Source organism: Oryza sativa, chromosome 2, assembly GCF_034140825.1.
Source record: "Oryza sativa Japonica Group chromosome 2, ASM3414082v1".
Classification (NCBI taxonomy): Eukaryota; Viridiplantae; Streptophyta; class Magnoliopsida; order Poales; family Poaceae; genus Oryza; species Oryza sativa.
In genome coordinates this window covers 19,636,386-19,777,757 of record NC_089036.1, presented here as the reverse complement: position 1 = coordinate 19,777,757, position 141,372 = coordinate 19,636,386, and the positions used below count along the sequence as shown (strand labels likewise).

Here is a 141,372-nt window from a genome sequence, read left to right as displayed (position 1 = left end):
TAAGAGATCCAGAAATGCAGTCCACTGGCTAAAAATGATGCTCTTTGCACCAGAAGTGCGAAGAACTTCTAGCTCCTGTAGAAGGAAAGAAATCTTGGAAGACTCAACCCAGTTCTTCTCGACATCAATTTGAAAACGATTGTCAGTTGGAGCAGTAATAAGATCCTGCTTGCTCATAGACTTTCTGTAGCAGTGGAATCAAAAGATAAAGATCAGAATATACCAAGTAAACAAAATTCAGAGATAAATAAGGAACAGTGAGCATAATCTACCTACAGACAGGACAAAGGCCTGCTGATGCACTCCGCCAACTAGACAAGAGACATTCTCGGCATAAACGGTGAGCACAGGGAGTCAATACAGCATCCTCAAAGGCTTCCAGGCATATGGGACACTCCCCTTCACCTTTCTGCAGTTCCTGGACAACTTCCTCAATGTAAGCTCTGGAGGGAAGAGAAGAGTCACCATTCACAGCACCATTACCACCATGCAAGAAACGCTTTGCAAGTTTGTTTAGGTCAGCAAACTCCTGTGTATCTCCACGACTGCCAACATTGAAGCTCTCATCAGAAAATAACCAATGGCAACAAATAGATAATGTAGATAGCAACTTCTAGATGAAGTTATTGCCTGCATGTAGGATCAAATGGACCCAAAATTTTCAGAACCTATTACTCTGGAGAGCACAAATGCATTTATCTTTGTTTGGTGAAAAATCTGGTTAAACAGGCTAATTGTGACTTCTGAAAACTAACCTAAGAACAAGAAATGGGTGGTCACAACACTGCCGAAGGCGCAAAAGCAACTCCAAAATTGAAGCATAATTGTGCAAGACCCTTCCTTGTTCCACGAATTGATCAAATTTCACCTATCAAAGCAGAACAAGACTATCAATTTGTCTCTCAGAAATCCAAACGAGTAGAACTTCTTTGGTTGAAGATGCATTACCTTAGATCGTCGAAACAGAGCATCATAGAAATCCTTCTCAGTCTCTGACAAATCACAGTATTTGACTTCGATATTTGCTGGGGGTAAAATAAGGATTGGTCTGCAAAAAAACAGAAGTGTAAATTACAGAGCTAAGGAATTGAAATATTTCATAGACAAGGTCGAACATGCCTTCCTTCCTTGTCTGTGCTGTTTTTATTCCTTCTCAACATTATTGGCTTCAAAATGGACTGTACTAGCTTTAAACCTCTTTCATCGCCTTCTTCATATGGTTTTTGCACAAGTTTATGCCACCTGAATAGCATAACGATAATAAAATTCGTGTATATGGGACAATAGTAAATTTGAAATTTATTGCAAGGTACTCCCTCCGGTTCCATAATTCTTGACGTTTTGGAAAAGGTTGAGGTCAAACTTTTGTAACTTTGATGATCAATAACTTTAAAAATATTAAGTTTGAAGGAACTAGAACAACATATATAGACATGCATTTATTTATTGTATATATTATAATAGGAAAACAAAGTCAAAGACATTTTGGAGACCGTGTCATTGTCCAAAACGTCAAGAATTATGGAACCGGAGGGAGTAAGGGCTAACAGAATATACAAAAACTCTACAACATCACAAGCATACTTCGTTTGCGCAAAACAGCAGATTCAGGTCAGCAAAACAAAATGAAGTGCATAGCCAAGTTAATAAATGGAAGAAAGGAGAACAGTGGTCTTGCACCTTGGAAGTTGGAACTATCACGGCAACACTCTAGGGTAAACCCAAAAAAAGTTCTCAAACAGAAAAGGTGGAACTACTACTGTAAGAAAACAATCGACAAGACAACATAAAACATATGCACTAAAATAGAGAATCTGAACAGTAAATTACGTCAAAAGTTTCAATTTTGCATCCTACAACAGTACAATTGATTTCTATGACTACATGCATCTAAGTTTCACAAGGTCTACACAATTTTGACAAGAGAACAAAACTAGTCAATGAAGGTAAACAAATGATCCACTTACAAAGACCAGTTCCTCCACGGTTCAACCCTCAAAAACCGGAAAAGGCTGTATATATCCTCCAAGTTGTTCTGCCATCAGAGTAAAACTCGTAAAAAACATTGAATGCATAAGCACCTAAGAGGCTGATAGATGCAGGAAAACTAGGAGTGCACATTCTATTTATCTGCTGCAACATTCTTATGAAAACTAGGGTTAAATAGGATTGGTTCAATTATATGGACAGTCAAATCTACTCCTGTATTCACCTGAATAGGTGTACCAGTAAGACACCAACGCCGATCAGCCGTAAGAGCAGCAGCAGCGAGGGATATTAAACTTTTGGGAGATTTTATCATGTGTGCTTCATCCAGCACAACTCTAAACCAATGTATAGAGTACAGACCCCCACTTTCTGTTGAATTCTGCAAGAAAGCACGCAGACTTCGGTCAAGAATCAGATCGCATAATCAAACAAAGTATAAAATAGCAGTAGTGACCAAAACAGTTTTCATCATTTGCATATAAAAATCCTCATCCCTAAACCAAATTGTAAGAAAGCCAAACTTCTAAACCAACAGATTATATAGGCACAAGTGCACAACATAACCAAACAAATATTTACCCTTGGCAGAAAATGTGAATGAAGGAAGAACACAAGCAAAGTGATGATGTGCTATCTGTATTCCATTGAACTCTCTTTAGTCTTTACAAATAACCCAAGTAAATACCCCCTTGGATCATAAATATTTGATGCTTAGGGCAAGATTCGGTCAAATTTTTACAATTGCAACCATCAATATTTTCTAAAATGCTTAGTTTAAAAACAAAATAAATGACAGATTTTATAAACTTATTCTAATATAAAATTGATGGTAAGAATTTGAAAAGTTTGACCAAATTTTGTCCTAAATTATGAACAGAGGGTGTAGTAGCATATGCCAAAGCCTAACAATGGGTCAAGTGGTATACAAACAAGTCAGCCACATGTGCTGGTGCCAATGAAAAAGACTTCAGCAAATGCTTCAGCATACTAATAATATATTGAAGACAGGTGTGACTGTATTCTATAAAATCTCAGATGTTACCTCGTTTGAAAATTCCGATGACAGAACACCATATGTAGTCAGGACAATATCACTCTGACCAATAAGGTTTGCTTCTTTTGGTCTGTTTTGCCCATAATGAACATATATACTTACAGAACCTGGTGTAGCATGAGCTTCAATTTCTGCCTGTTTGGGAAAAAATAAAAATTTGAGAATTTAAGACAATAGTTCTAACAACACATTTAGGAACAAGTCCAGCTTACATTTCCAATTATTTCTACAAGTACTAAATGTGCATAAAAATAGCTCAATAGACAAAGTTGAAATGGTGACAGTGCCAGATTCATACCTTCCACTGACCAAGTAGTGTCATTGGGCAGACAATTAGATTGCCGCCTGCAATAAGCGGGGTTTTAGGTTTCCTAAGCTTACTAAAAGAGAAAGGGATAGCTAGCTTCTTCACATCATCATGAGGCTGAACTGGCAATTCACCCAGTCCACTAGCTTCTTCACATATGTGAGTAGAATGCTGAGTAGTGATGCATCCTTTGCTAGAGTCGGCAAGAAGAAGAGCTATTGTCATAATAGTCTTCCCCAGTCCCATTGCATCTGCCAGAATCTTATAATTTATTGTTCAGTTAATAAAATGGATATGCTAAAACCAGAAATTATAATTATCGAAAGAAAGGAAGGATGTATAATATTGAGAAGATCCTTACCCCTCCTCTTGCAAGTTGCAGTGTACTAGGAAATTCAGTGGTGGCATCGCCTGAAAATACATTCAAGTATAAAACAAGCTCCCTCCTGAAATGAATGCAGTATAAACGTCCTAATGTTAATTTCAAAAAATCATTGTAATAGAGAAACGGCTCAAACAATATAACCAAGCCATACTTGTCCTCGAGTTTATATGCCTCCCAACAAGGGTGCAGCGTTGTAGCTGCATCCTGAGAAGAACTGCCTTTCTCAAGCTGCATCATCCAATAAAATGCCTGCTTCTGATAAGGGCGTAAATCACACTGCAGAGCATCAGGGGGGTCCCTTTCCTACAAAATATAAATTAGCGCACTGCTGAAGTCATACAATAAGCTTGTCTCTGAAACTTTCAACAAACAGATAAGTTCAATTACCTCCAAAGCAGAACTGTCTGAGATTCCAATTATATCATCCAATTCTGAATCTGAAACAATTCTTTCAGCATGATCATCTTCGTTTCCATCAGACGATAATCTCAACTTCTCAGTAGTCAACTTTGTGGCAGGTGCACTGCTCTGCTGAGGCAGATGTGAGGCCAACCTTTATGACAGTACCTAGCATTGCTTATGAAACAGTAATAGTTTACCTTTGTTTCAAGCGGACGCTTTCTGGAATAGAGATCTTCTGGAGTAAATGCTGCCTGGTTTTGATTAGAACAAAAAAGAGAAGATCTTAACAATTAAAATATGCTGTTTTTTTTTTTTTGCAAAAGAGCAAGCAGGCTTAAAAAGAAACAACCATATGGTTTTCTACGTTACCTATTTATACATATATCAGTGCTGAGCAGAATAGTACCCTTTTTCATACTTTTCAATTTTTTTACAATGTTTATCAGTGATAATTTTATCCATTCCAAGAGTGTAATTATAGCGGTGAACTTTGTGAAGCATCAAGAAGCAACTTGGCATCAATTTGATCGAATGATAGACAGTTGACACTCAACTTCGAGCCAAAGATGACTAAAACTTACTGAGTGGGGTTCTACACCCATGCGTACCATGATCTAAAGCAGTCTCAATTCTTCTAACAAGAAACTTTGGCAGCACTTTTTTTTATATATTTTGCTAGATAACACAATGAACAAGAGACACATAAGCCAAACAACACTCACCTTCTTAAAGGGCGAAAGACCAGTTAACTTGAAAAGTGCAGGCAGCGGATGAAACGTGGAATCCTCGGTAGCAGCCCGAGCAGCCTTGGGTGTCGATTGCTTTTGGCCATGAAACATTGAGCTGTTGATGTAGACACTACAGAGCACACAGCCACAATCACAATAACATAGATGGAACAGCAGAACTGCATATGGATTATAGTAACTTTAAGATGCAATTCTTCAGATACCTTACGGACAAGAGGACAGTGTCCATGATGCTAAGTACTTCGGGAGCGGATTTGCATACGCCATCGATTTTTATCTTCCCCTCCTTGAGAAGGGGGAGCAGGCACCTCGCCCATTCATTGGGGATTCGACCGACCTAAACAACAACAAAAATCGTGAGACCACGGTGATTCGCGAAAGCGGGAGTGATGAATCGAATGTACCTCCCCATGGCGCGGGGTGGAGAAGCGCATGATCTCGGAGGAGCAGGAAACGAGGGCGGGGCGGCCGGAACGGCTCTTGCCCCCGGCGGCGGCGGCGACCGGGGAGTTGGGGAACGAGAAAGTGACGGCATCCCCGGAGGCAACGCGCCGGCCCTTGCACGTGGACAGCCCCGCCATCTCCACGCTCCCCACCAACCACCAATGTTCGCCGCCGCCGCCGCCATTGGTGGATTCGGGCGCGACACTGGGCCTAGGTTTCTCTGCCGCCGCCGCCGCCGGCTTCGAACGGGCAGGGGTTTTGGTTGGCGGGGTCGATTCGGGGTGGGGTTTGGTGGGTTTACCCGCCGGAGGCGAAGGCGACGGCGACGGTGACGGCGGCGGCGGCGGCGGCGGCCCGTGGGGAAAGTCGAGGAGGATGTTGATGGCCCTGGTGGGGTCGTCGCCGGCCATGTGGAGCGCGCGGATGATGTCCATCTCCGGCGTCCCATCGCCGAGCACCGCGCGCACCGTCGCCACCTGCTCCTCCCTTCCCCTCTCCTTCCCCATCTTCCGGCGACGCTGCTCGCCGTGAGATTTTTCTCTCCTCTTCTCTTTTTTTTTTTCCTCTCAAACCCTCCCGCTTCGGCTTCGCGCCACCGCCTATAGCTTTCGCGGGAAGCTTGCCCTTTTGGGGTCCAACGCGATGGGAGTTGCCCAGGTTTGTGCTGAGATGGATCTACTTTCTTTTTCATGAATTCAGATACGCGATTTTAAACCCAAAAAAGTTTACGGATTGTTTGCTAATTCCAATGATATTTTCCTTTTGCTCTCATTAGCCCATATTTTCAGGTGTATCTGTGATTAGTTTTGAGACAGGATTTCTGAGTTGGTTTTAACATAATCTAATAGCGGAGAATTTGGTTCAGAAAAAAATGACCCAGTCAGAGTTCAGACTTCAGACTTCAGAGTCGTTTTTAGAGGAAACATTAGCATCTTTGGTGGCACCACCTTTCTACAAGATTGCGGGCGTGAGTATGGTCCGTTCTTTTCTCCAACAAGAGTTGGATGAATATTAAGATTTTCATGTCATATTTTTCAAACTATTAAACGGTGTGTTTCGTGCAAAAAAAAACTTTATATATGAAAGTTGCTCTAAATATCATATTAATCTATTTTCAAGTTTGTAATAGTTAAAACTCAATTAATCATACTTTAATACCATCTCGTTTTACGTAAAAAATTTAATCTTAATCTTAATTTTAATCTACATCTTAAGGAGAAAATAAGCAAAAGACTGATCCAGTCAACAGCGCAGACAAACACGGTCAATAACACACAGTTAACTCACAATTTTCATGAAGTTTCGCTTAATTTACAAATTAGAACCAGTGAATTACAAGATAGGCAATTGTACTTGTACCGCACAATTTTTTGCCCAAAAATATCGCAAGAATTTTATATGGTTTAAATTAACTTCTATGGAAACTTATAGCATTTCTGTGTTCCGGATAAATAATAATCCTTAAGTAGCACAAAAGATGCTATTTTTTTTACCGTCCTGGAAAAGTGAAATGAGGTTGTTTCAAAAGCAATTTCAAATGTGAAGTGAGCGTAGCTTAACTGACTGGGGGCATGTTTAGCACAGCTCCAGCTCTAGCTCCACCCCTTTTGGAGCTGGAGCTCAGCCAAATAGTTTCAGCTCCATAAAAAATAGAAGTAGAGCTGGGTGTAGCTCTCTCATAAAAAGAACTATAGTTGTGGAGCTGGGTTTAGGCAGTTCCACAACTCCACTCCAAACCCAACTCCTAAAGCTAAATTTAGGAGTTGTAGCTATACCAAATATGGCCTAGGCTTCTTATGATTGAATCAACCCATATGAATTTAAGTCCTAAATTTGATATTGATACTCGTATTTACGGTTAATTATTTTTCAGTAATAGACAATGTACTTGTCAGCAGTAAAGCGCCCACGGTTCATGAATTTGTATGCATGTTTCTTTAAAAAACAAATCTTAGATGAATTTGTATGGGATCGTCTGGTAGGAATAAGTTCATCTAAAGTCCCTTAATCTGTCAACGAATCCGATTTTCGTCCTTCAACCGTAAAACCAGATACAACAGGTCCCTCAACTATCAAAACCGATGCAGATTAGATCCCTCGGCAGTTTTGAAGGTGGTTTTGGTCTCAATCTGACGTGGCATTGACGTGGCGCTTACGTGACAATTCGATCCAGAAAAATAATAAAGCTCGTGGGACCCACATGTCAGTTTCACATAGAAATTAATAAAAAATGGTGGGGCCCACGTGGTCCCCACATGTCATCCTCACCCCTCTTCTTCCTCCTCTCTCCCCATCTCCCCTCTCTTCATCTCTCTCTTTCCTCACTGACGGTGGAGCGGGGTGGCGGCGACTAGACCCTGCCACCCTAGTGGAGGGCGGCAAGCTGACGTGGCAGACGGCGGCTCAACGGCGCCGTGTGCATATTTTGCGCTTTGGTCCTTGCCGCCCTTACAGAGGGCTGCAAGGGGCGAAATGCAATTTGCGCAGCTAGAAAGAAGCATTTGGCTGGTTTTTTTGCATCTAGGCCCCTTGCCGCAGCCAAATGCTTCTTTCCAGCTCTATTGATAATGGCCCTTCCCGAGCTGGCTTTTTTGCATGGAGGCCCCTTGCCGCCCTCTGTAAAGGCGGCAAGGGTGTTAATGCAAAAAATTCAACTTTTTCAATCGGCCGTCACCGCCCGTCGAGCCGCCGTCTGTCACGTCAGCTTGCCGCCCTTCACTAGGGCGGCAGGGTCTATTTTTGTAAATTTTTCTAACGATAGATTATTTGTGTAAATATTTTTTTAAAAAAAATTAAAAATGAAAAAAATTCGCCGGTAGGGCACATATGCAGGCTTTGCTTCCTTGATGGGCTCCGATTAGTACGGCCGTCTCGAAGAGAAGCCGATAATCATCGGCCCGGTAGGACCCCTGTTTGGAGCAACAGGTCATGTCAGCCTCTTGGGCTTTTGGCCCCTAGAAACTGGGTCCTAACGGGCCTGATCAACTCGGCCTATAGCCTATCTGGTTAGGTGGCCTGCCTTGTCTCGCTTATTATGAGTTAGCCTGTTTCTGGAGTTCACTAGCCACGTTAGCGTCACATAATAAGCGGACTCAATACTGTCTTAAGGACTTCATTTGTACTCGGTTTTACGATTAAGGGACAAAAATTAAACTCGCCCTATAATTGATGGAGGCAAAATGATCTTTGCTGGCAGTCCGCAAAATGTACTCCAGAATGCACAACACGAAAAGTCACTAACCAAAAACACTTAAAATAACTTAAGTTTTTTCCCCTAGGATAAATACAACAATTGAGCCTGGTATAAGAATATAGGTAATACATGTCATCAAAAAAGTATTCCCTTGCAACATTTTTATAGTTAAGTGTGCACATATTTATATGAGTGTTAATTAATCCTCTAAAAAGTCAAATACCATAAAGGCTTAATCCTCTAAAATAACTTTCTATTACTCTTTTTTTTTCCTTTCTCTGGCATCATTCAGGGAAATTTTGTTTAATCTCGCGCTAAGAATCGATGTTAGCTTAACATCCATGTTTTTCTCCCCTCCACGTCAGTAGATTTGTAGTTGGCAGTTTATGGGCAGCCTATTATTTTTAAGACAACGCTAGCTATTGTATTGTATATGCCCTTTTACAATATGCAAGTTAAAATTAGGCCTATTTAAATTCCACATTAAAATTTTTTATCCTGTCACATCGAACATTTGAACATCTGCGTGAAGTATTAAACATAGGCTAAAGAATAACTAATTGCACAAATTGTGATTAATTTGCGAGACGAATCTTTTCAAACCTAATTGCTCCATGGTTTGACAATGTGGTGCTATAGTAAATATTTGCTAATGATAGATTAATTAGGCTTAATAATTTCGTCTCGCAGTTTACAAGCGGATTATGTAATTTGTTTTGTTATTAGACTACGTTTAATACTTTAAATGTGTGTCCGTATATCTGATGTAACACGCCAAAACTTTACACCCCTATATCTAAACACCCTCTTAATCGAATTTTACTATAAGACAAGGTACGGTGACAAGAGAATTGTTCCATGAAACTTCATATTACACTTTTTAGGTTTTCTTTTTGAAAAGGTAATGACTGGTGGCATGTAAGGATAATGTATCTCTAGTTTATCGTCTACTACAGTCATTTTCTTTTTCCTTTATTATTACATAGTGTATATATTCGTAATATTACAAAATTATTTGTGAAAACGTATCTATTTTTATCTCAGTTTAAAGGAAGCTTTCACCAAATCACCACAATTAGCACGTAGAAGTAGTAGTACTGCATTTCACAGCAACAACTATTTTTCATGGCCAACTATGCACGTGAACCGGCAGCATATGGTGCAGATGCAAAGAAGCTTACATAGGACGGAATAAAACCGGCGAGTTAATAATACCATTGGTGTAGCCATCGAAACAAAAAGTAGGATTAACTGAGGCGACACTGCACCTATCCGTTGTAATTAACAACACTGATTGCACATGCGGACACGGTATTATTATCAACATGTTCACCGGAACACCGAACATTGCGTGCAGCTGTGGCGGAAAACTGCAACCTATGAGAATTATACATTTGTACTCTTATTACCATGTTTCTTTTATTTATTTTTAGTTGCTAGTACTGCTAATGCTAGCTGATAGTTTAGATGTGTTCCGTGGTTCTTCTGTTGGTTCTTGATGAAATCTTGATAGTGCGTAGGTTTAATATTAACTGATTAATGTAGAGCCTAGGATGAAAAATCATTAAAGATGGCAACAAGTTACTGACAATTTTTATTCTCTTTGCTTGGTGCAATTTCCTTTAATCTAGTCTACAGTAACTTTGCGCTCAGAATTAATTAATAACTAGAAATTGTCGCGCCAGTTGGCACGACCGTTATTTCATAGCCCATCTATATGCTTGTGGTCTTCTTTTAACCCGAAGTGAAACTTTATTAATAGTTTAACCAAGTTTATTTAGCAGAAAAAATATATTCAGTGGTGGTTCATTTACTGTTGTAAATATTGCTACATTTTTCTATTAACTTGGCCAAAATCGAAATGCTTTGACTTGAAAAAAATACCTTGCACTCTAAAACAGGTGGAGTACTTAATTGGCGTCCAATTTTTATTAGCTTATAATAGGCTAATAAATAAGGTATTCAGTGGTTTTATTGGCTGGTGCTATTTTGTTTATTACAAACTGATGGATGGATGAAGATAATACCACAAGTATACAGTGGAATAGTGAAATATTTAGAAGACCGATGAATAAAATTTGGCTGAAATGCACCAGTCGGTTTCTATTTGCTGGTGGAAGAAACTGTTGCAAGCCGATTTTCCTTAAATCGCTTATCATCTCAACGTAGTAAGTTAACTGAGAAAAAGCTATGCGATCAAAGACCTTAATTTTTTCCATCTTTTATTGAACATAACACACTAAGTTAGGAGACGTACCAATTGATGTGGTAACTTTTAGCTTCCACGTACGTAATCTCTTGATTTGATTCCTTGTCAGGCTTGATTTATCATATAATTTATTTTATGCTTTTTTACACAGTAGAACAATAAAAATAATAAAACAACATGAATTTAACATGTAGCACAGTTATACGCAAACTGATTATTTGCGCAAGCTGATTACTGCTCTCTACTCCTTTTGTTCCATAAAACTTGTTTGGATTGAAGTCACGGTAGCCTAAGTCAACTATTGAAATGACATATTTTTCTAGGCTTGTCAAAATTTGGTTTGAAACAAAATAAATACTAAAAACTATTAAAATTACCAAATACCGGTAAGGTCAATTTGGGCCACAAATCAAACCAGCCTTAGAAGGCCCCCGTTTTAGTCCTTTGCTAGGATATAATCCACCTGATAGTGTGTACTATTGCAGTATATAAGGTAAAATGGATGTTTTCAGATGGTTATGATCACTAAATTTCAGAAATATCCATCCTTTGATGCTCTGAAACAGCAAGCAGAAGGACGGAAGATGCACCAGCATAAATAGTTCATCATATCCTGTGTATTTCATAAGATACTCCAGGATAGCAACAATACTTCGTGAATGGATGGTAATAAAAAACTGAAAACATAATTAAAAACTGGTTAGTGTATGCTTAAAGTAAGTTCTCAACAGGCTAATAATCAATCACCTGTGTATTGTTGCACGCAAATGAATATTAGTTGCACTTTTGCACTTCTCCTTTCTTCTTGATCAATTCGCTCGATGCAATTACATCATTAGGATGAAAAGAAGTGATACTAAAAAAAGTGTAAATAATCCTTCAAATGTTGTGAAACCAACAACTTATTATACAACATAATTCTCATTGGCAACAAACCAATGAAACTGGAAGATAGAAAAATTGGGGACCTATTTGTTCCTCGCCATTAGAGAAAAGATACGTGACAAAATCAATTGAAAAAAGAGAACGTATGAGCTAAGCATGAAAAAGGAGGGGTGACCTTCCAGAAGTCACTAGCATGTAGAGGCTAAATCGGTTCAATCACTCTGAAAAATGTTGAACCTCTCAAATAGACCGATGACTATCTGTTTAGGCAAAAGGGGAAATAAAGGTTAATCTGAACCATCCAATGAACGAAGAATGGGTAAATATAAAAAATAAAATCGCCTGCCTCAGATCAAGAGGACAACAACGTTTCTGTCCAGAGCTACCGTGGATTGACACGACCTGATGATAATGCAGCCAATGTTCTTGAACATATTCAGTAGCTACTGAGAGAGGAGGTTTTGATTTCAAACCAGGGCACCGCAGAAAGGACGACCCCAACCCAAATAGCAAAACTCTCTAACTTCAAGGCTACCACTCTGAACGGCTCCAACGTGAAAGGTTAATCTGAGCCAGATACCTATTATCAAGATAATCCTCTCCAGTGCTGATGTTGATTCATCAATCTAGCATATGTCCCGGTTGTACAATGCAACAATCCAAGATAAAGCAACTGGAGCTCTCTCTCTCTCTCTCTCTCTCACACACACACACACACACACACACACACACACACACACACACACACACATATATATATATATATATATATAGGATGACTCTTTTGTACACCCAGATGTATGTACTCCCTCTTCCTAGTGGATAATCCATTACCATCTAATTGAACCGGTTGAAAAAAAAGAAATTATTTTTTTTTCAAATTGCTGCATGTTGCTAGCATGCACACCTGATTTTGGTAAGCATTTGAACCGCGAGTGCATGCATGCAGTTAGATTCAAATTTCGTAAGTACGTACAGTACATACATATAGAGCAGATACTTTCTACTCGCAGCATATATATGTACTCTATTGAAAACCAGTACGTATATACGATAAAAGGTAGTTTATGCCTATAATAAAAAGCAGTATGTGCCCATCGATTAAAAAAAGCAGTACATATATAGGACAAGAGGCAGTATTATATACTGTTCAGGATAAGAGGTATACTGTTTTGTTATAACATGCAGTGTATATATATATATATGTCTCATTGGAGTATGTACTTGCTCATCACCGTGACTATGACTATGCGTACGTGACATCAGTGTATCATTAGCAGTATGTAGTTATGTACGTTCACTTTTTTAAAGCAGTATGTACCTCAAATTTTTAAGATTGTATAGTTCTTTTTTTACTTAGTGGTATATACTTCTTTTTTACTTAGTATACTTTAGTAGTATATATACTATTTTTAAGATAGTGGCAGTATATATATACCATTTTTTTTATAGAAAAGTAGTATGTGTTTTCTTAATAAGTAGTATATACTACTTTCTCATCAAACGAGTTTATACCACTTTTTTTTCTTCAGTACATACACTCGAAGTATATTACATCTTTTAGTAGTACTGTTTTTTTTTGTTAGTAGCAGTATGTAAGTTTTTTTTTTAATTTAGTGGTGTATATATATACCTATTTTTTTTTAGCTAAGTATATACATGTTTTAGAACATACTGTATTGGTCAGTAGCGGGAGTATGTACTTTTTTTAAGTACATACTTTTTCTATTTAGTGGTATATACACATGTTTTATTTTATTTTTTCCGCAAAGTATATACCTGTTTTAGAACATACCGTATTTAGTTAGAGGTATATACTTTTTGTTAAGTATTTTTTATTTTTTTCAGTATATATTACTCATTGAAGGAGTATATACCTTATTTTAGTTACTAGCAGTATATACCTTATTTTAGTTACTAGCAGTATATACCCTTTTTAGTACATACTGTTTTTTTAACTTAGGAGCGCGGTATATACTGATCTGTTAACTATTTTGATTTTACTCTGTAGCAGTACGTACTACTGCTGTACTGCATGCAAGTTTGATGATGCAAAAAGTATCGGTGTATATTTCCAAATATTCAGAAAAAACGGCATGTATTTCCAAAATTTTCAAAGATTCAGAAGAACACGGCACGTTCCTAAAACTGACTATGGTCGATTAACTATATATTCGTGGGGTTATTTATTCCTGGCGTACTGGCGAACCGATGGATTGTGTCGTCGACTCCGGCGTACCGAGATGGTCTGCACCGTGGACACTGATTTGATTCAATGGAGAATAACCAAAAGCACATTAACAAAAACAGCCATCGCCAGGATTTGATTGTACTTTGGAGACGAATAGCCGATCACAATGCAAGACCTGTGTGGTTGTGGCCACCAGCACCGACTAGGCCTCTCCGTCCGATCACAATGCTGATAGTCTGTCAACATTAGAATTACTTATCAGCGTTAAAAATAAACAAAAATATGATATTTCAATCTTAATTAGCACGGAAGGTTTGGGCGATAGATATCAAATGAAAAAGAACAAGAAGTATAAACTACTCATACCGTTGTTAATAGGCCACCGCAGCAGCTGCCTTGGCTTGTCGCATTGGTGTAGCCGTCGCGCCGTTGGCTAGAATACATCCATCCCTACCGGAACGCTGCCGCAAGCGGGGACGCTATGCTGATGATCACGGCGAGTGGACATGGTGCACGCCGCCAGTGGATGGAACGCGCGCTGCCTGCAGGTGGAAGAAGTACCGCGTCGGCGAATTGGACTGGCCGCCGCCGCCGCCTGGAACGAGGGTTCCTTTTTAAGATCGGAGACGAGAGATTTATGCAAGCAGTTTGTTTGATGGTTTCCTTTTTTTGGGGAGATAATCCGGGATTACGGGAATAATTTCTTTTTCATATAAACCAAAACGGGTTCGCTGTGGATGCACCCGTTAGCAGGGATGGGATAGCGGGATAGTCAATCGAGGCAAGCTGCGGATGAACGGTAGATGGAGCGGGAGTACATACTCCCAGGTGTATAGAATCATTTTCCTATATATATATATATATATATATATATATATATATATATATATATATATATATATATATATATATATATATATATATATATATATATATATATATACATATATATATATATATATATATAATTAATACATCAATCAATCGAGAAGAGGTCGGGCTATCAATCAATCGGAGCTGAATAAACACATACTTCCTCTGTACGAAAATGTAGCTATTTTTGAGGTTGGCACAGATATTAAGAAAGTAGGTGAGAATGATTGGAGGAAGTGTGTGATTGGTTGAAAGGAAAAGTAGGTGGAGAAGAATGGTTGTAATTGGTTGAGAGGATGAGGTAGGTGGAGAAATAGCTTCATTTTGAGACAAAACACTATGCTAGAAATAGCTATATTTTGGGACGGAGGAAGTATATGCGTGGACTGAAATTAATCTCTTGATGATAGCCATGAAGTCTGCTCATTAGGGCATCTACAATATTTCATTTAGCCACCTAATAATATTGTGGAACTAGTTTATAGAAAAGAAATAACATAAGTTACCCATAAACATATGGGTTGCCCATAGAGAATAAAATATGTTATTTCTCTTTACTTCCTATCTCCTCCTAATACTATTTGCTATCTATATACATTGTAAATGTCACAATAGTAAAGCTCATATATGTGGGTCCCATCTATATAGACTACTTTTGCTATATACATTGTATATGAGGTCCCATCTATATGGACTATTTTTGCTATATACATTGTTATTGCCCTTAGTGGGCCCTAGCAGTTTTCGTTTTTCGGAGGAGGTGATAAGTCTAGGCGGCAGGACTCAAGACTCGAGAGCGAGGTGACGGCGAAGGGGAAGAGGGTGGGGCTGGCGGTGCTACTCAGTTTGCGAGTAAGTGGAAGAGGTTTGCGAGTATGGACATGACTGGTTGGCTTTTCAGTTTGCAGAGAATTGGGGCTTCAGTACTCTCCAGTAAGACAGTGGGATTGCATATATCAACCCACTGAGTTTTCATCCAATGTCTATCTTAATTTGGGGTGACGTGGCCAACCTAAGAGTAATAAATTCCTATTAACTACACTAAGTGGGGATGAATTGTATAGGTTTATAGGATATAGATCATAATACCATGTCACTCTACAAATATGCAATTATAGATTTAATCTGCTCATATATAAGAAAAAACACAAATTAATTTGGTAAGATGGTATATGACTGATTCTTGATGTGTACATCAGCTTTGTAATTGAATGCTTTATTTCTTGATGTGTGAATCATCATTGTAATTCAAGTTTGGTAATATGGTAGATGCCTACTATGTCAACATTATCAAATTATTTTATAATTTTTAATAAATATTCAATTGATATTTAGGAAGTGATAAATAAAGGAGTGCGTATGAATTTACTCGGAGTTATAAAAAGTCAATTTTGCCCCTTTTTTAACTTTTAGATCACTTAATGACTTAAATATTAATACAAGTGTTGCATTTGGGAAAAAATAATAAGTTTCTCGACTCACCGTTGCCGAAGAAAGCTACGCATAGAGAGAAGAAAGCCACGCATAGAGAGATACGCATGGTGTTAGATAAATAAAGAAAATAAATAGAGATGACGGGAAAATGGGAAAAAAAATGATGAGTCGTATTACTACTCAGGAAAACTAAGGGCTATACATAGTAAAAATATATATTTATAACTAAGAATTAAAAAATAAATATGGGGGGTCAAGGCCCCCGCTTAATATGAATCGGACTCATCACTGTTGAAATATAGTGAGACAAATAGAGTTATTGCGGCATACAAATGGAGTTATTGTGATATTGTTAATTAACTAGGTCATTACTAACTAATGACAACATATGAACTCATTATGAACCACATGATCGTAATGAAAGTGACGACTTTTTCCAAGGCGATCACAAGGTACTTGACTAATACCAAACACAAGAACATGCCAGTTGCAATGAGAACAATATAATAATTAAAATTAGAATGGCGAATTACGCAGCACAAGGCAGGATGTCGATCAAGATCTCACGCCAGCACCACCGCCCGCTCGTTGCCGACAACTGATCAATCCTCTTGTTGTACCCAAGTATCCACAGAGCTAAGCTAATGACGGAGGCATGCACGGTGCAGAATACAATCTTTGTGAAGCTTAGCAAGTATAGAGCATTATAGTAGCTCAAGCATGGTATGCATGTGCTCGGCAACACAGTTATGGCTTAGAGGATGAGGCCGATCGTGCAGCCTATGATGTCGATGAAGAAGTCCGCTAGTCACAACACATGGTTGGCCAAAGAAACGAAGCTCCCTGGATTGTTTGCAAGCAACAACATTTGTACACAATTTATTGGATTTCGCACAAAATGGGTAATTTCAAAGCAGTAGCACATCATTCAATTGATTCGTTTCCTGGATTGTTTGCAAGCAACAACATTTGTACAAAATTTATTGGATTTCGCACAAAATGGGTAATTTCAAAGCAGTAGCACATCAATCAATTGAGAGTATTTGAAAGTATTTGAAGGCGTAATGCACACTAAAAAAATGATTCATAAAGAAACTAGAGGAAGCCCCTAAAAGCTTATGCCAAAGCATGCAACTTTGGCCATTTCAAATTTCAAATTTCAGCTTACTTAATAGTTAAATAGTTAGTAGCTAATACACGGGTGTTACATTGGGGATAAAATCACATGGCTCTGTTCTTACTCTAGCCTCACTTATCTTCTTCCACGACCTTGCTTGATCATCTCTTCTGCAACCATCCTGTGTTATATATCTCGAGGGCTACGTTCCTTATCATTTCACGCAGTTGCAATAGTTCATAGGTCATATTTAAGTCTCTATGAACTTACCATATTGTCCAATCAACATATGCACACTGTTTGTTAAAATATTGGGTGGCTTTGGAGAGTAACTTAGCTTGTGTTTGGTTCATGATTAAGGTTGGATAGGATATAACCATCCATATTTTTAGGGATATGGTGATCCAACTTTTTCTTTGGTTGCATGAATATGGCCATTTAGTTTTTTGGTTAGATGGATGAGGATGGATAGAATGATAGCAATAAACTATTAATTAATAATAAGATATGTTAATTATCATTAATCTGAGCATAGGCTATACTAATTAACAACAAATTAGATTAATTATATATATTAAGTAACAACCAAAAGTGTTAATTATCAATAATCAATTACTAAATATTGAGATTAGAAAATGTCGATATCATCGTTCGGCCAATTTGGTGGATGAGCTCATCCAACATCTTCATACAATATTCCGTCTCATGGCCTTGACCACTAACCAAACACACTTAAAATTTTGATTGCTATCTCCTATCGAGGGATATTGAGCTAACCAAATACACCCTTATAGTTATGGAGAGCGATTAAAAAATTACTACTAGCACGTGCGGTACATGAGCAGCTAGCATGAGTATTCTCATATCACCTAGCGGTGGAGAGAACGAATTCAATAGGAAAGATATAATACATTAATACAACTACAACCTGGGCAATGGAGACTGAATTTTTTATATTTTAGACCTTTTTGTAAACTTATTTTACAAATAAATCTATAGAAAAAACTTTTTCGTATTCCTGGAATGGAGCTTTTTTGTGGCGCCAGTGTTATAGGCACCGTGGTCGAACATGACGGTGCCAATGACATTGGCGTCGTCCCCCTACCTCCGGCAAGGGGTAAACGCCAATGACATTAGCACATAGGACCTATTTTTAATAAAAAAAAATGAACTATTTGCAAAACGATATTTACAAATGGGTACTCAACCTCTAGGAAATATTTGTAATTTTTTTTATTATAAATAGGTTTTTTGAGATTTCTTTTTTCAAATAGATACTCGGCGCTGACCAACTTCATATAACTGACAGCTTCGGAAGGGGTGACGAGAGGGAAGGCACCATGGTCATGGACGCCATAATGTTAGACTATGGCGCCAATTATGCTGGCGCTGTGAAAATAGTTCATTCCTAGAATAAGTTTTTTCAGAGGTCCTTCAAAGAGACCGCATGCTTGACTGATGTATCAATAACACAAAGATTCGTACTCTAGCATATAATTCATGGTAATTACAATCCTACATTGATTTTTCAAAGTTTCTTAGATTTCATATAAACAAGATGAAATCCAACAATACTATATACAATATGCATTACGACTAGTTTTTTTTTCTAAACTAGGGTAATCTGAATATTTATCAATGACATCTTCTATCAGGCTTCATTGTGTACGAAGGGTGAGTTCGTTTCTACCTTTTCCCAACCTCCACCCCCTCATTTTCCACGCGCGTGTGCTTCCCGAACTACTAAACGGAGCACTTTTTTTTTTGGAAAAGTTACTTGAAAATCATATTAATCTATTTTTATAATTTTTTAGCTAATAATTAGTTAGTCATGAGGTAACCCATCACTCTATTTTACGTGGGAAGGAGAACGTTCCCAGCCTATACTAGTATCAAATATAACCTATTACTCTATTTATTATTCTCTCCGTTCCACTGTAAGTGATTTTAGCAGTGAGAGGGAAAAATAAGAGAAAAAAATTACCCAAACACCCTATTGAGTGAAGGATGGTAAGGATTATGGAGTGGGTCAGTGGGATGGTAGTTGAGGGTAAGATATATAAAAAATTAAATATGATGTGATAGATGTGATAAGTGAGGTAGGATTATATTTATTTTAAAATGTAATTTAAATCTAGGATTATACTTATTATAGGATAAGGGTTTTATACACCAATACCTCTAAAAAGATGTATGAGGAAAAACCAGTGACTAGAAGTACTCCCTCCATCCCATAAAAAAAAAGAGACATTGGGACCGAGGGAGCAGTGACTTTAGGTAGTGTTTGGTTGCTGGGATGAGATGGGATGGGATGGGACGAACCCACTTTTAGGGGTGTTTGGTTGAGGGGTGGGTGGGATGGATTGGTCCCAGGAGAGGAATATTCCTCTCAGATCCGGGACCAATCGATCCGGGAAAAAGAGCCGGACGAACTCGTCCCACCTGGGACGAGCGCACGACATCAGCTCGTCCGCGACTGCCGCCGCTCGTCTACAACTGACGCCGCCTCATCCGTGCCCGCCGCCGCCTTGCCCCCGTGACCGCCGCCGCCTCCAGGACCAGCCGCCGCTTCGTCCGCGACCGCCTCTGCCTCCGCGACCGGCCGCCGCCTCGTCTGCAACCGCCTCCGCCTCCACGACCGACTGCCGCCGCTCGTCCGTGCCTCTCCTCGCCTCCGCCTCCGTGCGCGGCCGCCGCCGCCTCCGCGTCCGACGCCGCCTCGTCCACAACCGCCTCCGCCTCCGCGGCCGACTGCCGCCGCTCGTCCGCGCCTCTCCTCGCCTCCGCCTCCGTGCGCGGCCGCCGCCTTGTCCGCGACCGCCGCCACCTCCGCGTCCGGCCGCCGCCTCGTCCTCAACCGCCGCCGCCTCCGCCTCCGCGACCGACCGCCGCCGCTTGTCCGGGCCTCGCCTCGCCTCCGCGACCGCCTCCGCCTCCGTGCGCGGCCGCCGCCTCGTCCGCGACCGCCGCCGCGCGCGCCTCCGCGTCCGGCCGCCGCCTCGTCTGCAACCTCCTCCGCCTCCGTGAACGGCCGCCTCCGCTCGTCTGCGAGCTAGCCGCTGGGAGCCAGACGGCCCTAATGGTCCGTGAAAGTTCTCCATCCCATCCCACCTCAATCCCTTCTACCAAACAAAAAACTATAACCATCCCATACCACAAACCAAACAGATAACTGGAACCATCGCATCCTAGAAAATTGGGATAGGTCTAACCCATCCCACTTTGTCCCCAAACCAAACACACGCTTAGAGTCCAGATTGGATGGATGAAGTTTTGCGAGGATATGATGACCAGAGTCATATCCCTCCTTGGAAAAGGAAATGTCGCCTGAGAATGTATTCCCTCTGTATAAAAATAAGTGCTGACTGTGACAGCACTAGACAAAACACTATGAATGAATTCTATGTCATCCTCTCCTACTACTAACAAGAAAGGTAGAAGGGTTAAAAAAAAGAAGAAGAATTTTAAAAATTAATTTCAAATGAAGGGAGTCTTTTGGAATTGTGATGGGTTTAAGGACCCGAAAATACATAAGTTTATTTCTGACTTAACCAAAGAACATCAACTTGACTTTATAGCATTATCTGAGACTGTTAAGAAAGATTTAGATTTCTCTCCAGCTGCACTTAAAAATCTTTGTGGTAAAGATTTTTTGTGGCACTGTAAACCCCTAGAGTTAGGTCTGGTGGGCTTCTTTTAGGCATCAATTTACTTAATGCTGATATTGGTTTAATTGATAAGGGTGATTTTTATATTAAGTTCCATATACGTAACATAGTTGATAATTTTAAATGGGCTTTAGTTTTGGTTTATGGACCGGCCCAAAATGAGTTTAAGGATCAATTTCTTGTTGAATTAGTTAATTTGTGCAGTCATGAAACCTTATTAATTCTTATTGGTGGTGATTTTAATATATTTCGTAGCCCGGATGAAAAAAATAATGATAATTATGATGATAGATGGCCATTTCTTTTTAATGCTATTATTGATGGGCTATGTCTTAGAGAGTTGCAAATGTACAGTAGGAATTTTACTTGGGCAAATAATTTAGCAAACCCAACGTATACGTATGAGAAGCTTGATAGGATCTTAATGTCAACGGAGTGGGAACATAAATTTCCTTTATCCTTGGTGGTTGCTCTTAATCGAGATATATCGGATCATACTCCTTTACTCTTAAATACAAATTCGTCCTCGCTGAGTAATGCTCAATATAGTTTTAAGTTTGAAGGGTAATGCTCAACATAGTTTTAAGTTTGAATTTGGTTGGCTGTTACGGGAGGGTTTTGTTGATATGGTGAAGGAGATTTGGTCTAGTGTTGATGAAGGTAATTCCTCTATGGAGCGCTGGCAGGCAAAATTTCGTCGTTTAAGACAACACCTAAGGGGATGGGCTAAACATACTAGTGGTGTCTACAAAAAAGAGAAAAAGGAGATTTTGGATAAGTTGGATTTGCTTGATAAAAAAGCAGAAACTATCCTTTTGTCTCAGGAAGAAATTGATATTAGATGGTATTGTAGGAATAGATTGTCCTGCTTCTAAGAGAAGAGGAAATTAAGTGGTATCAAAGGGCTAAAACTAAAGATATTCTTGAGGGCGACTCTAATACAAAGTTTTTTCATTTGGTTGCAAATGGTAAACATAGGAAAACCAAAATTTTTCAATTACATGATGGTGAACAATTAATAAATGGTGATGTGAATTTAAAATCGCATGTTACCACTTATTATAAAGGATTATTTGGCCCGCCTGATGATTATGATCTCCAGTTTGATGAGAATAAATTTGTAGATATTCCTCAAGTATCTCAATTGGAGAATGAAGCTTTAACACAGGAATTCACTGAAAAAGAGATCAAGGAGGCCATTTTCCAAATGGAACATAACAAAGCCCCGGGTCCTAATGGATTTCCGGCTGAGTTTTATCAAGTCTTTTGGAATGTTATCAAAGATGACTTATTAAATCTTTTTAGTGATTTCCATAATGGTACTTTGCCTTTATTTTCTCTTAACTTTGGTACTATTATTCTTTTGCCTAAGTGCGTTGAGGCCATGAAAATTCAACAATATAGGCCTATATTCTTACTTAATGTTAGTTTTAAAATATTTACTAAGGTTGCTACAAATAGAATAATGGGTGTTGCTCAGAAGATGATTAGTCCTACTCAAACTGTTCTTTTACCCGGTAGAAACATTATGGAAGGGGTTGTTATTCTACATGAAACTATGTATGAATTGCATCATAAAAACAAAAGTGCTGTAATTTTTAAGATTGATTTTGAAAAAGCTTATGATAACGTTAAATGGTCTTTTGTACAACAGACATTAAGGATGAAGGGCTTCTCTCCTAAATGGTGTGAGTGGATAGTTTCTTTCATTCAAGGGGGTCATGTTGGTGTTAAAGTAAATGACCAAATTGGTAATAATTTTCAAACTTATAAAGGTCTTAGGCAAGGTGATCATTTATCTCCAATCCTCTTTAATATAGTAGCGGATATGCTTGCTTTATTAATCAAGAGGGCTAAAGAAGCTGGGACTCTTGAGGGGGTAATCCCTCACTTGGTGGATGATGGTTTGTCTATTTTGTAGTATGCAGATGATACTATCATTTTTTTTGGAGCATGACTTACAACAAGCAAAGAATTTGAAATTGATTTTATCTGTGTTTGAAAAGTTATCTGGCCTGAATTTTTTTTTTCACAAAAGTGAATTATTTTGTTTTGGTCAAGCTAGCGAGTTCTATGATCAGTATTCAAATATCTTTGGTTATAAATTAGGTTCCTTTCCTGTCAAATACCTTGGTATTCCAATGCATTTTAGAAAATTGAGTAATAAAGATTGGAAAGTCATTGAGCAAAGAATTGAGAAAAACTAAGTAGTTGGAAAGGTAAGCATATGTCTGTTGGGGGTAGAGTGGTTTTGATTAACTCTGTACTTTCAAGCTTAACTATGTTTATGTTATCATTTTTTGAGATTCCGAAAGGTGTTCTTCAAAAGATTGATTATTATAGATCACATTTCTTTTGGCAAGGGGATGATCATAAAAAGAAGAACAGACTTACTAGATGGGATATCGTTTGTCAGCCCAAAGATCAGGGTGATCTGGGGATTCATAATTTGGAAATACAAAATAAGTGTCTTTTGAGTAAGTGGTTGTTTAAGTTGATAAATGAGGAAGGTGTATGGCAAACTTTATTGAAGAGAAAGTATCTCTATAATCAGTCTATAACATAAGTTGATAGAAAACATGGTGATTCCCATTTTTAGTCAGGCCTCTTGAAAGTTAAAAGCACTTTTTTAAATATGGGTTCTTGGATTGTAAATAACATGGAACAAATAAGGTTTTGGGAAGATAAATGGCTAGGAAATGTAGCTCTAAAAGAAAAATATCCATCTTTATTTTCTATAGTTCGAAGGAAAAGTTCTTCAATTGCTAATGTCATGAGATCTGTTTCGCTTAATGTTTCTTTTAGAAGAGCTTTATTTGGTCAGAATCTTGTTTATTGGCATGAGTTGTGCATTTTTATTGTACATATTCAGTTGAATCAAGCTCCTGGCATTTTTAGATGGAATTATCATCAAAATGGTTTGTTTTCAGTAAGGTCGATGTATCTAGCCTTAATTAATTATGGTTATAATGATAGAAATAAGTTTATTTGGAAACTTAAGATGCCGCTTAAAATTAAGATCTTTATGTGGTACTTGTTTAAAGGGGTTGTGTTAACCAAAGACAATTTAGCAAAACGAAATTGGAATGGCAGTTTAAGATGTTGTTTCTGCATGAAAAATGAGACTATTCAACATCTTTTTATGGATTGTCATTTTGCAAAATTTGTTTGGAGAGCGGTACAATTTTCTTTTAGTTTATACCTCCTTTCTTCCATATCTCATATGTTTGATGGTTGGCTTTAGGGGGTTGACAAGAAAAAGAGAAACTAATTCTTGTAGGAGCTACTACTATATGTTGGGCTCTGTGGTTGTGTAGGAAATGATATGGTTTTTGACAAATCACCATCTACTTCATATATGTAGGCAATTTTCAGGGTAACATATTGGCTCCGATTTTGGGCACAGCTGCAAAAGTGTGATGAAGATAGAGAGCTCTTGAAGGTTGCATGCCGTAAGCTTGAGACGACGGTTATGCAACTTTTTTGCCAACCATGGATAGAGGTTCATAAATAGACTTGAATAATTGTGTGTTCCTTATTTTGGTCTGGTCACTTTTATAATATTTGGATGTGTTTAATTCTATTTGAACTACATTATTTGTTCAATTATAATGTTTGGATGTGTTTAATTCTATTTGAACTACACTATTTGTTCAAGTATTAGATTGTAATAATTGGCTGTAGCTCTGTTGAGCAAAGGCTGAGATGTTATCTATTCCATTATCTAAAAAAAATAAGTGCTGTTTTGCACTGTTATATTCAACATTTGATCGTTCGCTTTATTTGTTTTTTGTGTATAATTTGTGTTTTTTGTGTATAATTAGTATTTTTTGTGTTATTAGATGATAAAACATGAATATTGCTTTATGTGTGACTATTTTTTAAAAATATTCATAAAATTTTTAAATAATATGGACGGTTAAATGTTAGACACGAATACCCATGGTTGTATTTATTTTGAGACAAAGGTAGTATATAACGAATGATAAATGTATATATCATATAATGAATAATCAAGGCGGCCAATCGGCCATCATGATCTGTGCTGTGACTAAGGCTCTGTCAAATGATGGAGTACACTGCAAGCACAATATAGGGCTTAGGCCTTGTTTAGCTTAAAATTTTTCACCCTGTCACATCGAACGTTTAACATGTATAAAGTATTAAATATAGACTAAAAAAATAATTAATTACATAGATTGCGATTAATTTGCGTGACAAATCTTTTAAACCTAATTGTTCCATGATTTGACAATGTAGTGCCACAGTAAACATTTGCTAATGACGGATTAATTAGGCTTAATAAATTCGTCTCACGGTTTACTGACGGATTCTGTAATTATTTTTTATTAGACTACGTTTAATACTTTAAATATGTGTCCGTATATCCGATATGACATGGCAAAAAAATTCTCCCCTGATCTAAACACAGCCTTAGAGAAAATAACACTGACTAGATTAAAATACCAGAAATCACTTTGTTGAACCGTTTATATTTTCTAGTTGCATTTTGATTTTTTTCCCAAATGCTAAATAAAATACGTGAATGATTTTGAGATAACTATTCTATATACTATTATAAAAATTAAAGATGTTTCTGCTGATACTTTTGTATGTCGTTCGTATTTGAGTCAGTTTTTAAGTTCGTTCACTTTTAGAAATACATAAGGAAATTGAATAAGAAATCATTTTCAAAAAAGCTCACATGTTAATTTGGGACGAAAGTTGGACTTCTAGTTGCTTTAAAATTCTTACAAGACCATAAGAAAGCAACATAGTACATGATATGACCATCATCCCAATAAAAATTTCAAATTAGATATCAATACTATAAAAAAATCCCATATATATTTTTAGATAAATCTAACAATAATATGATTAAAATTGCTTTCAGCTGTTGCAGCGCAATACTCCCTCCATCCTAAAAAAACAGACAAACCCTGGGTTTCCGAGTCCAACATTTAACCATCCATCTTATTTGAAAAAATTATGAAAAAAATTAAAAAAGACAAGTCATGTATAAAATATTAATCATGTTTTATCATCTAACAACAATGAAAATACTAATTATAAAAAAAATTATATAAGACGGATAGTCAAACGTTGTACACGAAAATCAGGGTTTGTTTGTCTTTTTTTTTCTGGAGGGAGTACGTTTTTTCTAGTCCAATAAAAAAAATAAAAAATAGACGGCGGCCCTAAGTTTGAACACAAACATACATCGAAAACCATAATGCTCATCTTATCAGTCAGTATGTTTAAAGCGTGCACTCCAGGGTGGGCTGTCATGCATGTGTTGGTGCGGTGGGATGCGCCGTGTTCATCCCCCCAATCACCGGGGAAATTTCACCTATAAATGTCATCGGTCAACCAAGACCAAGGTACAATAAAAAATCTCCATCCCAGCCACCTCACAACAAGATCCTCAACTCCTCTTGCAAAAAAAACACACACACACACGCACACAACTCACCGGGTGATCGGTCTGTCACTGCAACGTGGAGCCCATATGCCCGTGGCATACGGGTCGACTACGACTACGAGTACATGTACGCGTACATATACATAACATAATACTGTCCGGTGCCCCCGCTGCGTGAAAAGAGGTCGGCCCCCACGTGGCCTTCCTGCTCGGTCACCGCACCCCCGGGCCTCGAATTCCAGGCCACTCCCTCCCAGCCCCAGCCCATGGAAATAATCGAAAAAAAGTCGCAGAAATGGCGCTAAATTAGAGTGAGCCAGCAGCCGCAGCAGAGCAGAGCAGACACAGCCAAACACACACACTCCTCTCCTCATCTTCTCTCTCTCTCTCTCTCCGTGCAGCACTAGATTCCACTTGCTCTCCTCCTCTTCTTCCTCCAGAGATTTGCTCTGCTTGTTCGTCCGTGTCGTCGTGCGGCGGCGGAGGAGGGGGATCAAGAACAGGAGAGGTGTCCAGTGGCGGAGGCAAATCAATCACGTCGCCTTACCTAGCTAGCTACCTAGCTGGTCTACGAGCTTGAGCTAGATCCTGAGGCGGGGTAGTATTCCGGCCAAGAAGGAGAAGGATGGGGGAGAAGGTGAGTGAGGCGGCGGCGGGAGTGGAGGATCAGGACGGCGGCGTCGCGGCGGCGGGGATGGATGGCATTCAGTACTGCAGCGAGCATCCCTACCGGCCTGGGGCGGCGGCGGCGGCGGTCGCCGGTGGAGGGATATGCGCCTTCTGCCTGCAGGAGAAGCTGGGGAGGCTGGTGTCGTCGTCCAAGTCCAGCCCCTTCTTCCCCCTCGGCGGCCACCCTCCGCCGTCCGCCTCGCCGTCGTCGCCGCCGTCCTTCCGCCGCGCCGCGGCGGTGGTGGCGGAGCCCCCGCCGCCGCTCCGCTCCTCCTCGGGCGCCTCCCGCAAGCTGATCCCGTTCGGCAGGAGGAAGGCGTCGTCGTCGAGCTCCTCCTCGTCCTCCTCCGCGTCGGTGGCGCTGGCCGGCGGCGGGCTGAAGCGGAGCAAGTCGGTGGCGCCGCGGCCCGAGGAGCACTACTCGTCGTCGGCGTCGTCCGTGACGGCGGAGAGCCCGCGGAAGAAGAGCTTCTGGTCCTTCCTCTACCTCTCCTCGTCGCCTTACACGCACCAGGCCGTCACCTCCACGTCGTACGGCGCCAACGGTGGCGCCGCCGCCGCCGCGAGGAGGAAGTCGGTGTCCGTGGCGTCGGCGGCGTGGGCGTCGAGGGGTGGCTCCGCTGCCGGCGCGCATGAGCAGCAGCAGCCACGGGCGGCGGCGACCTCTTCGGTGTCGGGGCGGAGGCTGGAGGCCATCGGCGAGCCGGAGAGCCCGAGCCAGGTGTCGTCGTCGTCGTCCTTCGGGCGGAAGGTGGCGCGGTCGCGCTCCGTCGGGTGCGGCAGCCGCAGCTTCTCCGGCGACTTCCTGGAGCGCATCTCCAACGGCTTCGGCGACTGCACGCTCCGGCGCGTCGAGTCCCAGCGCGAGCCCAAGCCCAACAAGATGCGCGCGCTCGGCCACCTGGGCGGCGGCGGTGGCGGCGGCGCCGACGATGACGACGACGACGACGACGTGTACCAGCACCAGCACCGGATCAAGTGCGCGGGGTTCTTCGGCGGCATGGGCCCCACTCCCTCCTACTGGCTCTCCGCGGCAGAGGGCGCTGCCACCGCCGGCGGCGTCGGCGGCGCGAGGAAGTTGGGCGGCCGGAGCCACCGGAGCTGGGCGTGGACGGCGCTGGCCAGCCCGATGAGGGCGCTGAGGCCGACGAGCTCCACCACCACCACCACCACGAAGACCATCACGGCCGTGCATTCCAGCCACGTCGTCGCGCACAGCAACGGCAGCACGCCGGCGGCGGCATTGTCCATATCATCCCCTGTGCCAGCATCGTCGACGGCGGCGACGGATTGAAAGACGCGCGGCCGGTTAATTACCCCCCCCCCCCCTCTCTCTTCCCGCCACTTTCTTGAGCCGTTTACATTTCCCCATTTTGCCGCCTTCTTTTTTCGTCTGTAATTTCAAGATGGAACAAAACTGCTCATAAGTTGAAATGTGCTGTGGATTTCGGATTGATTTTGCTGTCAAATTTCTTCGACTCGTTCCTCGAATCACCATCCATTTCGTCGCCTTGTCTAGGCAGTCTAGCACTAATCCACCGTAAACAATCTTTCCTTTCCATCGGATTTCAGATACTCCTATGAATGTGACATTCAACTCAAAGCCATTGATGAACCCAACCATCCGTTTTAAGTTCACCATTAACTACTCCATTCTTTGGTGGGTGGTTGGGGGATGGTGGCGTGGCAGTGGAAGAAGAACCAGAAAGATGAACCCAAGCCAAGAATTGTTACTGCCAGGCTGGCAGGCCAATTTGTCAGTGACAGTGTGACCATTTTGTCAGTTCAGTAGGTGGCCAGCCTTCACAAACCCTACCTGCAAGTACAAGCACAGTTTTGACCACGCGTAGCGTACTCTACGTACGCAACGCCAAGCCGCAATTACAACACGGGCCGCCCCGCGCCGCGCTGCAAAACGCAGCCCGTGACCCTGACCCGCTGCAGCTTTCTCGCTGCGCCGCACGGACCTCAAGGCAAACGCCTCTTCACTCCGGTGGACGACGGCGACCGGTAATAACGCTGCACGATACTACTAAATGAAAAGGTGTCCGGGAAAGGTCTTCGCTAACCTCTGAATTGTAGTACTACTAGTTAATCCGTTCCAAAATACATGTACTCCGTGGCTTTGATTTTTTGTTTGTAACATTTAATCATTTGTCTTATTTAAAAAATATATAATTATTATATATTTTGTTTGTGTCTTTCTTTATTATCAAAATATAAAGTACATTATTTATGATTTATCTTTTTTATATTTACATTAATTTTCAAATATGACAAATGGTCAAACTATCATGGGGGTAATTGGGTGTGATACTGCGATGGGAAAAAAAACGACACAGCGAAGGCGATGCACGCCAACACTGTACACTAGGAGTACATGTAGACAACTGTATCTGTGTCACTGTGTGGCTGGCCATGGCAGCCAGCCACGACGACGACGAGACATGGGGCGGAGTTGCGGACGCCGCAGTGCATGGGGAGAGGAGAGAGCGACCTTTCTTCTACTCCTGCACTGGTCCGAATTCAATTCAATTGTTGGTCTCGTCGTCGTCGTAGCCCATGTCCATGCATGCATGCACGCACGTTGCGTTGCACGGGCACTATCGGCCATGAGCATGGGGTCGCAGCCCTCGTCCGGGTGCGTGCGGTATCAGTGGCTTATCATTCTGGGAAAGGGGCCCCTCCACTCTCTCCACTAATCAATACTACTACCACCAGTACACACTCTCCTTTCCCGGATCTTGTCTCGGCGAGCTAAAGCTAACCAACGTACTACGTCCTGTAATTTTTATGCCCTTGCAGCTGCTGCAATTTTTTGCAATGTAGTACTCCCTTCACAATGTAAAACTTTCTAACATTGCTCATATTCATCTAGATGTTAATAAATCTAGACATATGTGAGCAATGCTAGAAAGTTTTACATTGTAAAACGGAAGGAGTAGTACTGTAGCTCGTATCGGAGTCGAATAATTGATTCGATCACTCACAAACTCACTCTCAATCTTGTGTGATAGTACAAGTAGTATGATGAGGGATTGGAAGTTGGAAGCCGCTAGCGGCGGAGTACAAGCATGCCGGGATGGCGTCGATGGATCAACAACGGTGAGGCCGACTGGTAGTAGTGCTTGCAGTGGCAGCAGCAGGACTGTGCAGTACTAGTCCATTGGCGTGAGCTGGGGTTGGGTTGCGTTGGGCGGGCACGTGATGGCTCTGGCCGCTGCTGCCGCGAGGGGTCCCATGCATATGCCGCAGATATGCTCCCGTTTGTCTCGTTCCATGCTTCCTTTTTCTCTCCTCCTCCCGTCTCTCAGATCGTCGAGCCTCTCCTCCGGTGCAAAGCATTAAGCATATGCATCCGTTGTTGCGGCAATGGCGTAGTACAGTCGTTGTAGAGGTTAGAGTGAAACGAAAAAGATGCTTACTGTCTCCAGCCAGCCACGAGAGAAACACATGCTGAAGGCATGAGTACTGGAGATCATCATTTCGACGGAAGGAAGCTGCAGCTGAGCAGCTGTGATCAGGCTCATCGGAGAGGAGCGAAGTCATATCAGGGTCCAAGTAAGCATGATTCTGCCCCCAGGTGGAAACAACGACCGGGCCGGCTTAAACAGCCTGACACTATACCACAGAGGCACGCAGAAACCACTGACTCCAGCCCCAAAATCCTGATTACTGTTGCATTTTAGATTCTCGCGATGGTGGACATGTCGACGACAGCAGAAGGACAAGCTTGGTGTGGCTTTTGAAGCCACTGCGAAGAAGAAAGCTCCGGTCGTCTTTGCTGCCTCTCCTCCTCCATCCCATTGGGAAGTTAAAACCCTCGCTCTCACCTCATCTGCAGTGCAGTGTGCAGGACAGTACTACCTCCGTCCCAAAATAAGTGCAGCCGTGGATATCTGAGCCCAACGTTTGACCGTCCGTCTTATTTAAAAAATTTGTGAAAAATTTAAAAATAATTAGTCACACATAAAGTACTATTCATGTTTTATCATCTAATAGCAATAAAAATACTAATCATAAAAATTTTTCAAATAAAATAAACGGTCAAACGTTAAACGTAAATAATATAAAACTACACTTATTTTGAGACGGAGGGAGTATTAGCGTACAGATTCTTCCGGACTCCGAGCCCCGTTCCAACCCCAAGCTTCGAGCTGGACGGGAGCTGCTACTACTTGTCACGTAGCGGCAGCACAGAAGGCTGCGCCAGCTTTGAGGCTTTGACCGGCCAACCGCAGCACGGCACGACCCCATCATTGCTGCTACGGACTCATCACACCACTCGCGCTACACAAACACACAGCTCCAACCTTGCACTTGCGAACACGATTTGGATTGGATTATTTCCAGCTCGGCCGTCCGTCCATGCCTGCCATGACCAGTCGCACCAGGCACCACCACCCCAATTATTTCCCCGCTGCTGTTTCTCCCCGAGCGAATCCATCCATCCACGGATCCACCACCGTGTCATCGCCAATCATTTGCTGATCCCCGGCCTGCCTGTGCGCCGCACACGGCATCCCCTCCCTCCCGGTGTTGGCTTCTGGAACAGAGGAGGCCAGCTAGCGCGTGCACACTAGCACCACACCACCACGTACAGTACGTACGTACGTAGTCCCATTTTGCTCGCTGCATGCGTGTCTTGTTGGTCACTGGGACGGCAGCCGGTCGCCCGGCGATTGACACGCCACTCACCCGTGTCGACTCCAGTGTCCTCTAGCTCCTCTCCTCCTTGGCTGCAACTGCAAGGGTAGTACAGTAATAGTAGGGCCGTGTCACAACTTGCGCGCGATTGCTGGCTGGTGGTGCTCTGAGCCCCGTGGATAGTTTTTCGTCTCCAATTGGGTGGAAATGTGCAACGGAAGCTAGTACTATCTCCGTCTCAAAATAAGTACAGCCGTGGATATTCGTGCTTAACATTGACCGTTCATCTTATTTGAAAAATTTGTGAAAAATTTAAAAATATTTAGTCATACATAAAGTACTATTCATGTTTTATCATCTAATAACAATAAAAATACTAATCATAAATTTTTTTTAAATAAAACGAACGGTCAAACGTTGAACGTAAATAGTGCAAAACTACACTTATTTTGGGACGGAGGGAGTACGGAACAAAAGTAGATGGTTGTTTTTATCCTCGAGTGAATCAAAGACGGCTGCTGATAGGCTGAGCAACGGCGTAGTGTAGCACGCACCTGGCTCAGCTGAATTCGTGCCTTTGTCACAATGCAAGAATCCATCGTTGTACGTCAACACACGGCCAAGCGTATAATATATACACTCCTGTCTCGAGAGTAGAGGAAGGGAATGCCTTGCTTTGCATTGTGCAGAGAGTTGGGGGGGGGGGGGGGGTGGTGACCAGATCAAGCTAACCTGTGATTCAATAGGGAAGTTAAGATAGATCAGAGCACAGTTATTGAAGGCGTCGCTTGAGGGGAACATGCACGGTAGGAGTGCCCATCGCCCATATGGACCTTCTTTTTTATCTTCATCTTCGCCTTGCCCTGGGCTAACAATCAATAGAAAATGCTTTAGGATTCTCCGGCCAGTGAGCTCAGATGCAGTCTCACATGCAGCAACCGTATTTATTTGGGAGTGGTATTGACCAAACGAATGGTCCCCCCCGGATGAGTACTGTTCCATTACAATGTAGAGTACCGGTAACAGCAGATCAAGATGATACAGCCATATAGCTGCGGTTGTAGCCTTGCAGAATATTACAATGTGTACCTGATGCCATTGATGCGTTGCTATAGCAGCAGTACAAGCAGGATAGACCCATCACCCATGTGCTATTCTTGCCCAAAAGTGTGAACAGAAACAATCAAACAATAGTTCCAGGGTAAAAAAAAAATAAACAGAAACAACATCCTGAGGAGCAAACTTACCTCTTACTATCAGCAGACAACCCCGACAAAGAGCAACTATCTCATGTTTTTCATTAGATTAAAATTTCATGAACGACACATTTTGATGTTTAGCCCACCCTGTGAAATGCAGATAAGAAATGTCATAGAAAATGTAGTATAGTTGAAAAGGAAATTCATTTTGACAAATTGACTTGAGACGTCAGAGCTCGATGCTTGTATCCAGTGACTAAATTAGTGCCTACCATACATTGTTGGAACATAAAAATGTGACTTGCAGGAATGCTAATATAATCAGAATTAAAGTGTAAATAGTAGTACTTGATTAGCCGTATACTCTTGTTCCTGAACTTGTAAAGTTGTAGTATTCATAGGGTACACTAGGCCAAAAAAAGACTTGACTTCTCATCAAGGGATTGTTCTTGCTCTTCAAATTTCTCTCTACCTCCAAAGAAAAACTGAAGCAACAAGCAGGTTGATTTATGGGGCCTACAAGCTTAAGTATTCATTTCCTATAAGCTACCTCATCCAACTTGTTGCTATAATTTCAATAACACATTAACACAATATCTTATAATATGATACCTCAATAGGCCAAACATGCCATTTAGTCCCGTTGGATCCTTACGGTTTCTACACTATTTAGGTGTTTCTTCCCTGATTGACTAGTCAGTCGACCCCATGCTTTTGTGGTAGTATCTGTCTCCACCAACTATTTAGGTAACTGTAATGTTTCCAGGTAATTCTGATTCTACAATCTTTTGTTCATGAAGGTCATAGAACTGTTATAGACTTTAAGATCACATACGGTGCTTCTATAACATAACTGATGATGTGTAAGATATCATGCTTTTTATATGGTTCTTTCACCTCTATTTGGGGATCTGACCAACAATGCTAGTGAGGTCTCCACACTTTTGAGTTTTGTCAATAGTGCAGGCTGGATTTCGGAATGTGATCAAGACTATAAGATGCATGGGTTAGGAATTTTGTCCTGTCTGGTTGTGGAGTTGATGCTTGGCTAAAATATAGCCTCTAGGAACAGTGATATACAAAGTGAGGTAGGTTTGCAAATGTACAAGGCATGTGCAGGCTGTGTGAATGGAAGTGGGACATATCATCACTGAGATAAGTATGGCCATAGTGATTCTGGATCATTGTATCCCTGGTGTGGGGGATTTCAGATCCCTCGTATTTAAAATTTTAAATACCATGTTTTGTCCATGACCTACACACCCATATGGATCAATGTGAGGCCGGTTTTGAAAGCTCCAAATCATCTCTGGTCTTTTTCTCCGAAGTCCTAATTTTGCCTAGTTGCCAACAGATAATTTCCTACAAAGGCTTGAAACACCACAACACACTTGGTCCTATCGTCCTACATCACTCTATCACTCTCCTTCTTGCATGATCCTGTGCCCCTAATCTAGCAGGGTGCCTTCCTAGTTCCTGCATTTGGATAAGGCACAAAACACTACCTACAATCAACTTCTCCTAGTTGTGTTGGACCATTGGTGTAGTTCTGTGGCCACCTTTTGTACTTTTTGCAATAGACTCACGCATTTCATTTGAAACAATCCCGAGGTTAACTGATGTTAGACAACCACTAAATGTAGCTTCAAACATTGTTGGGTGACCACCATATCATTTGATATATGCTTGTGAAAATGACATTTTCATTGGCGCCAGGGAATGTTGTACCTTGGTTCTGTACTTTTGTAGCCTACATGATAGCATTGGTGGACCTTGCTATAGCTACACTTTAACAGCATTACAGTATGAATGCATGAAATATGCGCCCCCATCTTGTTCTATAATAGCAAGTAATCAGTAGTGCAAAGCTTATGATTGATGCAGACTAAAGTTAATACCATGCAGCTTGATTGTTGATAATTCAGCATAAGCTAAAATTTGCAGTCATACAGTGAGGGAATAATTGTGGTATCTGATGTACCTCTCAGATTGCCTGTTGGAGCCTTTGCTGCTCACATATCTTGGATCTCTGATGATCTTCTACCTTTCCACTAAAAAGATGACTTTCTATCATCCACCAAGCTGTAAAAGAGAGTATTCCTGATCAATGTAGCAAAAGAGTACTGCCTTAAAAAAATGTTAAATTGGTTCCATCTGCTCATAGGTTCTTTAGCAGGATGCCCAAAAAATTGCTAGCAGGTGAATAGAAGCGTTAGAGACTCACCAAGTATGCAAGTGTACAAATCAATACTCATCTGCGCAAGACTAGAAAAATAAGTGATATCTAGATGCAGATCTATTTGATGTGACAACATTACAACAGAAACAGGTGGGACTGAACGAAATTAAGAGGATCTGTCATTAATCTGATACAGTTTGATTTGAACATGCTGATGCTTCTTTGCTGTAGGATATTTTTATGATCTTAATATGGATCGCACTTGGTATCTGTAAAGTTACACATGATAATTTTGTGAAGTAAGATTAACAGCCATGGGTAATATTTAGATACTCAGGCCAGTTGCCCCCAATAGAAGCCTATGAAAATTTTAGTCTTCTCATGAATATATAAAAAATGTTTTACGGAGGTTCTGTAAGTTAAAAGACTCAAGAGTTCTACAGTTTCATGGAATCGCAGTACTGTAAGGAGAAAACCTTCTGATTCTAATGCTAGAGATTGTAAGTACTTTTCTTTTTGCGAAAAGAAAAAGTAAATACTAAAATGCCACAAAAAAACCTCAGCAACAAAATGACCACTTTGTTCATGTGGCTAATGACTCGCCTGAAAAAAAAATCATAGCTTGCTAGTTAATCTTCTATACATTTTATTGCTTCAAGACCGATAAGCTAGCGGAAAATTCAAAAGCTTGCTAGCTAGTATTACAAGGCTATTAGCTATTCAGGAAAAAAGAGATTCATACCCTTCACAAGTAGTTTATGAGGATGTCTAGTCATACCCATAAATGTCTGTGAATAATTAACAGGGCATCTGTGATATTAGATGCATCCGATATTAATAATATCCGCAGACAAGAGGTGCCCAGTAAACAGTACTTGTTGCTAATGGTCCTCAAGTTCTAACAAACAAGTCTACAGAGAATGGCTGTTAGCTGATTGACATCCATCATGAAGATGGGTTAAATCTACAATAATCAATTATCAGACCAATACTGCTAGTCACCAACTGGTCATTGGAAGTAATCATATGAGACGATAACCATGCAACAATTGAGAGGTAGAGAGTTCTCACTACCAGAGCCTTTTTAGTTCGAGTGTCACACATGAGCATGACCCTCGAAAACCTACTTTGTGAAGCCCTTTTGTTGGTCTGAGCCTAAATACTAGATTCAATTGAAACTGGCTCTATGCTGCCATTCTGGTTTTCACCTTTTCCACCATTGTCAGTATCCCAGAGGCTTAGGGCCCTCTGATCCTTTCCCTAGTGTTTGCTGTGACATGCATATACACATAATCCTTGTACTGCTAAACATAAGAGTATTTGCATTTAATCATACGAGACAATCATTGTGCAACTGAGAATGGAGAGTAAATCACTAACTGAAGACATTTCTAGGAAGAGCGTCACACAAAACCCTACCTACTGCAGTCTTTTATTGAATTCAGAGCCCAGAAACTAAATCCAATCATTCAATTGAGTATTTTCAGTTAAACACGACTGCTGGAATAAAATATTAAACTGAAGATCCAGATTGTCTCATGAAAAATCGAGTTCTGTTGTCTTTCCTAACTTTAAACTATTTTCTTCTTACTAGAATGAATGAATGACATTCCCAGGTGTCATGATCCTTACTCATGAATCATATCTTGGCTATATGATATATCTATGTAAACTCTATGGCTCTATGCAATCATATATTGAACCTATTGGAATGCTCATTTTTTCTATAAACTTGGTCAAACTTAAAGCAGTTTGACTTTGACCAAAGTCAAAACGTCTTATAACCAGAAACGGAGGGAGTAGTGATCAGTGATAACTCTATCACACAAAGAACCCCTGAGTTCTACATATCAAGTCATGGCTTTGGGTTTTCATTCATATGCAAATAGTCAAAGCGATCAAAGCGATCTATTCAAGAACCTTTTAAACAAACTCAATACAGTGTACTTTTTGTCGAACACATACTCAGAAAAGAGAGGATCTTTGGAATTTCAAACAAGGCACCTTTGGAGTGTCCAACTAAATACCCCTTCAATTATAATGCTGGAGAGGAGAATTTAGACGGTATGAAAAGAACAGTACAAAATGAGCTAACTAAGTAGCAGTACAATATAAATTGGATCTTGATTCATTAACCTTTTTATTTTGATTGTTTTAAGAATTGAAAGAAAGCAACAACATGATGCAGAAGAAAGTAGTAAGGCTGGTAAGGATTATATCATGGATATTACAAGAAAAGAAAATATCAGTTCAAAGTTCAAACAAAGATTGAAAACAATATGTTTTTGTAAATTACATCACATTAGCAAACATAAAGGACTGTTATAACTAGAGTCTCCTAATTGAATGAACTGTTTATGATCCTTGGAAACTGAATTATTCGATTTAGTTTTAGATTAATAAACTTATGAACTGTCATAACTTCAGAACCCCCCTGAAAGTGAGACTACTAGCTGCAAGTCATATACCGGGAAGTAGGAAGGAATATGGAGTTTGAACAATTGATTCCACACATTTTACCATCAAATTGCACACTATCTATTGGGTTACAAACTAGGTCAATAAGTTTTACGCATAATATGGATATGCAACTGTGTATGCTATCTACATAGAAACATATGAATGGACACAACAAAGCAAGACAGCTGCAATAAAAGTACAAGTTCATTACTAGATGAACATATATGCACATAGTACAGTTAACAAGAACACAAATAACCAGATAGATGCTATAGATTTTTTCATGTAACATATGATGAAATCCTGCTGGTGGTGCCACTGGAGCATTTCTGGTAGGCAATGTTGCCGCTTGGCTCAAGTCCAGCAGCACAAATGAGGTCCAATTCTCACATGGCCCAAGCAGCAAATGTGCATGCTTCAAACTTTGCAAGTTCTAATGTGCATACAGTCTGCTCGTCCCAAAGCCACTCTTCATCAAATTACTGCATGCAGGTAGCAAAAAATAACAAGTCTAAGTTACATGCTTATGATTTGGTTTGAACTCCTGTCCAGAAATTTAAACAGTGAAAGGGAAATAGTTAAATTTTCAAGCAACTTTTCTTTGAAAAGGAAAATAAAATAAGTAATCACTCTTTCAGTGCCAACATGCAAAACATAAATTAATTGAGACGTTATGCTCAGTCAAAGTATACGGTACTCAAATCTTATTTCTTGGTTCATAATTGCCAACAACATAGACCAAAAATTAAATTTGAATGACAGACTGAAGAAGCCAGAAATTCTAAACCAATGTAGAATCTTAAGGCTAAACATCTTGCAGTTTTTCTTCAAGGTTACTGTATGAAGGTGACAAGGTGTGCAACCGAACATACCTGCTGAGCCATTGACATCGTAGGGCATCCATCTGATGAGGTTCACCAAGTCCTTTTGGGCCTAACAAGTCATTGTGTGATCCAACTAAATCTTCTTCATTTTAGTGCACTCAAAATTGATTCACTGCACAGAAGCATTCATTCAGTGAGTTCAAATTCTTCTCCTCCTACACATTCCTCATCCTGCTCGCTGCACGAGTCACTTTCCCTACTCCTCCTCCTCCTTGGTGGCAATGCCGCCCTCATCACTGCCGAATACTCCTCCCTGATAGTAGCAAGTGGATGTGCATGCTTCGCGAGCAGCAGGCTTCCACCACCGTAAGCTTCCCTGAGCACAACTGTCTGCGTGCCAAGCACTCTAGAGAGGTAAAAAATGCCTGGATGGCGCTCGAACACCTTGGTGAACTTCTGCGGCATGCCGAGCAGCTTCCTCATGTTGCTCACATTGCGGCGCTCCGTCCTCTTCGCCACCGTGAGGTGCAGCAGCTCATGGAACACTCCTACATTCCTCTTCTCCGACACATCGGTGCGGCGATCGAGGCCTGAGGGATCGGCATAGGGGCTGGTGTACGGAAGCGCCTGCCATTCCTTCAGCCAGTTGATGCACTTGCTTCTGAGACCAAACCCTTTCGTGAAGCTCACCGGGAAGGGGAGGCAAGTGGTGTCACCGCCGCCGCCGCCAGCGGTGCTCTTCTCGAGCTCGGAGACGGCAAGACCGTCGTCCCACCAGAGGAGGCGGAGCCAGACGCGCTCATCGCCCTCGGGCTGGTCGAGGGCGAAATGGTCGGGGTAGCGGCGGAGGATGGAGGCGCGGTAGTCGCGGGGCAGGCCGAGGTCCCAGCGGAGGAGGTCGACGGTGTGGAGGGGGAGCGACCGCGGCAGCGTGAGCATGAGGAGGCGGCGGAGGCGGGACACGAGGTCGGGCTCGGATTCGACGAGGCAGTCCACCTCCCGCCGCCGGAGGTCGAGCGCCGCGTCCGTGAGGGACACGCCGCCGCCGCGGCGCAGCGCGAAGAGCGTGTGGTACCTGGCTAGAAACGCGTCCACCCCGTCCACGCCCCCGAACGCCCTGCGCACAGAGCTATCGGCGAGGAGCTCCGGGCGCGATACCCGGTGGCCTGGCCGGGCGGACACGACGTCGAGCAGGTGGTGGGCGGCGCGCAGGTCGCGCTCCCGCGACACCGCCCCGTCGAGCGCCCGGTCCTTCACCCACTTCAGCTTCACGTTCACCAGCGTCGCCCGCTGCTCCGCCGCGAACGCCGGCGCCTCCGACCACCCCCTCCTCCTCCTCCCCCCCATCCCCCTCGCCGCCCGCAGCCACCGCCCCGCCATGGACACCTCGCGCCGCTCCGCACAAGCGGAGGAGGTAGCACACCAATGGGCCTAGTTAACAGAACCAAATGGGCCTCGGCCTAGTTAAGCGAAGCCTTCGATGGGGGGGAGGGGGGATAAAGGCGTGTGCGTCTCCATCGGAGGAAGACGACGAGAAGCGAAGCAGCGAGAAGAGAGGTTGGTGTGGTGAGCGACGATGGCGATGGCGTCGTCGTCGTCGGCGTCTGCGGCGGCGGCGCGAGGGGGGAGCCTGGTGGAGGAGTGGAGCGGGCGCGTGAAGGCGCTGGAGGCGGGGTTCCGCAAGTGGATGGCGGAGCAGCCGACGCACATCGAGGCCGCGGTGACCACGGCCGTGGGGGCGGTGCAGGGGGCGGCGCTGGGGGGCCTCATGGGCACGCTCACCGCCGACGGGGGTTCCCCGTTCCCGACGCCGCCGCCGCCGCCGCCCAACGCGAACCCGCAAGCCATGGCGTCCTTCAAGCAGGCTCAGGTTGCCAACGCATCTTCTACCCGATTCTCCTTTTGGCGCATTTGATGAATTCTTCGTGAAGAAAACTGATGTTTACTAACGATTTACAACGTGCTGTATCAAGATTGCAATCTAAACACAACTGGAACAATCTGCTCTTGCTTTCGTAGATTCGGCTTACTAAATTGATTGATCATGATACATCTGTATGAATATCGTTAACAACGTAATGGCCATTTATAGAGTGGGCTCTCTTGCTAATGCGTGATATTGCTCCCGGATTGCAGTTTGAAGTTTTTCTATGTACAAAACTACAAATTGTTTCTAGAGCACAAAGATCGGTTAGTCTGGCATAGAATTAGATGCTGGTGAAGGGAGCCAATTCGGTACATCAATAACAAAGAATGGAGAGTGAAGTAGATTAATGGTTGTAATGTACTAGAAAATATATTCATTTGTTTGATCACTAGTTCCAAGCTTGCGTGTAGCTATAGCACAGATTTCACTTTGAGATTACAATCTAGTAATCTACAATAGATTAAAAGGCTCACCCATGAACTATGTAATCATGAACTTAATTTTAGGGTGGCATTTTTCATGTTGGCCATTTAGAGGCCACACAGATGTCTCCCAGTATTTGAATTTTTACACATCAAGGTTGGATCTATTTGTAGGCTTTAGCTGGTGGACCATTGGTGCAAGCCCGGAATTTTGCAGTTATGACTGGTGCAAATGCAGGCATATCTTGTGTAATGAGAAGGATACGTGGTGGTGAGGACATCCAGGGCAGGTGAGTCTTGGAATTTCATCTAGATTGGCACTACATTTAAAAGAACGCAACTTATATAACTAGTTTGGTGTTTGATATATGCAAATTAATCTTGTAAATGCTTGATTGCGATTTCCAGATATGAACCATTAAAGACAGGGATAAATTGTTCATATTCAGATTTCTGGATGGAACTATTAGTTCGAGTTAATAATACATACTCGTTGCTTTATTCTAGAGAAAAAAATGTCTTTTCTGTATGTGTAGCATGGCAGCTGCTTTTGGTTCTGGTGCTCTGTTCTCCATAGTTAGTGGAATGGGAACTCCCAATCCAGTTGCAAATGCAATTACAACTGGTGCTGCTTTTGCAATATTTCAAGGTGGCTTTTTCATGGTAAGAATCTAGATGTATTTGCTGGTTAATGGTTTTTGTTGTCATTTTCCTGCTCGTTCCATTTTATTACTAACCTTTGACATCTTCTGTACCCTGAAGTTGATTTGGTATGTCACTATTTGTGGAAATACAATTTTATCCTCCTTGTGGAGACCTGCTATAACTTGGCAGATATTAACGACTCCTGAAATGTTTTGCTTAATTTAGGAGTATATTTCTAACAATCTTGCTTAAGCCTAGCTATAGGAGTATATTTCTAACAATCTTGCTTAAGCGTAGCTAGAGTATGTAATTCATATGGGTACCGCATGTATACTTCATTTTATTTTGTCGGTTGAAGTCTATCATGTATGGAAATGATGAAACAGACTAAGTATTTATGACAGCAATGAGCTTTGGCAGTGTCACCATGCCACTTTTTTTCTTTCTTGTTAGTTGTTACAAACTCCATTTTGAGGTATCCATAGAGCTTGGCTAGACATGCAAACCTCCTAACCTTAGGCCTCCAGAAGTGAAGAGATTTGGTACAAAAGAAGCTACTTTGCTGTTTATGGAAGTATTTGGATAGGACCTTGACGATTTTGGATGGGATACGCGAGAGCAAATTATAGTGAGTTTAAATTTGAAACCCATATTCCGATGAAACAATTCTGTTGAAGTACAGGTTCTATAAGTATTTTTCTTTCTACCTTGATCTTTGCATGTGGAATTATCACACATAATTTTAGTAGCACATTTTGATTTTAGTAAATTTACTATTATTTGGTTATCTTGTCACTAGCCTTCAACCATTGATATGACGTTTTGATGTTTTATCCAGTATTCCTTGTAGCTTACTAGTTCTACCTGTTAATTCATTCTGTTCAGATTGGGCAGAAGTTCTCAAAGCCACAGAGCGAGGATCTGTACTACTCCCGTGCAAGGAGCATGCTGCAAAAACTAGGCCTCGAGAAATATGAGAAGAATTTTAAGAAGGGTCTACTCACTGATCAAACTTTGCCTCTCCTTACCGACAGGCAAGTCATTGTTTTTGTTTGTAATCAACACCATTTCTGAAGAAGGAAAAATTTACATGTCCACACTAATATGTTGACTGCTGCTTCAGTGCTCTGAGAGATGTGAAGATTCCCCCTGGCCCCAGACTTCTGATACTCGATCAAATTAAAAGGTTTGTGAGCGTCCCTCCCCAATCCATTCAACTTAAATGATAGTTTTATATTCAAAATTTAAGGACACGGAACTAGTTTTGGGACCCAATGCAAGGTAGGCCAAATTTCTGTCTGATGTCATTTATATATTTTTTTCCAGGGATCCTGAGTTTGGAAAAGCACGGTGAAGCCTCTCAGCCCTTGGCTCATGGCTCCTTGGATTGCGTAGGACTGTATTATCTGAAGCTATGCCATCTTTGTTTTTTTTATGATATGCTTCCTAGGCAACGTATTCATCATAAAGGTTTTTTTTTTTTGAGAGAAGGGGGGGGGGGGGGCTAGTTACTGTTGGATGGTAATTAGTTTTTATCTTCCTATTGAATTTTGTGCAACTATTAGTCACATGCTTGTGATACATTGTATACATCCTGTTCAAGAGGCAGATCATTTGCAAGGCGAATAAAATGTTTTTGTGTCTAGTAAAGGCATCGGTGATTCTGTTGTGTCAACTGACAAGGAAAAACTTGGGATGTTGTACGTGTCATTCTACGATGTTGAGAAATTAGTAAATAGGATGAGCAACATCTAGCAGATTGGGAATGTGTTGTGTGGAGACCACCAATTCTAACCATGCAAAAATTTGATCAAACTTGATTTAGTCTGCAAGGAATGAAATTCACAAACAGAGATGTTAAAACTTGATTTAGTTTGAAGGAACGAAATTCAGAAACACAGAAATGAACAGAGTGAAACGGTGAAACTTCAATATGTAGTATTTATACTATACGTTCTAATGGTCGTAGATTTCATATCTTCGAAATGAATTTGAGCTAGATAGTGAAGTTTTATATGTACGTATATTCAAGGATTTCAATAGCACCTCCGCGTATGTTCTTTTCAGTTTTCACATATAACTTAGGTTGTGGTTTGTATAATTTCACCACACGGATGGTCTCATATCTAGATTCGTTGTACTAGAATACATCACATCTAACCAAAATCTCTTATATTTAGGAACGGAGGAAGTATCCTTGTAACCTACTCCATTAAAATAAGTCTTGTTTCGTGAATACACAGAACAGAAAATTAATGACGAATCAACGATAACATTCCGCAACTATGGTTTCAAAATAATATATTTGATCAATTGAACAACAATATACAGTTGGGTACAAGTTTTAAGACATTTATATGCCCGAACGAATCCCTTAACTGTTATGTACATAATGAAATATATTCCGTGTCTACCTAAAAAAAGAATTAGTAATCTCGAAAGAATGAAAAATTAGATCTCTAATGTACTAAGCAGTATGCAGAACTTCAGAATGTCCGTGTCGGATCAGACAACTGGACAACCTTCTCATTCAGGTGGCTCATGCAAAGTTTCCCCCCGGCATCAATATCCATCAGTATCGTGTCCCCAGGCTTGTATTCGCCAAATAGAATTGCTTCGCTGATCACATCCTCAATCAGGTGGGTGACGGCTCTCCTCAGTGGCCGCGCACCGTAGCTCTTGTCATAGCCTTCTTCGCAAATCAGGTCCTTCATTGCATCGGACACCTCGAGGCCTATTCCAAGGGCTAACAGCCTACCCTTCACTTCTTGTAGGATGATATCAAGAATTGCTAGCATCTGCAATCATGTAAATGGGGCATTAGTTTCTCATCTGATCAGAAGCTGCAGAATAGGAATTAGCATTGACAATTATGTCACTTTAGTTGTGTGTCTAACTAGTTGCATAGCTAAATAAAATATTTTATCAGGTATTTATAGTAACTGACTAACGGAGTTATTATTATATAAGTTGACTAAGCATATGTAAGATTTTTTTAAGAAATTCAGGGCCAAGAGTAAGAAACTAACCTGAGTTTTCTCTAAGGGACGGAATACAACCATCTCATCGATTCTGTTGAGCAATTCTGGACGGAAAAATGCCTTCAACTCTTCCATTACTAGAGATTTCATTGCAACATATGAGCTTGATTCAGTATCTTCTGTCATGAAACCCATGCTTCGTCTTCCCTTTGAAATTGATGTAGAACCAATATTTGATGTCATGACAATCAATGTGTTCTTGAAGGACACTCTGCGGCCCTGTAGTCCACACAAAGCTCTAACGTAAATAAAACATATTCGGCATATGATTATGAACTACTTTAAATTTCATCCGAAAACAATGAGAAATATAAATGCAGAACCATTTTTTAGTTTACTTTCTAGGGATAGAACATTGCAAAAAATTGTCCATGTAACTCTACTATTTGAAACTTACTAATGGACATGTAACAAAGCAGTTGCATATCAGAATCTACTGATGTAGTACCTGTGAGTCCGACAGATGCCCATCTTCAAAAATTTGGAGAAGAATGTTGAAAATATCAGGGTGAGCTTTCTCTATCTCATCAAGTAATACTACAGTAAATGGCTTTCTCCTGACAGCTTCTGTCAGAGTACCAGTTTCACCATATCCGATGTACCCTGGAGGAGAGCCTATGAGCTTGCTCACAGTGTGCCTCTCCATATACTCGCTCATGTCTAATCTAAGCATAGCAGATTCCTGTTTACCAGAAAAAACCCTTGTCAAGCCACATTCTATGAATCATATGCAAATGTGTCAAAATAACCAGATCACAACATGGATAGAATGACTTACCGATCCAAAATAACTAGCTGCTAGAGCTTTAGTAAGCTCAGTTTTACCAACTCCTGTCGGACCACAGAAAAGTAGAGTGGCAATAGGTCTGTCAGGATCATTGAGGCCAACACGTGATCTCTTCACCGCTCTAGATATTGCCATAACAGCATCATCTTGACCAATCACACGCTTTCTGAGTTCACCATCTAGTCCTACGAGAAGCTTTCTATCATCAGCAGTTAACTGCTGGACTGGTATCCCTGACCACAATGAGGCAACTCTTGCAATTTCCTCTGTTCCAACTACAATTGGTCTGCATTATTCCAATAAAGTTCCATTGTGAGAGGACAGATAATGGAGATTATAGTGCACATGTTGTCATGAGAAAACTTACTCCTCAACTTGGAGTTCAGATGTCAACTCATTCATGTCCTCGCTTGGTGCTTTAATGGCAGCACTGCCATTCTCTTGACGAGGGGAATACTTCATCTGGTTTGATGACACCTGAGTAATTTAGGACAGAACAGGTTATATATTTAACACCTGATGATGGACCAAACAAAATCATCATATAACAAGTAGGAAATGCCCCATTACCACTTCATGCATGTTTTGAGCAGCTCTTATCTCTTGCCAGTATTCATCTGGCGACTTTAAGAGGATTGAAGACTGCCCTTCTTTCTTCCTATTAAATGATTCCATTCGAGCTCTACTGCCAGCTTCATCAATCAGATCGATGGCCTTGTCAGGGAGCTGCCTGTCAGGAATATATCTTGCTGACAGATAAACTGCTGCATTGATGGCTTCTAAGGTAAATTTGCATTTGTGATATGTTTCATATTTTTCACGAAGACCAAGTAATATCTTCACAGCATCATCCTGCAATGTGTTCTAATTGTGGTTGAGAAACAAATGTACAAGTAAAATCACCTAACTTCATTATGAAAATATCTGCAATACCTGACTAGGCTCCTCTACTAATACTGGCTGGAAGCGGCGAGCCAAAGCCTTATCCTTCTCAAAATGCATTCTGTGTTCATCTAGAGTTGTAGCTGCAATGCACTAAAAATAAAAAGAAATATTGCCTATAAGATAAGAAATATGGTTGTTAAGAAAGATGTTCTTTCTTTCCTACATAGAACAAGAGCGTGTAGTAAGAAACATGATAAATGTAATACCTGCAATTCACCTCTAGCAAGTGGGGGCTTCAGCAAGTTGCCAATGTCAAGGCCAGCACCCTTACCCTTTCCAACAGTGCCAGATCCAATAAGATTGTGAACCTCATCAATGAAAAGAATAACATCCCCTGCACCAAATTTGGAGGCAACCTTGAATGTCAAGATCAAATCCAGAAAGCCTTATGTATGATTTAACATTCAGATAGCATTACTAGCTGACCTGCTTCCCGGACTTCACGAATTAAACTAGTAACCCTGGACTCCAGTTCACCTCTTTCTTTTGCACCAGCAATAAGTAGACCAACGTCCAATGACATTATACGCTTTGCCTGTGTGGTAATTTTAAATGTGAGAACTGAGAATACTATTGTTGTAAAGCTGAATTTTACAAAACGAATTTTCTTGTATCATCCATCATTTGCAATTCAAGCTTACCACAAGGTAAATGGGGACATCTCCATTTGCAATTCGAAGAGCCAACCCTTCAGCGATTGCAGTTTTGCCAACACCTGCCTCACCCAAAAGAATAGGATTGTTCTTTGTCCGTCGGCATATTATCTGAACTACTCTTTCAATCTCCTCCTCACGGCCAATGATAGGATCAATAAACCCGCCACTAGCTTGTGTGGTCAGATCTAAACAAAATTGATCAAGCGCACCCTTTTCTGAAATGGCAAACATGACAAAGTTGCATTCAACTTCCTTAGCCAATACCATCAACAATCATGCATATGAGCTTCAATAAACAGCAGCTTCCTGACCTTTCTTTGAATTTAAAGATTTCGAGAAGGCAGATCTTCCAGCTCCAGCAGGAGATTTCTTGGGTACTTTGAAAGATGATGCTCCTGCAGGTTCTCTGCAATCTTTCGCAAGCTCCGCTTGGAGTCGGGTAAGCGCTACTGATGCTAGTTGACTCGGATCCGCTCCCAAGCTGCAACAAATAACAAGATCTATTTATGTTGGCACAGACGGTGAAAAGGACAGGGTAACAAATTATCATGGTAAAATGATTCCATCATATTGTTTCCATAAGTACAGTGAGTTACATTCATTAGATCCTCTCTGTACCAACTTAAACTTTCGGTATAGCATTAAAACACTGATTGGTGATGGATTATCCATGGACTTTTTCTAAACTAGCTAAAAGGTTATATTACTATCAGATGACAAAATGGTGTGTGTTTCTTATGAGGAACAAACAAACAATTGGAGTGATTGTCGTTGTGCTTACAAGAGACAAGTGGCATCAGAGTGGATCGGATGAGAAATTGAGGTGATAATGAACAGCAGCAATAAAAATTTCCTAACAGAATCAAAGCGGATATAATAGTAAGCTAAGCAGTTTAACAGCTACCTACCTCCTGAGGAGGCTGTTGGTGGTGGGATCGTCGAGGGTGAAGAGCGCGAGGGCGAGGTGCTCCGGGGAGATGAAGCTGCAGCCCATGTTCCGGGAGAACTCCACGGCGACCTCGAACACCCGCTTGCAGCTGCCGGAGAAGGGTATGTCCATTTCCAGCCCGGAGCCGGACGGCGACGGCGCGCCGGGGGTCAAGTCCCTGGCGCCGATGCCGCGGCACTCCTCGCGCGCGCGCTCGATGTTGATCCCCGACGAGAGGAACCCGCCCGCCGACCGGTCCTCGGCGATGAGCCCCAGCAGCAGGTGGCGCGGCGCCACGGCGCCCTCCCCGAGCCCCTTGGCCTCCCGCTGCGACAGCACCACCGCCTTCACCGCCCGCTCCGTGAACCGCTCGAACACCGCCCTGACGACCGCGCGCCGCGCCCGCCGCGCGCCCGCCTGCTGCGCGTGCGCGTGCCCGCCGCGCGGCGCCGGGCGCAGCGGGTGCGCCAGCACCACCGCCCTCCCGACCCCCACGGCGCCCCACCTCGCCGCCACCGCCGCCGCCGCCGCCCCGGCCGCCGCGAACCTCCTCCCGGGCACGGCCGATGACGTCGAGCAGCAGCACACCTCCATCGTTCGATCACCCGCCGCAACCGCACCAACCAACCACTACTACTATCTTTAGCCCCTCTCAATTAATTCAACACAATCAATCAACGAACGAACGAACTACGCACTTAACAAATGCTAATAAGCTGCGTGATCACGTTGCCCACGTATCTGTAAATACTGTAATCTAGAAATGTAGCGGTGTACGTATGTATACTCCGTATTTCTACGATCTACCCCGAGTCCCCGACTCGCTGGAGGAGTTGTGGTGGGTGAACGAACGAAATCGGTGAATTGAATAGCGCCGGGTTGGACGAGGGGGGGTATAAGAAATACCGGGCGGAAGGCGAAGGAAACACGCAAGGAAGGAAGGAGGGTGAGGAATTCACGTTGGAAATGGGGAGTTTGGGACGGTAGAAAGGGATCGGGGGTTTGGTTTTATCTGCGTGGGGGGATCGATCGATCGATCGGTTCTACCGCGCCGGCTACCGCCGTACGCCACCACCCACCCCCCCACACCGCGCGGTCAAAAGGCGTGGCGCTCCGTCCGACTGCGACGATTCCCCCCGCCACGCCGTGCGCGGTCTGCGCGATCGCGGCCGTCGGCGGGCTCTGATGATCGGCGGCCGCGGCGCGGGGGAGGTTTGGACTTTTGGCGTTGGCCGCTGTTTCGGCCGTTTCCGGGGTTGCCGTGCCGTGGCGCGCGCGGGCACGACCCACATGGCTAGCTCCTCGCACTTGTCGACTTGTCGACGTCGCGCGGGGGACTTCTCTTCTAGTATATATCGGCAACGTTTCGCGGGCGCGGGGCCCCGTGGTGGTGTCAGGTCAGCAGCTGCGCCCATTCCGTCCACGTGAGCAGCTTCCCCAGTGCGACGTACTACCCGCCGATCGATCGCTCACGTCGGCGCATGTGTCACGGCGCTTCCGCGCCGCGCGACGTGGCCGGCCGACGCATCGCGAACCGAACGGAACCCGGCCTGCCTGCTAGCCGCGCGCGTGTGTGCACAGACCGGAAGTTTCTTCACCGGCCGGCTACACCTACGCTACACGTGTCACGGGTGTGAAAACCACATACAGTTCCAGTTTTCCACCGTGTTTGTCTGGCACCGGGAGCTAGAGAAGGCGCCCAAGGTGGGTACGCACGTACGAGCTGACGAGCATATGCCGTGTTGGTACGACAATTTGGCTCTTTCCAACGAGGTTTTTGTGTGCTTTGTTAGCCATGCATGCTGCGTGCGTGGTGCTTACAGATTACAGCGTTTTGCTTGTGCTCTTTTAGGGAATCTCATCCGTAGAGGGCAGTCTAGGTAGCGTACGTATTGGATTCTCTCACTGTAGTCTCCACAGATCCGCCGCAAAGTGCCAAAGTGCCAGGAACCGACTTCTGAACTAATCCAGGTGTGCAAGCACCTAATACCTATACCAGCTGCCTAGGTAAGTAGTAGAGTATAGCAGTACTACTGGTACTAAATTGTAAACCATGCATGAAGATATCTTAAGGCCTGTTTGGTTTCTAGGGACTTATTTCAAGTCCCTGTCATATCGGATGTTTAGACACTAATTTAGAGTATTAAACATACACTAATTACAAAACCCATTCCATAACCTTGGACTAATTCGCAAGACGAATCTTTTGAGTCTAATTACGCCATGATTTTGACAATGTGATGTTACAGTAAACTTTTGATAATTATGGATTAATTAGGCTTAAAAAATTCGTCTCGCGGATTAGCTCTCATTTATAAAATTAGTTTTTTTACTAGTCTATGTTTAATACTCCAAATTAGCGTCCAAACATCCGATGTGACATGGGCTAAAAAGTTTTAGCCCCATCTAAACACCCCCTTAGCCATTTTAAACGCCACAGATATTTGTGTTTCAAATGACACGTTAATTAATTAGAATTCCTAGACAGTGTATTAAGAGAGCATTTGCGTGGCATATCTTTACTTCTCAAACAAAACTAGCTGGATGAACCATGCAATTGTGCGGCTAGCACACATATAAAGTTATTAAAGTTTTTATACATATGTTTTTTTTCAAAAATTGTTAAACAGTCATTTCGTCATCTTATAGCATATTAAAAGAAATTGAATATCGGGTTTCCAGGCTTTTAAGAGCTTGTTTGGTTGCTGCCCTGAGGGCCCTTTCCACCCGCCTGGCCTGATCCACCTCAGGCGTGTAATTAACCTCGTCCAGGCGACCAAAATAGGTGGCCTGAGCTCCAGGCGGCAGCATCGGTCGATAATCACCGCTGTAATACCTAACAAGAATACACGATGATGCAAACCACCACCGCCTCCTTGCTGGATTCCACCATCATCGTATTGTGTTTGGTCCGTGCGATGCAATCAGAAGAAACACTTTTTTTGGGAGGGTTTCCATTTAGAAGGAATGATCTATAGATTAATGTTGTCTAATGGAAGTGTTATAAACACTTTTTTACTCAAAGCACGCTATTTTGCGCCTACTAATTTTCCTCGGGCACGATTAGTTCCTAAAAAACCACACCAATCGACCTCTTATTTCTTGGTCGTCCCTTTATTTACTTATCCGGCATGTCACGGGTTCTATTCATTCTCCCTAGGACCTTTGAAAATCGTATCTTATAACTTTTAGAGTTTATTGTCTTGTTGGGTTTCTTTTTTATTGTTTTTAAAAGTCATGTCAAAACACGCTACCTTCCTCTTTATTGTTATTGCGATTGTAAAAATTGAACCTGATCGACGTTGGGTTCTTCTTTTTTTTTTCATTTTTACTTTTTACAGTCCCGACAACCTCCATGACCCTAGTGCTTCACGGCCTACCCTCCGCCTTTCCTCTTAATCATCATTAGTATTCTTAAAATCAAACCTAATCGTCATTGAGGGGGTTTTATTTATAGTTTTTAGATGTTCCATCAACCGCCACAATACTACTCTTTTACGGCTCGCTCACTACCCATTCTCTTTTTGGTGGTATCTGCGACTGATGTATTCTAGATGAGCTGCTTTCAAATATTTATTATTTTTTATTTCAACTTTTTATTATTTTTAGACTACGTTTCTACTTAAAAGCTTTTTTTTCTAGTTTCAGAATTTATTTTATTTTTTATTTAAAATTTTAATTAATCTTGTGTTATATTCTACATGGACTATTGATTTAATCGTTTATGATTTCATTATAAATTTCAGCTATTTTCAATTGTTCCTACTTGAACACTCAATTCTAATTTTCTAATTTATGGAATTATTTTATTTTTTTTATTTTAAATTTTAATTAATCTCGTGTTGTGTTATAGTATTATAGATGATCTCTCTTTTTAATATTCCTTTTTATTCCTCTAATTTTAGTTATTTCTAAATTGTATTCCTACTGAACTCTTATTTTTTACTTTTCTAACTTCTGAATCTATTGTTTATTCTAAATTTTAATTAATCTCGTGTTATGTTCTAGATGGATTATTTTTCATTATTCCTTATTTCTATTTTGAATTCCATTTAATTCTAAATTGTATTAAAAACATTTTATTTCCTTTTTTTTATAATTTCTAAATTTCATTTATTTTTTTAATTTTAGTTAATCTCGTATTGGTTTTATATGAGCTATTATTTCAATATTCCTTATTTTAAATTTCAAATTTCTATTATTTTTAAATTGTATTCTTACTTAAACTCTCATTTTCTAATTTTGGAACTTGTTTTATTTTTATTCCTAATTTTAATTAATAAAGTGCAGTGTTATAGATGGACAGTTATTTCAATATTCCTTTTTCTATTTTTAATTTTTGTTATTTCAAAATTGAACTATCTTTTTTTTATTTTTTTTTTAAAATTTTAGTTAATTTTGTATTGCGTTCTATATAGGTTCTTATTCTAATATTGCTTATCTTAATTTCGAATTGCAGTTATTTATAAATTGTATTCTTACGTTAACTCGCTTTTTTCTTTTTTAAATTCATAATTTATTTTATTTTTTATTTCGAATTTTAATTTATGTTGTATTGGGTTCTATATGGTTTCTTCTTGTAATACTGCTTATTTTTAATTCTGAATTTCAGTTATTTTCTAAATTGTAATGCTATTTAAACTCTCCTTTTATTTTTTTCCGATTAATATAGGAATTTCTAGCCTCCAACGTGGTGTCTTTTTTCAAGAGTGTTCTAATTATATGACAGATTATGTAAGATGGGGAGAATTTACTATTTGCCACTCTACCAAAATGCCAGTGCTCAAATGCCACCCAAGCATTTGGTCGGACGAAAATTTCAGTTCGTTCTTTTGATTTTACATTTAAACTAGCAAAAGTGCCCGTGTGTTGCACCGGGTGATTACGGAGTGTGTATATTGACCAAAATTGTTGTTTGGTTTAGTAAAAGTGCCCGTGCGTTGCACCGGAAAGCGCACAGATCAGAAAAAATATGCAATTAATTAAAATACAAATTCGCTGAAATATTTGGTACTTTTAAGTAGGTATGGGTATAATTAAATAAATTTACAAGTAAAGCAAGCGTGAGAAATAAAATGACATTGTTAAATTTAATTTTATTAAATACTCCATGATTAGTTACGCTCTTTGGAATTTTATTGGAATTTTCAGAGCTTAATTGCTAATTTTAATAATACAAACATCATTTAATAATTATTTAATTGGAAAAGAAAGAAAATCCTTCCTTTTAGGTTTGCTTAGAAATAAACACATTCAATAACTATAATTATAAATGCTTCTGAAAAAATGAAGCACTAAAAATGAACTTCTCTTTTTTTTTTCGGCCCGAGGGACCTAATATAGACTTATTTCCGGCCCGAGGGACCTAAAATAGACTTATTTCCGTCCCTTCCGGTCGGCCCACGGCCTAATCAAAAACCTAACCCTAACCCTCCCCACCCCTCCCCCCCCCCGCCTCCCCAAGCCGCTCGGCCGCCTCCCCCACCCCACTCCCGGCGCCGCCTCTCCCCCTCCCCCTCTCCCCACCGGCGCCACTTCCCCTCCCCTTCCTCCGACGGCGCCGCTCCCTCTCCCCATCTCCCACCTCTCCCCCTCCCCCCAACCGGCCGTCTCTCCCACCACCGGCATCGCTTCCCTTCCCTTCTCGCCGGCACGGCGCGGCGACGGCGGGCTGCGGCGGCGGCGATGGAGGGCTGCGGCGGCTTCCCCCACGCTAGCGGGCGGCGGCAGCGCCGCCCTTCCCCCACGCTAGCGGCGGCGACGCCCTTCTCCACGCTAGCGGCGGTGGCAGCGGCGGCTCTCCTTCCCGTCTCGCCGGCACGGCGCAGCGACGGCGGGGTGCGGCGGCGACGGCCGTCCCTCCCTCTCTCCCTCTCCCTCTCCCCGTCGGCGTCGGCGTCGACGGCGGCGTCGACGTCCGAGCGTGTATTCGTCGGCTGTGGCGGCCACCGCGGGCAGTTCCGGCAACGGCGCTCCCTCTGCCGCCTCTCTTCTCCTCCGGCGGCGGTGTTTTTTTTTTTGCAATTTTTTCTATCCCTATTGCTAACTGAATATGAATAGGATTGTAGGATTGTGTATGGACGAAAAACGGACGAAAATTAGATGTGACGACCAGAAAAATACGAATATTTATATTAGTTATAGAAATCGGTCACTTAAAAATGAAGACATATCTACTCGGTTTCGGTCCTTTTAGTCTAAGGCCTTATTCAGTTCCCAATCAAAAAATTTTCACCCTGTTACATCAAATGTTTGGACATATGCATAGAGTATTAAATATGAAAAAAAAAATCTAATTACATAGTTTGCGTGTAAATTGCGAGACAGATCTTTTAAGCATGATTGCGCCATGATTTGATAATGTGGTGCTACGGTAAACATTTGCTAATGACATATTAATTAGGCTTAATAAATTCGTCTCGCAGTTTTCAGACGAAATCTGTAATTTGTAATTTGTTTTGTTATTAGTCTATATTTTATACTCTAAATATGTATACGTATATTCGATGTAACACGTCAAAAAATTTTTTGGTTTGCGAACTAAACAAGACCTAATGTTTGGTCATGACTGAAATGACCAAAACGTTTTGATTAAAAAAAATAGCCGTCAATCAATTCATCATGACGATCAGCGGCCGGGCATGACTCAAATGACAGAGCGTCGATTAGGAACACGCATGAGAGACTGATTGGAGGGAGGCATTATAAACTAAGGGGACGTGTATTTCGCAAAACAAAAACTTTTCCCCAATCACATCTCGATGTTTGGACACATGCGAGTATTAAATATGAAAAAAAAATCAATTACACAGTTTGTATATAAATCATGAGATGAATCTTTTAAACCTAATTGTACTATGATTTAACAATATGATGCTACAGTAAACATTTGCTAATAATAGATTGATTAGGCTTAATAAATTCGTCTCGCAGTTTTCTAACGAAATCTGTAATTTATTTTGTTATTAGATTATGTTTAATACTTCAAATATGTGTCCGTATATTTGATGTGACACGCAAGGGCAAATTTTGCCATCTAAATAAGGCCGAAGTGTTTATTTTTGTCTTAGGCATTATAAACGTTATATCGCTATGTTTATGTTATTCGGTCAAATTGGATAATCTAAGCCAATGACCGAATTTTTCAAATTAAACTTGGTTAGTAAAAAAGTTATGAGCGAATTTATAGAACTAGAAAGGAAGCCCGCGCAGATGCGCGGGCATCTTATATATTGTTTATATAAATAATGCTAAGAGAATTAAGTCATATTTCACCATATACGTATAAAAATATTGTAGATTTTGCTTCATAGTAACAAAAATTTATGTTGTGAAATAGACAGTAGACTTTAATATAAATGATAAGAATGTCTCTTAGATTTAAAAAAAATCACTTTTGTCCAAGTAAACTCTTCTATTATCACTATTACTTATTATCATTGTTCTTAAAAGATAGATATGTTTTTAATAAATGGAACTCCATCTATACCGCCAAAATAAGTCTACATCATTAGCACATAAAACATTCATTTCAATTATGTACCTAAATATTTACGTCAACACTTATGTCTAAATCTACGAATAAGTATTCTAAAACTAACGCTTCTATTGGTATTAGGATAACACCGTTAAAAAATAGACATGAATGCCCCCTCTAATGGGTGGAACAATCGATGTTATTTATCTGTTGCCTTCAACCATGGGTCGACATAGTCGTGCCTCTCACAGTCTCATCACTTATATGCCGCCTAATTTATTTTAAAAAAAGTATTATGATATTAATTATTATATGTCAGCTCCATGTGCTGTAATGTATTTAGCACTATAATATAACTATGATAAGTTATCAAGATTTGAATACACCTAATTAAAGTTTGATTATAAAATTTAAAAATAATCTAAAAAATAGGTGTTTAAACACATTTAATTTGTTTTTAGATTGATCTAGTTTAACTTGCATATTAATTTTTGGAGTAATAAATTTTATTTTATAGTGTAGAAAATCCTATTTTGAAAACCGTCTATATTATTTCGATGGTTATACCAACTTATATTAGTAACTTTTGGGCTTTATAGCTTTATTATCGTGTGTTCATATGTTTCTTTGTATTTGTTTCAATCGAATATCCGGTAAAAGGTTTCTCTCATATACGCAGGAGATTAAAAGGAAGTGGGCTAATCTAATGATCCAAAATAATTTATTTTGGGTCCATCATTTTGAATGAAAATTGACAACGAAATTATAGAGTGCCACATGGCATTCTAAGAGTGCTTAGTCACATGGCCATATTTGCGGAGTAATAACTTTTGTTTTTATAGTATAGAAAATCCTATTCTAAAAATGACCATCTATTTTTTTTTCTACCGACGTACATACATTTTTAGGGTCATATAGCTTTTATTTTTACTCATACATCCGTACGTACTTTTTTAGGGAATAGTATCTAAAGGACTATTTTGTTTTATAGTTTTTTTTATCGTAGTATTTACTCTGATAATATATTTTTTGGGTTATATAGCTTTATTATCGTATATATCTATGTTTCTTTGTAAATTTTTTTTCAATCGAACATCCGGTAAAAAAGTTTCTTTCCTATACACGGGAAATTAAGAGGAAACGGGCTAATCTAATCTAACGATATAAAATAATGGTCCATCATTTTAAATGAAAATTGACAGCAAAATTATAGAGAGTCATGCATGTGGCAGTCTAAGAGTGCTCGTAGAAATGCCACATGACCTTATTTGTGGAGTAATAAATTTTGTTTCTTATATAGGATAGCCTGTTTTAAAAAACCGTCCATTTTCTTATACCGACGTACATCTATTTTTTAGGTCTTCTAGTTTTTATTTTTACTCGTGCATACGTAAGTAATATTTTTTCAAGTGAACATCATCTTTTCTAATAGTTATTTATCGTAGGTAAGTAATCTCTCTGTTTCAGGTTATAAAATGTAACTGTTTTAAGTTTAACGAAGTATATAAAAAATAGTAATTTTTTTGACCCAATATAAATTTATTATAAAAATATTTTTAATTATTAATTTAATAAAACTAATTTGGTAACGTAAATATTACTATATTTTAAGTTTCTAACTTAAAAAAGTTTGTCTTATACCAAAGTTAAAACATCTTATAAATTAAAATAGAGGAGTATTTTTTTTTCAAATGAACAGTATGCACGTGAGATTACACGATGCCATCGCATTTACGTACGTATGCTGAAAGGTTTCGTTTCTTTCCATAGTAATACGTACGTAAGTTTTTCTGCTGTTTCTTTCCATAGTGTACGTACGTAAGTTTTTTTTTTGTGTAAACAGTTTCACTCATATCCACAGAATATCAAGAGGAAATAATTAATAGATGTAATCTAATGGTCTAAAATAATGGGTCCACCAATTTAAATGAAAATCGATGGTGGGATTATAAACTGCCACATGACAACCTAGGAGTGTTTGTAGGAGCGCCACATGGCGGCTTAGAAGCGCTTATAGGAAGATTAATGGACTTTTAGTATATAATAGAAGATAGATAAATAGATAGATAATAGATAGATGGGGCTGTCTATATAACTTGTGACAAAAAATCATACCTTCTATCATTCGAATTTTGGATAATTGGATATGCTTCAAGATTTGTACAGGCCACTTAACCTAACTCCTCTCCTCCTTCCCCTGTTCAGATCACGCCGCCACCATCCTCCTCCTGTCCCACGCGCGATCCCCCGCCGCCACCGCCCTACCGTGTTGCCGCCCGCCTCACTGGCTGGAAGGAGAGAGTCAACGGTGCTGGCGAGGTCCCCCCGGTGAGCCCCCTCCCCCTCCCCTCTCCTCCGTCCCCCCTCTTTCTCCTCAAGGCGGTGACGGCGAGGTGCCCCTCCCCGCCGTCTTCCCCGTCTCCGGCAACTCCCCACGGCCGGATCCGCATCCACCGCCCGCCGCCTTCTAACCGTACACTTGCTTTGCCCCCACCGCCGACACCAGCCCACCGCCCTCCTCCATCCCCGCGGCTTCGACGGCGCCGCCGCCGCCTCGCCGCCCGCCGAAGCCCACCGCCCACCGCCGGTCCTTCGCTGCCCATGGCCATCCCTCTAAGCCCCAAGAAAACTCCCCTCTTCCCCTTCCCCCAACCCTCCTTCTACCCTCACCCCAACCCCAAACCCTAACCCGCATGCTCCCTATCAGAGTTGGGGGGTGTTGCCCTCTAAGCCTCAAGGAAACTCCCCTCTTCCCCTTCCCCTAACCCTCCTTCTACCCTCACCCCAACCCCAAACCCTAACCCGTATACTCCCTATCGGAGTTGGGGGGTATCGCCGGCGCTGGAGAAGAAGGGGAGCCCGCCGAAGTTGGATGAGAGAAGTAGATGCACGAATCTTGGCATGGATCTAATGGTTCAAAATCTGTAAGATTTCGTCCCCAAATTTCATTCAAAAGACATATAGCAATTCCGTTATAGAATTTATGTTTCGGTCGATTAAGGTTATGATGATTGGTTATGTTCAGAAGGCTAATATATGGCTGCGGCTGTTCAACCAAATGTTGTCTGGGTTGTTTTGGCGTTGTTGATGTTAGAGAAATATGTGGTGAAAAACACGTACGTATATAAAAACTTGGAAACTACCGTTATATAAAAAATTGACGTACGAGATTTTTACTCATGATGACGTGGATAGATGTTTATTTTATTTTATCGAAAGGTAATTTTCATGTTTGCGCTATGTATACGATTTCCACTACGTATTTTTTTCCCTTGACGTTGGCTGCCACCGAGCAGCCGTGTTTAGTTCCAAACTTTTTTTTCAAATTTTAGAATTTTTTCATCACATCAAAACTTTCTTACACACATAAACTTTTAACTTTTCAGTCACATCGTTTCAATTTTAACCAAACTTCCAATTTTAAGTTGGGGAAAAGGAAATGTTTGGATGTCACATCGGACGTTTGACCGGATGTCGGAAATGGGTTTTCGAACACAAATAAAAAAACTAATTTCAGAACTCGCCTGGAAACCGCGAGACGAATCTTTTGAGACTAATTAAGCCGTCATTAGCACATGTGGGTTACTGTAGCACTTATGGCTAATCACGGACTAATTAGGCTTAAAAGATTCGTTTCACGATTTCTCCCATAACTGTGAAATTAGTTTTTCTTTTTATCTATATTTAATGCTTCATGTATGTGTCTAAAGATTCGATGTGATGTTTTTGGGAAAAAATTTTGGGGAGCTAAACGGGCCCTTAGTATATGCGCATTGAGTGCAGAACCAATGCATATGCTTTGACTGTTTGATTAGTACTGCTAGTCATCTCTCTCAAATTAAAAAGAAAAGAAGGAAAGAAACAAAAGAGTGTAGAGAGGTACTAGTACTACTCCACTCGGTCCACTATGGCATACGGTCGAGGAGGTTAATTTCGTTGGCCAGTACTCGACCGGACCAGATCGCGATGGCAAGCACGCGCGGCGCGGTTGCACACGCAACGCAACAAAGCGACCGGAGTAAGCTAGTAGCTAGAGCTTAGCTTCACATGCAATGGCGTGCGGACGAAGTCGAAAGAGATCCAAGTGCCAGTTCTTTCCCTACACGATTTGTTGTATCTCGATATTCCGATGGCAGACGCACTGTTTTCCTTTTCTATTTGGAGGTTTCAACGCACCGTGTGCGTGCTTTGTTAGTTCACACTGAAGTTTAAAAATTTAATTGAAATTAAAACGATGTGACTGAAAAATTGTGTGTGTATAAAATATTTGATGTGATGAAAAGTTAGAAGTTTAGAAAAAAAAATTTTAGAACTAAACAGGACCCAAGAAAAAAAATGCATGGCCACTCAATCTGTCTTACTCCTAGGAGTTAGCCCAACCTTTTCCTCCCAATTTCACTCAACACATTGCTCCTCTTTCATCTAGTCTATTTTTCTCGGAGATATTTTTTTGTATCTCCAGCTAATGAAAGATCTTGAGTGGAATTATTTAAGTCTCCATAGTCTAGACACACACTTGTCACATCCCTTGTGGCCTAATCCAAATAATTGGGCTTGGCCCATATGCAGCCTACGACCACCAGGCTGGTTGCATGCATGCCTGGATTGGATCCAGGCCTACTGGCGATGGATAAGCCTAGATGGCCTCCTGCCTCGGATGGCCCCAACTCTGGCTCATCATTTTTATGGGCCGGAAAATCCTTTTCCCCGTAGATGGGCTGGTATGGAGGCCCACCGAAATAGGAACCAAAGGTTAGCGCAAAAAGTCTATGGAGATTCTCTCAAATACAGGTCCAATCAGATACGTATTCCTCAACCGCAAAACTGAATATATCGATCCCTCAACTATTAAGGCTCTATTCGATACTGGAGGTTCCCATCCGGATGCGCATGGAAAACGGAGCGATACATTAGCGTGTGATTAATTAAGTATTAGCTTTTTTTTTAAAAAAAATGGATCAATATGATTTTTTAAGCAACTTTCGTATAAAAACATTTTACAAAAAGCACACCGTTTAGCAGTTTGAGAAGCGTGCGCACGGAAAATAAGGCGGAGGGGGCTGGGAACTAGAACTAATGAACACAGCCTGAAACTGATAGAAAATGACTCCCTCGACTCCTTTGAAAATAGTTTTCACTAATGTAGCTCGTTGACTTAGTCCAACCGGTCGAGTTAGTATGTAGGACATACATGTCAGCTTCTCCTCCTTCTTTCTTTTCTCTTACTTTTCTCCTCCTTTCTTCCTCTCTTTTCCCCAAAATGAGCAGAGGGGCACATGTGACGAGCTCGAATTAGAGGACGACGGTCGATAGATTGAAGGACGGAGCTAGGAAGAATGGGCTAGGAGCAAGGCGCAGTGTGGCTAGCGACGGTGGCGGCGCCTGGATGAACTTATCGTTGGGGTCAGTCTCGGTGCGCTTGCTCTTTATTGCGGGCGCGTTTATTGGCTCCGATGTGATGAAATATAGCAACCAATGTGGTGGCTAGATCTGGGTGGAGCGGGCCTCGACTATGCCACGACCACCATTGCAACGAGTCCACAACCTCCTTCCTCTTTGCTGCTAGCTGATGAGTCCATGCTACCTTGAGTTCCCACCTCTGCTCTTTTCCATGGACGTCACTGGGCGCTGGCCCTGCTGCCCGTCTCCCGTCCTTAGGGATGTCACCTTATTGGGCGCTTTCCTCTACCTGGGTTTGGACGCCAATGCCTTCCTAGCACCGACTCCAAGTTCGATGACCTCGTGCCGCCCAACCAACTAGTGGAGGAGGAAGGAGGGAGGAAGGAAAAAGAAGGGATGGAGAGGGAGGATGACATGTGGGCTCCACCTTGTGACTGACATTGTGGTGTCCACTTATTTATTTTTTGGTGAAATTACCGATGATATTTGAGTCCCATTTAGCTTTTTTTCCCCTGATAGTGATTCACGTAAGTTCTGCGTTGATGAAAACTTGGTCAATGTGCCACGTGGACACCACATCAACGAAAACCACGCTTAAAACAACCAAGAGATTTTTTTTGCACGGTTTTAAAAGTTGGAGGAGTTGATTTACATTGTTTGGTGGTTGAAGGTATCAGCTCCGACCTGTTGACCTATATAAGAGGGAGTCACATTGGACTTTTTCCAAGATTAGCGAATTGGGCGGGAGGGAGGTTCATGGTGAGCTGAAACATAAGCAAGGAGGAGCCCATCTCCTAAGGAGTAAGGACAGTATTACCTATATTCGTCACACATTGTTAATAGTGAAATTTGGTAAGCTCAAAGTTACCATCGGTTTAGAGTCAGTATCGGCTTCAAAGTTCTAGAATCAGCCGATGGGAGTCAAGTCGCCACGTGTCGTGTTCTTGGTGGAGTCGGATCAATCAAAGGAAGTTTATCTAGAAGAGTTCGAGTTCAAGAAGGATGCGACATGACAGTTATCTATTAATTATGCATAGTTTGTTAGTTTCCTTTTATCTTTAGGAAAGTGTGTTTAGTGTCCGATAAGGACTTTATCTTTTCCTTTTTAGTTTCTTTCTTATCCGACAAGGACTAGTGTCTCCCTATGGGTATAAATATGTACACCCGGGGTCATTGTAATCAATCTCCACGATCAATACAATTCGGCGCATCGCCACCTTTTACCTTTTTTACTTTATTTTATCGTCTGGCGGAACTTGGCACCTAACGCGGGGCTGCATCGTCTTCGATCTCTGGCGAAGGGGTAAGTCCAATGTTCCGTCGGCCCAGGCAATTGTCTCATTTACATCGGCGTCGTTCAAGGCTGCATCAGTACATTCGACCTCTTGGATTGCTCTGGTTTGGATGATATATTTGCCTACCTATTTATCATGTCTCTGTTAATCTAGTCTTAGCATATCAATTTAGCTCTATCGGCTGTCTCTCGCTTTAGGGTTTCTGCCGGTATCGGCTAAATCGCGTTGCTAAATTAGATTAGCCTAGGCATCTAGCACCCTGAAAATCAGTCGAAGGTTTGATTGTCTAGGTATTATGTTTCTTTTCATACTTAGTGCTGCACTAGTTAAGTTTGATCTACTAAGTCGTGCTTAGAACCATAATCTCTAGCCTGCTTATTGATTGCCAATAAGGGTTTCATCGGGGTTTCAGCCGGTGAGTTATCTGGACGTTGCATCGGCTCATAAGGATTGCATATACATATAAGTTGGATTTAGCCGATGACAACAAAGGCTTCACTGTTTAATCTAATCTTGTGGATTTCATGACATCGGACCTCCAGCCGATGTGTGCTTTGATCTTTGGATCGATGCTTATTTATCATATCATTGCTAGCCGATTGGTTTATACTGGATTATATTGTTATTTCATTACATGGTCATCAGCCGATTGCATTTATATCATTATCTACATTGGATATATAGCCGATTGTTTAAACCCTATCGCTATCGGCTGGTATCGGCATTAGCTATTATTGGCTATCGACTGGAACTACTCCATCGGCTTGTCAGCCGATCGGCTGTTTTGATATACTATTTGTATATCTTGTCAGTTGCAGGATCAAACTGACTGGCACGCCCGTATCTCGTCAATATTTGGACCTGCACAGGAGCTAAGCAGATCTCCCAGGCCGGTGCGTTCGATTTTTTCGTCAACACACATATAATTTTTACACATTGTTTTTAATTATTATATGTGTTTTGTATTTATTACTAACATGTTTCCAAAGTTGATGTAACTACACATTGGAGTAGATAAAATTACACACACATGACTTGTGATACGAGAGAACACTCTCTGAACATCATCTCCATAAATATCTTGGTTTGTCACGCGAAAACTGTCCATGCGAGAATAATTTGGGTGCGCTATATTCCTCAGATTCCACAGGCATATTAGAGCGCAAATGATAGGGGCCAAATCACAACTTTGATACCGTGTCACCTCCATAACCACACTCTTCGCTCGTGACCAGAGGCGACGAACGTATCGAAAACTAGCGTGTCGCATACAAACCGCAATGCTCGGGGCGAAATACTGATGTCCATGCATGACAAAAGTAAGTAGTATCTTCTTCCCTTTTTAATTGGGAAATATGGTGTCACCGTGGCTAAAGCAGCATCCGATTCATGTTGACATTTTATAGAGTTTTTGACAGCTGGAGAATTTTTTTTAAGAAGCTGCAACTGTCATAAACTTCTCAAATAATCTAGATTTTCATTTACATTTTGATAAATTGTAATTGTAGAATTCAGAAAATGAACTGGAAGCTAGAATATGGGTTTCGCTTCTCTAAATTCTCACTAGCTGTTTCTCAGAATCTTAGCTCTCAAAAAAGACTTTTGTCACGTTTCTTCTCATCTTACACAGAAGGCACGGCAGAGTAGTGAGGCGGAGCAGACCCAGAGCAAGTAAAGCCAACAGTACAATTCGGAGGGCACTAATAAAAAGGGCATCACGGAAAGACAGTGGCTAATACGCAGCAAAACGGTATGATGGCGCGAGTTCGCAGCGAGCAAGCAAGCGAGCGAGCGATGCGATGGCAACACACCCCTTTTTGCTACCACAAATACTGAAACGAACAACGAGAGTGAGAAGAATTGGTTCTTTCTCTGGACACACGATTAACTACGTACGATTTATTATACATCTTAGTTTTTTATAAAAAATATATTTCTTATTTATTTTATTATGGTTTATTTTAAGTCTGATTTATATGTTTATATAACTTTTTTAACAAAACGATTGGTCAAATCTACGTAAAAAATATTACTTAACTAGGTAAGTGTGCGCGTATTATGAGCGTTGTATCTGTACCGTGTTTCTAAAAAAATATATCAATATAGGATCATAGTAGTACTATATAAGACAAATCTTATAACTACGAACTTAGACATCATAGTAGTAGAATATATCTTATCTAAGATGATCAAATGACATTCTATTCTAATATTATGAATCTGTACATCGTGATTCTATTTTGGAATCTAGACATAGTAGATGGAGGAAGTAATATTAAGAAGGGTCCCTAATAAGAACATGAGAAATTAAGAAGTGCTAAGACAAGAAGACGAATAGTATAACAGAGAGAAGAGCGGGCCAGTAGTAACCACTATATATACCACCATCAGCTCGGTCTAGCTGCGTGCAGCCGAAACCGAAAGGCGTCTACAACGGCGGCAAATCTAGACTAATCCCCCAGTTCATCCCATCTCCCAACAAGCGCACCAGATAAATTGAGAGGATAATATCACAATAGTTTTTCATCAGGAGAGTCGGTTACATTTGGGGAGCGAGCCGGCCGGATCAGAGTCCGGGAGGAAGACGACCCAGTAGCCGGATCAGGTAAAGGCAACCGATCGAAACGATCCGAGTCCGTTCGCTTCTCGGTTCTCCGCATCATCTCGGTCGATCGTAAACTGACGCGCGCGCGCGATGGATGGGAGTAATGCAGGGGCATTGCCCGGCGGCGCGTCGGCGGCGTGGTCGTGCAGGCAGAGGAGGACGGCGGCGGGCGCCATGGGCGGGTACGAGCTCGTCAGGAGCGACGACGCCGCGGCGGCCGGCCCGCCAGATCTCGAGCTCGGCGGCAGCGGCAGCTGCAACGGCGGCGGCGTCTCGGCCAAGTCCCGGCCTCCGTCATCGCCGCCGTCGCAGGGCGGCGCGCGGCAGCGGCTCGTCTCCCTCGACGTCTTCCGCGGGATCACCGTGCTGGTACGTACACCACAAACACAAATCCCCAGCCGAGAACATATTTGTTTTCCTTTCGCTGTTTGATTTGATTCGGCGCTCGATCGATCGCATTGGCGTTCGCTGCGCTTTCCCTGTCCATCTCCACGATCGATTGCGCGCGGCCAACCAAATCGATCCGTGATCCGTGAACTGTCTCGCGCGTGTGCCCCCATGATTCCTCTCTGTTGCTGCCCTCCACCTCCGGCTAATTTCGTTTTCTTCCCTCCTTCCATGATGATCTACTGATCGACACAGTGTGCATGAACTGAGCTTTTTTTTTGGTTGTTGTGTTGCCTTGTGCATGAACTTTTCTCTTTTTTTTCCTTGGTTGTTAGTTGTTGTTTCTCTTTGTTTTCCACTAGAAGTGATAATAGCTAGCTTTGCCTCCAAAAAAGAGGAGTCAAGACCAAGTCTTAGGAAGTTTGATTAAATATAGCTAGTAATAGTCATGAACTAGAGACCAGTGGCCCTGAAGAAACTAAGGTGAGGTATCCTAGTCAGGGGTCAATTTGGCCACAGAAAATAACCAGTGCTGGCTGCTTAAACTAATCCATCATCACAGCACTGATTTTCCCTCCAATATGGAAACGTGACATATATATATATATATACATGCATACTCATAGGACCATCTAGCAACACATCATTTACTAATAAATAGCACTATAGTTTCTTTTCCATCATTTAATAAGAGAAACTATTGTTTTTTACTCAACCCTTGATAAATAATTAACCTAGAACGATAATATTTGTGAGACGGACGGAGCAGCGGAAATCGGCCAAATGTCCTTAAACAGACGGGGTTTAGTGAAGAGGAACTCACGGAGATTTTCTGATTGTGTACAATTGCTTGTTACTCCCTCCGTTTCATAATATAAGACTTTATAGGATTGTTCACATTCATATAAATGTTAATGAATCTAGTCACACACATATGTCTAGATTCATTAACATATATATGAATGTGGCCAATGTTAGAAAGTCTTATATTATGAAATAGAGAAAGTACTGTAGTTTAGTGGAGCAAAGACGGCATGCATGCACGGACATTTTTCTGTACCAGCACAGCATACTCCCTCCGTCCCAAAAAAAAAGACAAACCTTGGTTTTCATGTCCAACGTTTGACCATCCGTTTTATTTGAAAAAATTATAAAAAAATTAAAAATACAAGTCACGCATAAAATATTAATCATGTTTTATCATCTAACAACAATAAAAATACGAATTATAAAAAAATTTCATAAAGACGGACAATCAAAGTTAGACACAGAAACCCAGGGTTTGTCTTTTTTTTTTGGGACGGAGGGAGTACATGCTTGCAAGATCACTATAATTAGCCATTTATATTTAGTATAGTACGTACTGCAAGACTGCAACTGCAGCGTTAACGCTCCCACGGATCGTCCTCTCTTTGTCTTTGTTTATTTAGATTTGAGGTAAGTACACAGCAGCCAATTAATCTCCCCGTGTCCAAAGGACTGTGTACCCGTGGCTAGCTGGTGCCTGCCTGCCTCTCGTTCGTAGGGCCATATGCGAGCTCGAATATATTGTCATATAGGACAAACATGTATGATCAGTGGAGGAAAGGAAGGGAATAATGTCGTATTCCTTTAATTTAGGTATGATCAGGGGAGGAAAGGAGAAGGGAATAATTTAGTATTCCTTTTAGGCTTGACTTTGTGTTTAATTATTTCTTCTCTGTTAATTTGCATCTTTACTACCTCCATCCCTAAATATATGAAAAAGAACAGAGGGAGTACAAATATCAAAAGCCGCAATCGTGCATTAATATCTCCATGGATCAATCTTCTTGAGCCAACCTGGATCAGATCGGAATACACCCCTTCTAATGAGCACGAGCTTAATTACCAGCTCATTATAGGCAGCAATCGCGCATTAACTGTAGATGAAGGCAATGCAGCTAGCCACTATGGATGTCCACTTCGGTGAGGTGACGTAAGCGTTCCGCGTGCACGTACCTTGAGTTGCAAACTTGCAAATTATAATTTGCAATTAGAGTCATTCTGCACCACGAGAACTGGTTTATGTTGCTGTGTTGGGGGGAAGGTATTAGGTCGGTTCTAGTTCACCAATCCATATGCCAACCACTGCCAATTATGCCAGAGCATGAACCTTTCAAAATCAAATTGACTGTTCTGTACAGAGGCCACTAGGCCAGCCACCTGAGAGAGTAGGAGGTACCCCTTTGTTAGGCCTTTTTTTTTTTTTTGAAATCACCTTTGTTAGGCTTTGGTTTACAACTAGATATGGCTCTCACTAACTGCGAGTTATTCGATAGTGCTGATTCATAATTCATTTCCTCCTACGAAAAGCGATATAGCTTGTTAGTGCATAACAAATTAAGTACTATAAGTTAAAAATTTTACAAGTAGATTAATTTGATTTAAAAATTACTTTTCTATAGTTTTTCAAGCAAAAATTATATCGTTTAACAATTCGAGAAGTGCGTGCATAAAAGAAAGGTAATGTCCAATGTATCCTACAGGGAGAAACCAAATAATCACGTGTGATTTGACAATTTCAACTACTGATAGATATGGGCCCTGTTTAGTTCGGAGGGATAATTATTAAAAGGCCTAACAAAGGAGTATTAAATGTATCTTGCTATTTAGAAGTATTAAATGTTTTTTAGATAATAGATTAAACTGGCCTCTACATAGGAGTATTAAATGTAGATATTGACAAAACATATTCCATAACCCTTGGGCTAATTCGCAAGATGAAACTAATGAGGTATATTAATCCATTATTAGCGGATGATTACGGTAGCAAATCATGGATTAATTAGGCTCATTAGATTCGTCTCGCAAATTAGCCCAAGGGTTGTGGAATGGGTTTTGTCAGTAATTTATACGTTTAATACTTTTAAATAGAGGGCTGCCCTCTAGATCTAAACAGAGCTATGGTAGAGGCACTACTCACAATAATCGAATTTAGGCCCACATTGGCAAATCTTCTGATTTGAATTCCTGTGGTAGCTGAACGAAATTCCAACTTATCATGCGCTCGATCGGAATTCGTGGGACAAAGGAATCGTGCAGCGAAACAAACAAGAAGGAATATCTCAGGGAGGCACATATTCTTTCTCGGCGTCGCATGGCATGCACCTGATCATCACGCGGGCTGGCCGACCGGATCGACGAGCGGCGCGCGCACCGGCCTTTCGCCGGCGGGCAGATGCAATTTCGTCGTCGCCCTTTACACGTGCGGCCGCCATGTGTGTCGCTCCGTCTCGCCGGTCGGTGCAGTCACGTAACGAATATATATAAATGTAGATAGCAACAGCTTTAGCTTTTATTACCTTCATGGCCTGTATTTGACAAATGGATTATGCGAGATATGGAATAGAAAAATAAAAATGAACGTATCGTTTAGATAAAATTAGGTGGACAAAAAAATGGATAGGTACGATTGTATATATTAGGATATATCCATTTTCAATCCCATTTGCCAAACAGCTTAAAACGTATCGAAAAAGAAAAAAAAACTGAAGATATTAGTTTACATTGCTGCGGTCGCTGAATAAAAGATCGTCCTTTAAACAGGTTCAGAGCATCATCAACAGATACCTAATATATCCCTCAATTTCAAAATTTTGTTTTTTTTTCCTTTTAGGAAATTGTCTCCAATAGTTTCCTGGTTAGATTCAAAAAAATTTGAAATCCCCTTTTCTATCCTTCTTGCTCTCCATGAGTGAAGGAGTGTTCTGGCTCCCAATAAACATGAGAGGAGGGAGAGAGAGGATGACACGTGGAGAATCCCTTCGCAAGAAAGAGGACGATCGTTCACCAGAGGTGAAAGCAATTTCTGTTTCTGTTAGTAGCTACTACCTTTTATTATTGAAGTAATTTTTTTTATATCTATTGTAGTGAGGAATCTATTCACACTTAAAAAAAATCTAATTAGCAATTTTAAAACAGAATTTTGAGGACAAATTTTTAGGCACCTGCGAGTGATTCTGTGAGTGATGCTTAGTAGCTTATGTTTGACTGGATCGAGCTCGCGCGGCGGGACCATTTGTCACGCAGCCGTCGCTGCATCAGCTTCACGATTGCTGCAGCCTGATTGCTCTATTTGGTCTTCTTTCTCTCTCTCTCTCTCTCTAACATTGCTTCGGTTTTGCTTTGCTTTTCTTGGCCGACAAGCGCGGCAAGCGGACGAGGCCTCCACACCGGCCAAAAGCTACCCCGGTTGCAGCATGTTTATGTACACGTCTTAGACAAGACATCTCCCTTACAAAATGGTTTCTTAGCCTAGAAGAGCTCCGGATCACAACCCTTTTTGCATTGCATATAGAAGACCCCTTTTTATGGTTCTTGAAAAAGTACTCTAAGTTATCTCAGTATTTTTTTATATTAAAATATTTCTGATACATCTCGTACCATTAAAAATGTGATCTCTCTCTCTCTGTCTCTCTCTCTCTAATTAAGCATCGTAAAAAGTCTTTCAATCTTGACCCGCAGCCAGATGAAAAACCGGTTATCCCTAGCGACTTTATGCAACATTGGTAACTGCATGACCATAAGATACTCAATAATTAAATAAATTAAAGGGGATGCAACGTATGGGGTTAAGAATCTTATCATCAGTAGATCTGCTTTTTCTCTGTTGCTTCCTTGGATCAAAGCTATAAGCATTGGTATTTTCTGAGGTTTGTGGCTTGGAGCCAAATGGGCATCGCACCAGCAACTTGATCCTGCTGGGGCATGACGTGCGTGATGTGGCCGGTTCATAATTAACACGGCTTTAACAGAAAGCTCTTCCCTTAATTATTTGTGAGATGACCATTGCTGTGAGGCGCATTGCGACACCTCCTCTTTTTTTGGCTTTTGCTGTACTGATTGCTTCTTTTGTTCTTGATGACTGTCGTGTCAAGCACCGAGAGATCGAATGGGTTATCTATGTCGTGTTGCCTTTGCTAAACTGTAGCTAGACACGAAACGGAAGACACCTGGTCACCAAAAGAGTATTTGATCTGCTAAGTGCAATCTGATTCCCTGAATTTCGAGTCCATGGACATTAGGTCCAGTAACCTGTCACACATGCAGTCAAGAACCACCAACTTTATTTGATCTAAAATGCATCTTATCCTGTCCATTTTGCCATTGCACTCCCGTGGCTGTGAAGATGTCAAATATATATAATGTTTTAGTAGAAGAATCAAATGCTACTAGCACTAGTGCCCAAGATGTCAAACTCAACGAATAAAAGGAAAAGAAGAAAAGACACCCAAAAATCTAGGATGTGTGCTGCATCCATGAGAACTGGTAAGCTGCTGCACGTTGCAGACATTAGCCGACTGGAAGACGTTAACACCCCAACTACGATTTCAATGCAGCCTGTCTCTTAGACCTGGTTCTACAATCAATACTCCCCAAATAAATTGCGAAATTGACAGCCAATTTAATGGCAAGCCTAGCTAAGCAATCAATTTATACATGTGTCTGGGCAGTACACTAGTACCAGTACAGTACTGTACCTCCTGTTCCAGCTTTGGGTATTTGTCAGCTGCAGTGGCCTGCGTCGACGACTCGAGGTCAAATAAACGCGCTGAATGGGCAAAGGCCTCAAGGAGAAGAAAACTTCAGAAAAAAGCGAGTGTAAAAAAGCGACACTTCCTGTGTCGTGCTTGCTGGAGCTGAGACAGGAGGAAGACCTGTAACCACACGGCTGAGTCAAGATTAGCTTGAAAATTACTGATGGATACTTGTACGGCTAGGTACATTTGCTGACCCCTGCACACGGTTTCCGTCCCGTCCCAGTCTCTGAACTTTCAGCTGCGCCTTGGCTTTCACCTTCATCGTCCTTTCAATGGCTGTGAAAAATCTTTGCTTGGTTTGGAAGAGTCAGTGACGGTTTTGGTCAGAAGGTTGGCTTCAAAGACATCATCATACATATGGTCACCGAAAAGTGACATGAAATTATCTCGCCAAACAGATGTTGAGCAAATCCTTCAGTGCTCACCTTCAAGAACCGGCTTCTCTGCCGGTTGGTGAAGCTGTTTACAGTGGCTACAAATTCATCTCTGATTTATCTGGAAAAAACCCGTTTCGAATTTCGCCTTGATTTTATCAATGGCAAGAACTGGTCGCTCTGGTGCTCATGTCATTTTCGCTCTGGTCGATGGCCAGGGCAGAGGGGCCTGAATGAACCAGGCCGGGAATCCAAGAACGTCTCTGCCGGGCAGTGCTGGTCCGTAGTCCGTCCAGTGACAAAATACTGAAAATATTCGTGTGGCTCTTCCAGGTAAAATAGCGGTGAAAACTGGGGCCTGGCCATGGAATCCGATGCCGTCCTGGACATGTCGCCATCGGCATCGCTTGATTCGCTTCGCTCCTTTGGTTTGAGATTGCGTTGGGACTTTGGGAGTTGTGTATTTTCAAAACGTTTCATTTCTGTTTATAAGGAAGATTGAATTTTAACTTGCATGTTTGTGGATTGATACATTACATATTGATCTATCTTATTCATATTTTTTTATTTTTTTTTTAAATCATTTAGATGACATGCAATAAACGGTTGGATATCCACTCGAGCTGTTAAAACAGTTTCCCGCTCTTCTAATCACACACACAACATTATCTAAAAAAATCACACACACAAAAATCACTGGACTGTAAATTGTTATCACGGAAGCATTGATAGCTAATCACTTACGATCGTGGTGTTGTACAAGGGGGAATTTTTTTAAATGAATTTAAGAAATGTGTTTTTTTCTTGTAAGGTATAACATCCCATGATTATTTTGCCTGATGCAGCTTATGATCATTGTCGATGATGCTGGAGCTTTTCTCCCAGCACTGAACCACTCTCCATGGGACGGCGTAACCATTGCAGATTTCGTCATGCCATTCTTCCTTTTCATGGTTGGGATCTCTCTAACGCTCGCGTACAAGGTATGAACCACTGACGTCAGTGACGTGGTCAATGTCGTAATGTTTTTCTTCTTCTGAGCCGAAACTAGATCGTAATTGTGCTACTTTGTGCAGAGGGTGCCGGACAAATTGGAGGCTACTAAGAAGGCTGTACTACGTGCCCTCAAGTTGTTCTGCCTTGGCCTTGTTCTCCAAGGTATTAAATGATAGTGCATTTATTTTAAATGGGAAAAAAAAGGAAAATTGGAGAAATGATCTTTGCATTGCCATGAAGAGATCAACTTTGGCTTTATATTCTTCTGGTTACAAATACTATGTTTTTCTTCTTCACAAATATTATGTTTTTCATCTTTACAGGCGGTTTTTTCCATGGTGTCCGCAGTCTCACTTTTGGTGTTGATATTACAAAAATACGGTTGATGGGTATACTTCAGGTATATCTCTCTGGACTATCCAGGATATATATTTTGTATCTAACAGTATATCTACTTCTGTTTTGTCTGACAAGTGACAAAGAAAAACCCAAGTCATTTTGGATAATTTTATGATGTTGTAGAGAATTGCTATAGCTTATCTTTTGGCTGCAATCTGTGAAATTTGGCTCAAGGGAGATGATGATGTAGATTGTGGACTCGATGTGATACGGAGATACCGTTACCAATTGTGAGTTCGAATCATCCACATTATAAGTGTTTGCCCATGACTAATACTGGTTATAACAATACATAAATCAATATTACCAGGTCATAGATCATTGACCAAGTTAGCTGTGCTCTAGTTTATTTTCTTGTGATATTGACCTGACATTCCTTTCTTCTACTCCTAAATCCTGACTAGTAGTACTTGTTGTACTTGTTCAGTTGCTCTAGTAGTAACTAAGAGAGAACAGCTTACATACAGTATATGTGGTTTTTTAGTACTAGTATTCCTAAATCCTGACATTGTTATTCATTGTTCTGCTAGGGTTGTAGCATTGCTCCTGTCAACCATGTATACTGTTATTTTAAACGGTGTCTACGTTCCAGACTGGGAATACCAGATATCAGGTCCTGGTTCCACAGAGAAATCATTCTCTGTAAGTGTTACTGCTCTTCGGTCTTCTGCTTAACATATTCAGTACACTCTGCAAAGCATAGAGCTTCATGTTTCATTGGATTTATCAGGTGAGATGTGGAGTAAGAGGAGACACTGGTCCAGCTTGCAATGCCGTTGGAATGCTTGACCGTACAATCTTGGGGATCGATCATCTCTACAGACGACCGGTTTATGCGCGTACAAAGGTACTATAGTATGATGCAAGGTCTGTCAGAGAATTGTTTCTTTCTTCCTATTTTCAATTTTTCAATCTATGTTTTGCTTTTCTTGTTGCAGCAATGTAGTATAAACTATCCGCAAAATGGGCCCCTTCCACCTGATGCTCCATCATGGTGTCAGGCTCCATTTGATCCTGAAGGCCTCCTCAGGTCAGTTCACTAACCATTCATCATCATTGCCTGAAAGCTCATCTTGGAATGCCAGCTCTTCCAAGTGCTTGTTTACTGTAAATTCTGACAAGTCTGTTTTTTGTTCGTTTATCAGCTCTGTTATGGCAATTGTCACATGCTTGATTGGGCTGCAGTTTGGACATATAATTATACATTTTGAGGTATAACACTTGTTTTGTGACTACATCTGTATATTTCTTATCATAGAGGAAATATTCTCAATTTATGTTCTTTTTTAAATTGATCTGTAGAAACACAAGGGAAGGATAATAAATTGGCTAATTCCTTCCTTCAGCATGTTAGCACTGGCCTTCTCAATGGACTTCATTGGTAAGAGCTTACTAGACAGTAACCTGCATCATGTACCTTCTTCCTAAATCCTAATAACATGAGATTGATCAGAACATTCCATGATTCTTTTTCAGGGATTCGTATGAACAAGCCGCTGTACACGATAAGTTACGCCTTGGCTACCTCTGGTGCTGCAGGGCTTCTTTTTGCTGGGATCTACACACTGGTTAGTCCTCTGAATTAGACCCAAGAAAACATATGCGAATGCCATGCAACCTGTCACTATTTCTGAACATTGGAAAAAACCCTGTGAAACCTTCAGGTGGACGTGTATGGATTCAGGAAACTTACCATCCCCATGGAGTGGATGGGTAAGCACGCGCTGATGATCTACGTGCTAGTGGCATGCAACATCCTGCCCATTTTCATCCATGGTTTCTATTGGAGGGAGCCCAAGAACAACCTTGTAAGTTGCTTATCAAACCTCGCTTAGCTGAAGATTTCAGACTTTCATCATCTCAAAAAGAAAATAATAATAATAATAATAATAGATAAATAAAATTCAGGGTTTTTTTTTGAAAGAAGAAAGATTCCATACTTTCAGATAAGTGAAAGTCATTCTTTGATGCACCTGACATTTTTTTTTCTTTGTAAACAGTTGAAGTTCATCGGAGTTGGGGCATGAAGCTTGTTCGTCTGCGCAACAGTACTTAGGCCATAGATAATTTCCTAGATAATTAGACATCCGTATATAAGATTATTTGGATGGCCAGGATATGGAGATAAAAAATGTTCAGGCCGTGTTATTTTTTCTACGTGGTTAGAGAACGGCAATGTTCAGCTTCTGACACTACTGAACAATGGTCGTTGCCACATGCCAGAGCGTATCCTCCCTGAGCTCTTCTGTATATATCAATATATGTTGAGGAGGCTCTTGTATATGATTGACGCGCTCTGTGATTCAGATGAATATATATAGTACATATTCTGACGGATACTCAAGCAACTCTACCAGCATTGCGAACAGCATAAAAAAAATCAAGCATTTACCCGTTTTTAAATACTGCCAATCTCTTAAAAAAAACATACTGCCAATTAACACTATTAATTTTCCAACTTGGACCGTTTCTCTTTTCTGCAAAAAGAAAAAAAAAAGAAAACAAAACTTGCATTCATCGTAGTCTAATCCATTAAGCGCATTCAAGCGTAATTATATGAACAAAATTGAACTGAAGTAGTCAGTGCTGTGTTATTTGAGAACACAGGAAGTAGATGTTAAAGGTTGACGAGCATGCAGTTTGAAGCAAAATAGCACAAGAGGATTCACTACCAATGAATTGTTATAAGGCCTGAAAGCAATACCTTGATTCTCAAATTAAATTGAAAAACAATAGATTGCCTATTTTGAACTAGAACGGGGAAAATCATACAAAATATTTTATTGAAATGGATTTATTGCGTCCATCAAATACATTCATGGAGCAAGTCATCTCAATGTGTAACACAAGTATACAGAAGTCCAACACCACACTCTCAGATCATTCCATATCGTGTTTCAGTTCCCTAGACCAGGAGCAACTTCCACCGAATAAACGAAAGACTATGGACACTAAAATGTAGGAAGAGAAAGTGCATCTCCATCATATAGGAAGAGAAATGGAACGCACAAGCATCAGTGGAAGTGCATCTGTCATCTAATTTTTACAATCTAGCAATCTTTGAGCGCAATCAGCTGGTCAACGACGCCAGGATCAGCAAGGGTGCTTGTGTCACCAAGTTCATCCAGCTGTTTTGAGGCAATTTTGCGCAGAATCCTGCGCATTATCTTACCGCTTCTCGTTTTAGGAAGTCCTGGTGCCCAGTGGATCTTGTCAGGAGCTGCAAATGCCCCAATCTGCCACAAGACAAGATAAAATCATGTTAAGTTGTTTTTCGTGCTTTTTGATGATGTGCGCAAAGTTAATAAAAAATAAAAAGCATTGTCACGTGTCACTATGGAGAAAGAACATCCAAAAGGACCAAGGCAGACCTGGTTGCGGACTGTCAATATGAGGCTTTTCCGTAGTTCTTCACTATAAGGAACACCATCCACCAAAGTTACAAAAGCATATATTCCTTGACCTTTCACCTGAAGCAGACAATTTATTGATTAAGCATCATATGTAGCAGGATAGCCAACACAATAGAGATTGGAGCAAGGGGGAAAAACAGTGGACAATACTTCATGCTCAACAGCAACAACAGCAGCCTCTGCACACTTTGGGTGTGAAACCAACGCAGACTCAACCTCTGCTGTACCAATCCGGTGTCCACTACAAATTAAGAAGCCAAAAAGTTTTAATTTTATAATTTCCGAACACTGAACTAAACCATAGCAAGTAACATGGACCTAACGAAGCAGCTTACCTGACATTGATGACATCATCTACTCTTCCAGTCAGCCAGTGGTAACCGTCTTTGTCCCTGATATGCAAATACTATTTAGCTAAAATTGTTTGGAAAACTGAAAAGTACAAAAGCAATTAAAAAAATACACCTGAATCCTGTATAATATTGAAGGAAAGACTTCACTACCTGCTGCAACCATCCCCAGTAAAATAGTAGCCAGCAAATGGCTTGAAGTAAGTGGTCTCATATCTATCATGATCTCCATAGAGAGTCCGGAAAGCCCCAGGCCATGATTTCTTTATGCAAAGATATCCACTGCATTCTCCTTCAATCTCCTTCCCTTTCTCATCAACAATGACAGGCTGAATACCAAACAGACACAGCAAAGTTAGTTAGAAAGAAACACAGCATGGAAAATACCCATCGCAAAGGTCTCACATAATAAAATCACATTGCAAACATGAAGAACTCAGGAAAATGCCATCACCGTAACTGTTTTAAAAATCCTTCCAATTTATTATGGTATTTTCTAAATTACAATAATTACAAGGTAGTGAGAATATATTCTATAATGGTGTCTTTACATTTAAGACATAAATTATTACCTGAACACCAAAGAAAGGAAAGGTTGCAGAACCTGGTTTTTGAGGCCAGGCGCCAGGTAAAGGAGTGATCTATACAGAAAATCAAAACATTGAAGATCATCAGAGTTACTTAATACTCTCACGAGAAAACTGGAAAGAGATGTGGAACATAAAGAGGTTTACTTACCATGAAGCCACCAGTTTCAGTCTGCCACCAGGTGTCGGAGATAGGGCATCGAGAGTCCCCGACAATATTGTAGAACCATCTGAAATGAAATCAACCATGCATGAAACTGATATCTTATAACTCTATACATATAGTACTGTGGCACTTGATAAATGCTCCACAAACCTCCATGCGCTAGGATTAATTGGCTCACCAACACTTCCCAAGACTCGAAGAGATTTTCGAGAGTGACGTGTAACATACTGCAAAGCATATAAACAAAAATCAGTGATGATTACTCACAAACAGAGATAAAATATCTCAGAATTAGCTAATTAATTCAGTCTTGTAGAAGTTTCGATTTTTCAAGTTGGCAAGTCACAAGTTTCTTAGCAAGTCAAATAATGTACCAAATAGGTAGTGCTGATGCCTGCATGAAATATCTGTCTGTACACTTAATATTAGTTCCACTGTGTTTTATAATGTAAGTGTGCCACTAATGCAGATTAACTGCACAGTACACATGCAGCAAGATTATTCTTTTTTGCATGTTAGTAGTATAACTAGGTTGGCAAAGGTTGGGATTCAGCAAACAGCATCAAATATCAAAATTCAATGGTTGATTGCAGTCAATCAACTTGAGTCCAGACAAACTGACATGATGGGGGCTAAAATACTGCCATCCAGAATCACCAGATTGGCTCGTTCGTATCACTTGCAGATTTTGTGAAAGTATATCTTGTACTGGAAAAATGAGAGAGCACAATACAGAATCACCATGCGTACCTCGGTGCCATCACGCATGAGTGATCGAACGAGTGTTGGTGCAGTGTAAAATATTGTCACCTTGTACTTGTCCACAATGTCCCAGCACCGACCAGAATCAGGGTAATTTGGAGTCTACAGTTATGGTTCAAAGGAAAACTTCAGGCAAAGGATGACAGGCAAATGAAAATGAATACCTAACAAAGAACTTATTAAATTAAACATAATGGCATGTAAGTAAATTCATAAAACAAGTGAAAGAAGTCAAGCACTGATTGGGAAATAAAAGTAGATTTTGGCATGACTGTTCTGAGTTGTCAGTCAAGAAGATAAGTCAGACAAAATAAATATGAAGACCAACAACAATCAAAACCACACGATTATTTTACCATCACATTGCAATCATATCGAAACCACAATTATTTCAGAACATACTAACTTGAACGTATTTAGAAATATACCCCTTCAAAAACGAGAACTGTTGCTCCATTCAGGAGTGGACCATACGTCACATAGCTGTGTCCAGTAATCCAGCCACAGTCTGCAGTGCACCTGATGTTGAGACACACACACAGGCCAAAGATTGTATGAGGAAATAGAAGTTTCTCGGAGTAGTTCCCCAAAATATGAAAATGCCATAACCATCTCCTTAAAAAAAAAAAGAACTTGTCTTTACCAGTATATGTCCGACGGCTTGTAATCAAATGCATACTTAAATGTTGTTGCACTGTAAACCATGTAGCCCCCAGTAGTATGCAACACACCCTAAATATGTTCAAAGAGATTAATATCTGGGTAATGCAGTAATAGGATAATTCTATGCCATATGCAATTAAAAGGCCATAAGCACCTTTGGCTTTCCTGTACTGCCACTTGTGTACAGAAGGAACAATGGGTCCTCTGCATCCACCCATTCTACATCGCACTTGGTTGGGAAACTGGTCACAACATCCTGAAAGGTATGACTCAAGGAGATGATGGAAAATTGACAGTGATGTTATAAGAATATACATCCCTATCCTGAAATTTTCTTATGTATATTAGAAGTATTAACAAGGTAGCTGTTGAAGGAAGAAACTCACACACCTGCCACCAAACATCCCTTCCTGCTTGCCATTTTGTGTCTTCTCTCTTCATTGCTGACTGATTTTCATATGTCAAACATAGACCTGTCCAACACAGTAGTAGTAAGTAAACAAGATATTGTATGCAATTATATTCATGTGCTCACAGAATAAACCACATGGCACAAGATAAGAAAATTTCCAACAAGAACATCTTGTGATTTATATAAACTTTCAGCCAAAATGCAGCAAATATTGGATACATATTGAAATTTACATACTAATGGTTATAATGTTATTGTTCATTTAATTTGCAAAACCTAACGCCTATGTTAAAAACTAAATATAGTGATTTTTTTTTCAAATCCCTAGTCGTGTTCTGTTCAATTTTTCAGTAAACTGGATAAATTGTATCACCCACAGCTCAGTCACTATAAAGGTTTACATATTTAGAATGGACCTCCTATTCTCCTAATAAGTAATAAGTCATCTTATGCAAATCAAGAAATGATAACAGCTTAGAATTGCCTGTGCGGATGCAGAATTCAGATTGTACTGCATACCTACAGCGACTCCTTGTTTCTCACTTTCAGCCAGACCAGCATCCACTATATCTTTCAGAAGGATGGGCTTCACCCCTCTTTTGACTGCATTGCAAGTGATCACAAGCTTAGGCTTGCAATCAACGATCCTTTGGGCCAGGGAATCCGCAGAAAAGCCAGCAAATACAACCTGAGAAATTTTTGCAGTATGCATTAAATCATAAGGATTAACCAGGATAACCACGAGAGCTTTTTAGCTGTGGCCATTACCGAGTGAACAGCACCAATGCGGGCACAAGCAAGCATGGCAATGGGAAGCTCCAGCAACATTGGTAAGTAGATGATCACAGCATCACCCTTGCCGACACCAACACTCTTCAAGTAATTGGCAAGCTACGAAAAGGATAACGCAACACGTTATATTACGGCATTTTCCACAAACATCCAATGACACACATTGACAGTTAAACACCTATTGTTCAATACGTTCTCAGGTATGAGTGTGCATTTACCTGGCAAACCCTGTCCAAGAGCTCTGAATAGGTGAGCTTCCCATCCTGACCAGGCTCATTGCCCTCCCAATACATCGCGATCTTGTCTCCGTTCCCAGCCTCGACGTTGCGATCAACAGCATTGTAACATATGTTTGTTTTGCCACCTTTGAACCACTGCAACCCCAAGAATCACCCACATGATTCAGAACCACTTAAAATCACCATCACAACGAAATGCAGAAATTTAGTCAACGCGCACTCACACTGATCTGGACAGGCCCCTTGGTGACGTCGAGGTTCTCGGAGCAGACCTCACTGGGGTTCCACTTCTCCTTCCAGTAGAAGGCGTCGGCGATCTCCGACCAGAACCCGGCCGGGTCGTTGATTGACCTCTCATACATCTTTTGGTACTGATGTCCACCATGAAACACACACACACACACACACCAAGATCACAACCTTTAGCACATCACAATCACCAAACACAAAGAAAGAAAGAAAGAATTCACTAGGATGAAATGATTGGATCCAAGCTTCAGGATTCCTCTTGGCATAGTGATTGATATTCATGTCCCTATCTGACTTTTGTCACACAATCTTGATCAGGACGTACGATCCCAAGTGTCAAGAGGACACCCCCCAAAACGGAAAGATCTCTCCCGGGAGCTAAAGCAAGCGCCATGGCAATCAATCTTGGCCGTCCCCAATGGGGAAGCGAGAGGGATCACACGCGAGGTTTGGGTATTGGGGTTGGGGGTTTTATACCTTCTTGGGGGAGGGGACGAGGGCGTCGGCGGAGAACTCGGCGGAGGGGTAGACGAGGTCGTGCTCCTCGGCGGCGAGTGACTCGCCGAGGACGACGGCGTTGATCCCGGAGATCCTGCCGGCGCCGGAGGGCAGCTCCGACATGGACTCCACGTGCCGCAGCTTGTCCGACGACGCCCCTGCCGGCTGGTCCCCGCTCGCCGTCCCCATGGCGGTCGTCTTCCTCTTCGTCGTCGTCGGCGGCAGATGATGCGGCGAGATCCAAGCCGAGGAGGAGGCGAGGTGTGGGGGCGCGGCTGCTGCTGCTGCTGCAGAGTGCGATGGCTAGCGGTGGACTATAAATAATAGTACGACGACGAGATCACGACGAGGGGTTGATCGATCTTGGATGGATTGCTGGATGGATACATCGGTGATCGGATTACGCTACGCAGCCTTTGCTAATTAAGCTGCTTGCTCCTGTAAATTGTAATGTAACCGACGAGAGGTTGACTTTGTTTTCTTCTCCCTCCTTTTTTTCCCTTTTTTGTTTTTACAATTCATTCCTCAGAGGATGCCAAATCAAAATCGAGTTGTGACCCGCTGAATTGTAAAAAAGTCACCGTGCATCCCATGGAAAAAAGGTTGGAACAGATTGAAGTTGTTAGGAGTTGGGGTTTAGTTAATTTTTATTCGGTTTATCCTAAAATAAATAAACTTAAAATGGACAGTGACATATTGTACTGTAGTATTACGAATATCTAGATATAAGAGCATGTTCAGATGATAGTACTAAGATATATCACTTGGCACTAGGTAGTGTTCTCATTACAACTTTGATCACTTATTTTTCTTTTTCTTAAAAAAAAGAAAGTGTAATAAATATACTTAAAAGGTATTGTATTATATATATCCTAAATATATGCATTAATCTTTCATTCATAGCTATCTAGTAATAATTTAAATATATCCTAAATACATGACAAATATCTAGAATCTGTGCTTGTTAAATTTGTGCTGATGCCTGTATGAGCTTTTACGGGAAAATAATTTTGGATAACACCTCTATATCGCTACTCTTTGACGATTCTAAAGCCAAAACTAAGTGATGAAAGTGAGAAAAAAAATCCTGGTATATGAATTAAATATAGAATTCAGATTTGGCCGCTACTTAAGAGTCAAAGCTCAAGTCAGGTTTGTGCCAAAGGTTACTATTAGTCTTGCATTACTCGTCATAAATTTGCATTGGTGGCTGCCATTTGTTGCTGGTTGGTGGGATCACTGGATCTATCCACGTTGGTTGGAGAGAGGTAATCAAGATAAGAATATATTATCACCCGATTGCTCGCTGTGCACGAGCTGCACAATTTCCTCCCTGATTCTATAATAGCAAGTTTAATAGTATAGCCAACTACTAGCTCCAAATCATTTATAACCAATGTAATAGCCAATTCATATAATAGTTGCTTAATATACTATTAATATCTGGTTCCACATATCATACACACATTATGTCTTGGAGTTCGTGCTGCAGTTGGCTACAAATCTGTAACCCGCTGTTATTCTCTCTCTTTTTTTATCTCTTTAAAATATATTTATAGCTGACTTATAGTAGCTATTGTACATGCTCTAATGTTAATCTAACATGGGGAGGTGTGGTGCGTGCAAACCGCTACTGCTAATTAAACTATGCTGTCAGTATAATTGATCCGTAAATTAATTAGTACCCACATGACAAGTGCGTGCGGGACGTGGTAGCATGGCACAGCTGGCCGTAGGGTGATGTTGGTCAATGATATGTGATCTCTTTGGGGAGTTCTTTTTTCATTTTTGTCAACATTATTACCACGATCATCGATCCTTCCTGGAGATGTGATGTGGGAGTGCAACTTGTATATGCAAACGAGGGGCATATGATCTTGGTAATGAACAGTAGACGTTTCTAGTTAAGATATATATTTTCTCTTGAATTATTGATCTTTGTTAGAACGTTTTTTAAACCGTTCATCGATATATTTGGTGTAAATTTTATCTATATATAAGTTGTTTTATAATATTAAATAATTTTATTTTCAAAATTTATAAAAATTAAAACTCAACAAATCATACACTAATCGCAAATCTAGAGAAATATTTGTATATAAATATTATTAATTTAATGAAAAATCACAAAAATGGTTGGCATCCGAATAAAATCGCAAATCTATAGACCAATCGAACGGGGGAGGATCGACATGCCGCCTATCGAACGGCCTGCGTTCGAACAGCGGGCGTTCGACTGGTCCCATAACCCGGCGCCGCATGGCCGGCTTGTCGAACAACGGACATATTGCAGTCCGATACTACCCTTAATTACTGTCAGACGGGTCAAATCATGTGTCAACAAGGTTATGTCCAGTTATAATGACTTCTGATATAGTAGTACTATACAAAGAGGTCACTAATTCTCTATAAGTCCAAATTAAGGAGCGAGGCGTGGTAAATTCAAATAATTCATTATTCAGTTCCAAAAAAATCATTCATTATTCAGTTTTGTTTTCTCTACTACTTTAAAAGCGCAATCATTCTCTTTCCGTTCCTTTCTCATCATATCATACGCTCTTTTATGCGTGCGAAACCATACTAATTTCAATCCAATCCACCTGCTCCCACAAATCATCCTCAAACTAGTAGCTTGTCATTCGGTCGGAGACTCCATATGCGTGCAGGCATCTGCAGTCATTTGGTTGGCATGTCGTGGTGTTTGGTGGCAACTAACTCGTACCTGCGACGGTGACACGGCAACAACCTACTTTGAGGTTAGTCCATTCCACGATATATACATGTGCATGACTCTCATTGTCTGTTTGTTACCAGTACCAAACACAACCAAAGATTGCATGGTTTTTCATCCTAGTCTATTTCTCAATATTAAATTTTGAACTTCTAAGAACATCGATATAATTTTTTAAAAAATATCAATACAAAATTTTATCTATAAATTATTTTTTTATTATTTTGGTTATTTCTTTTACAGCTTATCAGTCGTTGGCCAACACCTACTTAACTTCTCGTAAGACTCAAGTTTCCTGTCCAGGTGGCCCCAGAGCTTGATCATTCTCAAAAAGTTCCAAAATAGTGAAATACTAGTGCCTTTTCAAGTTTGTTGCAGCATGCCTATGTACTCCACTTTGAACTATTTATCATTATAGATGTACGGATTTGATCACCATTTATATATTTAATCAATATTGTTTAGTTTGAATCAGTAATTTTTATCTTTGTGTCACTTTACACCACCCTTACTTTTTTATCCATCTACATCCAATTTATCATATGTCAAACAAATAGTCTACATACAATTTATCATATGTCAATTTATCCATCTACCACCCTTAGCTCTTTTAACTATTTCGCCCTCACCGCGTGAACTTGCGCGGTAACGCGCGATTTCGCACTTCCATTATGTAAAAATAGTATATTTCTATAATTTTCTTCTAAACGTGTATATTTATGTAAAAACAGTAAAAAAAAAGAGTATATTTTTTATTTTTTTTCCTTTATTGGATGGGTTCAGAAAATCTGATCTTGGTTAGGCTCAGGCCCTGTTCCAAATAACTAATTGAGCTTAACTACTTCTCATTTTCTGTTGATGCGCTTTTTAAACAGTTAAACTTTATATTTCATGAAAAAAGTTATATATAAAATGTTCTTTAAAAATAAATAAATTAATTTTTAAAATTTTAATAATTAATACTCACTTAGTCATATGCTAATCGTATTTCTCATTTTATGGGTAGCTAATTAGTAAAAACTTATAGACTTAAAATAACGCGGTCTTTAGTTTTATCGGAGAAATAGGAACTAGGGTCCCATCACTAGCTACTCGAGGCACGTTCACCTCCAGCCACGGTCCCTCACGGGCTATGCTCGGGGCACTTCTTTCATTAATCGCGCCCCCGTGGGTTGGGCTTTCACACATCCGCTCTCGGGTGCGGTCCTTCATGGGCTGTGCTTGGGGCACTTCTCTCCTCTGGCGTGGCCCTCTATGGGCTATACTCGGGGCAACCAACTCTCGCAAGCTTAGAGACATCTAAGACAAAATCAAAAATCACACAGCCTACCAATGACGTGGCAGGAATGGCGGCGCTTGTAGCGCACGTCTCCCTAGAGAAAAAAGACATGCAACGTGGCACCCTCTCAGTATGCATTCCATGTGCCCTCCTTTGCCCTCGAAGGCTGGCAGCTAGGCCAGTGGACAACTCAGATGAAGAAACCTTTGACTTCTTCGCTCCACTCGTCAATTGATAGGTGAAACAGTCACCTCTATCCCAATCTCACATGTATGTATTGGCATTTTGGACTCCCTTGGTATATAAAAGGAGGATACATACCACCAAAAAGGGGGGTTCAACTAGTTCGAATAGCTTAGCTCTCGTTGAAGCAAGTTAGCTTCCACCCTTAGACTCCACTCATTGTAACTCATTCCCGATCATCCATAGTCCATATACAAGAATAGGGTGTTACACATCTGTGCCCGATCCTGTATAATCCCTTATGTTTATCACTCTCGTGATTTGGATCAGGGCTTGACTCGCTACTTGGCCCATGGCTGAATCTCCAAGGGCAAGTACTCACTTCTTGACTAGATGAGTTCCGCACTCCGATAAGTTTGAAACAGATTATTGAGCTCATTGTTGCTGCAGATTATCTACTTGATTATATGGTATATTAAATATTTTAATAAATAGACTTAACAAATATAAGAAAGTCTTTTGAAAAAGATTAATTTTTCCAAACATAGAATAAATCAACGGTCTAGTAAATAATCCGAAAAGAACCAAGTGTTCCCCTTTTTTTTAAAAAAAAAGAAACTAAGCCTTGAAATGTTGGATAGTGAAAGCGAAGGGTAAGGAAATGAGAAGACGGAGTTGGTTGCATGTTCAAACTGAAATATCTTGGTATGGACAAAATTGAAATATCCATTTGAAAGGTCCCCAAATGAAATATCAGCACTGACTTCATGATGAAAATGATCGGCACCGACGCCGACGTTACTCTGTTCAATTTGGATCGACTTGAACCTGACTGGACGCTAGCTGGACCAAATTGATGGCGACACACTGATTTTGTCCACTTTGCCGTTTGATGCCACAGCCCAATTAAGCGTTCGGAACGATGGCACGTACAGTAGTACTAGTAGTAAAAAAGGGAACGGTTCAGATGAGCGTCTCAGATAAACTTGCGGGTTTTATTCATATAAAAGCAGTATAACTTTGTTAGGTACGCAATCCTCTTCAGAGTTAAATACCTCCATGTTGATGCTGACTGTGTGGAATTCTAGAGTGACGAGTTTTTTTTTTTCTTTTGGGTCCATGGGAATGTGAGATGCATGCAACAGCAATGAGGTGGCACTCACGTTCTCTAAGCTGGGATCTTCTGAAACCGGGTGGTCAGCATGAAGCTAATTAGCGAGAGTAATCACATGAAGCTAAGTCACACATCCCTCCCCCCCCCCCTTAGTACGTTGAGACTACTTCATAGAATGTTTATCATTTGTAAATAAAATTAATTTTTTTAGATAATGAGAATATGAATTACCTTTCTGCTTGTTTGTGACCATGCTTGCTTGATATTCCATCCTTGATAACCTGGGATATTAATTTAACTAGCTTGTATCACTTGTATTGACCTAGCTAGAATTGTGATATGTTTAGCCATGCTTAATTACCTCTGGCTTGTGCAGATACTCCACTGGTGGAGAAATGCTTTTTAGTCACGGTTCGCAACTCCTTGTAATCCCGGTTTTCAAACCGGGACTACCAATCCGGGACTAAAGATCGCCCGGTTCAAATACCCGGGACTAAAAATATCTTTATTCCCGGTTATTAACACTAACCGGGACTAAAGAGATGGTTGCGGCAGTGAGATGATCCCCTTTTTCTTTTTTTTTTCTTTTTTATTTTCTCTCAAATCAAGTGGTATACATATCCCAAATCAAACCCCCAATCCACAAATCGAAGTAACATATCAAATCTACATGACAAATCAAAGTTACTTATACACACAAATAAATACATCACAATATCCTAAGAAATTACTCAAATACATCACAGATCCAAACAATGAATCACAAATTTGTAACTTCTCAGTTAAATACACTCAGTGAATCATCACAAATTAAAAAAAAAATGCCGCTGCCGCCGTCGATCGCCACGAACGACGGGCGCGGCCCCGCCGCCCGCCGCCCGCCGCCGCCGCGGCCCCGCCGCCCACCACGCCCGCCGCCGCGCGCGGCCCTGCCGCCCTCCGTCGGGCGCCGTAGCGCAGGGCCCCGCCGCCGGCCGGCCCGCCGGATGGGAAGGGGAGGCCGGCCGGGAAGGGGAGGAGGAAGGGGAGAGAAGGGGGAGGAGAGGAGGAAGGGGAGGAGTTGGAGAAGAGAGTTAGAGAGGATAGATCTGAGGAGAGGGGGTGAGATTCAATCTGTTAAATTGTAACTGTGGAGGAGAGGATAAGGGATAGGGATTATATACTACGTGTTTAATTTTAGTCCCGGTTGGTAGTACCAACCGTGATTAAAGTGGTGATCTTTAGTCCCGGTTATTGACACCAACCGGGACAAGATCCTCGACCCCCTGACATACCTCTGACAGGGGATGAATCGGGACTAAAGATCAAAATTTTTATAACCGGGACTAAAAATAATTTTTACTCCCGGTTCTTTTTGATCCGGGACTATTGTGGATTTTACTGGACCGACCAAAGATGGTTTCTCCACTAGTGTCTCGGATGTCACTTGTGTGGAACTGTGAACGACCAGATACTCTACTTACGCATTCTGTTGATCAAAGAATTTTTCCTGCCGGTAAAAGCCGCAATACTCTTCCTGCTTGTGACCCTCGATCGGAAGCAGACTCCGGAGCGACGTAACAACTGAAAATAAGAGCAAATTTCGCAGCCATAAGATCACCAATACATGCACTCACTGAGTTGTACTGTTATTTGGCAATCAGTAATTTGTCCTAGTTCAGCATTGCCGCTTCTGCACTGTCAGCAAAAATGCGAACGGATGTCAGGACCGATAATCAGTAACAGTCAGCAATTGGCAAAAAATGAAGGGACAAAAAGATCTCCAGTGGACAGAAATGAAAGGAGGCCCATGGTCATGGATGATGAACTTTTGTAGGGGTAGGAAAAAGTCCAATTTCACACCCTCAAATATAGATCGGATCGAAGCAAAATCGGGTAGTAACCACTACTCAAAGTATTAAAACCGTGAAAAATGACTCTCAACAATATTAATGGTGGTTTCGCTGACATGACACGTTCACTTGGTCCAAATGTACTGACGTGGCATCTATATGATTATATAAAAAATAACTAAATACCTACATGACCTATATGTCAGCAAGTACATCTCATTGTCTCGGCCATATCGTCGTCGTCCTCTCCGACAGGAGTTCAGCACCGCTTCTGCTAGACACTAGGCGGTGGCACCAGTGCTGAACCGGAGCTCAGGGAGGCCGGGAGTAGGATGTACCCTGACTCCTTTGCGCGTCATGAGAGTAGTCATCAGGAGACACTCCCCCGTCGGACCAAAGGGCGTGATCATTAAGAAGGTGTCCAATGACATTGCTCTCCATAGGCAGCTATCACGGAAGCTACAAACCCAAAGCTCGTGGAACAACAGGTTCTCGCCGATGACGGAGGAGCTTGAGTAGGGCGCGACAGGATGGGAGCTTGACGAGGTGCTTGCCACGTCGTCCCAATACATTGGTGGCGTAGTCGAGCGGTCGTCCGTCATTCTCTGCAGCAACCGTTAGCCGATCGAGTCCGGTTATGGCTGTGAGTGCTGCCACAAAGGAGGTTGGACACAAGTGGGTCCGTGGGTGGTGCGTCAAGCTGAGGCGATGCGTCTCCACCTTGGCTGCAAGCACGATGCAGGTGACCTGGCGAGGTTGCAGTGCGCCACCAAGGAAGCACCAATTAGGGCACCCACAATGGTTATCTATAGGCTCTCTATAAGAGATCCATATCAACATATTTTTCTACATGGAAGATATTAAATGAAGAGAGAGAACAAAACTATCTACTAACTTAGAGATAGTCTATAGAGAAAAACGAGACAATGCATGAGAGAGTTATAGATACTCATGTAGACATACTATTGTGGTGGTTTACTATTAATCTAGTCTATTGCTAAGATGTATATGTTTTATAGATAGCACCTTACTTTACCATTGCGGGTGCTCTTAAGGTAGGAGACGACGAGCACATTCGTGAGAGCGGAGAACCCCAGCCTCGCCATGGGTTTTGTCGATTCGCTAGCCGCTCAAACTCCTCCCCCTAGACACTGTCGTCTCCCTGGTGCCGCCATGGGCTCGCATCGCCCCGACATGAGGAAATGATACTAGAGTGTGGAGAAAGCAAGAGAAAGGAAAGAGAGAGGGAGAAAAGAAGAGAGGACACTAACACATGGACCCATATGTTGACTCGGTCGATTGGACCAGGTCATGCAATGTAACGTTGGTGAGAACCACCATCAATATTGTCGATAGAGTCATTTCGCACCGGTTTTAATAGTTGGAGAGTCGGTACATATGGTTTTGCGGTTGAGAGATATAAATTACATCTGATCTATATAATTTTGAGGGAGTCAACTCAGACTTTTTCCATAAGTGTACTGAAGCTGAAAAGATGCAAGCTTTTGTTGTGCATGAACTCGTCGAGTCGTCGTCATAGTCTCGTAGATGAGCCTGGATTGCTGGACACAGAAGGCCAGCCCAATCCCAGCAGCCTAACCAGTCCCGTTAGTTTGTTGGATTATTGGGCCTTTGGCTATCATTAAAGGAAATGTTGGATTGCGTCAAGCCCAACAGACATGAATTGAACAAGACGACAACCTCTTGATCGCCACCGGATAATTGACCCTAAAACAAAAAAAGAAAGGGACAATTGCATCTATCCCCTCACTTTCAAATCTAATTATTATTTTATCCTTATTTTTTAGGGTTTGCAGTTTTACCTGGGTGTGCTAACGGGCGATCGATCCCCACGCCCCCTGTACACACCTCTCCTTCCTTCCTCCTCTTCTTCTCTTCCTACTACACTATAAATTTAAAAAATTAAAAAAATAAAGTTAAAATAAATTTATGTATATATATATATATGTGTGTGTGTGTGTGTGTGACACTCATATGGGGGCACCATGGTGCCCGGGCACCATGGTGCCCGGGCACCATAGTATCTAATGCACAAAATCACTCAAATTTTTAAAAATTTTTAAATTATGAGTATATACCATTTCACAATCCATGATTACATACATAACTAATTATATGTATGGATGCTATATACCTAGAATCAAAATCTAATAAAAACAAGTTCAAATTCAGTACAAACATGCTTTGAACTAGTTAGTAAAGTAGTTAATGTTAATACCTAAGTAATTGAAAAAGTTTCATACTCATTTGAATTGGGTATATACTCAATTTCAACAATGGTGCCCGGGTACCATGGAGCACCAAACAAATTTAATATATATATATATATATATATATATATATATATATATATATATATATATATATATATATATATATATATATATATATATATATATATATATATATATATATATATATATATATGTATATATTTGAATTCAAATTCAAATTTGAATCGGGTATGTAAACTTTTGGCTTATAAACTTTGGGTCTATAAACTTTAGGTATATAAACTTTAGATGTATAGACATACTATATATAGAAAATATTTGAATTCAAATTAAAATTTGAATCAGATATAATTCAAATTCAAATTTGAATCAGGTATGTAAACTTTTGACTTATAAACTTTAGTTCTATAAACTTTAGGTGTATAAACTTTAGATGCATAAAAATACTATATATAGAAAATATTTGAATTCAAATTCAAATTTGAATCAGATATAATTCAAATTCAAATTTGAAACGGGTATGTAAACTTTTGACTTGTAAACTTTGGGTCTATAAATTTTAGATGTATAGAAATACTATATATATATATATATAATTGAATTGAAATTCAAATTTGAATCAGATATATAAACTTTTGACTTATAAACTTTGGGTCTCTAACTTTTAGATGTGTAAACTTGAGGTGTATAAACTTTAGGTGTATAAATTACTAAAATAAGAAAGTAATACGGTGCCAAAAAAAAAAAGAAACCAAGTGGAGAGAGGGAGAGACCCGATCCGATCGCCCCTGGCGATCAATCTCCCAATAGGAGCCTGCTTTTTAATCTGAACCAACCGTCTGCCCCTACTTCTAACAGCCGGTTTAACGGTGTTAGTTGTAGAGAAAAATGGTATTTATACCCTTAGTGGTTATTGTATTTTTGCCCCTATTTTTTTTTCCAGATTGTGTGATTCTGTACCTATTGACTATTGTGTGACCGTGACTGTGAGAGGAGGAAGCTAAGCCAGATTCGGGCGCTTCTTCTATGTGTGCCTGTGTGGTGAGAGAGGCCGAGGCTCCCGATGCAACGGCATGGCTGAGAGGCGGTGGATCGGAGGTCTTGCTGGCAGCCGCCGGGATGGAGGAGTTGCTCTTCGTCGCCGTCCGCATGTCTTCACGCTGCCTCACCAGATCTGGCGGCAACACGAACCGGCGCCACCGGATCCTCTCTATGCTCCAACCATGCCATATCTGCATGGCGGCAATACGAGGGAGAGGACGGAGACGGCGGCGCCAGAGGTCTTGCCGGGGGCGGTAGGGATGGAGGATGCGCCGCCGCTGGATCCCCTTCTCTTTTCTCTCGACATGCGCTTTGGCTCTTTGCCACCGCGTGAAAGCCCTGCAGCCGCCGCCCCCACCGCGTGGAAGCCCCGCCGGAGCGCCGCGCACGCCCGCCCGTCCTTGCTGCCGCTGGCGCGCGCGCCTACATGTCCTCAACGGCGCTGCCGCGCCGCGTGCCCGCCCTCGCCGCCGCTGCCCTGCCACGCGCCGCCGATAGGTTAGGATTTCAGGTTGGGAGGAGAGGGATTCAATCCCTATCCATTCACTTAGGGTACAAGGGTAAATTAATATTTTATAAAACCTTTTTTTAATTTTTTTATTTCTTTAACACAAAACGTGGGACCCACTAAACGGCTGTTAGAAGTGGGGGTAAACGACTTGTTCAGATTTAAAAAGTGTGAATAAAACTGTAAACCCTAAAATTTACGGGTAAAACAGTAGTTAGGTTTAAAAGTAAGGGCATAGATGTAATTGTTCAAAAAGAAAAATGAAAACGAAAATGAATCAACTTGTGATGGGCCAGACACAGGTGCTACTTCTACCCATGAGGCCATGACGAAATGACGATTGACATGATGAACAACCTTTGGTTACTCCAAGGGGCTACTACTAGATCTTCCAGGAATTCTAGGTAGCAATGGGGTGTGTCCCCCAGCCCCACTACTTGAGAATTGATATTTGCAATCTGGTTGTTATTAAAATCGGGATTAAAAATCAAACTAATTGGACTGTAAATCAACAGAATTGATCGATGCCACGCATAATTGAAGACCACGATGCACGGCTCGATCCTAGCCATTAATGAATATAGAAAATGCTAGAATGACTTATATTGTAAAACGGAGGAAGTATATTATATATATCTTCCATATCCTATAGTTTCTTATTTCCTTCATTTCACAATGTAAGTTATTATAGCATTTTTTATATTTATATTTGATGTTAATGAATCTATTCTGGAACGGATGGAGTACTATTTTGTTATACTGGTACTTAGCATGCTATTGGGTTCAAATATCATTCCGCTAGGGATCTAATCAGCTACTAGAACGCATATATATCCTTTTCCTAACCATTCATATCCATCACTGCACGCCGGTTATATAAGCTATCAGTTGCTAGATTACTCCAGATGATGTGCACATTATCTTTTTCATAACTACCACTAGCAAGATATTTATATTGCTAGCTAGAATAATCTGCCACCGATAATGATAAGAACGTACGTGCAGTACATCCAGCTAGCTGAAGTGGACCAAGGCCTTGAAGTGGACTGAGGCCGAGTTTTGTTTCGAACTTTTAACTTTTTTATCACATCAAAATTTTTCTACACACATAAACTTCTAACTTTTTTCTTCAAACTTTCAATTTTAACGTGAAACTAAACACACCCTAAGTTTTCATAACCAAATGGAATAAGTGCGTACACATCACGAATTCTAGGTGCAGATGGCACGTCGCTGTAGTACGTATAGTATGTCGACATGGCCGGCCCGACACGTCGGCCCCGCTACGTACGTGGGTCCCCCCGAGCTCCCCCGCGCGGCGCCGTATCTGACCGCTGGGCCTATATGGCCAGTGTTTAGGTTAGGCAATGGCAATGTTTTTTCTTTGCGACAATGTTAATAGGGGCTGTTTAGTTCCAAAAACTTTTCCCAAAAATATCACATCGAATCTTTGAACATAGATAAAAAAAAAATTAATTGTACAGTTTACAGTAAATCGCGAGACGAATCTCTTGAGCCTAATTCGTTGTCGGTATGTGGGTGGTGTTATATTTTTTCCTTTTTTCCTGGTTACGACCCTCCAGGGTTATAATCTTAGTAATTTTTTCCTGCTTTATCAATAGAACTTCGTGCGAGTCGTTAAAAAAATTAGTCTATAATTAGCCATAAGTGCTATAGTAACCCATATGTGCTAATAACGGCTTAATTAGGCTCAAAAGATTTGTCTCACGGTTTCCAGGCGAGTTATGAAATTAGTTTTTTTTATTCGTATCCGAAAACCCATTCCGACATCCGGTCAAATGTTCGATGTGACACCCAAAAATTTCCAGTTTACTAACTAAACAGGCCTAAACAGTCTTAATAATCTGCAGTTACCATTTACACGAGACTCTGTCCCACTGAGCTAGATGTAATTTTGTGGGCTTATAAACAAGTTACACGAATATTATAATGTAATTATAATTAAAATTAAAATTGATGGATTTTTTTATAAAATACGATCAAATGATACATAGCCAGTCCGACTAATCTAACTAGAGTTCGTATCAAGGGAAGATCTAACCCTGACAGTGGCATCCACTGATTGGGCAATTTGGTTTGTGGAGCCCTACCAAAAAGTTCTAAAAATCTTTGGGTGGCACTCCAAATTTGATTGGGCAAATTGCTACTCCGTACTACACTACTACCTAAGAGATGGTGTTGGTAAATATTGGCACCAATCCAAATATCTAGAAATACTATTGAAAATTGGTAAGGGATTAGTAAGACACAATTTGGCACCAAGTTATCTTTGCAAAGATAGCCTAAGAACTCTCCCGAGTATGCACGTTAGTGCGTACGTAGTAATGTAGCAATTTTATCGGAGGATTCATGAAGGCGTCGACGTTTCGACGGCGATGGCTGCCGAAAACAACAGACAGAAATGGGTAACATGGGTCACTTGTTCATGTGCAATGGCCATTACGTATTTACGTGTGCTCGGACGTTTACCTTTAATTTGCACCATCAAAGATGTGTGGATCGATCAAGACGTACACAGACTCGTGGACGTTTTCTGTGTAACATCTGTGCGCATGGATGGAGTTTTACCGAACAGTGGCATCTGGTTTAGGATAGAGTGCCCAACTAGCTAGAGAGGATGGTATTCATGGATTTGCTCCGTATGCATAAAAAATTTGGTAGCTCTGGTTTCCATGAAAAAAATTGTCATGTGTTTGATTATCTGTTCTATGAAAAAGGTAAATTACCTAACAATTACCGGACCCCTGCAGCTGAAGAACGGATTAATCAGGGTAACGCTCGATCGTGATCTAGATCTAAGGAATAAAACATGGATGGGTCCAAATCCAAACAGCACAGGGTGGACCTACCAGCGCAAGATAGTCGCGAAGTCCGTGAGTGAGATCATCTGCACCTTAGCTAGCCGCCATTGATGTTTATCCACAATTGATTTTGGTTTCTAGCTCCCAATCATGTCCGTCTCCTTATCACGCCAATCCAAATGGTGAGTGGTCATGGACCACTCACTCTTACCTGATCAGTATTCCTCATGGTAATTTACAAATGAATCACACTGTTCCTCACCCCAATAACCACTAGTAGCTCGGAGAGTCTCGGACGCAATGGCTACGACTCGATAGATAGATGATGATGCATCATGTATTTTGTCCGTTCACCTGACTGAGTAGTATCTGACACGGACGAGGGAGAGGTTTCACACATTGTTAAATAATAAAGCAATTAGGTTTAAAAGATTTATCTCACAATTTACATGTAATATATGTAATTAGTTTTTTTATATTTAATACTCTGTGCATATGTCTAAATATTCAATGTGATTAGCATGAGAACGATGAGGTTTCAGTCCAGTACACCACCACAAGTTTACAGCGCGGCGCGAGGTGGTTATAACGGAGAGGCCCGAGAAGTCGCGGGTTCTGGAAGCTGTCAGCTTCCGTCGACCGAACGACCAAGCAGCCGCCGCGGCTGGCGGCTGCCACTCGCTTTGTGACGTGCAAGAGATTTCGGCGTGCGTGGCGGCGATCCACCGGACCAGTCCAAACGCCAAGCTAGCATACGGGCGGATATCTTTGCTTGCACTTGGACGAGTACAAGTATTTGGATCCTTGCTAGCATACGACCGGCTCCCGGTGCGCCACACACGTCTCAAATACGGTAATGCAAGAGTACTCTATCTCCGTTTTAAAAAAAAAAACTCTATCTCGATATGTTTGGTTGATTTCCACACTAATAACTACTCTACTAGTTATACTTTTCATTTAAATGGATCCACTTATCATTGATTCAGTTTTGTAGCTAAGCCAAATTCAAGCGTGGCTAACGTTTTACGAGCCACAACTTAACTACTACTAAGTGATGGTGTGGCAAATTTAGCCATCATTTAAACCTAGTTTGCTGTGATAGAAGGGAAACACCGGTGATGTGCCGGGAGGCACGTGTGCTCCCTCGTTGATGGGGGCAATCGGACACGTAATATACCACTGCCGGTGTGCACTGTGGAGCCGCATCAACCAACGACGGGACACACCCCAGCCTAGCTGGAAGCAACGGATTCGGTCATATTTTTTCGCAAACCGCCACTACCCCACGGTTGGTAAGCCCATCACCACCCCCCGCCGCACACAGAATTAGCCTCCCGTCCCGCCCCCCGTCCCCCGGTGGTGGCCCGCGCCGTGGGCACACCCAGCGCGCGCGGGACGCCACACCCGCACGGTGAATATTCAAATATGGAGCACCGCACAATAACGTTATCCAGCCTAGTACAGTCCCGCGTGTAGCTCTCCCCGCCCTCTCGCCGCGCGCAGGCGCAGCTAGGCCGCTCTCTCAGCGTGTGCGCGTCGCACGCAGCAGTGGCCGGTTGGGACTGGGCGCGAAAGGGAATCCCGGGCAGGGGGGAGGGGAATGGGCAGCCTGCCCTGCCCGCGGGGCAGCTTAGCGCTCCTCCACTATAAAACGGGCGCCAAGGTCAGGATTACGCAGTTTTGCCGCCCCGTTTCTTCTCTTCTTCCATCTTCGTCATCTTCCTCCTCGACTCCTCGTTATATTAGGTATATAAAATAGCCTTTCTTTTCTTATCCTTTTTAGTTTTACGGAGTAATTGATTTGCAACTCTTCACCTGAAACTCTCTTGATAAATGGGATTTTGATACTGGCAGTACTAGTAAATGGAATTGAATTCTTTGTTAGTACTACTACTGGTAGTACTTTGTACTGCTCGCTTTGGGTAACCGCCAATTCAATCCACCATGGATTGGCTGGCTTGAACGGGAAGCTGAAGAATTAATTCATGGCGGAATCATGTTTTGATTGCTCTGCGTTTAGAGAAGAGATCTCTGACGTTACTGACCCCAAGATTAAACTCATTGATTTTATGTTTATGTACGCATTTATTGTATTCGTACCACTACCAGCTTGCGCCTATAGAAGCTCTGCGAATTCTTGATCGAGGCCTCATCTTCTTCTCTTTGTCGCAGCTCTCGCAGATCAGATCGGAGACGAAGAAGATGGCGTCCAACTACGTCGACACCACCGGCGACGAGGGCAGGTTCCACGGCCACCACAGCACCAACACCACGCCGACGGGCGCCGCGGCGTCGTCGCCGAGGACGATGCGCCGGAGCTTCTCCAACGCCTCCTCCGGCAGCCACGGCGGCGGCGGCGGCGCCAAGTGCGTGTGCGCGCCGGCGACGCACGCCGGGTCGTTCAAGTGCCGCCTCCACCGCACCAACTCCCAGGGCCACGGCCACGGCCACCCGCACCCCTCCCCTCCCACCTCCCCGGCCGCCGGCGGCGCCTCCGCCGCGCCCCGGCCGTCCTCCGCCTCCTCCCGCACCGTCGAGGCCCAGTGACCCCTGACCTCCCCGGCCGCACCAAGAAACCAACCAACCAAGAAGAGGAGGAGAATCAGAGTGGGGGAGAAGAGAGTAAAAAAGAGCATCGCGTATCATATCATCGGAAGGGAGTTTATTTTTGATTTCCCTCGTTGTGATCTCCATGTTCTTGGAAGATTTTTCTTCCATTTTTCCTTTTCTTTTTCTTCTTCTTCTTCTTCCTTCTTTTGGCTTTATGGGATCTCTCCTACTACATGGCCAAACCTTCCTCTTCACCATGATGAGAAACTCCAAATCATCCCCTGCTCGAATCAGCTCCACTGGCTAGTAGCTGCTACTTCTCCTCCCTCTATTATTATAATCTATTGGATGATGATAAGCTGATAAATGGAAAGATAAGGGTTACCCTTCTGCTCTACTATGTAATTACTAGTACCATTTTACCATCCTATTGATAATCCAATCCCCACCTGGTTGATTGAGTTCTTGTCTGAATTTTAGTGATGTTCTTGAAAGTACTCCTAATTTGTTGGTTAACAGAATACCAGTGTGGGTAGATTCAAGAGCGGTATCTGCAATTGTCATCACTGCATTTTTTATGTTTTGGGTGAAGAGGTCGTCAGCTGTGATTTGCAAGGAATTGTCGCAATCTAGATAGTACTAGATACTATCTTCGTTTTTGTGGGTGGCGAGTAGCCATTGGTGATGGAGAAGGACGATCGTGACCGTTTTGGTGCGTTTGTTGCTGGGTCATTTCTAGCCGAATTCCCGGTTCTTGCCTGGGCAGATATATATGGGTTTGGGGACTAGGGAGTGTGTGTTGTTGTGTTCGTCAACCGTTATAGTTTTGTGTTTTTTGTTGATATTTCTTTCTCATCCAGGTTTCTCCTGGGTAAGGTAATTCAGGATGCTGACAACAGTGGCCAAAATGAGATCAGAATCATCAGATAGATAGATAGATATTCCTCAGTGGGTGAAAAAACTTGAAAGGTGAAGCCAAAGGCAGATCTTTACCACTACTACGCGGTAAAAACACATGGGCACACATGACCGGCAACATCCTCAATTCTTGCATCGCACCACCGTGCTGTGATGATGATGATGATGATCACGACAAGGACCGAGGGAGACGGACGTAGTGGTTGGCCTGGCTGCTGGTTGCCATGCCACTGCCATACATAAGCATAGGCATATGACCTATTCTGTTGCAGTCTACTTCCGTTCCACACAAAATAACCTAGAAGAGCACATACCCTATTTAGATTCGTTGTGTTAGGCGATGTCTTATCCATTTATAGATAAGTTTTTCTTCTAGGTAAGTTTTTCCTAGAACGGAGGAAGACAGTAGTTTCGAGACTACAAGAATCAGATTCTCTACCTTGCTACTCTTTGATTTTAAGTGACCGATATATATAGACTTCACAACTTATGGATAGGCATATCAATGACCCACGTTACACAATAGTATGTCAAAGGAGTTTTCTTTGCAAAAGATGGGTCTCTATCATCATCAACAACATCGGCTCATCGTCATGTGGCGGTGGTTACGATGGGGATTGATCATTGGCCCGTCTTCTTTTCTTTGCATCGACTCGACAAGCTGTTTGCTGCTGATCGAATGTTGTGTACGCGCGGTGGCGTTTATTGAGCAGATATTTTGCACCTAACCGGAGATTTGGACGTTGCGGTAGGGCCGGGTGGGTGAACTGCTCGGAGCAGGATGATAATTGATAAGAGGAGGTACAATAGCAGGCTATAAACCAGCTATAAACATATTTTAAAGAGATAAAAAGAAGAAAGAAGAGCAGTGGGCAACAGATTTGTAGCCAGCTACAGCACGGACTCCAAGACATAATGTGTGTATGATAGGTGGGACCAGATATCTATTATATTATTAAGGAAAAAGTACGAATTACGCCCTCCCCCGAACTTTCGCGGTCGTCCGAATTACCCCCTCGAACCACAAAACCGGATATTCTTCATCCCCAACTATGCATACCGGACGAAATACCCCTCTCGACTCAATCCGCGGTGGTTTTGGTATACGTGGCGTACACGTGGCAGTCCAGTCAACATTCTATTTAAAAAAATTTGTGGGACCCTGCATGTCATACACTACTCTCTCTCACTTCTCACTCTCACTCTTCCTCTCTCTCTCTATCACCGTCTCATGGCGAGAGAGGCAGGGGGCGAGCGAGATGGAGGCGGCGCGCGGGGGCGGGCGGTGGGCGGCGGCGCGCGGAGGCGGGCGGTGAGCGGCGGCGCGAGACGAGGCGGGCGGTGGGCGACGGCGCGAGCGAGGCGGAGGCAGCGCGCGGGGCGGGCAATGGGGCGGGCGGCGCGCGGGGGATGGGTGGGCGGCGCGCGGGGAGGGCGGGCGATGGGTGGGCGGCGCAAGAGGAGGCGGCGGCGCGAGCGAGGCGGCGATGCGAGACGAGGCGGATGCAGCGCGCGGAGGCAGGCGGTGGGCGGCGGCGCGAGACGAGGCGGATGCGGACCGGTGGACCAGCACGACAGCGTCGGCGACTAGCGCGACGCGTACACTGCCGCCGACACTCCGTGTCCCCCCTGCCTCTCCGCCGCCCTGCCCCGCCGGAGAGGGAGGCCGACGCCGACGAGCTCCGCGCGCGCGCCGAGCGGCTCCGGCGCTGCAACCGCCGGAGAGAGAGGCCGACGCCGACGCCGAAGAGCTCCGCGCGCGCGTCGGGCGGCTCCGGCGCTGCAACCGCCGGAGAGGGAGGCCGACGCCGACGCAGACGAGCTCCGCGCGCGCGCCGGGTGGCTCCGGCGCTGCAACCGTTGGAGAGGGAGGCCGACGTGCTGCGCGCGCGCCAACGCACACCTCCGCGCCGATGCCGCCGCCCCCGCGTCACCGTCCGCCGCTGTCGTCGTCGTCCTCCTGCTGTAGCGCGCAGGCATGGGCATCGTCGTTGGCGGCGATGTTGGCGCGCACGAGGCAGCCGAGCTCCATCTTGGCGCGGGGCCGGAGCGCCGGGGCGTGGGTGACCAGCACGGCGGCGCCGCAGCTCCGCGCCGAGGCCGCCGCCCTCAGCCGTCGCCCCCGCGTCACCGTCCCCCGCCTGCCGCTGACCAGAGTGAGAGAGAGAGAAGAGAGAGGAAGAGTGAGAGAGAGAGAGGAAGAGTGGAGGATGAGTATGACATGTGGGTCCCACAAACTTTTTTAAATAGAATGCTGATTGGACTGCCACGTGTACGCCACGTACGCCAAAACCACCGCGGATTGGATTGAGGGGGGTATTTCGTCCGGTATGCACAGTTGGGGGTGAAAAATATCCGGTTTTGTGGTTCGGGGGGGGGGGGGTAATTCGGACGACCGCAAAAGTTCGGGGGTGGGGTAATTCGTATTTTTTCCTATTATTAAAGGAATAGAAAAAAGAGCCTCTACGTTCGCTTTCATGGCCTAGAAATTCCGATAATGCTCTTCGTCGGTCGACCGACGGGGGAGCAAAAAGATCGGGCGCTCCCCCGCGGCCCCGCCCCCGCGCGCAGTGATATTGTTAGGCCCCACCACATTACCTGCCCCCACCTGCAACAAATCAAACACATATTTTGTAAACCCTCTATTAAGGGAATTTGGTTTATTTTTTGTTGCACCAAAAATGTTTCACCTAATGTACTCACAATGTTTCACTATGTATAGATCTAATGTTGCAGTGAACGAAACATTCCATTGCAACAAAATAACCCACATATTTTGGAACCCCCTATTAAGGAAATTTGGTTTATTTTTTGTTCCACCGAAAAATGTTTCACCTAGTGTACTCACAATGTTTCACTATGTATATATCTAATGTTGTAGTGAACTGAAATATTATTTCGCTATTTGCTGAAATATTGTTTTTATATAAGGTGAAACAACACCTGATTTAACCGAGTGAAACATTTTCGATCTACTTAGTGAAACAATTCCGGTATACCTGGTGTAACATCGTGAAACATTTAAAAATAATTCAATAATAAGTTAAAAAAAATTCCGTCAGAATATATCCATGTGTGGTCTTGTTTTGAAGATTTAATTGCAACGAATTTAATGGTACAATCGGATCATGATTTGGATAAGTAATTTAAGAGAAAAATCAGTTTAAAATAGTTTTGCACGTAAATCGGGCGCTGATGTCATGCTGACGTCAGCGCCTGATTTCCCCTGCTCTCCATCGGGCGACCGACGTGTAGTCGCGTCCTAGAAATTCTCACATTAATCGGAGAAAAAGAAAAAGCAGAGTCCATATAGAAATACAATTTAGAAATAGTTGAAATTCGGAATTAAAAATAAGGAATATTAGAAGAAGAGACTAGAGTCCATATAGAAATACAATTTAGAAATAATTGAAATTGGGAATTAAAAAATAAGAAATATTAGAAGAGCATACTAGAGTCCATATAGAAATACAATTAGGAAATAATTGAAATTCGGAATTAAAAATAAGGAATAAGGAATATTAGAAGTAGAGTATAGAGTCCATATAGAAATACAATTAGGAAATAATAGAAATTACAATTAGGAAATAATAGAAATTCGGAATTAAAAATAAGGAATATTAGAAGTAGATTATAGAGCCCATATAGAAATACAATTATGAAAAAAAATAGAAATTCGGAATTAAAAAATAATGAATATTAGAAGTATAGTATAGAGTCCATATAGGAATTTAAAACTAACTAAAATTCGGAATAAACATAATAAAATTAAAAGTAGAGTTTCGAGTCCGTATAAAAATACAATTTACAAATAACTAAAATTCGAAATTAAGAAAAACATGGAAAGAAGAGTTTAAAGTCAATATAGAAATACAATTTAGAAGTAACTGAAATTCGAAATTAAAAATTAAAGAATATTGAGAGATGAGTTTAGAGTCCACATAGAAATACAATTAGAAATAATAAAAATTCAGAAATAAAAATAAATATTATTGGAAGAAGAACCTAGAGTCTATATAGAAATACAATTTACAGAAAATTCAGAATTAAAAAAAGAAATATTAAAATACGAATCTAGAGTCCATATAGGAATATATATAATTTACAAATAACTAAAATTAGATATTAAAAATAATTAATAACTAACACGTTTATAAAATATAATATGAATATTACATATTTATAGTTTTGTAAAGTTATTGTAAAATTTAAAATTATGATGTCATTCTAATATATTTGAATAATATAATGAGAAAACATATATGCTATTATATAAGAGAAAATATAATGATGCTAGCCGCGTAGATTACGCGGACCACCATGTTAGTTAATAGTATAGTAAGCAACTATTGTATGAATTGGCTATTATATTGGTTAAGATAATTTGAAGCTAGTAGTGGGCTGTACTGTTAAACTTGCTTTAAGAGAGGATGGGCGAAGAGCAGTGAAACTGTCAATCCCTTTCACTTGGGCTGTGGCTAGGCGCCTAGGCTGACAGCGGTAGAAACAATGGAAACAAATGGAGGAGATGGCTGCGATTGCCAATATACAGTATAATCTGTAATACAGCAGCAGTGGGGCTGCAAGCCTGCAACTTAGCCAAAACTGTGTTGGATGAGTCACTCTGCTAATATGCTATTAGCTCTTTTTTTAATAGATGATGCTGTTAAATTTTTGTTACACGTTTTATCATTCGTCTTATTTAAAAATTTCTTGTTATGAGTTGTTTTATAGTATTTGAAGTACAATTTATATCTTATACATTCGTATAAAATTTTTGAATAAAACAAATGATTATATATGTGTTTAAAAGTCAATGACATCATATATTAATAAAACGGATCTATTAATAAAACGGAGGGAGTATTACTACAGTCAATAGAGTGAGCAGTAGAATGGACTGGCAGCGTGCACAAATTGATGACCTAAAATCGGTTCCCGCCAATCTTTGCTCATCTATCGGTTCCCGCCAACTTTTGCTCAGGTAGTCAGGTGGTGGATTATTTACAGGTCGATTAACAGTTTAACACCAACATAACTCAGGTGAGTTCACGTGGAATTTGGACGCTTTTTCAAGGTGGTTGAACAATCTAAGGAGACAACAGAAAAAACACGCACAAATTGGAGTCGTTTTACGTGACGTGTTGATGTGCCCAAGCCATAAATACTTTTTTAGTTTCAATAATTAGTAAGTGACTTTAAAAATCTCATTTGCACAAGTAATATCTATGATCTACATAAATTTTGAACGGATGGAAGTGTAATGGACCTTAAAAGTACTACTTTTAGAACTTAAATAACATTCTTGATACACCATTTTTGTGGATATATTATACTCCATTTCGCTCATTATGGAATTTATTACTAGTTCAAAATATTTGATAAAAAAGTTCAGCCTTAAGCCATATTGCTCCGTCAATTAACATGTCATCCCAAACCACTCTATTAGGGTGGTCAAGGATGAAAAGTTAACGGTTCTATATTTTACATACTCATGACAAGCCAGTAAAAATCTCGTGTCAGATTTAAAAATTGAGCATGTAATCTCAAATGTGACTACCACTATATCCATTTCACTAGTACACGGGGAAATCAGGGTCTACATCTTGTGCCCAGGACTGCAAGCCACCGATTATGTCCTTTGCAGAAAGAAACCCCTTCTCCCGTAGAAGCTGAACGGCTATTTGCGAGTCATTGCCTCTTCGGCAAACAACATAAAGGGAAGGCGGTTTGTCTGATGAGGAGGCGTCCGTCGTGTCCTTCAACGAGGTCTCGAGCATCTGAAGCTTCTCCTCCAACTCGGAGAGCGGGATGTTCAGAGATTGAGAAACAGAAGCAATTTGGAAGTGATGTGCAGGTCGTACATCCAACAGAAGATGGCGTTCACCATTATCAACAAGCCTTTTGTATTCTTTACAAGTGACACGGGCACTTCCTGGAAGTATGTCCAAACTTGGAGCTGACTGCATAGAACGCAACAGCAAGTGAAATGGCATAAAACTTTAATGTTTTTCTTTCTTTCAGATAACTTAAAATTTATGCACTCCATTCCAGAACATGAATTTTAGATGTTATATTGAAATTCATTCACTTTTTACCCCATTCCAATCTCCTAATTGCATAATCCGAATCAGGCTGTAGAGAGGTGTTAGTGGTATCCACTAAAATGGCCTCGCTCCATATTTCTGTATTAGACTAACGATTAGCTAAATTTTCCTAGTAGGGAAACTCACTTTATTTACATTACAACATACAATATCCAAAGGACTTGCTAACCAGACAGGTAGTATTTAAGTTCAGCTGTTGATCAGATTAGACAGACAGCATTCCTTTTTCAATTCAGTGATACATACAGAATGCTAATGATAAATAATATAAATTGTGAAGTCAATGATCTGGAGACATACCTTATCAGACATTGGAGACTGCGTGAAGTTCTCATAATCAAACTTCTGAAAATCATCTTGAGTAAAAGCTGAATTTTCTCCACAAACCGTGCAAACAGTCGAGCTTCCTCGAATCTTGACCTGCAGAAATATGTAAGTTTCAGTAATGAACTTCATGAAGAGAGTGAAGGAAACAGAATTAACTTTGTATTTTGTGCAGAAGAAAAACAGAAACAGAGAATATAAAAAAAGCATAGATAAGTTATTCCCAGTAAATTGGTCCTAAAGCAAAGGTTTCAACATCATTAGTACTTAAAATGCTGACAAAAATACAAGGAGTTAGCAAAATTAGTAAAACTATCTTAATGTTCATAATCCATTTCCGTAACAAACCATCTGCACTAACCAAAAATCCAGTTTTTCTATGTTATAAATTGGGTACAGATAACAAAATCTGAACTGCATGAACACAACCAAGACAGACTATTCCCTGAACTGAGTGATGCTGAGAATGATCTTGTTACAACATATACCACAGATATTACATATTATTTTGAAGGCCATTTTCAAGATTGGAGTCAGAGAACACAGGTTGCCATATGAGGTTAACCCACTTGGTATATTGTAATTACAGCTAGTAGACTGCTGCTAAGATAAAAGATACGAGAGAGACTACGTGCGCCCATTGACTGTGATGCACTCATGCACAGTTGCTAAAATAGCTAATACATGCATTGACATGTCATGTTTAAACTATGGTATGATGTAGCATGATGAATGAGCAGGCAGGTCACAGTGCGAGGTACATTGTCGAATTTCATCAAGATAACATGAAGATATGCAATTTCTCGTTAAACTGCCTAATGTGTGAATATCTTGTTCAAGTAGCAACCAAATTGATGCATGGTATAATAGTGTAGTACAGGAAATAGAAAGCAACACAAGACATATCTGGAGTCAAGTGGCATACAATTCTGATACGAGCAGATAGAGCGTCAAAGAGTAGCATTCTTCCACTTAGGGGTTCACCAACATCAGTAGCAACCTTTATAGCCTCTAGAGCTTGCAGGCAGCCAATCACTCCGGGAACTGTAGGTCAACAAAGAGTAGTTAGTTTACTAGTGCAAAATTATCTACAGAAAAGATGGAATCAAGGGATGAAGTTTATGCCATCTTATTCAGTACAATGTCTTCATACTCACAGTATGATATGCATATTCTACCTATAACAGAAACAATATTTGTAGCCAGCCAACCTAGGCTGTACGGAGAAGTAGGTTCAGGTGCATAGGTGGGAATGACCAAAATTTCAATTTGTATACTATGAGCAAGTAATTCATGTTTTTACAATTTACCAAAGGATAAGAAAATGTATGCACTTAAGTAAAGTTTACAAATATTCTAACTGATGTTTCACTTCCTATAAAGTGATTGTTCATTTGTATGGTCAGAAGCATCAGTAACTATGAAAACAAAGAAGCTTGTGTATGTGGTTCAAGCCTTGAACAAAATTTAAAATAAATATTCTAACTTATGTTTCCCCTTCTGGGAAGTTATTGTTATGACCAAGAAGCACTCGTTAATATTTTACTCAGTACTTACCAACCCCAAGAACTCCACTGTCTGAGCATCTCTGGCAGGCTGCCACTGGTGGTGGATTTGGGAAAAGGCATCGATAGCATGGACTTCCATTATGATGATAAACAGTCAACTGTTAGAGAAGTCAGTGCATGAATAAAAAAAGAATAAAGTGAACTACAAGAATGAAGATTATCAGGAGTAATGAGATTTACCTGTCCTTCCAAACCTAAGGCTGCACCAGATATAAGAGGCTGCACATAATTTATTAAAAAGATCAGTATTTCATCAATGAAACCATGGTAAGTGAAATAAACATAAGTTATTTTAGTTGTTAGTACACAACAGCTCAGTATCTTGACTGAAACTCACTAAATTACATGCTAAGATGAAAATTGGTATTCCCCTGATGAACATTTGAAGTATTGACTGCATTATTTACCTCGGAAGCAAGAATTTACCTTATTCAGCAACACACAACAGTCACTGATCATGTATCGAGTAGGAAGATTGTCCGTGGCATCTACAACTATATCATATCTGTGATTGATCCATCAGTGGAAAAAAAAATTCAGTAAACTCTAAAAGGCACAATATATTGTCTCAAGACACTTAATGTTTCGATAGCATACTTTCTCACGATTTCCAAAGCATTGGAAGGTTTCAAAGTATGATGGTACTCCATCACGTTGATAGACGAATTAATCCTGAACAGAAATAGCATATTGACATTACAGAAGCAGTAGCCTCAATATGAAAGATCTTCTTTGAACCATAAATATTTCAATGGATGGACTATATAACGACAATCTGTTAAAAATACAGATGCTTACTCACGGCAGGCGTCAGCCGCTGACTTCACCTTTGATTTCCCAACAAATGCTTCTTTGTGGATTATCTGAGAGGACATTCAAGGGGAAAAAAAAAACAGAGAACGACATGCCACGTGAATTTTCGAGAACAAAATGACCCACTGTTGAGTGATTATGAAGTTGCTAGCTAGAAAGTGAATACAAATTATGTTCCTACGGTTATCAATCAGTAATCAAACATCATTCAAATAATTCAGAAGGGAAAATAATGAAAGTATTAGAGAACAGAAGATACATGGACAAAATACACGCCAAATTATCTGTACCTGTCGGTGAAGGTTATTAAGCTCAACATCATCTCCATCAACAATGCCCAAGCAACCTAGGAAGACAGAAGGTTGCAAGAAAGCAATGAATTACCTACTCCAAGAAAGTCAAGGACCATCACAAGTAATCCATCTAATCCCACCGTCAGCTAGCTATACAAACATGATTAGTTCTTCTCAACAAGGAGAATAATTGGAGCACATTGAAATTCAGAACAATCTAACTGCTTCCTTATAAAACTAAAACCAATTAGCCAAGAACAGCTTCAGTAACAACCAACAAGAAGTAACATTACCAACACCACAAGCTGCTAGGTACAGTGCCACGGGCGAGCCCAATCCTCCAGCGCCCACCACCAAAATCGATGACTGCGAGAGCTTACGCTGGCCTGCGACATAGCTAACAAAAAGTCACTAGAGTCTCCACTACGCTGAGGCTACGATAACGCGCCATGTGTGAGCAGCTGAGCTTAACCTTCGACCCCGAAGTCCGGGAGGAGGAGGTGGCGGCTGTACCGGTAGATCATATCGGCCGGGAGGCCATCGGCGGCGGCGAACCCATTCCCACGGCGGCGTATGGGGCACGCGGTGGCGCCGCCACCGCCGCCTCCGCCTCCTGCCCCTGTCCCCGCCGCGTCGCCCTCTCCCGCGGGCGTAGGGCTAGCCCCGAGCTGCGACTCTAGCAGGCGTATGCGGCTATCGAGCTCTTCCCTCTCCGCCCGCAGCCTCTCCAGCTCACCGGCCATCGCCTCCATCCTCTCCCTCCGCCGCCGCCGCCGCCGTCGAGGTTAGTGTTGGAGGGATGAATAGAGTGGAAGAAATTTGCAAATAGCACCCTGAAATATATTCGTATCTTGGTTTGGGCTGTGGGCCTATCCTTGGGCCTTGGAGAGTGCTTACTTGGACTCTTTGGGCCTGCTTAGCAACTCTAGTACTCCAAATCTTTTACTTGTACTTGCTAATAGAATTGCACCTGTAATTTCTTGAGGTACTGCACACAATATCGAGCGAAAATAAAATGCTGCTAGCTCCTTTTTTCCTTCGAAAGACAGTACAAGTGCACTCACAACACATATGAGCACTTCTAAAAGACTGAGGAGGTATATTTTGATAAAGTCGACACATCATTGTCGAGAGATACGCCATCTACCGCTAAAAAATAATTAGCCGTAAATAGAGTATCGATGTCAAATCTAAAATTTGTAACTTGGTGGGCTTGTTCCATCATAAAAAACCTAATCAGTTGACTTACATTCACTTCGTGCTGCTAGCTCTTTTTTTTCCTACAAGGAACAAAATCATGTTGTTTTCATTGTCAAATTGTTGGTTCCCGACGTGTATTTGATACTATATGTTTGTTCCATTGTATCTAAAAAAAGGCACGTACCAGAGCATGAATAATAGTTCGGACAACCTTAGAAAGCGCCAGTAGTGTAGTGATGAAGTCCTTGGTGCTCATAAATATCACGTATATGTGGATGTTTTTAATAGGATTGTCAGAGATGTTGCTAGTCATTGTTTCTTTCTTTAAGAGTTTATTAGGAGGCAATTTCGCGACTATTTAAAGTTATGTGGCATGTACAGTGCGCACACATATTTTTTTTTGAAAATAGTAAGAAAAGATGTCACATAATCTTTTCATGTTATATTTAGACAATATATAATCAACTCACACAGCAACAATCTTCTATCTCCGTTGTCTCTTTCTCTAGTTAAAAGTATCGTGTGATATCTTCTTTCAGATGCTGACATCTGCCCTAAGGTACTATACAGTAGTAGTAGATTTGTTGTCACTTGGGTAAGTAATTCCGTCATGATATAGAACTAAATATTACTTTCATGGTGTGTTTCAGCATATAGCGTAAATGGTACTTTCTTGAAGTAACTTTAGTGTAAAATATATATACCGTACTGGCAAATGCGGACTCGTTGATAATGACTTTCGATTTGAAATCATCTTTGGTCCCTTATCTGAGGGTCAAGTTTGGATCACATTCCTCAAGTATAAAATCAGGTATAACACATTCCTCTATTTCCAAAACTAGGACAAATAATCTCAAGGCAATTTTGGATAGCGATTTCGGCGGACGTGGCACCCAAGTGGTGCACTGACTTGGTATTCATCTGATGTGGTATCTACGTGGCATAACAATTAGAAAAAAATATATAAAAAATAGCAAAACCCACAATCAGTCCCAAGAAAAGAAATAAAAACCAGGGCCCACGTGTCGATCTCCTTCTGCAGCCTCGGCTTCTCCTCCTCCTGCCAGTCTAGCTAGCCTCAGCCTTGACCTCGGTTGGTTGGTCCAGATGGTAGTGCAGTGACGAAGAGAAGTAGGCACGCTAGCGGCGAGCAGCTCCTTACTTGTCAGGGAGGGTCCAAATGCGACCCGTCCTCCTCGCCATTGGCAACCTCGATGCAGCTTCCTCCTCCTCCGATTCAGCCGCCCCTACTCCGAGGCCTCCACTACCACCTTCCTTATCCTCCACAAGCTTCGCCTGGCTTCCTCCTTCTCAACTGCTTCCTCGTCAACGTGTGCACTATCAACAGCTTGAAACCCATTATGTGGAATAAGGGAGCAATCCTCGTCAACGCGTCAATGCCTCAAGGAGATGGTCCACGTCAACAGCTTGAAAACCATCATGTGGAATAGCGGCAAGGAGAACATTGTCACCACGGCCGACCGTGGCGGCTTGCCATTTCAACTTTGATGGCACTAGCCGCTAGAGGAGCAGCGCCATCGAGCCTTCACGATTTGAAGGAAAGGGGAGAAGGATTTGGGGGGAGACATTGGAGCGTCAACATTGATGAGGACGCTTGCTCGCTTGAGTCTAGTGCAAGCTTGACCTCGGTGACAAGGTGGCGCAACCCGAGCTTGACGATGAGGCGGCCCAACCCGTCCCTCTCCCTCGCCTCCAACCTATCCTCCTCAATCGACACGGACAGCCGTGGCCCCCTCCTCGCTGGTTCCCTCGCCTTGAAGAGCTCACTGGCTCCCTCATCTCGCCTCCAACCGACCAACGGAGCCTCCTCCTCGCCAACCGCTCACCGTAGCCACCGCCGGCCACCACCACTGCCATGCCGCCATGCGCGCCAAAGGGAGAGGGAGGAGTTGTGTCGAAGGTAGTCGATAGTGATGACGCTTGAGCTCGACATCTGCCGCTGGCCACATCTGGGAAGGGAGAGGGAAGAAAGGAAAGGTAGTGTCACCAGCTGGAGCCTGGAGGAGAGAGGGGGAGGTGGAGGAGGTGTGGCCCACTACTTTTGTTCTATCTTTTTGTTTGACTAGGGCCCACATATTTTGTTTTATTTTTTTAATGTTGCTTCTAGTGCCACGTCAATGGCACGTGTGGCGAGGACCAAATCAAATGAGCCACGTAGATGTCATATCTAATGAAACTGCCATCCAAATTGCCTTAGGATATTGGTTGTACTGGTTTTGAGAGTTGAGCTTCTTACCTAAAATGAACTTGTTCGTTTCGCATTTCGGCATGTCCTCCACCCCTTTATTCTTTATACTTCTTGTTTAATTATAAGACGTTTAACGTTTCCTTACTGAACAAAAGTAAACATGAAATGGAGAAAAGCTTATACTCCATCCCTTTTTAATAGATAATACCGTTAACTTTTAGAAACACGTTTGATCATTCGTTTTATTTAAAAATTGTATGTATGAGATATAAATTATGTTTAAAGTACTTTTGTGATAAAACAACTCGCAACAAAAAAATGATAATTAAATAATTTTTTAGATATGACGAGTGATCAAACGTGTATTCAAAAGTTAATGCTGCTATCTATTAAAAAAGGAAAAGGATGTAGTAAATGTCTACAGTGAATTTTGGATTTAAGTTGGGTTAGAACACACAGACACAGTGCCGTAAAATAATGAACACTTTGCCATATTCAAGTCCAGATACTGCTACAATATAACCAGGCGTATGCGTATTATATGAAATTATGAAAAGTTGAAAACGAGCTACTTATTGAAAATGCGAAGATTTTAAAATAACCATCGATTAGGTTTGTTGGAAAAAAAAAAGGTCCATGTATATAGCCAGGATCGCTTATATTTGGTGGCCCGACGATGCCTTATGTTTTCCGTATCAAATCCTATTCCAAATCGCACAAATACCTGTTTGCGGTTTGGTTCAGATGCTGTGCTGCTTTCATTTCGCAGCGAAGATTCCTTTCCGGTGTCAATCCAAGCGTCAACTGCTGCAGACAGAAGGCCATGGTTCTCCACTCGCCATGATTCAGATTTTGAGCCTAACGAAAACGGAGGACACGCCTGATTGATCCACCCGAATAATAATAATAATTCTGCGAGGCTGCCACATCATCCATGACCGCATCTTAAGCATTAATCAAAGCCCTAACAGCGGATGGGGACAAGAAACAGCAAACCCTTGATGCTGGCAACCGGATAAGATCGAGTTGGATGGAGAGAGAGAGAGAGAGAGAGAGAGAGAGAGAGAGAGAGAGAGAGAGAGAGAAGCAGCAGTGGTAGTACTTGCTTCCTGTATCCCACAAGAAACAAAGCATCAGATTCCTGAAAGAAAAACATACTACTACTACTATTACCCAGTCAATTTCATATTTTTGTGGAAAAATTTCTTCATGACACTATGGTTATGTTTAGTTCTACACTAAAATTGAAAGTTTGAAGAAATTGGAATAATATGACGGAAAAGTTGGAAGTTTGTGTGTGTAAAAAAGTTCGATTTGACGGAAAAGTTAAAAATTTAAAGAAAAATGTTGGAATTTAAACATGGAAGTTGCTATAAGATTCGGATTTTATCTTCATTTCTGTTAGCATATTTTTCAAATTACTAGACGGTGTGTTCTGTAAAAAAACATTCTATATATAAGTTGCTTTGAAATATCAAATATATCTATTTATCAAATTATTATAATTAAAACTTAATTAATCATGCGTCAACACCTTTCTCATTTTACGTGCGCGAACCTAACCTTTCTCATTCTACATGAGCCAACTTAATCATCAACTTCATCGGTTTCAAACACCACGGTGTACAAATTGCAAATTAGACACCTGATATTTGTGAGTATGACACGTGGGACCCAGGTCCATTAACCAGTGGCACGTGTACTGCCCATTTTCTCCGCATCGCTAGGTGGGTCCGGTGGTTCAGCATCAATGGTTAATTAACTGTCACCGCTTTCTTACCGTCACTAGCTATAGGACAAGTGGCTAAGCTAACCTAAGCACGACAATAATTAACTAGATTTTTCACAATTTGGAGCTTTTAAAATACTTTTTTTTTGCAAATAAACCCCTGAAAAAACTTGTCCTAAAAATTGTCTATTTGGACGCCAGAGTCGCTGGTGCCGTCCTCTTGTCCCCCACCCCTCCTAGAAAAATTTTAATTAGTGTAGAGGAGAGAGATGTACAACTTTTTTTTATCTTTTTGATATATTTTTACACTTAGGAGCACATAACAACCAACCATAGAAAATAGACGAAATATGTAACTTGTAGAATTTTTTAAAGCTCTGTCGAAAAGTTTCTCGCCTCGAAAACACAATCTTACAAGCGGAATTTGGAGATTATAATTTCATCGAACACGGATGTAACTTTTTCTGTAGATGTCCGTGGTTATATTATTTTCCTGATTCTGAGTATGAAAAAATTGCGCCTGTTTTAAGAAATGACACCCAAATATAACTAATAAAATACAAACCCTAACTTTTTTATAGGATGTAAAAGATGTAAAAAAAAGGCTCAAGAGTGTTCGAAATCTAATCTACCTTTTTTTTACTATATGAAAAACCAAAACGAAGAGCAGGGAGAGAGCGCGGGGAGTGGGGGGGGGACTTTTCAGCAGAGCTTTGTAAAATTCTACAAGTCACATATTTTATCCATTTAAGTTTAATTTTTCTATGGTTGGTTCTTGTGTGCTCCTAAGTGTGAAAAAAAAATATCAAAAGAAAATGAGAGAAAGAAAATTGGGGTGGGGGAGGGGGGCGGCGCCAACCACATTGGCGCGCTCCCCCTGCCACCTCAGCGCCGCCCCGCCACAGTGGAAGGAGGCTGGCGCCAGTGACTCTGGCGTCAAAAAATGATTATTTTTTGGATAAGTTTTTTTAGTGACTATTTGCGAAATAAGTTTTTTAAAAGGACTAAATTGTGAAAAATCCAGCAATAATTAATGGAGAAGGGGTCCTATATATTTCGGTGCAGCTTTGTTCAACCCTGCCCTCTCTGCTGTGCTTGCCTCCAAATAATTTTTTCCCCTCCGCTTTTGCTGCCTCGTCTTCTCTAGATCTTAATTACCACGAAATTGCAATGAGCTAGCTCGTGTTTGCGAGTATAGGTAGCTAGGTAGCTAGGCGTAGGGGAGGTTGCCGGAGAGGCAGGGATCGATGGAGGTGTTCATCCACGAGGAGTACGTGCACAAGCGGAGGGAGCAGCGGCGGCGGCGGGGACGGCGGCCGGCGGCGGTAGCGCTGCAGCTGCTGCAGGTACAGTCGTCGTCGACGACGACGAAGCCGGAGAAGAAGGCGGCGGCGGCGGCGGCGGCAGGAGGAAGGCGGCCGCTGGCTCCACTTGCAACGGAGCTTCAGGATAGCCCGTGGGACCTACCGGCCGGCAGCGGCGGCGGCGCGTCACCGTCCGACGCCGCTGGGTCTCCGGCGGCGGCGGCGGCGGCTACCGTCTCCTTCGCGGACCATCTCCTCGGCTACCTCTAGGTGAAGTACAGAGATCGGTTGATTAATTAGCTAGCTATATATGCGTGTTTCCATCGTCTGCCTGTAATTAAGTTGGATCAGGTAATAATAAATCCGTTGGCATGATTTTATTCTTGTCCGAGCTAGCTAGTGTGCTAGTGTGTTCGATTTTTCTGCTTTTTGTAAGCATGAAATTCTCTCGTGCTGCTCAACGTGAGAGTCCCTTGTAGGAGGCACCAATATTTTTGGAGTTGATCAAGTGGAATTAATAGTGGATTATGCTGCGTGATTAATTAAGCTAAGTAGATTAAGATGGGCTCGTGACTTGGTTAATCCTAAATGCACATAGGAAATGGTAAAATACTCACCGCCCAAAACAGGAATGCACATAGGAAATTGCTGAAAATCCTAAATGGGAGAATCAGCAGATCAGAACGACAAGATCCACTTTCCCGTGATTTCTGTGTCACAGTAATGTCATGATCTCACACTACAGGTTTCCCAGATGCGCCTAGGAATTAACAGATGGGCAAAATTTGAAGCAAGAGAGAAGAGAGACATGAGAAGTTGAGAGCTGACGTGCATCTCACCAAACAGGTCCAATTTCAACCGGAAATAAAAATCCTCTATTCAACCAGAAATAAAAATTCTAAGTGCGGTATCCAATGCAAATAATTAAACTTTAAAAGTGTTTATTCCTTACAGATTAAATTTTTATCGTGTTCATGAGCTAAAACTACATGTCCGTAGTGTTGTACATCAAAAGCTACCATATTATTATTATTTTTTAAACATAGTTTTTGCCTGTTGGACTCTGAAACAGATACATGAAATTGACAAAACAAGCGATTTAAACAGCCTTCCATGGTCACAAAACTGATCTTGAAAAAAAAAAGGTCTATTCATTCACTAGGAATGTGTCCATTTCAATGTTTGTCCCGACCTCTTTCTTTGTGACAGCCTTCCCCACGAGGACATGCCCCCCCCCCCACCCCCACGGGGATGCACGCACGGACCAGAAAATTGGTGTTTCACTCAGGTAAGCGCCTGTTTACTTCGTGAAAAGAAAATTTTTGGGTGTCACGTCGAATATTTGACCGGATATCAGAAGGGTTTTTCGGACATGAATGAAAAAACTAATTTCATAACTCGCTTGGAAACCGCGAGACGAATCTTTTGAGCCTAATTAACCCGTCATTAACACATGTGGGTTACTGTAACACTTATGGCTAATCATGGACTAATTAGACTCAAAAGATTCGTGTCACGATTTCCTCTCTAACTGTGCAATTAGTTTTTTCATTTACCTATATTTAATGCTTCATGCATGTGTCCAAAGATTCGATGTGATGTTTTTGGGAAAAAAATTTGGGGAACTAAACAGGGCCTAAAGATTACTCTTATACGTTAGGCCGTGTTTAGTTCTAAAGTTTTTTTCCAAACTTCCAACTTTTTTATCACATCAAAACTTTCCTACACACATAATTTTTCAACTTTTCCATCACATCGTCCCAATTTTAACCAAATTTCCAATTTCAGTGTGAACTAAACACAGCCGTTGGTTTATAATTTTTTTCTGTAACTTTTTATTTTTATTCTTCGAACAGCACCTTTAAAATGTAGATTAATTAAAAAACATACTACTTTCTATCCAAATGGAAAAATTACTCCAGATCACCTTTTACTGAAACAGTGGAAAGTATTTGAAACATCTCAAGTTCACTTCATTACAAGGATGAAAGTATTTTTTTCTCGTATTTTCTCTTTTTTTTACGATTACACGGCATATGCACGCGCAACGCCACATTACACTCACATCCTCATGACTACATCCCCTAGCACACATTCAAGAAACAAAAATCCAACACATCACTAATCTCATTAAAATTTTGTTGAAAGCTCACCTTATTTTGTCCGTGACCTTGGTAACAATAGGTGGTGTGACAAAAGAGTGCATCAACTTTATAACATTTTTTAAGATGTCAGTAAATCATGGACAAATAGTAACACTCTCAACTATACTCCATCCATAACCATAAAAAAAAACTAATACCGGATGTGACACATCCTAGTACTGCAAATCTAAAGCGTCTCACCCAGATTTGTAGTACTAAGATGTATCATATCTTGTACTGGGTTTGTTTTTATTGAACGGAGGGAAAATGTGGCATAAGTCCATAATAAAATCAAATTTCCCATGCAATATGGGACACACCAAAGCACCACTACCTAATCTGCATTTTCTTTTCCTTTTATTTAAGAGAAAATTCCTTGTGTGCCCTTCAAAACTCACCCAATTCCTTCTGTACCCTGAAATTTACTCAATCCTTTCTATGTCCTCCAATTTTTTTTATCCCTTATGTACCCCTACCATTAGGTTTCCTTCAATGGACTGGTTAGTTTGTTTGCAAATGTTCATTGTGCCGTTGAGAATGGAGGAGTTGCTGGAAGCTGAGTGCCTGGTTGGCAGAGAATTTGATAAAGTTTGAAATATTCATGAGTGAATCATAGGTGTGTTTTATGAGACTAAAATAATCAGTGCGTTGAAAATTTAAAATAATTTTCTTCAAACAAATTTAATGCATTGAACTTTTGCTATATCATGTACTAGGGCAATGGATCCTAAAAGGGTACTATGAAAATTTTAAAAATGACTGGACATTATGATCCCATCCATAGAAAACACTGTTAATGCATAATTAACGAATTACTTCATACCATGCGTACAACACATTACCATTTCCATACACAAAAGCGCAATTAACAAACTAAATAAACAAGATAGGAACTGTTTATATCATGAGCATCATTGCCACAACAGTAGTCACCCCAATAGCAAGCAATCCTGGGCATTACGGTGCTATGGTAGCAAAAATCCTGAGCGGGCTTTTCTACGCTGAATTGTTTTCTTGAAGTTCCCAAATTATCTCCTTTATTTTCTACATGCACATTTTTTCAACTACCAAACAGTGCGTATTGTGTAAAAAAAATATACAAAAGTTACTTTGATTATTTTTCAGAAAAAAAATAATACTTAATTAATAATATACTAATAAATCGTTCTAGCTGCGCGTAGTTCCCAACAGCAAGTATCGAACTCAGCCTCTGTGGTGGTCTCCATTGCTCTGCCTGCACGTGCCAATTGCAGCATACCAAGTTAAAGCGAAAGCCGAAACAAGCTTGGATATGAAACAAATTTAGGCACCATGCTTTTAATCTGGAAGCTGAAACAAAACTTTTTTTATGTTGTTGACCTCTTTGCTCTCAGGACACATAAATTTCAGTGCTTGTCAACTTTTGTTTATATTTGGAATAAGTTCATCTAAGGTCCCTTAACTTGTCAACGAATCCGATTTTCGTCCCTCAACCGGAAAACCAGATACAACGGGTCCCTCAACTATCAAAACCGGTGCAAATTAGGTCTCTCGGCGGTTTTGATGGCGGTTTTGGCTGACGTGACGCCTACGTGGCTAATTTGACTTGGTCTTCATCTGATGTGGCATTGATGTGGCGCTTACGTGGCAATTTGATCCGGAAAAATAATAAACTTCGCGGGACCCACATATTAGTTTCACACATAAATTAATAAAGAAATGGTGGGGCCCACGTGGGCCCCCCTCCTTCGTCCTCTTTCCCCACCTCCCCTCTCTTCATCTCTCCCCTCTCCTCGGACATGCGGGAGGCAGCGGCGGAGACCGGCAATGCCGACGGGGCGACGGCGGCACGAAGCCGACGGGGCGGAGTGGGGCAGCGGCGGGCGGACGCGCGCGCCAAGAGGTGGTGGGCTTCTCTTTTGACTTTATTAGTGTTAGGAATAAGTTCATCTGCAGGTAGTAATCCTGACCCTGCATAGATCGATCGTGTGCTGATCAATTACTTCTGCTTCTGATACTGTAATCCTGCGGCGGATCAATTATTTCTTCTCCTGATCTGAGCAATTTGCGCCACGGATCGTCGTCGTGAGCCTGTATCGATCGATCCATTGTGTGCTTGTGTAGTTTTTCACTGGGTTATATTCGTTTTAGGGTTGGAGCGTGCGGTGCAAGAGCTGCCTGCGCCGGCTTCTGTAGTCGCTGCCAAATCCGAAGCTGCTCCTGACCAAGCTGACGACGACGATGATGCCCAAACTGACGACGAGGAGTAGACGTGCGGCAGGAGGACGCCGGCGCACAGCGGCGCGAAGCCAGCGGAGCGGGGCGGTGGCGGCGCGCGAAGCCAGCGGGGAGAGGGCAAGAGATGATAAAATTCACGAAATTTCATTAAATTCAACGAAGCGTGCGTGGAGGGTGGTGGCGCGCTGGAAGACGACGACGACGAGGCTGGCGCTCACCGCTTGGCTCCGCCGCCCCGCCGGCTTCGGGCGCCGCCACTCCGTCCGCGCGTCCGCCCGCCGCTGCACCACTCTGCCCCCTCGGCTGCGCCGCCGCCGCGGGCGTAGCGCCGGCTGCCGGACCTCCCCGGCGCCTGGAGAGAGGAGAACGGAGAGAGATGAAGAGAGGGGAGGTGGAGAAAGAGGCGGAAGGAGGAGGCCGAGAATGACATGTGGGGCCCACGTGGGCACCACCATTTCTTTATTATTTTATGTGTGAAACTGATATGTGGGTCCCGCGAAGTTTATTATTTTTCCGGATCATATTGTCACGTAAGCGCCACGTCAATGCCACATCAGATGAAGACCAAGTCAAATTAGCCACGTAGACGCCACGTCAGCCAAAACCGCCATCAAAACCGTTGAGGGACCTAATCTACACCGGTTTTGATAGTTGAGGGACCCGTTATATCTGGTTTTCCGGTTGAGGGACAAAAATCGGATTCGTTGACAAGTTAAGGGACCTTAGATGAACTTATTCTTTTATATTTACAGAAAAAGAAAATTTCAGTTCCCTTCCCCAAACCCAACCTGCCGAGCCCACATAAGGAAAAAGTACACCGATGGTCCCTCAACTTGTCATCGAGTTACTAAATCGTCATCTAACTACAAAACCAGATATCCAACGTCCCTTAACTAATCGAAACCGGTTACGATAGGTCATTAGGTGGTTTTGACTCTGGTTTTATCCTACGTGGCAGCTGAGTTAGCGTGGGACCCACGTGGGCCCCACCTGTCAGCGTGGCCACATCAGCCTCCTCTCTCTTTTCCCCTCTTCTCTCTCTTTCTCATCTCTCTCCCTTCTCTGCCACCGTCGACTGTCCCACCAGCATGAAGGACGGCTGGAGGGCGCACCAGCGCGTCGCGTACGACGGCGAGGCCAAGAACCTTACCGTCGCGCTCTCCTACGGCGACGCGGCGGCGGCCCGACGGATCCCGTGCTCTGGTACGCCGTCGATCTGATGGAGTACCTCCCCGATGCCGTCGCCGTCGGCTTCTTCGCCGCTACGGGCGAGGCCGCCGAGCTGCAGCAAGTGTAGTACTGGGAGTTCACCACCAGCATCGACCCCAAGGACGTGTGGGTGGTGTTGGGACTCTACAGCTTGCTTCTTGTGCTCGTCGCCATAGGGGTGCTCTGGTTCGTGTCACAATGGAGGAAAGCCGGAGAGCTCGCCGATGGTGACATCTTTGACGAGATGGTGTACGACGAGCTTGCCGACGAGGAGTTCTTCGTGGAGAGCGGGCCGAGGCGGTTCCGGTACAGCGACGCGCGTCCGCATCCAACGCGCGCGCCGGCCGCCGCCAGGTCACCGCCACACCTTCCTCCTCCCCCGCGCGCCGGTCACCGCCACACCTTCCTCCTCCCCTCCGTCTCGCCGCCGCCCGAAACGGCGTCGGCTGGGGCACCCGGCGCCCATGGTGGAGGCGGCTAGATCCGGATTCGCCGTAGCCTCTCAGCCATCGACGGTGGCCGGCGGCGGCGCAGTGCTCGCGCTCGTCCTCCTCCTCGTCCTCCTCGCCGCGGCTGAGTGGTGGCGGCGGCGGAGCCCGAGCCCTAGTGGTGGTGGTGGTGGCAGCGGCCGCAGACCTCGCCGATGGCGAAGAGGCTACGGCAAATCCGAGGCGGCGGCGCCATGCTCGCGCTCGTCCTCCTCCTCGTTCTCCTCGCCGTCGCGGCACGGCGCGGGCGAGGGCCATCGGCTGCCGCCTCGGGCGCAGCAGGAGTACGACGTCACCTCCGCCACCGCCACGGGGCCTTGCGACGCCTACCTCGTGTTCCGCTGCTCCCCACCGCTCTACGCCTCCGCCATCTCCATCTCCAACGTCCTCAACATCACCGCCACCGCCGTCACCGAATCCAACGCCGTCGACCCGGTCACCCCTGTCGCCGCCGACCCCCTCGTCCTCGCGCCCGTTGTCGGCGACCTCATCCCCACCCGCCGGCTAGCTTGCCCGAGAGGAGAGGGAGAGAGAGAGGAGGAAGGGAGAGGAGGGGAAAGAGACGGAGGGGGATGAAGTGGCATTCTGACACGTGGGTCTCACACTGACTCAGCTGTCTCATGTTGCGTTTAGGGGACGATTTTGTAACTCGATGACAAGTAGAGGACCTTCGGTATACTTTTCCCCCCACATAATGCTGGGCCCTTCCTTAGATAGCCCAGGGCAAGCCCGGCCCATAAGCCCAGGCCAGCACAATTACATCGCTACTACTCCCCCTCGTCTCTCCTCTCCCGTCTCCACCCAGTCGTCTCGTCGACCTCGAACTCGAAGCGAAACCCCCAAATCCGCATTCTCCTCTATCTACAAGCCTAGAAAGTATAACCCCCCCCCCCCCCCCCCCCCAAAAATCCGCATCCCCCACCCAATCCCCTCCCCCCAACAACTCGGCTTCGGCGGCGGCGGCGCCATGGGAGGAGGCGGCGCGGGTGGGGACGGCGAGGCGTGGGCGGATCAGGAGCAGGGGAACGGCGGGGGCCGCGGCGGCGGCGGCGGGGAGGCGAAGCGGTCGGAGATCTACACGTACGAGGCCGGGTGGCACATCTACGGCATGAACTGGAGCGTGCGGCGCGACAAGAAGTACCGGCTCGCCATCGCCAGCCTGCTCGAGCAGCACAACAACCACGTCCAGGTGGTCCAGCTCGACGAGTCCTCCGGCGACATCGCCCCCGTCCTCACCTTCGACCACCCCTACCCTCCCACCAAGACCATGTTCGTCCCGGACCCGCACTCCGTCCGCCCCGACCTCCTCGCCACCTCCGCCGACCACCTCCGCATCTGGCGCATCCCCTCCCCGGACGAGGCCGCCGCCGCCGCCGCCGCCAGCTCCAACTCCGGCTCCGTCCGCTGCAACGGCACCGCCTCGCCCGACGTCGAGCTGCGCTGCGAGCTCAACGGCAACCGCAACAGCGACTACTGCGGCCCGCTCACCTCCTTCGACTGGAACGACGCCGACCCCCGCCGCATCGGGACCTCCTCCATCGACACCACCTGCACCATCTGGGACGTCGAGCGGGAGGCCGTCGACACCCAGCTCATTGCCCATGACAAGGAGGTCTACGACATCGCCTGGGGCGGTGCCGGCGTCTTTGCATCCGTCTCCGCCGACGGCTCCGTTCGCGTGTTTGATCTCCGGGACAAGGAGCATTCCACAATTATCTACGAGTCCGGTTCTGGCGGCAGCTCCAATTCGGCAGGTGCAGATGGCGGCGCTGCCTCGCCAACACCGCTGGTTAGGTTAGGGTGGAACAAGCAGGACCCTAGGTACATGGCAACCATCATCATGGATAGCCCCAAGGTGGTCGTGCTTGATATCCGCTACCCAACACTACCGGTGGTCGAGCTCCACCGCCACCATTCGCCCGTCAACGCCATAGCATGGGCGCCACACTCCTCTTGTCACATTTGCACAGCTGGGGATGACTCGCAGGCCCTTATATGGGACCTGTCATCCATGGGCACTGGGAGCAACAATGGTGGCAATGGAAATGGCAATGCTGCAGCTGCTGCGGCAGCTGAGGGCGGTCTTGATCCCATATTGGCGTACACTGCTGGGGCAGAGATTGAGCAGCTCCAATGGTCAGCGACCCAGCCTGACTGGGTCGCTATTGCATTCTCCACTAAACTGCAGATCCTCAGGGTCTGATTTCTTTGTTCCAACCCTGTTAGTAAGGGGACATCGACAAGAACAAAGAAGGCCAGCATGGATAATGAGGTTAGGTGATCAGAGGACATTGTTACTTCAGTCTTATTTATTTTAAGTTGTGCACAGATGATATGCGCGCTGAGTTGGTTCTAGTGATATAATAAATTGTTTCCTACCTAGAAGCTGGAATTGGCAATGAACTGAGCTGTTAGAGTAATTAGCTGCTCTAGGTTTAGTATTGATGTTAATGTGGATTGTAGTTATGTTTGTTGCTTGTTCTCGAATGTCCAGCTCCAGTAGGGCGTAGGTTCACCTCTTGACTTCCATGTTGTATTTTGCACTCGCCGTATATGCACTTATAAGTTATAAGCTTGTGCGTGTTATTTTGTTTCAGATCTACGGTGTTTCTCATGTTGTGCTGTTGAAGTAGAACTAAATGCATGAAACTTGACATGCTATCAAAGCCAAGTGTTCTCGCTATCACCCTGGATGGCACACTTTTAAGAAGATCCTTGTCATGTGGTGAACATATTGGTACTTTCAATTTAGTATGTGCAATCTTCAGAGACCAGTAGTTGCATTGTTATGTCTTCCATTGGTTCACTTCAATTCATATCCTATGGCCTCATTGTTTGTCGTTTTATTAGGTAGAGTTTTAGCCTTTTAGGGTCCGGTACTATGGTTTGCTGGTGTGGGTGGTTTGATAATCTACTGTAGCTTGTAACAGTTATTGATGCCATGTGGTCAAATAGAATCGGCCTTTTTCTGGCTTTCTGTAACAGTTGTAGCTGCAGCAAATGAATAGATGCCCTGAGTTATCCTTCAAAACATAAAATAAAATGAAACCTTGTGTCTTCTGTGAATAGTGCCACAACAATAAGGCCTTGGTGCTTATGGGTGCATCTTTATTAAGTATCATCTTTGGCTTTGTTTTAGTTCTCTTCTAGTGGTGTGTTTCTACTTAGTTGTATTCTTTCTTTTGTGAATATGATAGTTGCACATCTTCCATTGGACAAGTTGGAAAACAACTGAGATGTGTGTGAAGTCACTTAGTGACAAAATGTTTCCCCCATAGGATATCCTTTTGGGAGCCTATTATTTGTATTTGGATTGCATATCATTTTTCACCAACTGTAGAATTTGTTGATTGCTGAAGCATAATATCATCTGGTTGGTGTGTAGCATCAACAATCAAGCAAGTGTGCGTGTGCACCATTATAAAGTTTCCACTTTCCACTATGTAGTATTTGTTTGTTCAAGAAGGGATTGAGAATTGACTTCTTTTCTACTTTGCATGTGCGCGTGATTGTTTTTGGTTGAAATGAGGTTCAAGCAAGTATCAGCTTGCATCTATTTTGTGATTTTGCTTTGCTCCTTCCTGCGCTTGGAGATTTCAAGCACACATCACAAGACACTTGATACTGTAATAATAAGAGTAAGAGCATTTTTGACATCTTATAGATTACCACGTTGCGTGATGGAGATTCAATAATATGATTCTATGCAAGGGTTGGCTACAAGTCTACTGGATTCTGTCGTAGAAAGGTGCTGTACGTGTTCATTCATTTTACAGATTCTGCATCCTTCCTCCACTCCCTTTTACCCCAGTGTCCCTTTCATTCTCAAACTCGAAGCTAACTACTTGTGCAGCAGCCAGAAGATGTGAATGGCTTTTATTTCCAGTGACTTTTCATACCACCATGGCACCATGTTCTATGTTCTAATTGCATAATTGGATGGCCTGTGGGCTGTGGCTGTTGTTTCAATGTGATTATTTGGGTGGACACTGGACAACCTACTCCCTCCGTCCAAAAAAAGACAAACCCTAGTTTCCGTGTCCAACGTTTGACCGTCTGTCTTATTTAAAAAAAATTATGAAAAAAATTAAAAGGATAAGCCACGCATAAAGTATTAATCATGCTTTATCATTTAACAACAATAAAAATACTAATTATAAAAAATTTTCATATAAGACGGACAATCAAACATTGGCACGGAAACCTACTGTTTGCCTTTTTTTGGGACGGAGGGAGTAGACCTTAGGGCTTATTCGTTTCAAAGGAATTGTAAAGTTTCGAAGGAATTGTAAAGGAAAAGTACAAGAATATGCAATGCTTTGGAATGGGCACTATACTGTCATTCGTTTCAAAGGAATGCATCAAAGGAAAAGTTCCTGTCCCTCCACTTTTAAAGGGAAAAAAATAATCCACTCCAACCAAATATTTTCAATCCTTTAAATTGTTTTCTACACAACCATAGGTAAGTTTTCTATGTTTTTCAATTCGTAGGTCTGCACATGTGTTCTCATGCTATTCCTACGTTTTAAAAAATCTTACAAACCAAACAAACCCAATTACTGTGAAGTTCAACCTGAGGATAACGTTGCCGATGGCTTTTCTAGCTACTAATGATTGATCATCTTTCATTTCTTCTGTTCCGCTTCCGCGCAGGATGTTCCTACATTCTTCTCTCATTTTCTCTTCATCCGGGAAGAACAAAAAAAGATCGCGCAAACAATCTTAGAACAAACCGTGAGACTCCTTTTCACTCGACTTGCCCCCGGTTCGGTCGCCCAACTGTTTTTGGTGTCAAGGCTAGATGTTTGCAGGCGGCACAACTGGTGGCTCAAGTCACTATTCCAGACCGTTGAAACACTCAATTTACACAGTGTTAGTATGTGTTTGGTTCAAGGGACGGGGTTGGGTTGTTTCGAACCCCACTTTGTATTTGGTTTGAGGGTAGGTGGGATGGGATGATCCATGAAAGGGATTATTCTCCTGAGATTCGAGTTGAACTGATCCCTAAAAAATTGCCGGATCAATCCAACCCACTTTTTTGTCTCATCGATATGTGGTTTAGCACCTAAAAAGACCATCACATCACTCATGCCAAACAGATAGACAGGATGATCACATCATAGAAACAAGGATGAGTCCAACCAACTTACTTTATCCCAAACTAAACACATGCTTAGAGAACGCTATGTATCTGGATCGTGGTTGAGGGAACGAGGGACGTGAATAAAACTCGACCATAGTGAGAGGACATGATGTGAACTTTTTTTCAACGAATAATGGTTGGACGGCCCAGCAGATTCAGTTCAGGTGACACCAGGGACACGCACACCGGGCTCCTTTTTTTGGGTAGTTGACGGTAACACTGCCGAACGGTACTGATCGTGTGATGAGAACGTTTTGTTGGTAATTCCATGCTAACCCTCAACCCCAACCACATCCTGTAGCAATAGCATTAATACGTGATTATTTCACATATTAACGTTTTCCGTCAGAACGACCGTAAAACGACCTACAATAATCTCCATCACTACAGGTGCCGTGACTTCACTATCCTACTGCCTCACCGACGCCTGCGCACGTCGGCACCTTTGCTGCTTGCTGCCACATCATCTGCTAACAGCAGGTACAATAGCAAACTATAAGTCGGTTTAAACATATATCAAGAAGATAAAAAAAGAGTGAGAAAAGCAACGGGATATATATTTGTAGGAAGCTATAGCACAGACCCTAAGACGCAATGTGTGTATAATAGGTAGGATATTAACAGTGTAGTCTATGTTTCCAGGTAACTATCGCACGAATTGGCTATTAAATTGACTATAAATAATTTGGAGTTAGTAGTTGGCTATACTATAGAACTTGCTCTAATACTTATGTTTTTGGCGCGTAGATTGAAAGCTGGAAATCCCATAATTCACTTTTTAACTCTTTACTTTCCTTTTAAAGGTGTGTTCTTTTTCTTATTTTTTTTAACTTCTGCTCTCTTGTTTTTCACGCATGCTTCCCAAACTGTTAAATAATATGTTTTCTTTTAAAATAACTCTATATAAATGATGCTTTAAAAGTCATATTAATTATTTTTTAAAAGGTTTTTAAGCTAATATTTAATTTATTATACATTAATTAATCCGTTGCTTCGTTTTGTGCCAGAAAGGAATTGAAGGATTCTCAATGGAATGATCTTTAGTTTGCGCTTTCTAGCGAAACCGGGTCAATGAATGATCTAAGGTCTAAAAAAACAACACAGGGTTATTTGTACAGATTATCTAGATTCAACTGCCAATGACGAAGATTATGAACTACTGTATGCATGACTTACTTGTGGCAACTAATTACTCCCTCCGTTTCACAATGTAAGACTTTCTAGCATTTTCCACATACATATAGATGTTAATGAATCCAAATACATATATATGTATAGATTCATTAACATCTAAATGAATATGAGCAATGCTAGAAAGTCTTACATTGTGAAACAGAGGAAGTAGAGTATACTGAATCGGTCGGTCTGTGATGGATGGGGAGTGGTTATTGTGATCAGCCACGAAAGCGCTAGCTAGCCTGCGGATAATAAGCGGATTAGTTGGACGTCGGCGTCTCTCTTACACTTTCAGCTACAAAATTGGAGCATGATTTGATACCGACCTACATACACAACGAAAATTTCAGAACGAAACTTGCTACGACTCTCACTCATTTTTTTTTAAAAAAAACCACGCTATATATCTTGTACAGTTAGCTACAGAAGTGAGTAAAAAAAAAGGTGACAAAAAGAAGAGGAAAGTTGCTGACACATCACGCATTGGCGCCACACGAGGCAGAGACGACGACGACGAAGGAAGAGGACACAGTAGCAGCCAACACCAGCAGTATTGGACTATTGGCAGGGTGGTGATCGATCATGCATCGAGCAGATCAAGAGAGCTCAGCAGATGCGACTGCTTCTTCTCTCTCACACACACACACCATCCAATGACGACATTGAACATGCATATGCATGCTGGGTGTTGCACTTGCACAAGCACAAGACTCCTTTCCCTTTCCCTTTGGCGCCACACTATCTACCACCTTTTGGAAGGTGGCCAGCCAGCAGCAGCAGCAGCAGCAGGATTGAATGAATGAGCAAGTTAGGCCAGCCAAGCTGCTGTACTGGTAGTAGTGGCCTGTGATGAGTGAGCTAGCCATCCATCCAATCCATTCCAACCATGCTTAGTTTACCTTTTGATGATAGATTTGATCCCTCATTAGCTTATATTGCACATGCATTTTGTTATTTCTGGGGGAGAGCTTGGGCAGTTGGACCTTGACAACACCACCACCAGTGCATACATGCATCTATGGAGAAAAGGAAAAGAGGCAAATATTTCAATTCCAAAATGGATCTAGTCACCACCATGACAAGCAAAGGTAGTACTATGTGTGATGAGGTGAAGCATCATCATGTCATATACTAGCAGATAGCTCCATGGACTGTGGGTAAAAAGAGAGATAGATGGATAGATGGATGTGTAGATTCCCAAAGTGAGAAAAGAAAAGATTTAAGAGAGGGGAGAAGGAAAAAAAAACATATAGTGAGCTCCAACAAAGCTATGGGGTGAATGAAAAGATGAAGGTGCTCATGTCCTTGTGGCATCTTTTGCACTCATGATCACAAGTCCAAGACATGTTCAAGTGGGTCATGCATGCACAACCTTGGAAAAGATGAGATCTCCTTCATCTCACTTTCACATTCTTTTTTCTCCCTCCCTTGCACCTTTCCCAGGGTCACCAAATCAAGATTTGTTTGTTTTAGTTAAGGCAGCTAGGGTGTTGTACTACTCAAACTCACTCATGGTCATGGGGGGTTCCACAAAAAGTGCCCTTTTATTTTTCCCTTTGCCTGCTCTCCAGGTCTTCTTGCATTGGTTGGAGACCTAATTAAAGATCACGAACACCCATGCTTTCAGATGGGAATATGCCACCTCATGTAGGGGCACTAGCACAGCAATTGCTCATCAGTTTTATGAGTAGTAGGCACTTTTTTTTTCTTCTCTAGCTTGTTGTTGCATCCAAAGAAAGAGGCTGTTGCTTTCTTGCAACTTCTTCAATTCCCCTTGGCACACATGTACATGCACGATACATTTGCATCCTATCACATCTTGGCTTGCACGCCAATGGAATTGATGAACAAATCTAGCTAGGTCACAAAACAAATTAATTGCATTGCATTGTCATGTTGGCCACCCATTTCTCCTTTCCTTTCTTTTTTTTTTCTTTTGGCAGTGATTCCTACCCCCAAGGCCCCAGAGAGATCATATTCTTTTCTCTACTATCTTAGTACTCCCTCCATCCCATAATATAAGAGATTTTGAGTTTTTACTTGCAATGTTTGACTACTCGTCTTATTCAAAAATTTTTAAAATTATTATTTATTTTATTTGTGACTTACTTTATTATCTACCGTACTTTAAGCACAACTTTTCGTTTTTTATATTTGCAAAAAAAATTTGAATAAGACGAGTGGTCAAATGTTGTAATAAAAAATCAAAATCCCTTATATTGTGGGACGGAGGGAGTAGTTTTTTTTTTGGGGTCCCTTCAAATTGGCAATCATGGTGCAACAAGAATGACTTGTATAGTTCATTCTCGGTGCAATTCCATTCCATCGAGATAATTATTCGGTCCATTTTGGATCGGTGGACGCGTGCATCCATTGATCAAGACCGCACTTTTCACTTTCCTACGGCATATGCAGGGCGACTACTCTTTCTTCCTTTTTTCAGTTTAATTAGGTGACGATGTAAATGTAGCATGGCAAGTAGTTTTGGCCAAGTGGTAAGCCAATTTGGTATTTAGCATATACGACAAAGAATATGTCCAATTGGTTTAGTATCAGTTAGTAGTACGATTGACCGGGTATTACAAGAATTAATCCGAAGATGGCGAAGGTTTAAAACGCGGGAACTAGAGAATCCCCAGCTGGTCTCCACGAGGACACAGGATCATTCCATATTTCCATTCGAATTCTAATGGGAAAAAAACTCTATGAAATGCTTGCCAAATTTCAGCGAGAAATGGGCTTAGCTACTGTACTGTAGATGGCCTAGCTTGACCGTCTTCGACTCCGGCTAGTACGTTCATAATTGCGCGTTAAGATCTCGATGATGTGGGACCCACGCCCCCAATACGTACCACTACGAGCAAATAATATGGCCAAACTAATAGTTACAAATCATCTATAGATAATTTAATAGCTAATTCATACCATAGTTACCTATAAATATATTCTACACTAATAATTACATATCATACATATATTATGTTTTGTAGTTTATGCTGTAACTGGTTGCAAATCTATAGTCCGCTACTATCCTCTCTTTATATTTATCTCCTTGATATGTGTTTATATTTAGTTTTTAGTTTGTTATTGTACCTTCTCTACTCGACTAGTCCCTCCCAACTACTAGTAGTAAAACGGAAACCTCATCAAAGAGGAGGAGAGAGGTGTGAGGAGGTTTGAAGCCTTTTTGGTTTGCAGGCAAAAGTGCGCACAGCTTTTTCTCGTTTTGTGCAATTCTGGGGCTTTGCTGCTTTTGTACCCGGCGGCTCCTCTCTTCCGTAGGCCACAGGACCAACCTTTACGTGCATGCATCATCGGTCTGTTTTACTCCGCACTTGAAGGTACTTCTGCCACTTTAATCTAACCGCTGGTACCGGCAGATCTCTCACCACCAACATTGTACATCTAGAGGGACTAGGGACTACCAATGGTACTCCTTGCTCCGTCCGTCTAAAAACAAGTTAAAAGACACATCGGTTGATCTAATAAATTAAAGCAAAAACCTAAAATTTAAATTTGTGAATTGATTTTAAAGTTGATTTTAAAATATTTTTAACACAATTTATTTTAGCGTTGGCTATCTTTAATTGCATCACAGGGAAAAAAATAGACCAAAATATAGTTTCCAATAGGTATAATCCCTTACTTATTTTTCTTGAAATTGGTTATAGGAATACAATCCTGTGGAAAGAAAATATGAGTTAAACATGTCTATAGGACAAAAAAAACCTAAAGAAACTAAATCCTCCAAAAATCCTTTGCCAATCCTCCATTTCAAAGGGACCTTAAAGTTTATCCCAAAATAATTTGATTTTTACTCCCTCCGTCTCCAAATCTAAGGGATTCAAACATTTAAGATTTATCTCCTAAATATAAGGTATTCCACACTTTATCTTTCTTCTTTCCTTGCACTAGAAATACTATTACTAGATCAATCACTATAAAAGTGCTCTTTCTTTGCACCTTTGTACATGACAATCAACCCGGGTTAACAAAACCGATCGATTTTTCACAAATCGCAGACGATCTCGGTTTGTGGAAAACACATCGATTTTAGATAGTTTTCATAGTTCATCGATCGAAAGTTGTTGGTCTTCACTGTATTTTCTACCAGTTTTTGGTAAAACTGCTTTGGAGCAGTTTTTAGTTTCCAAAGTAGGAAGGTAAACCATGCAATCAACTGTAAGCTAGCTACTCCTTTCAAGCACGGTGAAAGAAAAAAAAACAAGAGTAGTAACAGGGGCAGCTAGTAGTTGCACCCTGACAACGGGCGGGAAGCCGACAGCATGTCAACAGCGCAAGATTTCACCCATCATATACAATGAAATTTTTGTCTCCGCTACATGCATGCCTACATGTTGGCTTAATATTGTACTAGATCTACAAGTATAGCTAGGTTAGATGAATGTGCCACATGGTGCGTGAACAACATACACAAAAACATGGACGCATGCACAGATTGTACTCCAGAAATTCAGAGGAAGAAAGATACTCTATACTACTACAAGGTCGCTCTGATTAGCGCGCTAGCTAGCTAGCATTCATACACCTCTTGGAGCACATATGGTACTGTACCTAGAATATCATCATCACTTAATTTCACATGTCACACTTGACAAGGTCTCAAAGTATGAAGAGTTTATATAACTCGGATCAAGCAAAAGGGTGAGGTGAGGGAGCACAATGGAAGAGCCATAGTACATAATCATGTCAAAATTTATGAAATTATCACCTCCCTACTGACGGTGCATATGTACCAACCTATTTAACTCAAAATTTTAAGCTGGTGAGAGAAGATGGGGGAGAAGATGGACAAAGAGCTCCCAGCAGTAGCAGATCCAGAAGATCGATTCGTTCATGTGTCATAACGTGTTTATCGGTGTCATAGTATGCTAATTATGCTTCGATTATGAAGTTATAATATGGATAAACAGTTTCGCTATAGGTTTTACCGAAAGTCGTTGGTGTCGCTTGACACCAGCCCTTCTACTGCAAACTGCATACGGACTAGAGGACCGACTCTCTTGACTCTCCACTCTTGTATAAACATAAGAGGACGTGAATTGATTGCATAATTTGTCCTGTAAATTTGGATGGGTTCGCGCAGAAAATTGGAAACGCGGGCCAAATTTCTCTGTAGCTTGTACCTGCTCTGTACTGTATACCAAAGCTATCAAAATCGTGCAATAACTTTTCCACAGTCGGTGTTAACTATGCATTCGTAGGACTACCTCCGTCCCAAAATAAGTGCAGTAATAAGTTTCCGTGTCTAATTTTGGTCGTCCGTCTTATTTTAAATTTTTTTATGATTAGTATTTTTATTGTTATTAGATTATAAAACATGTATAGTACTTTATCCGTAACTAATTTTTTTTAGTTTTTCTAAAAAAAATTAAATAAGACGAATGATTAAAGTTGGACACGAAAACTCATGGCTGCACTATCTTGTGACGGAGGGAGTATTGGCTTACTGTGATTTAAAACTGTGAGTACTACTGCTAGTTCCAGCTATCTTTTCTGATACGCCTTCTAAGCTCAACTGCTGCTCTAATCTGCCTATGAAGTCTGAAAGTCTGAAACCGAAGAAGTGATGGACTGATGGTCTTCCCTGCATGCATATAGCAGAAAATGTCGAAACTCATTCTGTTCACTTTTCTAAACGAAAAGGACCGTGTAATGACTAATGAGTCATCCCTTGAGATATATTCATATATATACAGGCAGCTGAGGAAAAAAATAATTAGATAGGTGTTAGCTTGATTGTAGGTAATGCTGGTTCCAGAAAAATCAAAGCGTGTTGCTGTAGTCTCGACGTGATTGATAATAACAGAACAAAAGTGAAAGTGCATGTTTTTTTTCCTTTCCATGCTTTGCGACGTAAGCATCGTGCGTCCGGTGCGTCGGTTTATGGAGGTGTTCAGCGCATCAGCAAAAACTGAATCCAAGCAATGACGCACAGAGACAAATACTCCCTCCGTTTCAAAATATTTGACACCGTTGACTTTTTAATACATGTTTGATCATTCGTCTTATTCAAAAAATTTAAGTAATTATTTATTCTTTTCATATCATTTGATTTATTATTAAATATACTTTCATGCACACATATAGTTTTATATATTTCACAAAATTTTTTGAATAAGACAAACGGTCAAACATGTGTTAAAAAGTTAACGGAGGGAGTATTTTCCAAACGGACAAGAAGAAAGAAAACGATGAGATATGGGAGTAAGTATGAACAGCTTGTATTACTGGTCTGTCTTAAGACAATTAATCTAGTAGATTCTATTTACCGTTTCAACAACTTCACTAATCTAATATGCTAAAAAATATAAAAAGGTGAAAAAAAACCCAAATTGGTCCTCTTCGGGGGACAACCCGTAAAAGAAAAATACAGATCGGGGTGAGTTCTAAACAAAAGAGAAATTAAAAAAAAAAGAGGAAGGAAGCTTTTTTTTTTTTAACTTGAGTCTTGACACGACCTTGGAATGCACGACCGGTCGAGCAATGGGCACACGTCGCGCTGCCTTGCCGGAGTCCGGTCAGGGGAGGAGGACGTGGAGCGAGGCGTTCTTGGTGGCCGCGCAGACGGGGCACGCGTCGGCGGCGGCCTCGCAGCCGCGGCACAGGCAGAGGTGCCGGCACGGCAGCAGCAGCACGCACGCGTCCGCCTCGCCGCAGGCCCTGCACGCCCTCCTCCCGTTCCCGCCGCCGGACACCTCGGCTGCGCCTCCGTCGGGCGCCTGCACGAAGCAGCACGACTGCGCGTCCTCGGCATCGCCCTCGCCCTCGGCGGCGGCGGCGGCGGCGGCGCAGGGCGACTGGAGGAGCTGGTCGAGCGTGGCGCGGAGGCCCGCGGCGGCGGCCTCGTGGCTCTTGGCGATGCCCAGCCACGCCTGCCCCTCCGCGCCCATCTGGCGGAGCCTCTCGTCGAGCTCCGCGTTCCGCCCCAGGGCGCGCTCCAGCTCGGCCTCCGCGGCGTGCAGCCGCCGCGCGGCGGCGCGATCCACCGCCGACACCACCGCCCGCAGGTGCCGGCGCCGCGCCTCCTCCAGCCCGGCGCGCAGCCTCTCATTCTGTAGGTAGGTGCAGATCGAGTCAAACGCCCATTCGAGAGAGGAGAGCAGACAAAACGACACGGAGCTCCAGCGCCCATGGCGATAAATAAATGCGCGATCGGTGGCGCGCACCTCGAAGCGGACGAGCGCGTCGACCTCGACGCTCTGGCGGTAGAGATGCGACAACAGGAGGCCACCACCGCAGACAGGGCGGCCGCTGGTGGACGCCGCGCCGGAGCCGACGACCCTGCTGCTACTCTTGTGCACGTCCCCGAACGCCTGCGGCGTCACCTGCGGCGGTGGCGGCGGCAACAGCGCGCGGTGCCCGCCGCCCTCCATGACGCTGCTGCTCATCAACAGACCCGCCGCCGCCTCTCCCTCGCCGCCAACCCGCGCGCGCTTCCGCGGCACGAAGCCGCCGCCGAAGTCGTCAAAGCGGCGCTGGCTACAAGTAAGCTCGCTTCGCAGGTCACTGAACACCGCCGTGTTGTTGTTGTTGCCGCCGCCGCCCACCGCCGCAGCAGCAACAACAAGCTGCTGCTGTAGCAGCGCCGCTGAGACGGCCTCGTCCAGGAACAACGCCGATGCGCCGCTGCTCGGCGCCGCGTTCTCCAGAGCCGGCCTGCGAAGAAAATTGTTAGCCACTCGCGCGAGGATAAATAGGTGGTCGGCAGCGGAAGAGGAAGGAGGAGGAGCGCGAGGCGCATGAGTGCCTAGAGCGCGCGCGCGGGAAGGGAGGCGGGGCCGCGCATGCATGCACGCGCGCGGCGCGGCGCGGGGTGACACGGACCTGATGGCGTACGCCGCGGAGGAGGAGGAGCGGGAGGCGTGGGCGACGTACTGCGCCTGCACGGCCATCATCAACACAAACACCGCAAAACCACCAAACACCGCGCGATGGAGAAGAGGCAGCAGAGCGCGGGGGTTATATATGGGAAGGGGCGGTGGTAAAGACACGTTGGTGCGGGGTGGGGGAAGGGTGGCAATAAAAGGGGGACAAAGCCTGTTCGTCTTGACGAGGTGGGACTAAACTAGAACGAGAAAGATGAGAGGAGGCGGGTGTGGCCTTGACTGGGCGAGCAAGCAACGGATGCGTGGGGTGGCGGATTGATGGGTGCCGGTGCCCGGTGATGGATGATGCCCACCCTAGCTTCCTTTTCTCTCCTCTTCCCTTTCTTTCTCCTCCTTTTCCCCGCCCGCTTTAATAATTTTATCGTTTAGAGCACCCGCAATGGTAAAGTAAAGTGCTCTCTATAAAACATGTATAACTCAGCAATAGACTAGATTAATAGTAAACCACCTCAATAGTATGTCTACATGTGTATCTATAGCTCTCTAATGCATTGCCTCGTTTTTCTCTATAGACTATCTCCAGATTAGTAGATAGCTTTGCTCTCTCTTCATTTAATATCTTCCAAGTAGGAAAATATACTGATATGGATCTCTTATAGAGAGCCTATAGATAACCATTGCGGGTGCCCTTACCATATTCGTCGGAGCATGCACAACATTTCGAGCATTTCGCCCCTGCTTTGCTTTTCGATGCCGCACCGATGGCGAGGCGACGTGGGATTCGGTTCGGGGGCAACGCAAAGACTGCAGCACTGGGCCAGCTCTATCGCCCAAGATAACGTGAAATTTGACAATATGGAGTATCTACTAATACACGCGTCTTTGCTGATTTATCATCTAATCATGGCTTCTAATATATAGCACTGGAGCCATAATTTTTTTATTTCATACCATTTTCTCTTTTTATTCCTTCTCGTGTTCACGGACTATTTTGCCCATAGGCTCACATAACATGAGAACAAAGGTGAAGCCGTAGAGGGAGGGAGGGATAAGATAATACAATAATCTCCCTTCAGTAAAGCCTCAATGATAACAGGGGCATCATAGCGGCAGGGGCGGCGGCAAGGTGTGTCCCTGATGTTGAAGCATAGTGGTGTCGGCGCCAGAGATAAGGGGATCATGACATCGGTGGCGACAGGCCAAGGAGGCGGGCTAGCGGTGGTGGAGCAGCGTTGGGATGCTGCCACATGCACTATGATGGAGGGCCTGGTTTGCGGCAGCGCTCGTTGGAAGCCGTGACTCCCATTTCTTCCAATCCCCTCGCTCTTTCTTTTCCTTGTCGTGTGGGCCTAGGGGCAAAAGAGTACATATAAGTGAGGAGGAGAAATAAAAAAGAAAAGCAAGGAGAAAGTGGCATGTTAAAAAATCATAGTCGCATTATTGTATTTTAGAAGTCATACGAATTGGATAATATATACGCAAATGTGCGCATATTAGATGTTATATTGTCAAATTTATCGTGAGGTAAAGGCTCGTGTTTTACTCAACTGTTCAGAGTCTTTTTCCCCGTTTCTTTCTGTTTTCGCTTGTAAGCAAATGAAGAGTGGCTTAAGCAAGTTGTGTTTGGTGACGCTGGCGTTTCCGTTTTGTGGGTGAACTGTTGATGATAATTCAATACTGGGTGCAGAAGATGTATCAATAATCCCACGAATTAAAGCTAATTAACCCCCTCACCTTTTCCTTCTTTCATGTGCAAGCGTTTTCTGATAGTACGAGAGTACTACTACAGCGTTATTAGTGGCAGTGCTTCCCTTTTCTAAAAAAAGTCATGCGCCTTGGTGACAATTCACGCGAGATATACGATTTTCGATCATACGAGCAGTGAAGCGCCGTACGCACGTACACGATCCGATCGATCCCTTAGCAGCTTTGATCGATCCTCCACGTGTACGGCCACCGCCACACAGCTGCCCACCACGCCGTACGTTTCGTCGTCTTCTTCAGGATTATTAATCCGTATAGGATCGAGTACTTGCAAAGAAAAAAAAACCGAAACAATTAAACCACCCGTACTAATTGGGAGTAAGTATAATTGATAATCCCATGGACGCATTCATAAGTCCTGCCCGGAAAAACCGAGCGATTTTTGAAACGGCTCGTGACCGCGGGGCATCAACGCGCGACACGCCACGAGTATTCGCTGGTCCCATGATATAACGCCAAGTATAGCACTAGTACCTGACGTGATGTGGTAGCTGGGATTTGTTATTGGAGTAAATTTCACACTGAAATGATTTTTTTTAACTAAAGTTTTATAACGGAACATGCCCGACCCATTGTTTGTGCTTAACACCAAGGACGAAGCTATAATATATTTGTGGAATGAAATCCATGACTATATTGTATAGGCTATGAAGATGACACTTGAAATCAAGTAACATTAATAATGCATTACGATACTGATGAGCCAATTTTCTAGCTCCGTCCAGGCTTAACACCATGTATTCATAATTTGCACTTTGGACTGGCCCAATAGTTTGGCTCGGCACGTAGGCTTCAGCCCATGCACACGATCAGGCAGTTGTTGCCCCTTTTCTCTTTTCTCCTCGCACAGGCACCCATGAGGGCCATGGCCCGGCCGCCGCTACAGGTGAAGAGCGCAACACATCTAGTGGCACCGATGGCGTGGGAGGAGGGAAACCTGTGGCTAGCCCGCGCAGGGCCAGGTGGTGAGTCACCGTTGCCAAGCTTGCACAGAAGGCAGCAGCTCCGACATTCACAATGAAAGCATGTCATCGTTGCAAAGCTTGTCAAAACAAAGCAGCTCCGACTTCACCACATACTTGTGTCCTTGTTACCGAGCTCATCACAAACGACCAAGCAGCTCCAACTTCTCATGGCGGACATCAACCAAAGCCACCGTACCACCTCTTCCTGCCTATTGCTGGCACCAGCATGTACACTTAGAAAGAGACTGCAACATGTTATCATTGCCGAGCTTCGTCTCACCCCAACAACAAAGCAGCTTCGACTCCACCTAGCAAAAATCAAACAAGGATATTGGCCACCTGCCACAAAGCAAGAAGCGGATCCAACAAGGAGAAGGTCTCGCTGAACATTTTCGCCTTGTTGAGTGTTGGTGTGGAAGTAGGAAGCCCCGGAGCTAACGTCAAAATCATAACTAGACATGTGCATGAAAAGGTTCTCCAAAGCGGCACCCCCAATAGGGACGAGATGTGAATCGCCGCTGCCGCTTGCCCATTAACCGGGGCAAGACTTTCACCTGGAGCACAATGATGGAAGAAGAGGGAACACGTCTTAACAATGCCTCCGAGAATGGAAACGGCGCCGAAGGCGTTGCCAGAGCCAGAAGGCATGGCAAGGCTTTCGCGTATGGTTCCCTGTGCTCCTACACACCTAACCAATCCGCAGACACGACTATCGCAAGAATGCCGCATTGGCCTCGACTCACCGACCTCCGGCGACCAAGCACCCCGGAGCTCCCCATGGGCACGACCTCACCGACGGCCGCAACCAACGAACAACCTCCACCACATATAACAGCACAAAGCGTCCCCGCGGGCACCGCGTCAACGCCGCACGGCCGCCCAAGCTTCTCGACCAACGCTGCCACCACCAAGCTCGCCGGCGTAGCACGGCCGCCCTGGCTCTTCGCTCGACGCCGTCCAAGCACGCCGGCGGCGCCCAGTCGGCCGGTGTCGTCAGCCGCTGCCACCTGCGTCCCGCCTGCCAGCCGCGCCGTCGCCCGCGTCTCCCACGCCATATGCCGTTGTCTTTCCTGCCAAACACCATCGTCCTCGCGCCACCCACCGCCGTTGCCCACGCCGTCATCAGCTTACCAGCCAGATCCGATGACGACGGGCCGGATCCAGCAACGGAAGGGCCGGATCCGGTGACGGTGGCGGTGCCGGATCCGCAGCCACGCGCCGCGCCGCCGCGAGGCCTCCCCCGCACGCCGTGCCACTTCCTCGCATCGGAGACAGCTCGCCACCGGGGTTTTTGTCCCCGCTGCCGTCATCCTAGTTCCTACGTGGTTTTCGGTGGCGGCGAGGCGGTGAGAGGAGGGGAGGGTGGCGGCGGCCAGGGGCTAGGGTTTGCCCCTGGTCACCCGTGTGTGGACGACCGAAGGCGCGTGGAGCTGATTCCCCCTCATAGGGGTTGTTTGGTTGATGGCTAAGTTCGCCACATCTCACTTTGCCACAAGTATGCTATGCTACACCAAATGATACTAACAATTTGTTGACCATAAGCGTGGCTAAATTTTATAAAAATTTAAGTCTACGATGCGTAGGCCCAAAGATTAGTAAAATGAGGCATGACACAGATGTGACAACCAACCAAAAACTATACTACCAAATTGTGTCATGCCTAATATTTGGCATGGTAATATTTGGGAGCTACGTAAATAGCCCCATAATTTTTGGAGCGGGTGCAACAATGCTACTAGGAGATTTGAAAAACTAAGTTGTGGTAAGTATTATGTGTTGCCACAGTACGTCATGAAGTTCATGTAAAGTGTATATCTATTATAATGTGAGCAAAATAAATCTATTAGCTTAAAGAAACACTTGTGTCACAGTCACTACGTATCAAGTTAAGTGTATATATTAACTCTACTGGTGAGCTAGGATTTGTTAGTGGCGTGGTTGGCGCCTGCCCGCTGGGTCTTCTAGGCAGAGCTTTGGATGTGAGACCGAGTGGCAATGCAAGGCAAATGATTAAGATGGAACCGAGAAAGAAGCAAGTGCTATTATACAAAGACCAGCAGCGACTTTTTTTTTCTTTCGAAACACATCCCTTTAATTACATACATGCATACACTACCTCTATAATTAGCTCTGACAAACTGTACCGACATATCTTGAAATTTAGGGTTGTTGAAATGCTGGGCCAAAAAAAAAACAAAGAGCTGCACTGCCTGTTACTTGAAAGGAGCAAGTATCAGAAATACAAACAGTAGCCTTTAGGAGCTGAAGTACCAGAAATTTAGGAGCTGGAACTAACAAAATGTCTGTCTTGCACTGAGATTTATGCCACCAAAAACCTTACAGATCAACTAAAAGAGGGGGGGGGGGGGGGGGGGGGCAGAAGGAGTCTCATTTCTTAAGTGCATTCATCCTGTCCCGCAGGTAATACAACTTTGCTCTCCTGACTTTCTTCCTGTCCAAGACTTTGATTTCTTTGATGTTTGGAGAGTAACTGAGCACAAAAGAAAGGTTGCATCAAGAAAGACTGAAAGTCAAAACAAAATGAATCATGTGTAAAGATATCTTTCATATTTGACTCCAGCAACTTATGATAATTTTGTATGAAAAATTTAGATGAACTACAGAACAAGGGGAAGAGAGAACAAGAAATAGTAAGTAAATATATATGAAAACATCCTATTGCATTACTTCTATTCTAGAAATATACCCACAACACCACAGTGGTGAAGGAACATGTGTTTCTAGTGGTGAAAATTGCAGTTTCGTCCGAGCTGAACGTGCATATTTATGGAACTACATTCTACAAGCTCCATGTGCAATAGAGCTCAAACACACACAGGAGTTTATTGCACATCTGTTCTATCAAGTACTATCGATATCAAATCTCGGCATTCACTTTCTTAGGAATTTGTTAACAAGGTATTTATCAATATATGATTAAGAAAGTTATACTTGGATTTACAGAATGCAAACAACGAAGGTAGTGCGCAGAAGTAGTCTCATTTCTTAAGTGCATTCATCCTGTCCCGCAGGTAATACAACTTTGCTCTCCTGACTTTCTTCCTGTCCAAGACCTTGATTTCTTTGATGTTTGGAGAGTAACTGAGCACAAAAGAAAGGTTGCATCAAGAAAGACTGAAAGTCAAAACAAAATGAATCATGTGTAAAGATATCTTTCATATTTGACTCCAGCAACTTATGATAATTTTGTATGAAAAATTTAGATGAACTACAGAACAAGGGGAAGAGAGAACAAGAAATAGTAAGTAAATATATATGAAAATATCCTATTGCATTACTTCCATTCTAGAAATATACCCACAACACCACAGTGGTGAAGGAACATGTGTTTCTAGTGGTGAAAATTGCAGTTTCGTCCGAGCTGAACGTGCATATTTATGGAACTACATTCTACAAGCTCCATGTGCAATAGAGCTCAAACACACACAGGAGTTTATTGCACATCTGTTCTATCAAGTACTATCGATATCAAATCTCGGCATTCACTTTCTTAGGAATTTGTTAACAAGGTATTTATCAATATATGATTATGAAAGTTATACTTGGATTTACAGAATGCAAACAACGAAGGTAGTGCTAGCATGCCACTGTTATCATCAGCCTATTAGGGATATCAAGAAGGCTAAGGATACCCAAGAAACAAAAACACCAAACTTGAATGAGCATTTCTAAATTTGCAAGCAGATAACTACACTTCTAATGCAAAATAACACGCCTATAGTTCTATGTTCACTTGTAGCCATATGGAACCGAAAGTATGTTTACGCACAATCAAAGAAAACAATCCTGTCTACCAAGCAAAAAAATAGTGAGAATAGCCTGCTCAAACCTTAAAGTATTAAGTACTGTATGATGCACAGTTCTCACATTTGAATGAACAATTAGTCACTCATGAGACCAAGAGGTGATTCGATATCTCTATATGCATTTCTTTTAAGAAAAAAAAAGATGAGGCGGCAAAAGGGAAGCAAATATTTGGTGTCACTTAACAGTGGAAAGACAGACTCGACTCCAACACCAGCTACTAATCTACGCAGTCTGAAAGTTGTATTGATCCCAGCATTGCGTCTTGCTATGACAATGCCTTTCAACGTAGACTCGCGCCGCTTCTTCTCAGGAACTTGCTGTTTTTTACACACATAATCAGAACGGCAGAAATGACCGAGCAGACAAAATACCAGTAAACTGAGGATGCAGATGCTTTACCAGTCTCATTTGGAGAATACATCCAGGCTGCACATCAGGAATCTCTCTTTCCCCAAGTACCTTGTCAGCTGCCTCCATGTTCAAGATCTGAAACACAAAATAACAAATATGTCCTGCTTCTTTTAAGTGCTCATTTTGACACAACTGTAAGTTTCTTGGATATGTCATTTGCACAATACTAGGCTTACATTCGTAAGAGCAAGGCTAATAATACAGCCAATTATTTACTATATAAATTTTTATAGTCTATTTTTTTACTCACTCATATAGTGATTAGCTCTTCACTATAAGTCTACTGTCTGTCTCACAGATTTTATTGATTTTTGTGCCTAAGCCGGTTGTAAACTTACAGCCTGTTTCTCATCTCTTTCCTCTCCTCTCTCATCCACCTCAGCATTTAGCCATCTTAGAGCAAGTTTAATAGTATAGCCCACTACTAGCTCCAATTCATATATAGTCAATCTAATAGCCAATTCATACAATAGTTGCTTACTATACTATTAATATATGGTCCCATCTGTCATACACACCGCGTCTTAGAGTTCGTGCTAAAGCTGGCTACAGATCTGTAGCCCGCTGCTCTTCTATCTCATCTTTTATCTCATTAAAATATGTTTATAGCTGGCTAATAGTCTGCTATTGTACCTGCTCTTACAGTTACAGCTCTCTATTATACTTGCTCTAGCGTGCATAGCCGTCTTGTCAGGCCTCTTGAGAGCAAGTTTAATAGTATAGCCAACTGTTGGCTCCAATTCATCTGTAGTCAACTTAATGGCCAATTCATACAATAGTTACCTATAAACATATACTACATAATTAATATCTGGTCCCACCTATCATATAACATGCATCTTAGAGTCTGTGCTGCAGCTGGCTATAAATCTGTAGCTCGCTGCACTTCTCTCTCCTCTTTTATTTTCTTAAAATATGTTTATAGTTGGCTTATAGCCTACTATTATACCTGCTCTGAACTTAATGCACGGAGGATGGTCTGCAGAAACCTCAGCACTCCCCACTGTCGATAGACCCCTCATTGACATGGTATTCACGCAGAACCCACCGGGATGAACGCTGTCACCGGAAATGATTGGATTCTGTACGCATCAAGAAACCGAAGCGACAGGCATGACCAA

The 141,372-nt window shown here is 42.4% G+C and overlaps 12 protein-coding genes and 1 pseudogene across 20 annotated transcripts in view; 6 read left to right on the top strand and 7 right to left on the bottom strand.

Annotated features, from left to right (window-relative positions):
- The window catches only part of LOC4329524 (DNA repair protein RAD5A), a 10,146-nt gene extending 4,215 nt beyond the window's left edge, over positions 1-5,931 (bottom strand). For 2 of the 4 annotated variants that reach the window (XM_015771809.3, XM_066307412.1), the window contains exons 1-16: positions 5,291-5,931; positions 5,090-5,223; positions 4,860-4,995; positions 4,335-4,388; positions 4,123-4,263; positions 3,887-4,038; positions 3,712-3,796; positions 3,342-3,611; positions 3,032-3,178; positions 2,213-2,368; positions 1,968-2,035; positions 1,120-1,242; positions 949-1,048; positions 756-868; positions 273-545; positions 1-184 (exon numbers count right to left, since the gene is read on the bottom strand). The exon at positions 1-184 is cut by the window's left edge. In XM_015771809.3, coding sequence (XP_015627295.1) covers positions 1-184; positions 273-545; positions 756-868; positions 949-1,048; positions 1,120-1,242; positions 1,968-2,035; positions 2,213-2,368; positions 3,032-3,178; positions 3,342-3,611; positions 3,712-3,796; positions 3,887-4,038; positions 4,123-4,263; positions 4,335-4,388; positions 4,860-4,995; positions 5,090-5,223; positions 5,291-5,836 — 2,682 coding nt within the window. In that variant the 5' untranslated portion in view covers positions 5,837-5,931. Of the gene's footprint in view, positions 185-272; positions 546-755; positions 869-948; positions 1,049-1,119; positions 1,243-1,967; positions 2,036-2,212; positions 2,369-3,031; positions 3,179-3,341; positions 3,612-3,711; positions 3,797-3,886; positions 4,039-4,122; positions 4,267-4,334; positions 4,389-4,859; positions 4,996-5,089; positions 5,224-5,290 lie in introns of all 4 variants that reach the window. The other 2 variants (XR_010739314.1, XM_015771808.3) reach the window with 2 other exon arrangements.
- Positions 5,932-26,657: 20,726 nt separating this feature from the next.
- Positions 26,658-28,447, top strand: LOC4329523 (nuclear pore complex protein NUP62). The gene has a single exon (XM_015768568.3). It carries the CDS (start codon positions 26,948-26,950, stop codon positions 28,283-28,285), a length of 1,338 nt encoding a protein of 445 aa, XP_015624054.1. The 5' UTR covers positions 26,658-26,947; the 3' UTR covers positions 28,286-28,447.
- A 9,056-nt stretch (positions 28,448-37,503) lies between these two features.
- On the bottom strand, positions 37,504-39,737 carry LOC107280065 (protein WHAT'S THIS FACTOR 9, mitochondrial). Its single transcript, XM_015770007.3, has 2 exons — positions 38,349-39,737; positions 37,504-37,958 (listed from the first exon to the last, which is right to left on the bottom strand). The coding sequence occupies exon 1, from the start codon at positions 39,678-39,680 to the stop codon at positions 38,487-38,489; it is 1,194 nt and encodes a 397-aa protein (XP_015625493.1). The 5' UTR covers positions 39,681-39,737; the 3' UTR covers positions 37,504-37,958; positions 38,349-38,486.
- Positions 39,738-39,829: 92 nt separating this feature from the next.
- LOC9267259 (chloroplastic import inner membrane translocase subunit HP30-2) lies at positions 39,830-42,944 on the top strand. Its single transcript, XM_015770008.3, has 6 exons — positions 39,830-40,170; positions 40,824-40,939; positions 41,186-41,312; positions 42,180-42,328; positions 42,418-42,480; positions 42,621-42,944. The coding sequence occupies exons 1-6, from the start codon at positions 39,877-39,879 to the stop codon at positions 42,646-42,648; spliced, it is 777 nt and encodes a 258-aa protein (XP_015625494.1). The 5' UTR covers positions 39,830-39,876; the 3' UTR covers positions 42,649-42,944.
- Positions 42,945-43,565: 621 nt separating this feature from the next.
- On the bottom strand, positions 43,566-48,524 carry LOC4329520 (chaperone protein ClpD1, chloroplastic-like). Of its 2 annotated transcripts, none has more exons than NM_001416631.1 (12): positions 47,632-48,503; positions 47,035-47,204; positions 46,709-46,938; positions 46,494-46,602; positions 46,274-46,401; positions 46,056-46,157; positions 45,693-45,974; positions 45,490-45,599; positions 45,114-45,408; positions 44,784-45,017; positions 44,324-44,554; positions 43,566-44,092 (listed from the first exon to the last, which is right to left on the bottom strand). In NM_001416631.1, the coding sequence occupies exons 1-12, from the start codon at positions 48,243-48,245 to the stop codon at positions 43,781-43,783; spliced, it is 2,817 nt and encodes a 938-aa protein (NP_001403560.1). In that variant the 5' UTR covers positions 48,246-48,503; the 3' UTR covers positions 43,566-43,780. The 2 variants fall into 2 exon arrangements, with proteins under 2 accessions (NP_001403560.1, XP_025879360.1); XM_026023575.2 differs by having other exon boundaries at positions 43,579-44,092; positions 45,693-45,986; positions 47,632-48,524.
- Positions 48,525-64,207: 15,683 nt separating this feature from the next.
- LOC4329519 (uncharacterized) lies at positions 64,208-74,484 on the top strand. The gene is made up of 14 exons (XM_015768155.3): positions 64,208-64,428; positions 64,538-64,797; positions 71,596-71,733; positions 71,827-71,908; positions 72,070-72,146; positions 72,269-72,375; positions 72,676-72,787; positions 72,876-72,992; positions 73,084-73,175; positions 73,291-73,357; positions 73,448-73,526; positions 73,622-73,713; positions 73,810-73,953; positions 74,146-74,484. The coding sequence occupies exons 2-14, from the start codon at positions 64,603-64,605 to the stop codon at positions 74,170-74,172; spliced, it is 1,329 nt and encodes a 442-aa protein (XP_015623641.1). The 5' UTR covers positions 64,208-64,428; positions 64,538-64,602; the 3' UTR covers positions 74,173-74,484.
- Positions 74,485-74,897: 413 nt separating this feature from the next.
- LOC4329518 (acetyl-coenzyme A synthetase, chloroplastic/glyoxysomal) lies at positions 74,898-80,697 on the bottom strand. Its single transcript, XM_015770990.2, has 18 exons — positions 80,256-80,697; positions 79,754-79,900; positions 79,509-79,664; positions 79,267-79,389; positions 79,018-79,186; positions 78,477-78,559; positions 78,241-78,342; positions 78,067-78,155; positions 77,852-77,942; positions 77,412-77,525; positions 76,812-76,888; positions 76,647-76,725; positions 76,481-76,549; positions 76,062-76,237; positions 75,894-75,950; positions 75,709-75,799; positions 75,517-75,615; positions 74,898-75,381 (listed from the first exon to the last, which is right to left on the bottom strand). The coding sequence occupies exons 1-18, from the start codon at positions 80,463-80,465 to the stop codon at positions 75,196-75,198; spliced, it is 2,118 nt and encodes a 705-aa protein (XP_015626476.1). The 5' UTR covers positions 80,466-80,697; the 3' UTR covers positions 74,898-75,195.
- A 14,942-nt stretch (positions 80,698-95,639) lies between these two features.
- Positions 95,640-97,052, top strand: LOC4329516 (uncharacterized). The gene is made up of 2 exons (XM_015771875.3): positions 95,640-95,787; positions 96,214-97,052. The coding sequence occupies exon 2, from the start codon at positions 96,244-96,246 to the stop codon at positions 96,586-96,588; it is 345 nt and encodes a 114-aa protein (XP_015627361.1). The 5' UTR covers positions 95,640-95,787; positions 96,214-96,243; the 3' UTR covers positions 96,589-97,052.
- A 5,773-nt stretch (positions 97,053-102,825) lies between these two features.
- On the bottom strand, positions 102,826-107,424 carry LOC4329515 (adenylyltransferase and sulfurtransferase MOCS3-1). The gene is made up of 11 exons (XM_015767830.3): positions 107,087-107,424; positions 106,908-107,000; positions 106,612-106,667; positions 106,307-106,371; positions 106,106-106,180; positions 105,935-106,013; positions 105,689-105,727; positions 105,498-105,606; positions 104,866-104,984; positions 103,917-104,036; positions 102,826-103,472 (listed from the first exon to the last, which is right to left on the bottom strand). The coding sequence occupies exons 1-11, from the start codon at positions 107,364-107,366 to the stop codon at positions 103,086-103,088; spliced, it is 1,422 nt and encodes a 473-aa protein (XP_015623316.1). The 5' UTR covers positions 107,367-107,424; the 3' UTR covers positions 102,826-103,085.
- Positions 107,425-112,831: 5,407 nt separating this feature from the next.
- LOC4329514 (uncharacterized) lies at positions 112,832-113,598 on the top strand. Its single transcript, XM_015768541.3, has one exon. The coding sequence runs from the start codon at positions 113,000-113,002 to the stop codon at positions 113,324-113,326; it is 327 nt and encodes a 108-aa protein (XP_015624027.1). The 5' UTR covers positions 112,832-112,999; the 3' UTR covers positions 113,327-113,598.
- Positions 113,599-119,907: 6,309 nt separating this feature from the next.
- On the top strand, positions 119,908-123,083 carry LOC4329512 (WD repeat-containing protein LWD1). 3 transcript variants are annotated; one of them, XM_066307447.1, is made up of 3 exons: positions 119,908-121,386; positions 122,779-122,862; positions 122,971-123,083. In XM_066307447.1, the coding sequence occupies exon 1, from the start codon at positions 120,082-120,084 to the stop codon at positions 121,315-121,317; it is 1,236 nt and encodes a 411-aa protein (XP_066163544.1). In that variant the 5' UTR covers positions 119,908-120,081; the 3' UTR covers positions 121,318-121,386; positions 122,779-122,862; positions 122,971-123,083. The 3 variants fall into 3 exon arrangements, with proteins under 3 accessions (XP_066163544.1, XP_066163543.1, XP_015627230.1); XM_066307446.1 differs by having other exon boundaries at positions 122,968-123,083; XM_015771744.3 differs by lacking the exons at positions 122,779-122,862; positions 122,971-123,083 and adding an exon at positions 121,712-122,171.
- Positions 123,084-131,662: 8,579 nt separating this feature from the next.
- LOC4329511 (E3 ubiquitin-protein ligase BOI) lies at positions 131,663-133,451 on the bottom strand. Of its 2 annotated transcripts, XM_015768610.3 has the most exons (3): positions 133,282-133,451; positions 132,624-133,113; positions 131,663-132,509 (listed from the first exon to the last, which is right to left on the bottom strand). In XM_015768610.3, exons 1-3 carry the CDS (start codon positions 133,350-133,352, stop codon positions 131,976-131,978), a joined length of 1,095 nt encoding a protein of 364 aa, XP_015624096.1. In that variant the 5' UTR covers positions 133,353-133,451; the 3' UTR covers positions 131,663-131,975. The 2 variants fall into 2 exon arrangements, with proteins under 2 accessions (XP_015624096.1, XP_066164147.1); XM_066308050.1 differs by having other exon boundaries at positions 131,663-133,113.
- A 5,321-nt stretch (positions 133,452-138,772) lies between these two features.
- LOC107278324 (50S ribosomal protein L19, chloroplastic) lies at positions 138,773-140,442 on the bottom strand (annotated as a pseudogene). Its single transcript, NR_165334.1, has 3 exons — positions 140,240-140,442; positions 140,024-140,157; positions 138,773-139,114 (listed from the first exon to the last, which is right to left on the bottom strand). The product of NR_165334.1 is annotated as a 50S ribosomal protein L19, chloroplastic (transcript).
- Positions 140,443-141,372: the final 930 nt, after the last annotated feature.

Excerpts from the sequence above, each read along its gene's own strand:
- LOC4329520 (XM_026023575.2), bottom strand. The coding sequence starts at position 48,245 with ATGGAGGTGTGCTGCTGCTCGACGTCATCGGCCGTGCCCGGGAGGAGG. Across the intron at positions 47,205-47,631 it reads ACCAACAGCCTCCTCAGGAG|CTTGGGAGCGGATCCGAGTC; the intron begins GTAGGTAGCTGT and ends TATTTGTTGCAG. Across the intron at positions 44,093-44,323 it reads GTCCCTTAGAGAAAACTCAG|ATGCTAGCAATTCTTGATAT; the intron begins GTTAGTTTCTTA and ends ACATGATTGCAG.
- LOC4329512 (XM_066307447.1), top strand. The coding sequence starts at position 120,082 with ATGGGAGGAGGCGGCGCGGGTGGGGACGGCGAGGCGTGGGCGGATCAG.
- LOC4329515 (XM_015767830.3), bottom strand. The coding sequence starts at position 107,366 with ATGGAGGCGATGGCCGGTGAGCTGGAGAGGCTGCGGGCGGAGAGGGAA. Across the intron at positions 105,607-105,688 it reads CCTTAGGTTTGGAAGGACAG|TTGACTGTTTATCATCATAA; the intron begins GTAAATCTCATT and ends CTTCTCTAACAG. Across the intron at positions 104,037-104,865 it reads TATCTGCTCGTATCAGAATT|GTCAAGATTCGAGGAAGCTC; the intron begins GTATGCCACTTG and ends ATATTTCTGCAG.
- LOC9267259 (XM_015770008.3), top strand. The coding sequence starts at position 39,877 with ATGGCGATGGCGTCGTCGTCGTCGGCGTCTGCGGCGGCGGCGCGAGGG. Across the intron at positions 40,171-40,823 it reads CGTCCTTCAAGCAGGCTCAG|GCTTTAGCTGGTGGACCATT; the intron begins GTTGCCAACGCA and ends ATCTATTTGTAG. Across the intron at positions 40,940-41,185 it reads GGTGAGGACATCCAGGGCAG|CATGGCAGCTGCTTTTGGTT; the intron begins GTGAGTCTTGGA and ends CTGTATGTGTAG.
- LOC4329511 (XM_066308050.1), bottom strand. The coding sequence starts at position 133,352 with ATGATGGCCGTGCAGGCGCAGTACGTCGCCCACGCCTCCCGCTCCTCC. Across the intron at positions 133,114-133,281 it reads TCCGCGGCGTACGCCATCAG|GCCGGCTCTGGAGAACGCGG; the intron begins GTCCGTGTCACC and ends TTTTCTTCGCAG.
- LOC4329518 (XM_015770990.2), bottom strand. The coding sequence starts at position 80,465 with ATGGGGACGGCGAGCGGGGACCAGCCGGCAGGGGCGTCGTCGGACAAG. Across the intron at positions 77,943-78,066 it reads AAGCCGTCGGACATATACTG|GTGCACTGCAGACTGTGGCT; the intron begins GTAAAGACAAGT and ends TCTCAACATCAG. Across the intron at positions 77,526-77,851 it reads CAGTTCTCGTTTTTGAAGGG|ACTCCAAATTACCCTGATTC; the intron begins GTATATTTCTAA and ends CCATAACTGTAG.
- LOC4329519 (XM_015768155.3), top strand. The coding sequence starts at position 64,603 with ATGGGCGGGTACGAGCTCGTCAGGAGCGACGACGCCGCGGCGGCCGGC. Across the intron at positions 71,909-72,069 it reads CCTTGGCCTTGTTCTCCAAG|GCGGTTTTTTCCATGGTGTC; the intron begins GTATTAAATGAT and ends TCATCTTTACAG. Across the intron at positions 72,376-72,675 it reads CGGAGATACCGTTACCAATT|GGTTGTAGCATTGCTCCTGT; the intron begins GTGAGTTCGAAT and ends TTGTTCTGCTAG.
- LOC4329516 (XM_015771875.3), top strand. The coding sequence starts at position 96,244 with ATGGCGTCCAACTACGTCGACACCACCGGCGACGAGGGCAGGTTCCAC.
- LOC4329514 (XM_015768541.3), top strand. The coding sequence starts at position 113,000 with ATGGAGGTGTTCATCCACGAGGAGTACGTGCACAAGCGGAGGGAGCAG.
- LOC107280065 (XM_015770007.3), bottom strand. The coding sequence starts at position 39,680 with ATGGCGGGGCGGTGGCTGCGGGCGGCGAGGGGGATGGGGGGGAGGAGG.
- LOC4329523 (XM_015768568.3), top strand. The coding sequence starts at position 26,948 with ATGGGGGAGAAGGTGAGTGAGGCGGCGGCGGGAGTGGAGGATCAGGAC.